This window comes from Rhinolophus hipposideros (assembly GCF_964194185.1).
Source record: "Rhinolophus hipposideros genome assembly, chromosome: 8".
Taxonomy (NCBI): domain Eukaryota; kingdom Metazoa; phylum Chordata; class Mammalia; order Chiroptera; family Rhinolophidae; genus Rhinolophus; species Rhinolophus hipposideros.
The window spans coordinates 93,469,183-93,606,865 of record NC_138054.1 but is presented as its reverse complement, the minus strand read 5'-3'; the positions used below and the strand labels follow the sequence as shown (position 1 = coordinate 93,606,865).

The 137,683-nt window shown below is 55.6% G+C and overlaps 6 protein-coding genes and 1 long non-coding RNA gene across 24 annotated transcripts in view; 3 read left to right on the top strand and 4 right to left on the bottom strand.

The window, feature by feature from the left end:
* Positions 1–9,440, bottom strand: part of LOC308500594 — a 12,551-nt gene extending 3,111 nt beyond the window's left edge. Inside the window, exons 1-3 of one of the 2 annotated variants that reach the window (XR_013993752.1) lie at positions 9,372–9,440; positions 5,615–5,682; positions 1–5,266 (exon numbers count right to left, since the gene is read on the bottom strand). The exon at positions 1–5,266 is cut by the window's left edge and continues 3,111 nt beyond it. This is a non-coding gene — a long non-coding RNA (uncharacterized lncRNA). Of the gene's footprint in view, positions 5,267–5,614; positions 5,683–9,367 lie in introns of both variants that reach the window. The other variant, XR_013993753.1, reaches the window with a different exon arrangement.
* Positions 9,441–11,595: 2,155 nt separating this feature from the next.
* CCDC27 (coiled-coil domain containing 27) lies at positions 11,596–23,870 on the top strand (the record flags this gene model as incomplete). The annotated part of the gene is made up of 12 exons (XM_081058079.1): positions 11,596–11,727; positions 12,155–12,287; positions 13,313–13,423; positions 13,969–14,114; positions 16,722–16,901; positions 17,661–17,756; positions 18,025–18,406; positions 18,596–18,726; positions 20,931–21,008; positions 21,266–21,478; positions 22,007–22,111; positions 23,663–23,870. The coding sequence occupies 12 exons, from the start codon at positions 11,596–11,598 to the stop codon at positions 23,783–23,785; spliced, it is 1,830 nt and encodes a 609-aa protein (XP_080914205.1). The 3' UTR covers positions 23,786–23,870.
* Positions 23,871–25,863: 1,993 nt separating this feature from the next.
* Positions 25,864–29,231, top strand: SMIM1 (small integral membrane protein 1 (Vel blood group)). Of its 6 annotated transcripts, none has more exons than XM_081055306.1 (4): positions 25,864–25,994; positions 26,262–26,291; positions 28,021–28,240; positions 28,442–29,227. In XM_081055306.1, the coding sequence occupies exons 3-4, from the start codon at positions 28,131–28,133 to the stop codon at positions 28,566–28,568; spliced, it is 237 nt and encodes a 78-aa protein (XP_080911432.1). In that variant the 5' UTR covers positions 25,864–25,994; positions 26,262–26,291; positions 28,021–28,130; the 3' UTR covers positions 28,569–29,227. The 6 variants fall into 6 exon arrangements, with proteins under 6 accessions (XP_080911432.1, XP_080911431.1, XP_080911433.1 ...); XM_081055305.1 differs by having other exon boundaries at positions 26,262–26,427; XM_081055308.1 differs by lacking the exons at positions 25,864–25,994; positions 26,262–26,291 and adding exons at positions 26,657–27,421; positions 27,821–27,930.
* Positions 29,232–30,794: 1,563 nt separating this feature from the next.
* On the bottom strand, positions 30,795–41,574 carry LRRC47 (leucine rich repeat containing 47). Its single transcript, XM_081055304.1, has 7 exons — positions 40,945–41,574; positions 35,590–36,045; positions 34,602–34,718; positions 33,800–33,915; positions 33,153–33,255; positions 32,794–32,883; positions 30,795–32,634 (listed from the first exon to the last, which is right to left on the bottom strand). The coding sequence occupies exons 1-7, from the start codon at positions 41,557–41,559 to the stop codon at positions 32,398–32,400; spliced, it is 1,734 nt and encodes a 577-aa protein (XP_080911430.1). The 5' UTR covers positions 41,560–41,574; the 3' UTR covers positions 30,795–32,397.
* Positions 41,575–46,311: 4,737 nt separating this feature from the next.
* On the bottom strand, positions 46,312–83,881 carry CEP104 (centrosomal protein 104). 10 transcript variants are annotated; one of them, XM_081055387.1, is made up of 22 exons: positions 83,365–83,881; positions 80,534–80,660; positions 75,441–75,614; positions 74,644–74,782; positions 73,912–73,974; positions 73,565–73,641; positions 70,836–71,004; positions 70,242–70,397; positions 69,165–69,386; positions 67,153–67,350; positions 66,439–66,606; positions 65,616–65,789; positions 63,651–63,827; positions 61,036–61,242; positions 60,533–60,640; positions 56,542–56,578; positions 56,229–56,295; positions 55,554–55,662; positions 52,955–53,093; positions 52,745–52,812; positions 49,438–49,528; positions 46,312–48,568 (listed from the first exon to the last, which is right to left on the bottom strand). In XM_081055387.1, exons 2-22 carry the CDS (start codon positions 80,644–80,646, stop codon positions 48,453–48,455), a joined length of 2,772 nt encoding a protein of 923 aa, XP_080911513.1. In that variant the 5' UTR covers positions 80,647–80,660; positions 83,365–83,881; the 3' UTR covers positions 46,312–48,452. The 10 variants fall into 10 exon arrangements, with proteins under 10 accessions (XP_080911513.1, XP_080911516.1, XP_080911517.1 ...); XM_081055390.1 differs by having other exon boundaries at positions 69,165–69,356; positions 83,655–83,875; XM_081055391.1 differs by having other exon boundaries at positions 69,165–69,296; positions 83,655–83,875.
* Positions 83,882–84,087: 206 nt separating this feature from the next.
* On the top strand, positions 84,088–94,813 carry DFFB (DNA fragmentation factor subunit beta). 2 transcript variants are annotated; one of them, XM_081055831.1, is made up of 7 exons: positions 84,097–84,364; positions 85,934–86,060; positions 89,077–89,265; positions 90,097–90,176; positions 91,330–91,500; positions 92,200–92,300; positions 93,434–94,813. In XM_081055831.1, the coding sequence occupies exons 1-7, from the start codon at positions 84,251–84,253 to the stop codon at positions 93,666–93,668; spliced, it is 1,017 nt and encodes a 338-aa protein (XP_080911957.1). In that variant the 5' UTR covers positions 84,097–84,250; the 3' UTR covers positions 93,669–94,813. The 2 variants fall into 2 exon arrangements, with proteins under 2 accessions (XP_080911958.1, XP_080911957.1); XM_081055832.1 differs by lacking the exon at positions 91,330–91,500 and having other exon boundaries at positions 84,088–84,364.
* Positions 94,814–98,000: 3,187 nt separating this feature from the next.
* On the bottom strand, positions 98,001–105,845 carry LOC308500642 (UPF0688 protein C1orf174). Of its 2 annotated transcripts, XM_081055833.1 has the most exons (4): positions 105,730–105,840; positions 100,459–100,569; positions 99,048–99,536; positions 98,001–98,582 (listed from the first exon to the last, which is right to left on the bottom strand). In XM_081055833.1, exons 1-4 carry the CDS (start codon positions 105,742–105,744, stop codon positions 98,472–98,474), a joined length of 726 nt encoding a protein of 241 aa, XP_080911959.1. In that variant the 5' UTR covers positions 105,745–105,840; the 3' UTR covers positions 98,001–98,471. The 2 variants fall into 2 exon arrangements, with proteins under 2 accessions (XP_080911959.1, XP_080911960.1); XM_081055834.1 differs by lacking the exon at positions 100,459–100,569 and having other exon boundaries at positions 105,730–105,845.
* Between the last annotated feature and the right edge of the window lie 31,838 nt (positions 105,846–137,683).

Genomic DNA, 137,683 nt, shown 5'->3' with positions numbered 1-137,683 from the left:
TGTAATGAGGGGCACGTGACACCCTATTCTCCATGTAATGGGGGGAGCACATGACACCCTATTCTCCATGTAATGGGGGGACATGTGACACCCTATTCTCCATGTAATGGGGGACATGTGACACCCTGTTTTCCAGGACTGCTTCGATTCTGTGCCATGGCACACTGTTACCACGGCACACTGTTACCACGGTTGTCTCTGAAATGACAACTGGCATAAAGAAAATCACCTTCAGGAAGACAATTTCCTAACGTGTTCCTGGGACCAAAGAAAGGATCTCAGTCATCAAAGTACGGAATATATGGCTCTCACCACAGAAGTTCAAAAGTACTTTTAAAAAGTGAGCAGTGTTGACTGAGGGCCTACTGTGCGGTGCCACTCCATGCCACTCCCTCTGCGTGCACTGAATCGAGCGAGGCCAGACCACGCCGTGCGTCTCTCTAACCCTAACCTGTCAGAACGAGACTGTTTCCCGATTCACACTGGCTGGGGTGGGGGTGGAGGTGAGGAGGCGGTTACCTCGCCGTCTCTGATCACAGCTTTTTGTGCAGTGCTGGCGGACGTCCACACTGACAACAGCCCCCCTAGGAAATTGCAATAGTATCAGCGTCTGTTAAGGAGACCACATCTGGTGGGAGGACATTGTAGGTGCTACAGATGTTAATTCAGGCAAACTGAAAAACTTCTGGTACCCCAAAAAGACACGACATTTTATTTAAAAACATGGTGTACAACTTCATAGCAAACAGAACAGTGAGAGAAAAAAGGGAGTTATGGCTGGTCAATCAATCAAAGACTTTTTCATTTTAGGGGTGATCACTCCCCAAGTGCCTGGTGAGTTGGCGAGGACCCCTGGAGGGTTCAGAGCAGAGGGGGACCTGGTCTGACTTGCATGGCCACTGTGCGGAAGGGAGGCTACGAGGGGACCAGGCAGAGGCTATGGTGACAGGCCAGCCAGGACCGGGGGCGCCCAGCAGGGTGGGGGTGGCGGATGTGTTCTGAGCAGGAGCTGACAGTGCTGGCATGAGCTGCCCACAACGGGACGTGGGGAAACAGAGGAGCCAGCGGGGGCGACGGCTGTGGCTTGAGTGACACAGGAGGAGGGCCATTTACCGGGACGGGGAGGGAGGTCACTTTGGGCACGTTAACTACCCACTGTCCACGTGAAGATGCCCAGCAGGGTTCAGGGGAAAGGTGTGGACATGGGCGGTCAGCAGCACTGGCTGAGGGAAAGGCGGGGTCTGGTGGCATCACCCAGGGTGCAAATGGGCCACTACCCCTCCACGTGGAGACTTGGGGACTGGAAATGAGACTTGGGGGGGAGGAACCACCAGCTGCGTGTGCTCTAGCAATGTCCTTCCACGGAGGAGCGAAAGGCCACATTGCTGAGCTCTGATGGCCAACTGGGAGGCCTGGACCCCAGAGTTGGCCTCACGGGGTCAGCGGAGACCCAAGGAAGCAGAGTCCAGAGAGGATGGAAGAAGGGAGGGAAGGCCACAGGCGCAACAACTCTGGGGGCTCTGCTCTAAAAGGGCGAGGCAGGCAGCTGAAGGTCAGGGGCACCTGAGTCGAGAGGGCTTTGTCCTCCAGGTGGGGGAGCAGCGTGCCCCCCACGGCGACCCTCCCCCGCTGTGAGCAGAGACCCACCATCCCAGCAGGGCTCCAGGCTCACCTCACACCCAAGTCAGCAGGTCAGGAAGCAGGCGTGGCTTTCACTCCTGTGCCCAATTCCACTCACTACCCACGGCTGTGGTGTCACCTACTGAGCATTTTTCCAGGGAGGGCTTGGGAGGTCAAGCCCTCTTCACTTCCTGTTAGTTAGACACAGCCCACTGGCCACATGTGCCCTGTCCCATCCCCCCTCTTTGCCCTGTATCTCACGGCACTTGGGGTGACACTGCTGTCCCCAGTCCCCCCAGGGTCCCTTGCTACCCACTCAATCCGTGGCCCAGACCCTTCCTTCTGCTTGGCTGTGGAGGCAGGGTCATCCGGCACCAGTGCAACAAACGTTAGCCCTCGGGAAGCACGGAGGGCGGCTGGGCAGAGCCCTGCACAGTCCCAGGCGGGGCCAGCCCGCCCAGGTGGCGTAGGAGAGCCCTGGAAGAAACCCCGTCCCACCTGGGCAGAGGGCGCTCCCCCAGCAGCAGGCTGACGACGTCCACATCGTACATGGCCACGCTGTAGAAAACCCTACCTGGACGGACGCACCCGGGCACCCCCACGGGCTCCCTGCTCGAGGTAGGCGAGAGCATCTCCAGCACGGGGGTCCCCCACCTGACTCCCTCAGGACAGGCTGCCGGGTACACACTGCTGACAGCAGTGACCCGATAGAGCTCCCCCAGGGCACGGCCGTCCCAGACCTTCTTGTGTAAGAACCGGACGGAGGGTCCGCGCCTGCAGGAGGAGAAACAAGCGGGGGGCCCACCCCACAGCCCATGGACGTCAGCAAGTCTGGCCAGCCAAGCTCCCAGGGCGAATCCAATGCCAGAGTCTCTCCTGGGTCACATGCCTCGAAACCCTTTTAAGGCCTGAGCACTGGATGCAGGGCCTACGCGAGGCAGCGGGCAGCCTCCCAGGCCCCTTTCTTAAGCTCTGTCCTACCTTGTTTGCATCCGAACACTTCCAACACCGTGCAGTCTTTCTGGTGCCATATCGGGCCGTAGATCTGCTCTGCCACTGTCCCTGCCTCCAGGTGGCAAGCTCACGCGCAAAGGCCATTCTGTTTCATTCCTCAGTGACACCCAGCGCCCAGCATGGCTCCTGGCCTCCATTCAACTCTGGCCAATAAGCAGCCGTGATCCATACTGTGTGCTCTGCGCAGGAGACAAACAGGCCCTGCGGTTCCGTGGCAGAGGCAAGCCACAGCACGGTGACCGGCAGGGCCTCCGTCAGCACCTCGCGGGGCTCGCTCCGAAGTCTGCTCTCTTCCTGTGGGACCCCTACCGCTATCTCTTTAGAACGAATACTAGTCACACAAAAAGCCCACGTTAAAAACAACACCTATTTACCGCCTCTGGATATGAGAAGTGCAGGTTAGAGATTGCAGGTTAGCTTCTTTTAAAAAGGACCCTGCACGTTTCACAGAATTTTACTTAGAGATCTTTTCATCACTAGGACACTACTCCTACTTGTAAAATCCACAGAGCAGAGGCTTGCCCCATGCGTCTGTCAGCTTCCCAGAAGCAGAGCTCAGCAGTCTGCCTGTCCAACGCAGGCAGACCCTCACAGAGCGCCTCCTTCCCCGAAAATCATAAGGACATCGGGAGGTCACAGCTCGGACAGCACACGGAAATTCCCAACCTCGGTTTTCTCTGCCCCAAGGCCCGGCAGCTGTCACCCGGAGCCTTATTTCTGGTGACAAAAGGCGTAGGACACATTGCTTTAAGGATGGCACAAGGCAGGGGAAAAAACACATCCATCTTGACCTTTACAAATACAGATATAATTTTTATCAGTGTTTCTCAAGCCTAAATGAGACACAGACACCTTTTAGAGGGAAAAAAATTCTCACAGATGCCCAGTGCTGACTTACACCATTCCAAATATAACGCATATAACGCAAAACCAGGTATTAATTCCTCTTATTAACTATTAACCAAAACTAATGTATAAGCTAAATGTATAATCACGAAACCAACTAAATTCAGGTAAACATTTATTTGATGTGCAGAAGCTTTGCTGAAGAGTGACACCTCCACACAAGCTTCTGTGTGACGTGCTGACTGTGGACCCCGAGTGCCCATCACCTTTCTCTGTTCAAATCACTGCAGATCCTTCCCCGGGTCTCAGTGCCACTCACAGCACACTCCCACGACAATTAGCGTCTACGGCTTCATGCCAATGTGTCAACAGACCCAACAAGCTGGTCACTGAAATGACGTGGCATTACTGGCTACCATGTGGTCACCCGGCTGCAGGAGCAGTGCCAAGAGCTGCAGCCTGCAGGTAATGACAGGGAGCTGGCTACTGTTAACACATGGACCAGCTTCCTTTCCTGTAACGTGGCAGAGGGTGAGAAAGGCGCCCAGGGTCATGCAGCCCGCAAGGGACCAAGCCAGGGCGGGACCCCAACACATTGGCTCGAGCCTATGTGGCTCCAACAAATGCCCAAACATGTCTAATTTCCTTTAGCTCACCAAAACGTAGATGCTGAATTAAGAAATGTTTACGGAGAATGCCCAGATCTCAAAGAACACCCCAGCTTGAGAATCACAGTGCCCTGGTTTTCATTAAGCCTTCCCCAGGTGAGGTGGCACTTCTGGGAGAATTAATTTCAAGCAATTTCCGTATCATGCAACGCAGACCTATCTGAGGCCTTAAGGACTCCTGGAGCTTTTCCAAGTCTTCTTTGAATAGGTAACGGTCAGCCTGCAGTTCCTGAATGAAAAGGTTATGACTTAAGAGCCTAAGCTAGGGCCCTTTTGTGGAACACTGAATATTCTGAAGATAAAATCCAGTTACAAGGACTTAGCGTCCACCTCAAGCAGCAAGGGTTGACAAAGTGGACCTAGGTCTGCGTGCACATCCTAGGGAGCTAAGAGTCTGAGGCTCACCCCAGAGGGAAACATTACAAAACTACAAGTACCTCTCATGCACAAAGACACACAAATAATTAAGAACTCAGCAAAAGGAATGCACCAGTATAAAAAAGGGTAACACAGCATGACCAAGTGAGCTCATCCCAGGAAAGCAAGCACTGGGAGTTTTGAGAACCACTTGTCGTCCCAGTACGCGCAGAAACAGCAATTGACAAAACTCCACATCCACTCGTGACAAAACCTCTCAGCCCAGCGGGAACGGAGGCAGAAGTCTCAAGCGGCTAGACCCCCTGTTCACAGCAGCGTGACTCACAAGAGGCCTGAAGTGGAAGCAACCCGTGTCCACTGACAAACGGAGGACACACAAGACGTGGTCCATCCACACACGGAGTATTCTGAAGAAGGAAGGAGATTTCCACAGACGCTGGAGCGTGGACGGAGCCCGAGGACACTGGGCTGAACCAAGTCAGACACGAGGCGCTACATACTGTATGATTCCCCCGACGTGAAACGCCTCGAGTCAGCTTCGTGGGAACACCGAGGGCGGGGGCCAGGGGCTGGGCAGTCAGTGTTTCACGGGGACCGAGTCCCAGTGTGGGACGATGGAAGGCGCTTTGCAGACGGTGGCGATTCGGCTGCACAACAGTGTGAACGTACCCGATGCCCCTGAACTTGCACTTAACGACGGTCAGCATGGTGAACTGTATGGTCTGTGCATTTGAACACAACTGAAACAGAATGGTAACACACACCCCACATGGTGGGGAGGTGTCAGATTCTCAGGGGCACTGCCACATAACGCTGGGAAGGCCATGTGTTTCATACTCTTGTCTCAATCACCTCGTTTCCCCCACAAAGTACGGACAAACAAAACCTCTCCCTTCCCCAGTACAGCGCCAATTAAAGAATACGCTGTACGAAATGCTAACCAGGTACCAGGTACCTGGGAGCCTCCCGGATTTCCAAGGTTCTCGCCTCGTCTTCGCGTACAGCCCCCACCCTCCTCAGCAGACAGGTTCTGCCCGCTGGAAACCACAGGCGTGACGGGGGTGGACAGAATGAACTCCAGCCCTTACCTGCTCTCAGAGCGTCCATCACTATTTGAGAAGCTGCCTCTGGTGGGGAACAGTCGACTCCGGAGACACTGCGGGAATTAAATGGAATGTTAAGTGGGTGTTTCAATTTGAGAGCTAGAAAGTTCCAGAACCCATGCTGTCAACACCATTCTATCGACTGCTCAGCGCAATGCAGGGTCTCAGCTCCCGCTCCCCGCACAACAATGCAAGATACAGTGAGGCCAAAAAGTAACACCAACGGAGCCATGGGGTTCATACCACTATATTCTCGCTGGTGGCTGAGTTGGAGACACAGGAAGCAGTAGCCACACGACCCGCAATCCACCATCCGCTTCTCTGCCAACGAACTAACCAACCAGCGTAGCCACAGCAGTTATATTAGTGGCTAATGGCTAACCGGTAACAGCTGGTGGCCATCTAATAACCGAGCCAGCACCTTTCCACGTGAGGCCAAGAGCCTGGAAACTGCTCTCTGGGACCCTGTCCCCACACTCAGGCACAGCAGAATAATTAACTATGAAATAACTATGAATTAAGACAGAGGCTTGACATAAGGAGCTGCAAAAACAGTTCCAGAGACCATGCCTCGTTAACTTTCACTGAAGAACTCTGAGAAAATTATGGACCCTACTCGAGACAGAGTATCACGGAATTCCCTGAATCAAATACTATTAAGATTTCCAGAATGACAATCTATCAGCACTTGAACTCCTTCCTCAGCCAACAGTGTTACCCCGGGGTCTGGACTAGAAGGGGCCCCAGGGGGCTCCTGGGGACTGAGAAGGTGCTGGGGGGGGTCACACAGGTCATGTGTGAAACACACGGAGCTCAGACACCCTCCCGTGTGTGTTACATACGAATGTGTGCATTCCACGTGTGCCACTCTTTGATTAAAAGTGGAAACTTTCCTAAGAACGGAGGTACTAGAAGAGCTGTCACATAAGACCTAACATTCGCCAGCTTTCCATAAACATACATTTTAAATGTTCATAAATGTGCTTATGTGATAAAAATGAGATTTTATCATCAAACTAGAGCATTCCACTAAACATGTGCAATAACAAGTGGGATTAAACTTCCTTAATGTGTTATTACAACATATTTAGTATTACGAGTAGCTAAAGACTTGGGCGAGTCAGCAGTGGGTGCAAGCTGGCCAGGCCTGTTGTGTACCAGCCAGCTCTGTGACATGAGCCTGGGAAGTGCCAGGCCCTCCCCCGCCCGCCTGGGCCCCTGTGCTCGTGCCAGTCAGCGTTGGCAGTAAGTGTAGAGTGCTGCCCCCCAGGGTTCCGCTCAGTTGTTGGGGTACCGCTACCCCAAGTGGGGTGGGTTACTCTGCTCTGCCGGCGTGTTAGCAACGAAGCCGTTTAATCTCCCACATGCAAGCCCAGTGCCACCTGGTCCGGCCCTGAACTACAGGCATTTGTGCTTTATGGCGCCGCTTTACTGCACTTCACAGGTGCTACGTTTTTACGAATTGAAGGTTGGACCCTCCACCAGATTACGACTCACTTTATTGTTATTGCACATGTTTAGCTGAATGGTCTGTCTGATGATAAAGTCTCACAATAGTGAGTCGTAATCCTTTTGCTGGTAGAGGGTCCAGCCTTCCACCACCCCCGGCCTCCCCGCCTCCTTCCACCCTTGGCCCCCTAGAGTGTGGCCTCCGGCAGCACTGAAAGAACCTGCCAGCCAGAGCAATGCTGTCAAAATGTGAGTCACATCAGCCTTCTGCTCACGTGCCCAGTGGCCCCTGGAGGCTCCGCGCCCGGGACCCTGGCCACCACTCTGAGCTTACGTTCCACCCCTAACCCCAACTTTGCTGCACTCCTGCCAGCTTGGTCACACTATTCCCTGAACAAGGTACACAGGCTCCTACGTCAGGGCCTTGTGAGAACTCAGTATCCTGTCTGTCCAGAGGGCTTGTCCCCCGCACACCTGCAGGGCCAGCTCACTTGCTCACTCAGGTCCCTGCTCCAACGCCCCCCTCCTCTCCCACAGCCCCCCTGCACGCTCCCTCTCCCCACCGGCTGGACCTCTCATCATGGAACGTTGTCCTGCCCCTGACACCCGGCTCCACCTGCGTCTCTGCACCATTTCAGCCCCACAGGACGGGGACTTAGCTGCACGGGGAGCAGGGCCTGCCCACAGCAGGCGGTGGATGAAACCGGACGCTGGTCGGTGAGGACCACATCTGCCTCCCGTTCTGGAACCACCCACGTGTTGGACAGACGCTCGGCCCTGAAGGCTCGCCCCACATCGCACAGCTGGTCCTCCGCCACGGGAAGCAGGCAGCTGCTCTCGTGTTAATCTCTGCAACAGCGCTTTGCTCCCGCCCCCCACCCCAAAGACAGCCAGGCCAAGGCGGCCGGAGGGCCCGGCTCCGGCACCGCGCAACCATCTCGTGGGGTTGGAGGCTTCCCGGAGAAGTGTGTCTGGTTGGCCTGCTTTGAGGGGACCAATGGCCTTTTCACTTGGAGGGCAGACAATGCTACCAGGTGGCAGAGCTGGACGGCACTGGGTGGCACTGGGTCCTCTCGGGCAGACACATCATGGGGGGGAGGTGAAGGCACTGGGGGACCCGGGAGCAGATGTGTGGCAGCGGGAGGAGAGAGCGCCACGATGCAGGCCGCGCCCTGAGAAGGAGTGGAGGCTGAGGGGAGCCGTGGGGGCGTGGGTGAGTGGGGGCGTGGGTGAGTGCGGGTGTGGGTGAGTGGGGGTGTGGGGGAATGGGGGCGTGGGTGAGTGGGGGCGTGGGGGAATGCGGGAGTGGGTGAGTGGGGAGTGGGTGCGTGGGTGAGTGGGGGCGTGGGTGAGTGCGGGTGTGGGTGAGTGGGGGTGTGGGGGAATGGGGGCGTGGGTGAGTGGGGGCGTGGGGGAATGCGGGAGTGGGTGAGTGGGGAGTGGGTGCGTGGGGGAGTGCGGGCGTGGGTGAGTGGGGGCGTGGGGGCATGGGGGAGTGGGTGCGTGGGTGAGTGCAGGTGTGGGTGAGTGGGGGTGTGGGGGAATGCGGGAGTGGGTGAGTGGGGAGTGGGTGCGTGGGGGAGTGGGGGAATGGGTGCGTGGGTGAGTGGGGGCAAGGGGGCATGGGGGAGTGGGGGCGTGGGTGAGTGGGTGCGTGGGGGCCGTGGGTGAGTGGAGGAGTGGGGGCGTGGGGGAAAGGGGGCGAGGGGCCGTGGCGGAGCGCGCCGTGAGCTCAGGCTGCCCGTTACACAGAACACGCACATGCGTCCCACAACAAACGGGGCGAGACTCCGCGTCCCCCGCCCCGTCACCCCACGGGCGCCACCAGTCGGGACCTGCTCTGCGACGTGTCCAGAGCGCGACCTAAGGACGCGAGAGGACAGAGCACAACTGAACACACACGAGGTGCGGGATTCCCTCCCCGCGCCAAACCAGCGTCTGACGGGGCCGCCCGGCCACGCGGCAAGTCCCCCTGCAGGGCAGAGTCCTCGAGTTAACCAGGCGCCCTCCGTCGGCCCACTCGTGTCCGCGTGGGGCCTGCAGGCGGGGGGACACTTGCACGAGAACGGGCGTCGGAGGCTGTGCGGCCGGAAGAGCCGGGTTCCCGCAGAGCCAGCCCGAGGGCGGCCCCACGTGACGCGCGCCCCGCGGGGGCCGCTGAGGCCGGAGGGGCTGCGCCCGCGGAACCCGGGTCCTGCGCCGGCCGCGGAGCAGCCTCTGCACCGGCCCCCGCCGGCCCCGCCCACCCCCGAACGCGTCCCGCGGGAGGGGTCCCACCACGGGTCCTACCCACCACGGGGGCCACCGTCCACTGAGGCGCCACGGTTTGAAGTCCCCGCGACCCCGCAGCGACCCGGAACCGGAAGCTACGGCGCGGAATGGGGCGAGGCCCTGACGGGGGCGGGGCCCTGGGGGCGGGGCCCTGGGCGTGGGGCGGGGCCCTGGGCGTGGGGCGGGGCCCTGGGCGTGGGGCGGGGCCTGGAGTGGAGGCCAGTCCTGCTCCCACCACACCTGCCTGCAGGTGTCGGCCATCTCCACCTCCGCACGCTTTCTGTGCGCCTGTTGTCTGCACCTGGGGCCTCTCCCACCAGCCACATGATGTCCCTGATCAGCAAGACGGCTTTTTTACTTAAGTATTTTTGCAAAAATTGACTTAGGAATTAAAATAGCCTTAAGTAGGGGCAGCCTGATGGGTCAGTTGTTTAGAGCGCCAGCTCTGAACACCAGGGCAGCGCATGCCATTCCCACATGGGCCGGTGAGCTGCCCCTCCACAACTAGATTGAAGGAGAATGACTTGGATCCGATGGGCCCTGGAGAGGCACACTGCTCCCCAATACTCCCCAATAAAACTTATTTTAAAAGATAAGTGAATGAAATAGTTTTAAATAACCAAAATCATGGGCTTTTTGGCCATCTGAATTTCCACTCGAGTTTTATTCACAAGATCCCTGAACCACGAGCCTGCTCTTTTCCTTGAGTCCACAGACACCGGACACTCCGCAAGGTGTGGGGCACTGAGCTCAAGCCAGCCTCTGGCCTGGGTGCTGGCAACAAGAAGCAGGTGTGCCTGTTACACACCAGCCACAGGTGTGCCTGCCCTTATTTCACACTAGCCCAGAAACATGCCCCCCCCAAGGAAAATGGGACTGTAGCAGGAGATAGGGCAGCAACCCCCACCCCCAAGACACCCTGACTCCAGGGTACATTTTCTGGTGCTAGCCAGCCTGTATTTATGCCAACTCCAAATATATCCTCCATGTTTGGGGAAAATCGAGCCCTCTTCTCATAAAGTTACAACACCAGAAACCTTGTTTTGTTTACATAATGGCATGTCTGTCCCAAGGCAAGTTTTCTATTTATTGCCTTCTCCACTGATTGAACTGTCACTTTGGGCTCCTGTTAATTAAATCAAATCTATTTAAGTGTCTTAATATATAAGGATCTGCTTAAACTGAATTTAAAAGTCCAGTGTAAACACCAAAGGAAGGACAAGATGTGATTTTCAAACATGTTGGATCTCAGGTGAGTTGAGAAAAGTTCATGTGGTCCATGTCTGAAACCAAGTAGAGGGCCGGCCCTGTGACTCAGGCGGTTAGAGCTCCATGTTCCTAACTCCGAAGGCTGCTGGTTCAATTCCCACATGGGCCAGGGGGCTCTCAACCACAAGGTTGCTGGTTCAACTCCTGGAGTCCCACAAGGGATGGTGGGCTGTGCCCCCTGCAACTAAGACTGAACAGGGCACCTTGAGCTGAGCTGCCTCCCAGATGGCTCAGTTGGTTGGAGCTCGTCCTCTCAACCACAAGTTTGCCGGTTTGACTCCCGCAAGGGATGGTGGGCTGCGCCCCCTGCAACTAGCAACGGCAACTGGACCTGGAGCTGAGCTGCGCCCTCCACAACTAAGACTGAAAGGACAACAACTTGAAGCTGAGCGGCGCCCTCCACAACTAAGATTGAAAGGACAACTTGACTTGGAAAAAAGTCCTGGAAGTACACACTGTTCCCCAATAAAGTCCTGTTCTCCTTCCCCAATAAAGTCTTTAAAAAAAAAAAGAATTACAGTATCAGGTGTTAAGAAATGCTTCCGCATTGTGGATATTAACCAAGGACGTCTAATTTTCATGTCAGAGCCACTGACCTAGTGTCGGATTTTCAACAGGCGAAATACTGGTGATGGGAAAAAAGAAAACAAGAGAATGTCTGCTGGTGCCTCAGGCCACTTCTCCAGCCTCTGGGGCCCCCGCCTGGTAGAAAATAAAGACCAATGACCTGCTGCGTTTCCATGGAGACGTCTGTGACACCCTGCCCTGCTCCTGGGAATCCCGCAGGAAGCTGGTCTTCTCCAGGTGTTGGGTCCATGGTGGCGTCTTTCCCTCGACAGCCTGCTCCAGACCAAAGGCCCACAGGAGTGTCTGTCTAGGCCTCACTCAGGTGGCAAACCTTGGTCCTTTGTCGCCCTCTCCTGATGTTGCCTCTCGGGGCCGGGAGGCCCCAGAAGCCGAATCTGCTTCCCAGCTTAATGGACAAGGGGCTGATGGCCCTCCAGAGGGTGGCCAACCGGGACGGCCGCACCCAAGAGCTGAAACTCTGCGGAAAACAGTGCTCCTTCGGCAGTCCGGCTGAGGCCGTCAACCTGTACTACAGGAGGCTGGTACGGCTCATTCTCCTGCTTGAAAGGCCTGGGGGGTGGGGGGCGGGGAGCGTGGGGGTCAGCTCTATTGCTCTCCGACCAAGTGTGGTGACACATCGGACAGGTTGGTTCTGGGAGTGCAGAGAGCGGAGAGGACCCAGAGCCTGGAAGAGAGGGGGCGCCCCTGGCCCTGAGCCTTCCTTAGGGGAGTCTCGACAAGGACCACAGGGGGGAGAAGAGAAATTAGGAAGGGAAGGCTCAGGCGGAAAAGATGAGGCGTCTGCTGAGGGAGACTGAGGGCCCCCATCCCCGCCCCAGGGCTTCCTACATGGACGTGTCATCTGGGCTCCGCCAGCTACACGTGTGCGGGGACAGGGGACGGAACGGTGATGTCCTCGCCATCGGGTCCTTTCTCTCCGTGACTGTCTTCTTTATCCCACCCCACCAGAGCCACCTCAAGCAGAATGCCAGCCTGGAGGACAGGAGTTTCGTGCTGGAAATGGAGGAGCTGCGGAAAGTGTTTCTCAGGCGTCCTGGCTGCCCCCAGTTCTGCAGCAGGTCCACGTCCATGTCGCATTATGGTGAGAGCCGCTACCACCGCCCCCTCGGGAAGGTGGGGACCTTCCGGGCACGTGAGCCTGGAGGGGTGGTCAGCTGCTGCTTCGAATCAGTGCGTCCATCCATCGCTGTGTGTGGAGCTGGGTGTGTATGTGGAGGGGGGCAGGGGTTGGCAGAGGAAAAGAGAGAAGGAAAGGCCCCCCTGCTCCCTTTCACTATTCCTGTGCCTATTTGTCTCCCAGCCTCTTGCTTTTCTGTCTCATTCCGCAGAGATTCAGTAGGGTTGTGGGGCAGAGGAGAGGGGAAAGTTTGAAGGTTCTGGAAGCTTCAGGCAAGAGGTCCATAAGGCCAAAGATAACTCATGAGGAACCAATCCATGTAAGGAACTTTAGCAACCTTCAAACCCCACGTGTTCTGATTCGAACATGAAGCCCAGAGAGTGCAGCTAAGGCGCTCAGCGGTCACCAGGGGTCACTCCAGCCCGGGGCTGGTCCCATTCCCCCCCACCGCACACGGTGCTCTCCTGAGCAACGGTATAGGGTGGTTATAATCTGCTGCCGGCAACTGAGGTTCTGTTCGTGTGTGTGGATCTCAGCCAGGACCCCACCCCCTGGTTGGCGCTCTAGGCTGTCCCATCTCAGTGCCAGGCTGCGGAGAGCGGCCGGTGCTCCAGAACCACGGCTGTGGGCCGGTCTCTGGGGAGAGCTGAAGCTCCACACGTTCCTGGGTACGGGGTCTGCCCCCTGGGGGGAGGCACTCTGCCACACTTTGAGGAGGGGCTGTTTTTATAGACTATAGATGGGAACGTGGGTCACCTGTCATTCCGTGACGCATCGACTTAGATAAGGTCGCACCTGGTGTGTTTCAGGCGGACCTGCCAGTGATGGGTAGGAGTCATAACAAGTTTCGATGGAGCCCCAGGATTCAGTCCCATGCATCCACTGAGAAAAGTCACCTTAATGCTACCCCATGTTTAAAAAGAAATGAAATAAAAACGCCTGCCCCAGAGGTCTTGGGGTCATAGGCTGGCATTTTTAACGTCCTGCAGGTTCAGCCACGACAGTCTCTTTGCCCGAGGATCTGTGCACATGCTCTGAGGCCAGGAAGATGACCGAGAACTCCCTTTGCAACCAGGATGGCTCGGACACGCCGGTGGACGGTAAGGGCAGGCCTTGCTGGGCACTGGGCCCTCTCCTTGGCACCCAAGCCCTGAGGGCCTCTACCTTCACCTGCCGGGGACCCTGCACCCACTAGGGCTACCTGCCTCCACTGTGGAACACCCGACCCTGAGCACCTGCCTGGCCCCACGTCCCTTACAGGGGCCCCTGGGACACATCCCTCCTTGATTAGAGACACCAATATGCACTGTTCCTACAGACAAATACACTTCCTTTTATTTATCCGTGAGGAAATCCACAGCCAGGTGTCCCCTTTGCCTGAATGTCCTATGCACGGGACAGCATCAGGATGACCCCGTCGTCCTGACTCCCAGGCTCTGGGAATCTTACAGGCTGCTGTGAGGATTCCCTCCCTCTCTCCAGCACACACAGTGAGCTGGGTGTCAGGCGAAGGACTTGGGGATGTGGAGGAGCCTAGCTGGGCCGTGAAGGGTTTCTGAGGGGGTCTTGAAAGGTGGACGTTATCATGGAAGACGCCAGGGCCACTCGACCTGGGAAGAGCCTGACTCCCCCTGCTTCTTGACAGGGCACCGCCCTTCCTTGAGTAACAGCGTCTGCGAGTTCAGTTACTTGCGGGACAGGAGCGAGTCCCCGGTCTCCAGCAGCCCAGTTCTGGCACACAGCCACCTGAGAAAGCGGATACCTTGGTACATGTTGGTCATCCATGAGAAGGTACCACTGGGCACGGGCCCTGGGCGCATATTCTGGGCCTCATGCCCCAGCTCTGCGTCCTGGTGGAGAGGGTACCCTCTCTACACCAGAGGCTCTCTTTCTAGAGTCTGGTTAGCAGTGCAAGCAGGTCCCCAGACGCGGGCTCATTGGACCTCCAAGCCCCTCCTTTGGCATCTGTGAATCAGACACTTTACAAACCTTCTGGCCCCTGTTCAATCCCATCCACAGGCTGGCACTCTGAACTGCAGTGGACCTCACCCACTCGTGTGCAGCTCGCCAACATAGTAGTGACCTTCCCTGTCTGTACACCTTTGGACGCAGTCATCCCCCTTGGGAGAATGTGTCCTTAAAACTAGTAATAATCAGGGGCGGCCGGTTAGCTCAACACCAAGGTTGCCAGTTCGATCCCCTCATGGGACACTGTGAGCTGCACCTTCCTTAAAAAAAGAAAGTAGTAATAATCAGCATGATATGCAAACACCCACCTACGAGTCAGTATTTATTTCATCGATGTTGATGAGGAAAACTGATCCACAATTTACCTGTCTGGTAATTCCCTTGTTCGTGATTTTAGTGTCAGAGGTATTCTGGCCTCATAACCAAAAAGAAACTTGGGATGCATTTCCCTTTTTTCTATTCTCTGAAAAGAGTCTGCATCAAGATTGGTGTTATTTCTTTGTTAAATTCTGAAGAATTCATCACTGAAGCCATCTATGCCTAGAGAGGTCTTACATGGTTGGTTTTTAAAGTAACAAATTCAGTTCCTTTTAAGATACTCAGATTTCCGTTTTCCTCTTGCTTAAGTTTTGGTAAGCTGTGTTTTTCTAGGAATGTGTCCATTTCATGTAAATTTTCAAATTATTTGCCTAACCCTGTGCGTAATAATCTCTGACTATCCTCCCAAGACCTGCAGGAGATTCTGCAGGAGGTGGCCACTTTTTCATCCCTGACACTGCTAACTCGTGTCTTCTCTTTATCTCTCCATCAGTCTTGCTAGAGGTTTATGAATGTTAATGGTCTTTTCTTAGAATCAGCTTCTGTTTTGTTTTTTTAAGCTGACGACGTTTTAGTGACAGTTATGGAAATGAGTAATGCCAGAGCTGGGTGGTTACTCAGAATGGGGACTGACAAGGCCGGGGGAGTGTGGGTTCACGAGTACTCACTTTACATTTATTCCCGAAACTCGACCTCTACATTTTATGATAGATTTCACAGTTGAAAAAGTGTTGATACCTTCTGACCAAGCAATTCCACTTTGGGGAAATAGCCTGAGGGTATAACTCGATAGAGATAAATGTAAAAGGATATCCTTTGCAGTGCGGTTACTAACTTAAACAGGAGGAATGGAATTGTCTGCTCATGTATGTGAACCGGCCAGGGGAGGGGCTGCAGGCATGGCTGCCTCCAGCAGCTGGAACAGTATACTTAGGGTTCTCTTTCTCTCATCTCTGCCGTCATCTGAACTGTCGCAGGCGAGCACATCTATGGAGGCAAGACAGCAACAACAAGCGTGTGCGGTGTACTCAGCAGCCCCTTGTGGGCACCTCCTCCAGTAACCACTGTCTGGTTCGGGACACGTGTGTAGGACACAAGTTCCGAGTCACCATGGCCAGTCACCAAAAACAAAACATATGATTTGTGCATGATTATTTTCCCCTTTTATCCTAATAGTACAAATAATCCCCACCTACCTTTCAGGTTCCCCAAATATTAGCATGCTGCCATGTTTTCTCTATCCTTCTCTCTTCTCCCTCTCTGTAGCATTCATTCTTGCACTTATCTGTGTTATGCCCTTCCTTCTACATGCTTTAAGTTTAATTTGCAGTTCTTTGTCTGAATTCGAGAGATGGATACTTAGATCATTGCTTTTCCAGTGTATCTCCTAGTACATAACTTTGAAGGCTATAAATTTTTCCTTAAGCACAGCTTGAGCTGCACCCCACAAGTATTGATATGTCCTAGTGTTCATTATTGTTCAGTTTACAATATTTTCTAACTTCCATTGTGATTTCTTCTTTGACATGTGAGCTACGTGGAAGCCTATTGCTAAATTTCCAAATTTTTGGAGAACTTTCTATTTACCTTTCCTTCCAAAACTCTGTCTGGGACCATCTCCCTCCTGCCTGAAGAATTCCCTTTATATTTCTCTAAGTTCAGATCAGCTGAGGACAAATTCTTTCAGTTTCTGTTTGTCTGAAAACAACCATCGTCTCGTGTCTCCCAGTTTGAAGAACGGAGGGTGTTGAGATTTAGAGAATGGAAGTTTGAGGAGCCGAGGGCCCCTAGCAGTGGCTCTGGGAGAGAGTCGCTGTTTAGGTGTGGGGACGTACAGAAGACTGGTGTCCTCAGTCATTACTGGGGGCTGGCCAGGAGCCAGGCTGAAGGGGAGACTGCCAGAAATCTCCCGGGGCGAGGATTTCAGATCTGCCCTGTTAGGGTGTGGCTGCAGCAAAGAAGCATACATCTGGGGCTTGGGATTCCGGGGTCCCAGGACAGCAAGCCTGCTCTTCCTGGGCCTGGAGCTGCTGTCCTGCAGGTGGCTGGGGTGGAGGGTGGGAAGCGTCTGTGCCTGTATGGCACATGGGGCGGCCCCCGCTTTTTGCCCAGGATCGCTCCCTATCTGTGCTGGGGGAGGAGATCCAGCGCCTCTCCACACTGGAGGACCAGGTGCAGAAGAAAGATGAGGAGATCTTGGCGCTCCAGGAGGAGAGGGAGGTCCTGAAGAGGCAGCTGAAATACCTCCTCAGAAGCAAAGGTCAAGGGACACTCGTGTGCCCAGGCACGAAGGTGAGCTGGGGGTTCTGCTTCCAAAGTGCCCAAACCTCCTGGGGACCCCAGTGGCAGACCGTGGCCCTCTCTAGACTCAGGTTCCTTCCCTGGAACATGAGGGCCAGCTCCTCTGACGTCCCGGAGGACGGAAGGCCCCTGCAGGTGGAGTCCCCGGACTCCTGGCTGTTACCCCGAGGTGGTGGTGACTTGGATTAGCCTGAGCTGTTCTGACTGCAGGACCTCTGGGTCCTTGCCTGTGAATGGGCTTGGGGATGCTGTCTCTCCCCAGGTCTGCGTGGAGGACTGGACAAGGGTGGGGCCCAGGGGCAGCTCTGCATGGCCCTAGTGAGCAGCTGCCCAGTCTTTCTGAGATCTTTTCTTTCATACCTGAGGCTATAGCCTGATGTTATGCTGAGGGCACACATGAGTGGGGGTGGGGGCTTCAGACCATCGCTGAATCCCCTGGCCGCCTCCAAAGAAAACCGCCCAGACGCCGATATGGGCCGGGGGCAGCAGGAGTCTCGGGAGGCCTGGAAGCATTGGCCAGCCTTCCCAGGGCCGTGAGATAGCTGCGAGTGGGCAGAGCACAGGGCAGTGATGTGCCAGGTGGGCACGTCTGAGGCTGGCCCCGCGACTCTCCAAGTGACGGTGCCCATTACTGCACGGCCACTGCCCCCAGGACTGCCACCTCCTCCTGATGTGGAGAGGCTGCTGTCCCCCTTCCAGGGAGCCGAGGGAGCCGTGTGAGGCCCTGAGGCTCCCACGGGCATCTTGTAGGAGCGGCCCCCTGAGTCGGCGTCCAAGCCATTTGTGAAACTGAGCCTCCTAAAAGCCTTCTGCAAGGACAATGAAGAGCTGCAGCGCTGGAGGCAGGTACGCTGGCCGGGCTGCTGGGCCAGCGCCACGGGGTCCCACCTGCAGCCCTCCCCTGTTGGCCCTCTGCCAGGTGCAGCCCGCCATCACCCTGGAGGGGAAAGGTGAGGGTGGGGGGCAGCTCCCTGAAAAGCAGCTCCAGCGCTTCCCCCCCAGGGGTGCTGGGCACTTGCAGTCCCCGAGACTGAGGCTGGATGCCTAGCCTGGGAGGGGGGTGGCACAGTGCCCAGGGTGCTGCCTGCCCCTGCACTGCCCTGGGGTGCCCCAGGCCCCGCCCAGCACCCCGTCCCTCTCTCAGATGCAGGAGGAGTATGCTATGGTGGACAGAGGCAGGGACCTGGAAGCAGACTTTGAAGAGGAGGAGGGCCTGGAAGGGGAGCCCGAGTCGGACGAGGGAGCCCAGGGCGCTGTGGGCAGGAAGGGGTCTGTGCAGGAGGTGGGGGCTGTGGAGCTGGAGGAGGAAGTGGAATTGGAAGAGGAAATGGAACAGGAGACTGAGGGGTACAAGCACGGCGGCAGGAGAAGGACCTGCTCCCTGGACGAGCTGTTTGAGGAGGAGCTGATGGCCCAGCTGGAGGAGTATGAGCAGGTGATCCAGGAAGTCCAGTTCGAGCTGGAAGCCACGAGGGCGGAAAACTCCCTTGCAACAGGTAGGCTGTGGGAGGACACCGAGGAAGGACCAGCGGCCCGGGCTCAGCAGCTGGGCCACCCAGGCCGCACCACCTTTGCCAGGCAGGCGGGATGGGAGGGCGGGGGGCACTGTGACCCCAGCCTGCTCACCCCTCCCCATCTTCATCATCCCGATAGTTCTCCTCTCTCCCTTCCCGCTGCTCACTCAGGAGCCATCACGTCTTTACAACGACAAATAGATTGCCAAGAATCCCAACTACAAAAGATGAATGTGGAAAACGAGCTGCTGCAGAAGGAGCTTCGAGAACGGAACCGTCAGTTACAGGCCATGTCTGACAAGGTGCTGACAAGATGGCAGTGTCCTTAATCACACCGGGCACCCACATGGCTTCATTCGCCCTCCCAGCAGCTCTGGGGTGGGTGCCAGCCCTCCCAACCCACTGGTGGAGACCCTGAACTTAGGGAGCTAAGTGACTTTTCCAGGCTCTCGCCACCACGCCCCGCACTGCCCTCTTGGTTCCTGGGCAACTCTCAGGCATCTCCTGGCCTGAGTCCCAGGGGTGAGAAGCCCACCCACGCTTAGAGAGGTTGCCACTCTGCTGAGTTCACTCCTTGTTAAGCATTTTTAGTTTTTATTTTATAGAAGTTTTTCACCCACATAGCTAAGAGAACCAAAGAGCTCCACAGGCTTGTGATACACAGAACGAGCGTCCCGCCTGTCTTCCTCTCATTTGCCCCCACCCCAAGGTGACTACTTCCAACTCTTCTAGCTCATTCTTTAGAAATCACCCTCCAAGTTTCTAGATAGTACGCATCCAGTGTCCAGACTAGAATTTCCTCCATCTTAGCATTACTTAATGCTTCCCTCAGTCCTCCCCGCCCTTTCCCGATCCCACTCCATCACAATGGCCGTGAGCTGACACTTGACACGATGACAGTGATTGGTAGCACACGCACGTAACAAACACAAGTCTGTGAAACAGTAGGAACATGCATAAACCATGTTTTAATACTGCTGCATCCCACATCTTTCTCTTTCTTGATCTACTCACTTATTTGCTCTGGAGCACATCCTGCCGTGGTTTTTAGAGAAAAGATGAGTGGGGGTAAATTTGGGAGGACACCATATATCTGCAAATGTCTTTATTCTACACATCAATACAGTTCGGTTGGATACAGAATTCCAGCTTGGAAAGCACGTGCCCTCGGCAGTGTGAAGGCGTTTTGTTCAGCTCTCCTCGCTTCTAGGGTTGCTGGTCTGAACCCAAAGTTATCCTGATTCTTGTGCTTTCACACAGCACGGTTCTTGATAGTGCTTGCTTCCTCTCTGGAAAGGTGCAAGATCCTGCCTTTGTCCCAGGTGTTCTGGAGATTCACAAAGTTGTGCCTTTTTGAGGGTCTAGTTTCATTGTCCGGGGCACTCAGTGGCCAGCTGGAAGCTTGTGTCCGTTCATTTTGGAATTTTTCTTGTGTACATTGTTTTTTATTTCCTCCCCTCTCCTCTGAACTCTCCACTGGCTTTCCAGTCACCCGCCCAGCAGGTCTCCAGTTTTGGTTCTCTTCTCTCCTTCCTGTCCCTTCCCTCCTACTTTTCACCCCCGTGTTTTTTCCTTCTACTTTTAGGAGGTTCCCTTAACTTCATCAACAGCCCTCCTGCTGAGTTTTGATTTTTGTTACAATGTTTACAATGTCTGAGGTCTCTCTTTTGTTCTCTGAATGCTCCTTTTTCCTTTTTTCCCTTTCTCAGTTGCAGCATCTTGTCTCACCTTGATGAGCACCTTCAGGATCGTCATGGCTTTTAACTTCTTGCACCATTTCTATTTCCTGCAAATTCCTTTTGTAACTTTGTTTTGGTCTCTGTCATTCATGCGAGAACTTGGCTCCAATGTCAGAGCACGTGGTGGCAATTTTGTGCTTCACGGCACAGGGTAGGTGTGGGCATTTCAACCGAGAGTTCAAAGGTAGTCTTTTCAGGTCATTCCCCCGGGATCTGAGAAACTGGAAGAATTTCTTGCTTGGGATGTGAAGTCTTCACCCAGTGGGGAAGAAGGCTGCAGGCTCCACCGTCATCCCCCACACCCCACACCTGGAGTCTGGGGTCTCCACCCTCAACCCTGGAAGATGCCAGGCAGAGACCCCCTGACATGAGTCACCTGCCAGGTGGAGAGGGACCCGCCAGTTTAAGATCGGGAACCAGTGTGCGGCTCTGTTTCTGAATCTTCACCCCACCACCCCTCCTCTGTTTCACCTCCACGTCCACGAGAACCGGCACCACCAATTCCTGAGGCTTCCAGGGATTCTGAAAAGTGTGAATTGGGCTTGTTTTCAGCTTTCCCTGCTGCCGTCTTAGGATCCTACATTCTTGGGTCCACTTTCATACCAGCCCCAGTGTTTTTGGTACTCTTTCTCCTCTTCTCCCACCCTCCTCAGAAATCCCGCTGCTTTCATCTCACTGAAGGTCAGGGAGGGAGGAGTTAGACCCGGGTGTTGCCGCTGTGACCTCGCCCTGGAGTCCCCTGAGCCAGCTGCTCATCCACCTTCCAGTTCTCCAATCTCCGAGAAGATAAGAAGCACCAAGAGATGATGGGGCTCATCGAGAAGGACAACATTGTCCTCCGACAGGTGACCGTGGGGGTGGGTAACCGGTCAGCCTGACACAGCGACAGGGAGTTGAGTTGGGGCCCACTTATCTTAGGCCGTGCCCCGTTCCACAAACTCAGGAGGCCCGACACCCACAGGCTCTGAGCGAGCCATGGCTGGATCCAGATTTGACTTGAGGGACGCAGAGCGGGCTGTCTTTGGGAAAGAAGGGGTGGGGACAGGTGTCACGGTTTGGGCCCGGTGGACCTACTCCTCTGTCCTCCCGGGTTCTTCCCCAGCAAGTGTGGGAGCTGGAGCAGGAACTCACCAAGCAGAAACACACCATCTCGGAGTCCAAGGCCAACGCCAGCTACCTGCAAGCCCAGCTCCACCAGAGTGAGAAGCACCTGCAGGGACAGAAGCAGCTGGAGGGGGAGATGCAGGGCAAGATGGAGCTGGTCCAGTACTCTGAGCAGCAGGCCCGTGTGGCCCTGGAGAGCGCCCAGTCCAGGGTATGCCCGGCCCCACCCCCTGAAGACCACCCTGTAGCAGGCACCCCGTGGGCCCAGGACCCTCACCCACCTTGAGTACAGTAGTGGCGACCACCAAATGTTTGGTGAAATGCCCCAAGTGAGAGCTGCCCGAGCACACAGGACTTCCCCCTGGGCCGGGGGCATCTCCCCTGGGGTCAGAGGAGACTGTCCCTGAAGCTCCTTCAGGGCAGGGAGGATACCTGGGGGTCTTTCAGAGCTTTGATGCTGTTTTGGTTTGGTTTTGTTTACCATGTGCAGGTTTTACTTCAATTTTAAAAAGTTGGTAGAAAGAGGTAGAAAGTCTTTGGTGTTAGGCCCTGGGTCTGGGTTTTGATCTGGAACCTTCTAGCTCGCAGGCAGAGTTTGTTGACCTCTCCACTTTCAGTTGCTAGTCCCTAAAGCCATGAGGAGTGAGGACCGTTCAGCCACCTTCTGTAAAACTTGAACGGGCTCCGGGCACCTTCCTTCCTCCCGTGAAGAGTGGTGGTATTTTCCCTTTGCTCACAGCTTGAAAGGCTGAGAAACAAGATCATCCAGGCCACCTTTAGCATCTCTGGGATCAAGCCCTTGGCCACCGAGATCTCTGACAATGATGTCCTGGAAGCCTTACAGGTATAACCCGCACTCAGCTGCCACCGGGTCCCTGGGCCAGACTCCGGGCCAGAGCTCCCGGCATGGAGGGCAGACGGAGAGGCCAGGATGGAATGCTGGGGACGTCGTGCTTATCCCAGCCTGTTGTCACTGTTATTGTGAGCCCGGCTTGCCCTTCCTCTCTGCTCAGGCAGAGGAGACCCATCTCCCGACGAGTGGGGATGTAGTGAAGCCCGCAAGGCGAAGCTGCTCTCAGCACTGAGTCACCAGCAGCAGACATGACCCTCTGGGATGCACTTGGGAGGGGCCAAGCTGCTGGGGTCCTGGAGGCTCTCTGGTGGCAGGAGCCTGTCCCCAGGCTCTGCCCCGCTCGACCTCCTCACCATGCTTCCAGGCACCTCAGCGCAATCGTCATCCGCTGAGCCAGAACCCTGGCACACATGCCCGTCCCCAGCCCGGGCCCATGCCAGCTCCTCACAGACCCCAAGCAGAGGACTCAGGGGGCAGGGAGGTGTGGCAGAAACAGTGCAGGTTTTAGGGCCTGCAGTGGAGTCACCACCCACCTGGCTTTTGGTGGAGAAGCTGTAGGCCCAACTTGGCTTCACTGAGCCCAGAGCTTCCTGGTGAAACGGAGACAGTGTGCCGGCCACACGGTGTCTCGGGCCAGAGCTCTGGGAGAGTGCCTGTGGTCCTTGTGCACTTGTCACAAGGGGCTGCTTCTGCCCTAGGCCCCAAACCCCCTCTGAGGTCACAGCCCTTGGACCCCAGCAGATGCCCATGGCCTTCCAGCACCACATTCCCCTGAGACCTGGTTTCTTTCCTCTGTAAACTGCAGTGGTCTACGGTACTCCTGCAGGGGGGCAACAGTGCTAGGGAGGGGGGACTCCTGCAGGACTCCTCCCCTCCTCTCTGTGGGGAGAGGTCTCTGTGGCCTGGCTACTGTTTGGGCAAAGGGAAGAGGGAGAGAAGGGAAGGGGAGAGGAGGGGAGAGAGAAAGAGGGGGCGAGAGGGAAGAGAAAGGGTGAGGGGAGGTGGGATGGGAGGGGGAGAGAGTGGGAGGGAGGAATGGGGATGGGAGGGAGAGGTAGAGGGAGGGGGATGGGCAGGTGGGAAGGAGAAAGAGGTAGGGGGATGGGAGGCAAAGAGGGAGAGAGGGAGGGATGGAGGGAGGGTAGATGGGAAGGAGGGAAGGAGAGAGTGGAAGGGAGGAGTAAGGACTGCCCAGGAGCCTGGAAGAAGGCCTTTCCTTTGTCAATGCCTGGCATACAATATCAAGGGGCCAGAGGAGGTTGAGGGAGGTGATGGGACCGCCTCCCTGGGAGGCACAGGAGGGACCTGAGGGGCAGACCACAGGCCTGGGGGTCTCTGAGTCTCAGCGGACCGCACAGGTGGAATTGGGGCTTGTTAGCTGGGGGTGGGGGGTTCTCAGCACAGAAGGTGGCGGTGCTACAACCCAGAGCGTTCTCCCCAACCCCCGCACACTGGTTGGAAATACTTCATAGCGGCTGCCGCCCTCCTGGGGCGGGCAGGTGGTGTCTGGCCTGAGCAGCCCCTGCTGCTTTCCTCTCCTAGAGGATCATCACGGAGAGAACCGACTACTACAATCAGCTGAAACAGAAGGGTGTCAAGGTGCCGCCCCTACCGGAGCTCCTGTCCTCGCCCAGCAAACCCAGGAAGCTGGCCCCCTCCAAATAGGCCCAGCCTGCCGAGGCCAGGAAGCAGCTTGGAAGCCACCCGGGGGCCCGCTTTTGCTGATTCACAATTAAACCCCGTTATTGGCCTCGGTCTCGCATTTTCCTCCCCCAGGACTCAAATGGGGGCTTGGGCTACATCAACGCCCCCCATTCACTGGGCATCAGCACAACAGCCCCCCCCCCACGGCTCCTTCCCGGGGAGACTCCACACCGAACAGGGTGGCCCCAGGTTTAGGCTTCTCCACTGCATTCAGGTCCTTCCCTCCCCCGCTGCACACACCTGTGAAGGCCCCCCTTCCCATCCCCCATTGTCAGGGCTCCCCTGCCTGGGGCTCCTGCCTTGCCGGTGTGACCCCGTTGGAAGGAGATGGGTGGGGTTGGGAACTTCCGTTCTGTGGACAGAAAAGGGCCACATATTAAACCTGACAAGCTCAGGAGACTGAAAATAACCACGTAAGATGCGTGAGCATAAAACATTTCATAACTAAGTGGGCCATGGAAGGACGTCACATCTTTAGCTTCCTTCATAAAATCAATCTGTGCCTTTCAGGGGGCCTGTCTGTTGTCTTTTTGCACCTAAGATGACATCCTTGGGATGTCAGTAATCCTTTTTCCGGACCTGAGCAGGAAAGTACAGAATCCCTCATTATTATTCTTGTCCCTTGATTAACATCTGTATGTAAACTATTAACTATCCCGCACCAATGTGAAAGAAGTACCTGTCTGTCCAGTTTACTTTTATCCAAGCCCAAAGATTTCCCTGCTTTGCTCTCTCCCACCCCGCTTCATCTGTCACCGGTGGATTTCATGTAACCGTCCTCTGATTCTATGTATAAAATAAGCTGCAAACTGCCATTTCGCGGATCATTTTCTGTATCCGTTGAGATTTTGCTTCCCAGCAATTGTCAGTTTGGCTCAGATAAACTCTCAGCAGCTGTCTCTTAGTCTGGATGTTTTTCGTCCACAGTTCTCATCATCGCTCTTGGGATGAGTCTCCAGGAGGGCAGGCCCGCTTGTCTGTCATGCTGACTGACGTCTGTCCGTCCACAGTCCACCTCCCACGGCAGGCTCTGGGCACAGAAGCGCTTGCTGAACGCAGGAAGCCCACGCCTGCTTTCCCTGTGCTCTCTGCACATCCTGTCCTTTCATCCGTGCAGCACGGTTCGCTGAGTGCAGGCCGCCTCCGCCTCTGGCCCCCACAGCCAGGAGCTCTGACGAGCAGCCTCGAGCGTGGACGCCCCGGGGCGCCCCAGCCCCGCCACCTCCTCTATGGCACCGGAGGCTCCGAAACCCGCTTCTGCGCTCCAGGAAGTATTGCTGTTCTAAGGCCTGCGTGCTCAGTGCATCCGCGTTTGGGACAAGGGCAGGTCTTATCTCATGGGAGAGTTCTAGTTTTCTGAAATCCGTCTTAAAGTACAGAGTTCAACCGCCTTTAACCACGAGAAGGGAGGAGGAGCGGGCGCCAGGCGGGTGAGGTTCCCCACAGCCAGGCGCCCACAGGGGTCCGAGCGAGCGCGCGAGCTCTCCAGCTGTCTGTGCCGCGTGGATTCCCGACGCCCGCTGACCTGCGTCTGGTCCTGAGACTCTTCTCTTTGATAACCAGCCAAGGCTTTGCGTATCTTTTCCCACCTTTGCAGGAGGCTGTTTTTGCAGAATTCAAGTCAATTAGCATATCTACAATAAGAGCTATCTGCGGGAAGGCTGGGAGAAATGCAGGCTGGACTGTCCGGTAGGAGCAGACAGGAGAGAAGCACAAGCATTCCACACATTTACAGGGCACGCGGCGCCCTCGAGGGGCTGCAACGGCGGGACGGGGCTCAGAGATCTTGGCGGCGACTGGTTCTGGGGAGCAGCGCGCCCCGAGAGCCCTCCCCTCTGCTACTCCCGGGTCTCGCGGTCCCCGCGCCCCACCCCCTGAGGCCGGTGTCCTGCGGCCCAACGCCCTGCAGCTGCGCCCCTGAGGCCTCTCCGCCTGCAGCGCCCGCCCCGCCCCGCCCCCTGCCCCGCTCGCCCCGCCCCCTGCCCCGCCCGTCCCGCTCGCCCCGCCCCCTGCCCCGCCCGTCCCGCCCCCTGCCCCCCCCTCCCCGGGTCCCTCGTCTTTTCCGGAGCCTCGCGGCCGCCCCGCCGCCGCCCCGCCGAGACTCTGTGCGTCCCTCGGCGCCCGGTTCTAGTCTGCGCCACGCGGAGCGGTCGGGGGGCGGAGGCGCCAGGTGAGACGCGGGGTCGTGGTGGAGTTTCTTCGTGCACTGGGGTCGGGGGGACTTGCTGTGGCTGCTCCCGGCCCTCCGAGGCGGCGGCCAACCCGGCCTGTGAGTGGCCGGCCGGGGACAGGGGTGGCGGGGGTGGGGGTGGGGGTGGGAGGGACCCAGGGCCTGACGCGCCGAGGAGCGGCCAGATGCGGGCCGCCTGGGGACACCTCAGGGCCAGTTCCCTTGCGACCCCTGACACGGCCGCTTCTTTTCACCTTTTTTTTTAAGGTTGGAGGCGTAGCAGCGGGCGGGAAGGAGGTGAGATCCGCTGGCCAGGCTCTGAGCAGCTATGTTCCTGGGCCCCAGAGGCTTCAGCCCCCACCGCCCCTCCCGGGACTCGCCCTTTGTAAACTCTGGGCTCCTCAGAGGTGCTTTGGGGGCGAGGTGGTCTAAGGTATGTGCAGCCCGCGTCCTCACTAGCTCCCGGGAGGTGCTGGGGGGAACCCGAGGCTCCCAGGGCTTGGCAGGCCGCCCTGCCAGGCAGCAGAGCCCCAGGCTTCTGGACACAGTGTGACCATCGCGGGGCTGGACAGACAGTGACTGAGCACGTGAGGGAAGCCCTCAGGAGCCCAGCTCTAGGCACCTCGCCCGCTTCCGGTGGCTCTGTCCCAGCAGGACAACTTGAGAGCCAGAATCTCCATCAGTCTGGAACACATTCTGCTGCAATGACCCGAGCCCATCGTCCCCGGCTGGACTAGATTGGGGTTGACCGCCCTCACACCAGGAAGCCCCGGGTGGGCCCTCGGGGTGTTCTCAGAGGCTGTATCATCAGGGCTGGGGTGGCAGGGTATTTGGGGTTGCAAGGCAGCTGCTGCAGCTCCAGCCATCACATCAAGGTAGGAAGAAGGAGGTGGCTGCTGTTTGTCTCATGAAAGCAAAAGTGCCCCCCCACCCCACCCACCCACTGCACCTCCCAGCACCTTGCCCACATCTGGGTGACAGGAAAGCAGGGATCAGGGGATTAAGCTAGTGTTAGCCCATGGCTGTCACTTTGGGTTGGCACATTGCTACCTGGAACAAGATAAAGATTGTGCCCACTGGAGGGAAGGGGTTTAGTGAGGTAGGTAGCTAACAGAGTCGTCGCAGAGCCCCTCTCCAGGACACACCCTGGGAAAGAACCCATACTCTACAAATGTGTGACCTCCCTCGGGCCTGAGAACTGGCCTGAGTGGCCGCCTCTGAGCAAGTGCCCCCACCAATGAAAGGCTTTGTGGCCCAGGGACAGGCTCCTTCCTTCCTCCCCGCTGGCCTGAGGTTCAGGAAGGGTGAACACGAGGCGTGGCAGGGGTAAGACCTGCCTGGCTTCGTGACTTTCTGGGTTGGTTTGTAGCAGCTAAGTGGCCCGCTGTGACTCGAAGCCTGTGTGTCCAAGGTCACCTGGGATCAAGGTCAGTGTTTCCCAGGCTGGTGGGGGCTGAGCCAGGTCTCAGCCCTGCTGCCGCCTGCCTCCCCAGCCCCTGGACCACCAGCAGGCCCAGATACCCCCCAAGCCCTGGCTTCTCCCAAAGGCACTGGGGAGGAGGGACTAAGGCTAACAGGCAGAGCACACAGCTGCTGCCAGGCCTCCCCCAACCGGACAGGCCGTACCAGCTGCCGCCCCATCCCTTTCCTTCCCAACCCCCAGAGATGGCCCTGGGGCCTTATTTGTCTGGAATACGGAAGGAGGAAAGCAGTTATCGGCCAGCCAAGGACCCATGCTGTCCTACCCCGGCTGGGGGGGCCCGCAGGGAGGGCTGGGTGGACACTCAGCCTCTCACATATCTGAGGGCAGGGTTCTCTGACTTCAGCCTCCCCGGGTTAGCATTCCCACGCTTTGCCTCCTGTGTGGCCCCGGGCAAGTGGCTTAACCATTCTGCTTCTCGTCACGCCAGAAGGCAGAAGGCAGAAGAGAGATGATGTGCGTAAAGGAGCCAACCCACTTTAGTGCCACCCCGGCCCACAGGCAGGCCTTCACCCTGAAAGAGCCCTCCCCCACTGTCCTCGCCAGGGCTGTGCTCTACAGTGACGTCAGTCCTGAACGCCTTCCTCCGTCTCCCCGACTGACCGCCAAGGCCCCGGCCGCCCTCTGCCCGCTCGCTGCAGTCCCCCAGCCCCGGAATGCAGCTCCAGGACAGTGGTGTCCAGTACAGCAGATGGGACGACAGCAGCCGGGATGAAGTCAGCGCGGCGGCTGCGTCCAGCACGGAGGAGGCCTCGAGCGGGGAGAGGTGAGGGCTGGGGAAGAGCTGCCTCCGTCCCTCCCGGTGGCCTCTGCCCTCCTGACAGTCTGAGCCAGCCTGTGTCCTCCACCTCCCCGGCCACCTCCTTTAAGGACCCCTGCTGGGCTCCTCAGGACTCCTCCCCCCCAGCCCAGCCTCCTGATCCACTTGGGCCGCCTGGGGCTCACTTGCCGGCAATTCTTACTCTAGGTTCTCCCAGAAGCTGTGCTCGGGCAAGCTGGGCATCGCCATGAAGGTGCTAGGTGGCGTGGCCGTCTTCTGGGCCGTCTTCATTCTGGGCTACGTCACCGGCTACTTCGTGCACAAGTGCAAATAACTGCCGGCCAAGTGCCGGCAGTTGGGAGGGACACCGCCCGTCTATGAGAACCCCACCATATGCGCGGACCCCCACTTACACGGATCCCTGTATACACACCTTGTGTACAGAGACTCCCCTCGCCATATACCCAGCCCCTCCCCGCAGTCACAGGCCCCTCCACTCCATACAGACCCCAGGGGCAGACCCAGCACAGGATACACGCAGATACCACTGCAGTTTTCACGGCCCTACATGGGCGCACAGGCAGCCCCCAGGGGCTCACGTAGCCTGGAGACCAGGGATCACCCTGCTCTGCGGCTGCAACATGTACCGAGGCTGGGCCCACAGGCCAGGGTCCCTGGCACACTGGGCGGACCCATGCCTGGCGGCCCCAGGTGTGCATTCTTCCTGGGCGATGGTGTGGCCCTGGCAGGGCCCTTGCCCTCTGGGCCTTCTGACTGCTGGGCAAGGATGGCTGTCAGGGTAGCCGTGTCCCTCTGCCCTCCTTCCCAGGGCCTGAGACCCGCCCTGGCCTTGGCCTTGGTTCCAGACCACCACCTGTCTCCCCCGCCGGCAGCCAGTACAGGGCCATGGCTCTCCCTGGGCTGTGTAGCACACGGGCGGCCCAGTGGGAGGGCAGAGCTGTGCATGAAGACAGTCATTAAACATGCTGAACTAACGAATCATGGATGGAATGACGGAGGGACGACAGCCTCTCCCACTAGTCCCCTAGGCCAGGTGTGATTTTACTCAGTACCCCACCCCCACGGGAGGCCAGCTGGAGGGCATATGGCCCAGGAGGCCTGTGACCCCTCCTACTTGGCTCTGGGCCTTGAAATGTGACCCGCTTGGCTGGCCCTCCAGCAGGAAGAAAGCAGGACAGGTGACAGCCTGACTGTCCCTGCCTTACCTGACCACACAAGGTTTTAAGTTCCTGGCCTCCCATTCTCAGCAGTGCCCTCCTGGGCCTTATGCTCAGGCCTCACCTATTGCAAACTCAGGTCAGGCCCCACAGACCCTTGCCAGACACATCTTAGGGAAGTGGCACCCCAGGACTGAGGCTGAGAAAGAAGGGACAGTCACTTCTCGTGGGCCCTGAGATGAGGCAGAGCTGGCAGGGAGGGGCAGACCCCACTGAACCGGCAGGCCTCAGGTGGGGCTGCACCGCTCAGGTGACCCCTGGCCTTGGCCGAGGGAGGTCAGCAGGGTTCTGGGCCCTGGAAGGCCTGCTGCGGGTGCGGTCAGGAAGCGGGTTAGGGGTAGGGGGACGGGTGTGTCTGGTATTGGCCTCAGCACCTGTGTCCAGAGGCCCCACGCATTGGCCACATTTGGGGAGGGGCACAGCTGATTCCCCCCCCCTTTCTGGTCTCACCCTGTTGCCATCGCAGAACAGGTGCTGGCGTGGGGGCTGTGGGGACGTGGGCAGGGGCCACTGGGAGGAACAGGCCTGCTGGCGATAGGTCAGATGTGACTGGCCCGGGGTTAGGCCGTGGGTGGGGCGGGGAGGGGCACTGCTAGAAAGGGGGTGGACCTTGGAGCCTCCAGCTCGGCCCAGCATCGCTGGGTGACACCCACGGGGACCTCATAAACACCTCTGGGGTCAGAGGAACCTCATGGGTGGCAGCAGATGGCAGAGGCCAGCTCAGATCCAAATGGATCTGGCCAGTGGTGCCCTGTATGCCCGGCAGGTCTCAGGATGGAGAGCAGGTACCCCAGCCTGTTCCCTGGTGGATTACAGTGTCCCCTTCCTGTGGGTTCCATCTGCACCCCCTGCCCTGTCTGAGGGGGAGGCTGAAGCCACCCAAGGAGCACACGCTCTCTCCATGAGATGTGACCCCTGGGGCCCCAGCCAGACCTGAGGAGCTGGGTCCATGGAGGGACTTTGGCCCCATGGTCATGTACCCCGGACTGTCCTTACAGCCCTGGAAGGGTGGGACAGGAGCCTACTTAGTCACCACCCAGCCTCCTCCCCAAAGATTCAGGAACCTGATGGTCTGCTGGGGGGTCCTTAGCTGCTTCCTGGGCCGAGAGGACCGGCAGGAAGCTGGTTCCCAGGGTTCTAAGGTCTAGGGCAGAGGCTTCTCTGGGCTGGCCTGTGATTGGCTGCTCAGTGTCTCCTGCTTTGCCTGGCAGGCCGTGGGCAGGGCCAGCAGGCAGGTACCGAACAGGTCCTCAGTCTCTCCAGACACTTCCCAACACTCACCTCCAGAAATGCCGGCAGGAAGACACCCACTGAGAAGGAGCTCGGTGTTCTTAGGGTTTTTATTAGAGGGTCGGGCTGGCAAAGAAAAAAATGTCAGCTTTCTGCCGTACGTGAAGTACGTTCTAAATCTCACACAGACTCGAGCTGCATCAGCAAAGATGCAGCACCAGTGGCTTCATCAACATTAGGGTTGAAGCTGTGACACGCTGTGGCCACTGAACCTTAAGTCCCCGCAGCCCGAGGGCAGTTGGCTGCGGCCTCCCCAGCCCGGAGCTCCCGGCTGGGCTCCACTGACGTACCACCCCATGCCAGCCACAGCACCAGCAGCCTCGACTGCCAAGGGGCATGACATGATGGGGGGACACAGCAGAAAGGAAAGCTGTCATGTGGCACCCGCATCAGCCCACGGACGACGGGAAGGCTTGGCAGTGAGCCCGCCATGTCCTGAGGAGCGGGCTGGCTGAGCTCTGGGGACCATGTGGCTTTGCTTGTACGCTCCACAGGTGGTTCTGATGCTTAACTGCATGGGTTAAGTGGGGCTCTTTCAAATGCTCCCCCCAAAATGACAAAACACACAAACTGTCATTTGTAGGTCAGAGGCCACCTAATAAATGGTGTCACTAAATAAGAAGAAGCTGAGGAGTCAGTTCCCCAGATTTCAGCCAGAACGTAAAACAGTGAGGTCAGTAAAAAGCACCAGCTCTACCCCTGGCTGGCTTCCTACACCCAGGAACATTCTGGCTCCAGGGAGGGGCACGGACGCGTGTGTGTGCACACACTATGAACACATGCAGACACAGACGGTCCAGGCCTGTGATGTGGAAAACTAAACACCTCCAGTAAAAGACGGTGCAGACCCAGTCGCGGGGCGCACACCTTCTGGTTTCAAAACCTCAGTCCTGCAGTCATTGCCACCGTCGGTCTGTCAGCTGCTGGTGACAGCCGACAAAGTACAGGGAACCACCCTGGAAGCCTACTCTGCGATGGGAAACCTGTGCATTTCCACCGAGATGCGGTCCTGCCGTCCTCTGCTTGTGACTGCGGTGCTCGTTTCCAGCGATTTTGAAAGTCCACTGATCCTTCTCACATTTAGGCCCGGCCCGGTGGATGGGCGGCCCTGGGCTGGAAGGCTCCGTGCAGCTCCACCCCAGAAGCAGCCAATAGCAACATTCAGAAATTTACTGAACAAAATTTTTTTATAAAAAGTTTACCGCAAGCTGGAGAACATGACTCGTTGCACATTTCTCTGGCAGTGTGATTTTAAAAGATGTGACATCGTAGAAAAATAATTGTGCAGTTCAACGAAATGCATGTTGTTCAGCGTCTCCATTTAGAACCGAACATTCAAACCAATTGTAGTGGCTTTTTCCCCCGCGAAAAGTCATGGGCTGTGTCTACATGACTTCAGAACATCTGCTATTTGACTAACTTCATAAAAGAACTTAGTAAGAGCTGTGGGCAGGACAGTCTCAGCACATGACAAGTAGCACACCTTCACAACCAAGCCTTCCGGAAACAACAAAGAATGCAGGAAGCTTAGAGAAGGCCGAGGTGAAATGTGACGAGGTATCTCACAGCCCACGCAAGCCCTGCAGAGGAGACAGCGCTGGCGCCCTGCCGCAGCCTGGCTTCTGGCTCAGTGGGTCAGCGCGTCACGGTCACGTGGGAGGCGGAGAAGCCCAGGTCCGTCTTGGAGGGGTACACTACCTTCAGGTGCCCTTCCTCGTCCAGCACCCGGACCTGCTCCACCAGCAGCGGGCATGGCCCGCCCTTCTCAGCACTGGCATCTGACACTTGCCCCGAGGTGGCGTCGCCTTCCACATCTGAGAGCGAGCACTCCTCTTTATTTTCTAAAGTGTATTTGTTGATTTCTGCCATTTTCTACAAGTGAAAAATGTCCTTTTAACCTCGAGATGAGAGGCGACCCACGGAAGACGCTGCCACAGGAGGCAGCTGTGTGGAGCGTGGCAGGAACACAGGACACGCCACGCTCTGTCCCCTGGGGCCAGTCACCCGGAAGGAGCCGGTGGCCTTACTCACCAGAATGAGGGCGTCCATGATATCTTTACAGATCTGCAGACTCGTTGCGCTTGTTACTTCCAGAAACAAATCAGAAGTTGTTTTCTTAATCTTAAAAAGATTTCAGAAAAAGAATAAAATTATCAAAAGTAGACATGAGCAACTGCGACACTGAACCTGAAGAAAACCCTATACAACGGCATCACACAAGCCCACTGTCACCTTCCTATGACAGACACAGAGCAGAACGGAGCGCGGGAGGTGATGGGTGTGACACCAGGCATGCAGGACGGCCTGGTGCAGGAGGGAGCAGAGCGAAGGGGTTTCGGGCCACAGGCACGGTGGTAACTATGCGTGCAAGAGCCTCAGGCACCGCCCACCTTGGTCTTCTCGCTGTTGGTTATCGGTGGGAAAGAAATGACATCGCCCTGGGCATCCACGAGGCAGGGGTAGTATTCTCTTCCGTCAAGTAAGTGAAGGTACCTGAGAGGGAGAAAAGCCCGTTATGGGCACAGCTATAGAGACACACTGAGAGGCTAAAGCAGACAAATCAAGCTCTTCAGCCCAAGTAAGTGTAACACGAAGGGCACGTTTAACAGGCTCACACCCGTGTCTGCACGCGATGGCAGCAGGGCTAATGACGGCAGGCCTGGGATCTGTGTTTGGTGCGTTTCCCAGCCCATGAGGTCTGGGTAAGACGCAGCGGGTTTGATGGGCCATCTTCCCAGTGCTAGTGGGTGACATGATTCCCTCTTCTCTCTGGGTCCCTGGTGCCTGTACTGAGGACTGCCCTCCTGTGACGTGACACCAGACTGCACGCCGAGCCCTGGCATCACCTCCCTGACATGCCCACAGGACACTCCCCCCACAGTATTTAGCCCACATAAGAATCCCTAATAGCAGAGTGAATGAACTTTGGGGGTATTTCTCCAAATGACTGAGATGGAGGACAGCATGCAGGGCTCTCCTGGGAGTGTCCGCACGCCCCCGGCCGCCCTGCCCCTAGCAGGCGCCCCGCAGAGCCGACCTGTGCAGGCCCGAGACGGTCTGCCGCTTCCGCTGCTTCCGCTGCTCCTCGGCCTCCTGCTGCAGCTGCCGGATGAGGTCCTGGGCCTTCACTTCTCTGCGCCCCAGGGGGATGATCTGCGGGTGCAAACCTCAGGTCAGCTCACAGGAAAGCGAGCTCACAGCTGCAAGACATACCCATCCTGTCATTCATTCTGGCTCTAACTGTCACTTCTCTCCTCCATTAACCCCCACGACAGGGACAGGTGACAACAGTCCAGGAGCTCACCGTTCTCCTGCCTCGGCAGCACACGTAGTCACACGGTGCCTTCAGAGGTCACCAGGGCCCGAATGCCCAAACACTCAAGTGCTTTTGAAACTGAGCTTGACCTTGAACCCGCCCAACACACAGCTGCGTTCCAGGGCTGTGGACCTTGGGATGCCGAGGAGAGACGGGGAGCAGGGGAGCCTGTCAGGGCAGGCGTGCAGCTCGCCACCGACGGCAACAGACGTGGAGCAGGAGCAACAGACCAACCCCCGCTCAAGTCAGCCCCAAGTTAGGGGTTTTGCCATTGGGATACAAACCATACATTTTTGGTTAAAAGTTAGCGAGCAAATGAAGAAAATCATTCTCAAGTTACGACCTCCCTTGAGGAGCTCTCTTCCCAAAGTGACTGTAAACATGGCCTATTTTGTTTAGGGTACCTGCTAGAAGCAGTGTCTGATTCTATCTTCAAATGCTCAGATGCAATCTCTAGTGGGCGTATTTCTCAAAAGCACAAAGAACACCTCCCCTTGTGAACCCAGGAGGGGCGCTGTGTCACCTGCAGGTCCTGTGGTGGGCGGGCGGTGTACAGCAGGGGCCCCCGCACCTCTCTGAGGTCGTGGGTTGCGATGGTGGCTGCTGTTCTCTTCTCACAAAGGTCCTCATGGAGCTTCGTCTGCAACATGAGATGAGAGGCGAGCAAAGCTCAGCGTGCCCAGCGGGGCAGGTGCCCCAGCCCGGCCCTCGGCACCGCGGCCTCCCTCCTCCGCCTCCCCAGCCAAACATTCGTTTTGTGACACCAACCTCAGAAAACTGTTTTATCTGTCTATCAGCAGAATTTCTTCTTTCCCTAACTCTAGAACACAATATGAGACTTCAAAAAACCCTCCTTGAACTAAAATTTATGACTGAATTAACAAAAGTAGGACTTGAAAAGAAAAATAAGCTCAGCATGTTTTCTTCTCAGACACTGATCTGTGAGTTCTAACCTCGCGGCTTCGCATGCCCTCTGCTTCCTCCAAGAGGGAGGATTCGTAAGACCCAATAATACATGAATCTTCAGAAAGCCGCCTGTCCCCACAGGGCCACCCTCGGGGGTCTTTCTCAAGTCAAAGATGTGCTTTTGATTTTAAAAGATGGGCAGACTGCACAGAACGAGGACAGATTAGGAAGTTTATCCAGCTAAGACCTAAACAAAAACGAAATAATTCACCTAAGAACATGCTGGCGCGAGTTGACGATTTCAATACCATCGTATGTGAAACTAAATGTATGATTAATTATAGCCATCAGGACGTCCACCAGGCATCAGAAACTCCAGGAATGCCAATTTTCCATGGCAACAAAGCTGTTTTCAGAACTATGGCTCAGCTGCGAGTGGAGAGCAGGAGGCCACCACTGCCAAGCCAGGTTCACAGGTCTGTGTGTGCAAGGCACCCCACGCTCAGGGCCCACGTGCCACCCCCACCAACACCCTGAGCCCGCTCGCTCAAGGTCACTTGCCCCATGGCCTCTCCTCCCCAGCCCCCACCTCTGGCTGCACCCACCTGAGAGGTGAGGAACCGCTTGAGCGTGTTCCCGGCCTGCAGGTCCATGCCTCTCACGACGGCCCCCACGATGAACGGCCGGACGTCCTTGACCTCAGGGCTCACCCTGACCGTCAGCGGTGCGGGGTTCTCGGAGACGTGCAGGACCCGGAGCAGCAGCCGGCAGGCTTCGTCCACCTCCTCCTCCTCCCCCTCCCTGCCCTCCCTCTTCTTCCTCTCCCTCCGCTTCCGCCGGCTCTCTTCCTTCTCGGGGTCGGCCTTGCCCTTGCCCTTCCCGCAGCCGCGGCCTCCGACGCGCAGGTATTCCAGGATGGACTTGGTCTGGCAGCCGCTGACCATCTTCTCCAGCCGCTTGTCCTTCAGCTTGTTCCCGCGGAAGTTGATCTCCTTGAGCTTGGGGCAGTCGGCCAGCTCCGCCGGGATTTCGCTCAGCTGGTTGTTGGAAAGGTCCAGCGTCTGGAAGGGGGACGCAGATGGCGTCAGACTCCCGGACTTGGGCCCGGCTGGGGACATGGAGGCCACCGTCAGTCCCATCATGCCCCTGGGCCAGCACTGCGGTCAGCGGCCTAAGCAGCTTCCATAAAACACGGTCGTGACCACAGCCTCCTGGTGGTCACAGCTATGGACCGCCAGGACCATGAGGGACAAGGGGCCGAGCAATCTGGTAGGAGCAGAGAAGCACCTCAGATGAGGCTGGCGCCGCAGAAAGTGGTCCTAAGACATTTAAGTCAAACGAGCTAGAAAGAACACAGCAGGAGTAAGGCAGCCTCGGTGCACACACTGCAATGCAACGTCACCAGCGGGACATCTGTGGGCCCACAAATGGCCAGCTGGCGTTCATGCGGGAGGGAGGTCCTCAGCCGGTCATGACCCAAGAAAGAGTGCAGGGGCCACAGCTGTCGGCCCCATAAGGAGGCCCAGGAAGCCCATGGCCCATGGGGAGGAACCTTCTATCAGCACTGTCAGTCGGACTGACACAATGATGAAAACAAGCAAAGCAGCCACCTTACAAGGTCACAGACAGGCTTAGGGACACTAAGGGGCGTGGCCAGATTCCAGGACAAAGAAAGAACCTTCTTCCCAGCAGGTGGGGCCCTTACACCAGCATGGCAGTGCAGGGCAGGGTCCTCTCTCCCAGGAGGCCCAACAACACCCCTTATCCCAGCACGACTGCCCCAGCGGCAGACTCAGGGGCACTGCGCGCTGCACAGAAGTGCCTTTTGGTCATTTCCCCCAGGGCCAGCGGGAAGCTCTGGGTGGCCTTGCTTGGCACTGTTGAGTGCTGCCCTGGGGCTTGGGTTTTACAGGAAAGCCTTGGAATAAACCCTCCCGGGTTTGGTCGCAGTGTCCCCAGGGACAGGCATTTGGGAAGTGAGGCAGCCAAGGGGTGGCAGGGACTCTCGCGGGCTGCGGCTCAGGGACCGGTCCAGAGCGGAGGCCTGGGCCGTGGGGTCTGCGCCTAGCCTGCGTGGACCACACCCAAGTCAAAGCGAGGATGACAGCGCGGTGGCAGCCCTACACGCACGCTCACAGCACAGCGAGGACACACACTGGCCAGCGATGAGTCGGGTCCTGGCTGGGGTGTGACACAGCGGCAGGCGGGCCACTGTAGGTGGCAGATTTTATTAGAACTGAAAAGAGGCAGGGGCTGCGATTATTCAGAAGACGCCATCAGCTTTGGCTGATGCAGACGACACTTTTAATGAAATTTCACAGACCCCAAGATAAGAAGGAAACTAAAAACGAGTCTGACTCCTGTGACTGAAGCAGTCAGGCTGCCAGGAGAACCAGAGTGGGGAGCGCTGGGAGCGCTGAGTGTCAGCGCTGAGTGACATTCCTGAGGAGCCACCAAAGGCAGAGCCAGGACTCAAGGAAGCAGGGGCACCTGTGGAGCAGGCGTCCAGCTCACAGTCAACACAGGGATGAAAGCAGGACAAGGGCCACAAAGTAAACCAGACGTGGTCTTCAGTCACCACCGGGGACCAAGCGGCCGAGGGGCCACCGGGCTACTAGCACTTCTTACAATTGTCACCATGCTGTGCCTCTCCAGGCCTTTCTCCACTCTGGCGGGGGGCAGGGGAAGAGGGCTGGATAGGGGGGGCAGACGGACTGCACCCCACCTGCATGTGACCTGGCAGCCCCTCCCACCAAAAGCCAGCGGGGAGGATGAGGGGCGGGGCCGCGGCTCTCGGGCTCCTAGCTCCAACCAGAGATGTTTTAGGACAAAGGTACCGAGATACTGGGGGGTGGGGGGGGGCAACAATCACCAAATAGCAGGCATTTCAGAGCAGTGCCGTAAGTGGCAGCTCAGGAGAGGAGGGGGGAGAGAGGTGGAGGGAAGCAGCAGCAGACAGGGTCCTGGGGGTGCCAAGGCACAGACGTGGGGGTCCTTGCAGAGATGTGGAGACTGGCTGACAAGAGCAGACTGGTCCCGACACCAAATGCCAGATTCAGCAGGAAGTGGGGTCCGCAGGTCGCACCTGGGGAGATGACCCGGAATGGAAGGGGCCATGGGTACAAAGTGGGAATCGTGGAGGAGACAAAAGGCACAGGCTTTCTCACAGGGGAAGCTGGGTCCAACCCGAGGGCAGGAGACCCACAATCACTTAACAGTGGCTTCCAGGCTCGCGCCTGGAGCCGACACCGAGGTCAGCCATTCGCTCCTTTCTTGCAGGTAACACAAACACCGACAACAGTGGCGCGGGGGGGGGGGGGGGGGAGGAGACAGCCTCCTATCCTGGACAGTGAGGCCGCCTGCCTGGTGGGAACGTCCCCTCTGCATGGGACACGCTGCCGGGAAGGGGTCTGATGTGTCTGGGGGTGTGAGCCTGAGACAAAGCCTCCGCTTCTGCAGGTGTGTAAGGTACCGTGCGCGTTCCTGGGGGGCGGGGGCCTGGACTGTCCCCTGGCACTTAAGTGAACCCGCCGCCGCCAGCAGCAGCGGAGAAAATAAAAACACTGAGGAAGTGTTTGTTTTAACTTCCGTTTCTCTTATTACTGCACAAAGGTTTCACCTTCACAGTTTAATTTCTGTGAAACTTGCCTGTGGGAGGAGTCCCATATGTGAGCACACTGGCCCACGCGAGTGGGAACGACTCCTGCATGGTGTGGCCTCTCAGCTAAGGTGCCCTCCTGACCCCTTACAGGAGTTTGGGGGCACTTCTGTCCTGTCTACTGCTCTGACAGGCAGGGCCACAGGTCTGGGTCACCTGAAAGGTAGGCAGCGGTGACATGAGGCGCCACCTCTCCTTGGTGCACTGCAGCCCTGGCAGAGGAGTCCAGCGGGGAACAGAACCCCATTCAAGAATGTCCAAATCCGGGGGAAGCCCACCGCACACCCTGACTTCTCCCGGAGAGGTGGGAGCCGAAGGGTCGGAGGCCTGTATGACGATGAAGGCGAGCCCAGCAGACGCCGCGGGGACTCATGGGGAGGGAAGGAGGGTCAGGTCTTTACAGCTGTCAGCCCTGGGGCCACCGCCCAGGGCGGCTCCCTGGGGAGTGCGCACCAATGCACCGGCTCTGGGGACCAGATTAGGACAAGCAGAGGCCTGTGTGCTGTTACCCTGGCGACTCCAGTATTCACACCCCGTGACGTCGCTCCCCCAGGCTGGACTGGGCTTTATTTACTCAACAGGACGCAGGAGACACAACCGGGCACTAGTTCCAGGTCTAGCTCCTTAAGAAGGCCTAGCAGTGTCTGCTTTGTGCTGAGGAGCCCTGACCTGAGAGGGAGGGAGAGGTCCCCGATGACACGGAGGGAAGCCCAGCCAGCCCAGCATCCGGAGGAGCCGGCCCTGAGCCCACAGCGATCAAGCGGAGCAGTGACTGTCCCGCTGAGCCAGCCCTGAACCGAGAGCCCTGACCAATAAAGTGACGGCTGTCATCTGAAGCTCCAGCCGGGGAGCTGTAACTCAGTGTGGGTGACCTGTCCTCATGGGCAGCGAGGTGCCCGTTCTCACAGGGGAGGAGACAGGTGCAGGCGCCAACGGGCAACCAGAGACGGGCTGAGACCCACACGCTGTTTCCCAGCCTGGTTTTCCCCACTCGTGCTGTCTCCCCACAGCGCCAGGAAGGCCAAGGACAGCTCTGCACTCACACCTGCGGCGCGTGCAGGAAGGCCGTCCACGCAGTTCTAGTCCTCACCAGGCGTCCTTTTAGAAAAGGCCCCCAAAGGGCATCTAAGCCCAAATGGGGTTCCAAGTGGCGTTTGCATGACCCTCGCCAAGAAACAGGTCTGTCTGCAAGTGACACGGATGGAGCCAAGTCTAAAAACGGTGGCCAGGGCCGGCGACGAGGCACCGCCTATGACCCCACCTCAGGGAGGGCGTCTGCACAGCGCAGGCGCCAGAGAGGGTGGTGCACAGCGCTGGGGGGCAGCGGGACTGGAGGGAAACGCGATGGCCGAGGGCACTCAGGTGACGCCGCAGGGGCCACAGCTCGGCCCACCGCGACCCCGCGAGCCCAGGGGTCCTGGGGTCACCCGCACAGCCTCTTCCCAGTCGCCAGCAAGCAGTGTCGCTCTGCAGAGGTCTCACCTGTTTCTCTTACACACCCCCCGACACGCAGACATACTTGTAAAACGAGCTGCCACTAAGAGCCACCTGCTGCCAACAGACCCGCTGCCGAACGGCACCGGGTTTATGGGGGAAGTTCTGCCCGGACGGTAGGAAGCAGCACGGGCCTGCCTTGTTCAAGACGAAACGTGGGGAAGACGAGGGGAAAGAACACGCGACAGGTGGCCCTGCGACTTCCGCGACCTGTGTCCGGGCCGCGACGGGCTTCGGGGGCGCCTGCCACGAGCCAAGCGTCCGCGGGGCCTGGAGACCCCGCCACGGGCGACCCCGGCCTCCGGCACAGCACGGCGGGGCCCGGGCGGCTCACGCACGACAGCGGGCGGCCCCCAGCCCAGCCCGGCCCAGCCCCGCGGGCTCGCGCAGTCGCGTCACACGCGCGTGGGGCCCCAAACGCCTACACGCGGGGCCCTGCCGCTGTCCCGCTTTGGGGGCAGGTTCGCCAACGCCCCGCCCGCAGTGCCACGCGCTCAGCGCCGCCGGGAACGCGCGCAGCGGGTGGGCGAAGCCCGCGGGTGGGCGAAGCCCGCGGGTGGGCGAAGCCCGCGGGTGGGCGAAGCCCGCGGGTGGGCGAAGCCCGCGGGTGGGCGAAGCCCGCGGGTGGGCGAAGCCCGCGGGTGGGCGAAGCCCGCGGGTGGGCGAAGCCCGCGGGTGGGCGCCGGGTGAGTTTCCATCGAACGGGGGCGGGGACGGCACCCGGAGGTACCGACACCCGCGGGCGCTTCCCAGCCACGCGAGGGGGACGCGCCCGCGCCGCCCCCGCCCCGCCCGGCCGCCCGCTGACCTTGAGCGACGCCAGGTGGGCGACGTCGGGGCTGAGCCGCCGCAGGCGGTTGTCGGCGGCCGCCAGCTCGCTGAGCAGGGGCAGCGCGCCCGGGCGGAACAGCTCGGCCGGGAAGGCGTCCAGGCGGTTGCCGCTGAGGTTGAGCGCCTGCAGGCGCGGGGCGCAGCGCGCCAGGTCGGCGGGCAGCTCGCGCAGCCGGTTGCCGCTGAGGTTGAGGCTCTGCAGCTGCGGGAGGCCCGGCGGCTCGGCGGGGCCCAGGCCGCGGCCCGGCGGCAGCGCCTCCAGCGCGTTGCCCGACAGGTCGAGCACGCGGAGCGCGGGCAGCGGGCCGAGCTCGGGGCTCAGGCCGGGCCCCAGCGCGTTGCCCCGCAGCACGAGGCTGTGCAGCTGCGGGAGGCCCCGCGCCAGGCCCGGGCCCGGCTCGCGCAGGCTCCCGCAGCCGCTCACTTCCAGGTAGTGCAGCAGCGGCAGCGTGAAGAGCCGCGGGGGCAGCCGCCCGCCCGCCGCCCGCACCCGCTCCTCCAGCCCGGGCCCCGTCAGCAGCAGCTCCCGCCGCCGCTCCCGCTCCGCCAGCTCCAGCTCGGGCCACGCCTCGGACACCGCCGCCGCCGCCATCGCGCCGCCGCTCCCGCGGCCGCTCCCAGCGTGCTTCCGGGGCGCGCGCGTCACTTCCGGCCAGGACCGGAAGGAGCCTGCGGAACGCGGTCCGACGCCAGAGCGCGGCGCGAGAGCCGTGGAGGAGAGGGTCCTCCCCACGCGGAGCGGCCGGCGGCTCTGGAAGTTTCCACCCACTGCGCGTGGGTCAGGCCGCGGGTGGCGGCGGCGGAACGGCGGCCCCGGGCGTCGGTTCCCGCGCGGACCACTCCCACCCGGGCCGATGCCCCCGGCGCCTCTGTTCCGGACGTTGGAGCCCGGGTCCGAGGGACCATCCTGGGCAGTGCTCGCCCCGCCGGGCGGAGCCCGGCTTCCTGCGCGACGGAGACGCTGGGGGGGCGCGGGAACCGCCCCGCCGCCGCGGGTCTTGCCTGAGACCCTGTGACCGAGGGCGGGGTGGCGCGCTCATTGCCACGTCCTCCGCGTGGGTCCGCGGGCGCCGGGTCCCTGCGGGAGGATGAGACTCGCGCGGGCGGACGGGGCGGAGCCGCGGGCCCCGGGTGCCGGTCGCCGCGCTCGCATCGCTCCTGCCCCGCCGCCCGGCACCGCCCCGCGGACGCCTCCCGCCTCCCAGCGGCCGGGCTGCGGGGCCCGCGGACGCTCAGAGCCCCGGTGACGGTGACGGCGCTCAGCGCCCGGGGCCAGCCCGGTGTCCGGGTCAGGACGGCCGAGCGGGGGCGCTGCGCGGACGGGCGGGCGGGGAACACGCGGGGAACACGCGGGGCAGCCGCCCCGCGGAGCGAAGCTGCCCTTGTCATGACCTCGCGCCCCAGCGGGGTTCTCAGGGGTTTCTCCTGTGTTGACGTCCCTGCACGTTTCACTGAAGTGCAGCCTGGAAAGTGCCCGCGTCCGAAGGGACTGTCGCCCAACTTGAGCACAGCCGCGTGACCGCCCCCTGAACAAGAAACAGGCCCCCGTGCCCCGATGTCTGACTGCCGCTGTGCCTCGCGGCCTTCGCCCTCCATCGCGTCGTGCAGGCCGTGCTCCGGTGCCTGGCTTCTTTGGTGCCACGTTTCGCCCGTGGCGTTTGTCTCCGTGTGGGAGGCACCTGTGGCCCATGTGCTGTTGCGCAGGGTAAGTAAGTGGTGAAGGAGCAGACTCGTTTCCAGCGGGGCCTTGTGCTGGCGGGAACCCGCCCCACACCCTCACTGCACCACGCGCAGCGGCGGCAGGGTTTGCTTGGCTGCTGTCAGTCGTGGCCGATCCCACCCGTGAAGGGCAAACAGCGAGTGTCCCCAGGCAGGGCCGGGGAGGTGCGAGTCGGACTTGGAGCCTCCTTCCAGCCTGTGCTTTCTGAGTCAGCCCAGCTGTCCTCTGCCTGCTGGAACGACCCCCAATTCCCAAGAACCTTTGGTCTCTGCGGACATTTTTTTGGAGGACGGTACACACGTGTACAATATTCCTGGGGTCTGTGTGTAGTCTTGCGTGCTCAGTGTCTCTGGAGTAGATTTTTGCCATGTAATAGCTATTTATGCCATCTTGCCGGGCTTCAAGAATATTAATGGTTTTATAGTAGCCAACAATCCAAATGGCCATCAGCGGGAGAATGCATAAATAAATGGTGAGACACTTCTTAAAATGGATGACCACGTAGGGAGCCAGTTAGCGACTACACACAACCGCAGGAATGATTGTCAAGGTCATGACATCACGTTGAGGGAAAAACGCAAACCACAGGAGAACACAGAGTATGACTCCATTTGCACAGCCTAGGAATGTGTCAAAGTCAAGGTGATACTTTGGGATCCATTGCTATGTGGTAAGTCTGTGAAGACAGCCGGACGCCGGTGCAGCATTCCTGGGAGCTAAGCGAGGGAGCTGGCTAGTCTCCCGGAAGATGGTCCCAGCCGCCTTGTGTAGATCAACCAAGTGGTTAGTGGTTCGTTTTTCTGGAGCCCAACCAAGGCCACCAAGCTGACTTTGTGCCACTGTATGGGGACAGCTTTCTCGGTGGTGATGTTGGCTGAAAAGCAACTGCCCAATCCCTGTGGCTCTCCACCAGTAGAGGTCCGCTGTCCACTTGGCATGTCAGCTGCTGTGGGCCTGGCCCAGCCTGTGGGTGGGTCCTGTCTGCACAGCGTGTCCTGACGGAACGCCCCACCTGGTACAAGCTGTGCTCTCATGGCAGAGGGGCCAGGTGAGGTGGCCAGAGTGAAACCCCTGAAGCAGGAAGCTTCCTCTTGCCTGTGGTGTACATCAGGTACCTCTGCTGTGGACACGGGCTGCGGGAGCCACCTGCAGGACTCGCGGCACGGGCAAGGAGGAAGCAATGGCGGGATCCTGCAATGGAAGCGTCCCTGGAACTGTCGGAGACTCCTCTGGAATCACAGCCTTGGGGCCGGAAGAACCTCAGCCTTGAATCGGCTTGAGCTGCTTCCCCAGCCAGAAGCATCTCCCCTTTATCCCAGGCCCGGCTCTTCCCATCCTGCTGGTGACAGACCCACGCCACTTCCCAAAGCAGCTCTGTTGGAAAGCGTCCCCACATGATCAGCCCAAATGTGTCTCCCTCTCACTCAGCCAGCAGTTCTAGGTCTGCCCTCGGCCTCCTGGCAGCCCTGCACAGACACAGCTGGCCGCCTGCCCCGCACCTCTGTGCCTTTCTGGTACCCGCACAGGCTTTGTGTAGGCGGCATCGGCCTGCCCCAAGGGAAGAGTCAGGGCCGTCAGGCAACCCTGTTATGCGTAGTTTCGTTTAAAATCAACACACGAGTTCCACTAACAATGCTGTTGCTAGGACGGTAGTCAAAAACCTGGGCACTGAGAACATGGAATAGTTCAATCCTTATTGGAGTCCTTAATGCATGTCAATGAAGTTAAAATTTGTTTCTGAGGTCAGGCCATGCACGCTTTTTGTTAGACTTACTGTGTTCGTAGCCGTGCTACCGTTGAAAACAATCTGCCACTGCGATGGCCGTATATGACCAGGTCGCCTTAGCGGTTTGTCTAGTCATTCAAATCATTCTGCAGTCAAGTTTTGCCTCACCTTCCCCGTAATTATGGCATTATTTTTCTTATTGTTTTGTCTTATTGCTTCCCTTATTTTTCTTGTCTCATTAATTGTCTTGTCTTGGCTAAAACAATACTGAATAGAAGTGATTATTCTTGACGTTATTTTTGATTTTCAAGAAGATGCTTCCAGTGCTTTCTTGTTTAGAATAATACTTTTGTAGATATAGTCTGACATGTTAAAGGTTTCCTTCTATTTCTAGTTTACTAACAGGTTTTCATGGATGTATTTTGTATTTTTTTCTTTATCTGTGGAGGTGATCATACGGTTTTTCCCTTTTAATCTATGAACGTGGTGAACCACATTTGTAGATTTTCTTCTATCGAAGGGTCATTGGAAATTTCTGCTTCTGATCAAGATTCAGTAACACTGAATTTATCCTCCACATGTGCTGATAGGAAACGACACTTTTCAAGACACTGGACCCCAGGTGACAGAAGAAAATGGTCCCTAAGAGAAGGGAAAGAAGTCAAGTGAGCCCTACAGTTATCTGAGCTCTCTGCCTGGATGGTCTCTGGGCTGTAGAGCAGAGGGGAACGCAGGTGGAAACCGCAGCCTCCCTGAGTTGGGGAGACACAGCTGAGAGTGGGGAGCCCGGGTCACAGGACAGTGCAGCTGTGGATTTAGCACCACGAGTGGTGGCCATTCTGTCCTGCATGGTCTTCCCTGCTCTTGGAATAGGATGTTATTCAGTGTTTCCCAATGGGGGCAGGTGGCCCTGTTGCATGACGACCAATTTCTGTCAAACCATGCAACCTGAGAAAGAATTCTTTTGTGTTCTCCAGATGTCTGAGATTCCCAAGTACCAGACACATGGCCTATGGCCTCTATTTCTATGAGAATTAGGAGGTGGTATGTCAAATTTTCAGAAGCAGCGGAGGGGACAAAATGATCGGCAGGTGTGTCCCCTGGAAGACCCTACAAGAAACAAGTGGACAGAGTGCTGCAGCCTCAGCCTTTCCCTGGGGTCCCAGCCCAAGGCCAGCCCTGGCCATGCTGATGAGGGGGAGACCCAGGGCCCTGGCCTGTCCACCTCGCAGCCCCAGGGCACCCCAGGCCTCTGCACAAAGCTCCAAGTTGTGCCGGCCCAGCTCGGGTGCAGTGGCTCCGTCCTGTCTGTCACACACACCCCACTGAGCAAAGGAGGATGAATCCTTGGAAGTAAGTTTTGCTGTTTCAACTGTGATACCCTGTTTCAAGTTCATACATATTTGTGTAAAGGAAAAAACTGTACATTGTAACTTAAAACAGAAACAATTCTAAAACTATCAAAGTTAATACAAGCTTAAAACCACTACAAATCTGAGAAAATGCTGCATTTTTACTTATTTGAAAAGCAAAATAGCCTTGCTGCTGGTAAAATACCCTCATTCAGAGGGAAAAAACACACGAAGGGACTCTAGAATCCTCTAATGGACACACTTAAGAGCATTTACAGAGCATTTGGATTTATTCCACAGGGTCAGATTGGTCAACAACGTTCTCTAATTCGTGTGTAGCTTAAAATCTTTCAGCTTCTTCAGCAGGAAACCCATCTGAACAAATTCCTGATTTTAGGACCCAAACTCGACTCTTCCCCGTCCCCTTGTCAACACTCCCCAGCCTGCGCTCTGCGGTGTCAGCCCAGCCACACCTGCACGTTTTGAGGGCGACTGTAACCTATACATTGCTTTTGAGTTATCTCGAAATAAAAGCAACACATATTTAGCCATCCTTTTTTATTATATTAATATACTCGGTGAATTGACTGGAAACACTAAAAATATATTAGTTTATCATTCTGGTACCTGAAATAAAGACAAATAGAAAACTATGTTAAAACATTAAAAAGTCGCAAATTTTCATTAAAAGTATTTACATTTGTATTCCGATACCAAATTTATAGATAACAATTCTTTTAAATTACATAGACTATTTTGAAATATGAAAATAATAGAAATAAATATTGTTAAATACCCATAACATATTCATGAATGAAAATTTAATGACTAATTACTGTTCCAAATTTAGATACTTATATCCGTGAATGGCCAACGGAGCTTACAGTTCCTTTCACATTTTAATCCTTTATTCTTGGTTCCTTAATAGTATATGACTCTGTCAAGCTTTTCATACTAATCACTACCAGGAATCATTTCAACAAAAACACGATTCTTCTGTCACCAGCAAGACTAACCTGTTGTAAATGTACCCAATTTTGTCCATCACTAAAAGTTAAATGTTTTTACAAATATCTTTTTAAAGTTACAATATATAGAAAAGGTTACATATATATTTCTTAAGAGTTCTGATTGGAGAGAAAAGAATAATTTCTTGGTTAACTTCTCTCATTATTGTTCTGTTTAAAAAAGTGTATCATCTGTATTTCAAAAATGGATTAGCAAACAATGACCAGGATTGGGGGGCTGGGTGAACAGGGGAAAGAGAACACAATAAAATTGTCATATTGGATACCAACTACACTTAAAATAAATTAGAAAAAGAGAAAGTAATGGCCAACGTCTTTTTGAAGCCAGAAAGGATTTCACAATTATCTTGTTCTCTTTGTCACAATTATCTGTACTCCGCGTTGTCGAGTCGTACATTATTTCTCCCCGTACGTCTTTCCTTTTTAGTAGAGTATATGTATTTTTAAAGATAATTCTGTTGATCAGATTTATTCCTGCTCAGTATTTTGAGTCAACCAGAAGGTATTAGTTTACCAAAAATGGAGATTGATTAGTGCAAATTCATGGTCACTAACATAGGTGGGGGGTACACTGATCAGCTGTTAGTTTTTATATATTTTGTTGCTTCGCATGGTGGGAATTCAGATGCTTACACACTAATTATGCAGGACACATGTCATCAACCCCACGCACTTCTAGCGGGCACTCTGAAAGCTGCCTGCACAACGCTCAGGAGGAAAGCGAACATGTGACCCTGGTCCCCGCACGGGAGGGGCAGGGCCAGCTTCCTTGGGTCTCTAGTGGACGGGGCGCCTGGGGAGCACAGGCGGGGGCAGGAGGACGCCAGGCGTTTCCAAGCAGATCTCAGGCAAACACTGGCTGCCTGGCTATGAAGCATGTGGAACTACGTCCAGGGGGTGGGGGACTGGTCAGGCGCTGGGAAGGAGACCGGATTTTGGGGTTTGGCTTCATTTTAAGCGATGTTTTGGTTTTAAGTATCACATGGAGTGTTTGAGAAAAGACACCTTACAGTTCCAGTTCCAACACGGTTTCGCGAGGGACAGGCGGACAGGCCAAAACGACAGTGTGAGTGCTGGACGGGGAGCAGATCTCAGTGACTGGTTTTTAACCTTTATTATTCGATATAGTGGAAACACAAGTTCTGCAGAGGCCGCGTGAGGCAGCAGGAGGTGCGGGCGATACTGTGCATTCTCACTCTCCTGTTACACCGCCCAGTGAGCCAAAGCCCTGGGAAGTTCTGCCACGCGTGAGATGGACCAGTGTGCAAAGGTTTACGGTGAAGGTTTTACGGATCCGTCCGAGCAGCTGACGGGGTGCTCGTGCCACCCCCCCTGCACGTTGACCAGACCCTGGCAACCGCTTTCCACGTGCTTCCGATTCTCTCCCAACAGCACGACGACTCTCCTGTTGGTGCTGAGGCCTGTGAAAGTGAGAGGCCTGACAGCTTGCAACTGCGGAGCTCAGGGTCCAACTCTGGGAGGCGGGTTCTTCTGTGGGTCCCAGTCACGGTGCCCATGAGTGAGCAGCACAGCCAGGAGCTGGGGACAGCAGGGCGAGCATGGGGCCGCCAGGCCACAGACGGCTTTTAGGAGAAACGGTTCACACTCAAGAGCCTTGCTCAGTCCCGCATGGAGACAAGGTGACAGAAGTCTGTCATGTCATCGCTTCGTGTATGTCCTGCCAGAGCTGCGACTCAGGCCTCCCTTTGGGGTGGGGATCTTGCTCCCAACCTTCGCTCCTGAGGTCCCTGATTTGCTCATGGCTGGACCTTTACCTGCAGTGGACATAGACATGCAAAACACGGGCACGTGTTAGGAGGGAGACTAACACACCAATCAGAGCACGAAGCCGCGGTGACAGGACACACTCAGGGACGACAGAGCACGACTGGCTGTGACACCCCGCCCCTCGTCTGCAGGAGCCGGCCTGACCCTGGCAGGTCGGCACGGACGGGGTCCAGCCGCCCACCTGCACCGGCTACAGACGGAGGTGTACCCGGGTGGCTGGGGAGGTACACCCTGACACGGGGGCAGGAGAGAGAACTGAATCATTCACCTAAGTGCACCTCCAACTTTCCGCTCCAGAAATGAAAATGAGACGCGTGTAAGTGGAGTCTCACTTCCTGAGGGACCACGGGCGGCCCCTCCGTTACCTCCCTCCCTCATCTACAGACAAGGCCGGAGGACGGCGCCAGGCCAGCCCTCGGCCCAGCCCGGCCGGACCGCACGTGCCCGTTTGTCGGGATGGTCCCCTCGCTGCCTGCTCGGCTTCCTTACACACCCACAGCAGGTGTGCCCAGGGCTTCTGGCCGGGAACAACGCTCTAATGAAAAACACTTCCTCGCGTGGCATTCTAACGCTGGCGTAAAGTAGCCAAGCGAGGACTACGAACCAGGCAGTGGCGCCACCTACGGCCTACAAGTGAGCCCCGAGCTGGTGACGCAGCCGGGACGCCCAGGCAGCTCGGAAACTCAGGGAAAGCCACTGCAGAGCCTCCGGCAGGAAGAGCCTCGGAACGCAGAACCCTGCTCACGTGACGGGCCTGCTCCTTCGTCACGGAGGCAGAGCCAGGACACAGCCGCCGGCGGCTGCTCTGCCTGGGGGGGGAGGCACGGGGACCCCGCGTCCCGAGGGCCCAGCTCACCCGGCGGCGGAGCGGCAGGCTTGTGCAGCACGTGTGTCCTGCGCAGGTTCATCGTGCAGCCCGCGGCGCCCATCAGGTGGGCTTTCCACGCCTGAAACGGAAGAGGCACGCGGGGTGTCAATCAGGCGCCCACAGGGCCACCCGACACAGCCCGCGGCTGAAGACCAAGCCAGAGGCAGCCGCCCGGGCTCTCCGTACGCACGTACACAGGTGTCTGTGGGCGCTCCCCGCGCTCCGTGCCGAGTGCACGTCGGGGGCAGCCGAGTCTGCATTTCATACCATTGCACACTCTACCTGCAGCCAGAGCCCCGGGGCTCTCATCACACTGAGACCATTGTCACATGAGAGTGAGCAGGGTGTGACAGCTTACGGAGTATGTGGGGCGGGAGCTGTGGGGGCCCCTAGGAGCTCAGGTGGCCCCTGCTGACAGCCAGCAAGACAACAGGGACCGTTGTCCACCAATAACAAGGAGAATTCTGCAGCACCTGGAATGAGCTCGGAAGAGGGCCCTTCCCCAGCGAGGACGCAGTCCGCTGACACTGGGTGCCGCCTGTGAGGCCCCAAGCAGAGGACCGGTCAGGTCGGTCAGCTCGTGTCCAGACTCCTGACCCACACAAACTGTGGTGTACTAAGTGGGTGTTGGAACAGCGAAGCGTGTGGTGAGCTGTTATGCAGCACAGATGACTAAAATATGGAGAAAGCAGATGAAAAGTAAAAGCCTGTTGACAGCCCCATAGCTGTCCGCCGTAAGAGGCCGTCACTTCAAATCACATGTTGGAGGACAAGAAATCGAGGAAGAAAGGCGAGCAACCAGCTAACGTCAGCACTGCTCAGAGAAGGGGACAGTCACCGCGAAGAGGGGCTGGGTAGCGGTGAGAGGAAGCGTGCAAAGCTAACAATGAGAACAGAAGCACAAAGGCTCCTCAATTCTAAGACACGCAGGGAGAGTGAGAACACGTGTGTGCCCGTCAATGAGAAAAAACGGTAAACCACAACAAATCCGTCCTCTCGGGGGAGGAGGGCCAATGGGCGCCTGCAGGGACAGCAGCCCCCGCGGGTCTTCTCTGAATATGCCTCATTGTACAGACTTTGGAACCACCCATGTAGTGTATCTAATTTTAGAACTTAATTTTCCAAGTCTCCTAAAATGGCATCTAGAATGAGACAAATGGACCTGTGTTTGCAGTTGGTGGCACTGACTATAAAACAGCCACCAGTGGAACACACAGGAAAGACAAAAGAATTGGGAACAAATGGGACCTCCAGCCGTCACCCCGTGGCCAGGTGTGCTGACCCTGTCCTACTGTGAAGTGAGGCAAAGCATGTGAGTGATTTGGGACATTCTAATATGTCCAGGGGCTTTGAGAACTGGGCTCTTAGGAGGGGAGGGAGGCGACACAGACGTGAGACAGAAGAGGTTAAAGAAAACCCTTGCAGCTCAGACTGAAATGTGGGTGTGAACGTAGGAAGTATTACTATTTAGCTTACCGACCTCCCTGGCTGTCTGCAGAGAGGCCCAGAACAGCAGCTGGGCCGGGCGCGGTGGGCGTGAGGCCGCTGGCGGTAGCCTTGAAATATCAGGTTCCCCGAGGGGACCCAGGCCTCCTTGAAGAAGGGCTGGCCCCAGCTCTGGGCCCCCCTCATAGCCGGGAGCTCTGAGTCCCTCGGGTCCCAGCAAGCATGTCAGGAGCCCGTGTGAAGAGGCTTCCTGGCCAGAGAAGGGCGAGCGCGTGCACCACTGAGGACACAACAGCAGGGACGGGGGTGCAGCACGTGGTGCCAGCCCGTGACGAGGACCCGTGGTACTGAGCCAAAACCAACACCTGTGGCCCAGCTCGCTGCTTTGGGAACCAGTACACAAGGGAGAGGAGGAGACGTTTCTCTGGCCTTTCCAGTGCAGTGCAGTGCAGCCCTGGGTGGCCAAAGGGCCGAGGGACAGTTTCTGCCTCCAGCTCCACCAGCCAATGAGTGCGGGAGCAGCGGCAGGGCCGGAAGGTGTGGCCTGGGCAGTCCCGAGTTTGGGACCGGGCCTCACAGCCGGCACTTGCTAACATCCCACGTGCCACATGCTTCCTTACAGAAGACGACGCTGCCGTCACGAAGCAGCCACAGGAAGAAAACCCACCGGGTCAAAGCTGTGTCTGCTCAGGACAGCGGACCGAGCAACAGGTTCAGTGCCACCCTCGGGGGGACAGTCAACAGCCAGACTATGAAGAGCCCTATGGGACAAGTGGCTTCTCTCAAACTCGAAGACAGCACAAGGAGGGAGCTGTTTAAAATAGCCAGCCAGTCCCCAAGTGTGGCCTCGCTGGGTCCCGGTAAACAAGCCCGCTGACGCCGAGGTCAGGGCAGCGTGGACACTGTGGCCAGCGGAGCCGACGCTGCTGTGGCTGTGGGTACGCAGTAGTCGTGCGTTCAGAGCTCGAGGGGACGTTTGCAGGTGAGGCGACATCTGTGTGGTGGCTTCAACAGAGCAGAGAGGGAGCAGGCAGGGGGGCTTGGGTGACAGCCACTCAGGGGTGTCTGGGGAGTGACGGGTACGCGTGGCCCCTTTGCTCCTCTGTGTGCTGTGCTACGTATTTGACCTTTTCTGCGAGAGGACACGCCCTGGACAACTGGATGGAGGAAGGGGCTGTGAGGGCAGCGGGGGCAGCCTGGCCCCGCTTTGGTCCGAGATTGCTGTGGCCGAGAGAGTGCAGGGTACTGCTGGCGAGCTTCGTAATGGCACCTCATCCCCCAGGGGCTGGCAGCAGTGGGTGCCTGGGTGGCAGTGGCTGAGGCAGAAGCAGGTCTCTGGGCGGCACACAAGGGCTCAGCACCCACTGCCCGCCTGGCACACGAGGGCAGCGCCCCCCTCATGTCACTGGAACAACCAACAAGGAGTATGCGACTCCCTCTGGTCCCTCCCGCAAGCCCCCAACACCAGGAGCAGGGCACATGGGGAAGCAGGCTGGGAGGACCCTGCCCCTCCCACACGAGCCGCTGAGTCACAAGTGGGCTTGCACTGGGGACCGGGGCGAGTGTGGGCTCGGCCGGGAAGTAGGGCTGCCAGACCAGGCTGGACTGTCTTACTATAGGCGTCTGAGTGGTACAGAATCTGGCCCCGACATACAGAAGAACGCAAAGAAAGACGGGAAAAAATGGAAGCCCTCAATGCTTATGTCCCACGGAGCTGAGCCTCCACAGGGAAGGAAATCATGTGGACCGATAGCAAATGGAACAACCGTCCAGAGAGTGCCGCAGTGCAGCGACGTCCCCTACAGTGGGCTGGTACCGTGTTGCGTCACCTCCCCGTCAGGACCCTCACCTCCTCTCCAGGGGTGAAGTTCTCGTGGCACAAAGGACACCGGTTTGCCAGCTTCTCTGGTTTGGCAGCTGAAACAATTTCAACAGAACAAGCTGCAGGCACTCCTGAGAACACCCAGGGGCACCCCCTAGCAACATGGGGCACCCGAGGAGGCCTGACCCGACAGCCCACCCACCTACTAGTGACAAGGGTCCCCGAGGAGGCACTCACGGTTACATTCTCTGGCTTTTATGTGTTTGGGCAGCTCTTCTTTTAAAACAGCCTCGTTGCAGCGGTAACACTTTCCAAACCCATCCTTTTTGTCACATTCTGTCAGCAAGTGCTCTGTCAAGCTCGCTATCTCGACCACCTGGATCGGGAATCAGAACAAAGCGTGCAGCTGGGGACACAGACGTGCCTGGCCTGGCCAGCCAGCACACTCGCCTTCTCTGCCCGGAAACGTCAGTCCCATTTTCCCGCCATGCATGCGTGCAGTCGGCACACACCTTTCCCTCTGGCACTGACCCCACAGAGCTCCTGTGGTCCTGTCTACCTTGCTAAAGACCCGCGTCTTCCCTGCCATGTTACCTGAGCTGCGTATAAAAGCTGTACATGGCTGAGGGCTGGGGCTACCTTCTGGGGGCAGAACAGCCAAGAGGTTAAACATGTGGCCTTTGGGTTCACACCTGGCTCCCGTCCACTTCTAAGAAGATGCACAGAAACAGGGTCACGAAGTGTCGCAGGACACTCTCGCCACTTTGGCATCGCTGGCAGGAGTGACCTGTGACCTAACTCCATGCCGTGCGTCCGCAGCCCACTGGAGAACCAGCCACCTAGGCTGGGGCCGAGGCGTCTGCACTGTCACTGCAAATCAGTGTGGGGTATGTCCACTCAGGCTTGAGAGTCCCCAGGTGGAACAAAGAAGTTCACTCTCCTTTATCCAAAAAAAAGGAGGAAGGGAGGGAAGGATGGAAGGGGGAGAAAGACGGAGAAAAGGAGGGAAAAAGGGAGGGAGGGAGGGAGGAGGGAGGGAGGGAGAGAGGACTACTGCACCAAGAGACTAAAAATTTGGGGTAGGAGAAGATTTCTGAAATGGGACGCAAAAGGCACTAACCATAAAAAAGATGACAAGGTGGACACAGTACAATTAAAAGCTTCTGCTCATCAAGACACTCAGACAATGAGAAGACCACACAGAGTGTGGGAAGGTGGGCACCACACATGTCACTGACAAAGGACTCACATCCAATATGTAAAGAGCGGCTACCAATCAGCAGAAAAAAGATCGGCAACCAACTTTACAAACGGGCAAGAGACTAGAAGGTGCCTCACAAAAGAGGGCCGCCAAACGGCCGACAGACAGCTAGACAGGTGCCCATCCCCGTCACCGGGGCCACGCACGAGGCAGCACGGGGCAGCGTCCTGCGGGGACCAACGGTGTGAGTGCGGACACGGCCCCGCCAGCAGTTCCACCAGCGGGCGTGCCACTTGGGAGTGTCACACGCTGGGCGGGAGAATGCAGGGACACATTGTGATACAGCAAGAAGGTAAACACGAAACAAAATGATTACATACAAGGTGGGATTGAACAATATCATGACTGTTTAAAAAAAAAGTATTACAGTAAAAGACACATTGCCGTTAATGCCCCTCAAAATCCCCCCCCTTGCTTCAAACACATTTATGTCATGGTTCTTACCACTTTCTGAACCAGTTCTGGAAGTTTTCTTTAATGACTGTCTTCAGTTGTGCTGTGATGGCTGTTTGGATGCCCTGAATTGATTCAAAATGTTTATCTTTCACGTTCATTTTGACTTTGGGGAAGAGCCAGAAGTTGCACGGTGCCAGATCCGGTCAGTAAGGTGGATGAGGACAGACTGTAATGTTTTTATTTAACAGAAATTGCCAGAACTGGAAGCGATGTGTGGCAAGGAGCCTTTCTGTTGTGATCACAAACCACAATGAGTGCTGCTGCCGAGCGCCATCCAACGGAGAGGCAGGGATCTTCAACATGGGAAGTGGTGCGTCAAACCTTCGTAACAGTGTGTGACAAGTTTCAACTTGTTCAGTGCAGGGTGTGAGCTACGGTTGAGAGAAGGTGTATTTTAGTGCGCCATAAATCATCTTCCATCATGACAACGCTGCGCGTCACACATCGCTTCTGGTACGGCAATTTCTATCAAATAAAAACAGTACGTGTGTCCTCATCCACCTTATTCGCCGGATCTGGTATCGTGTGACTCCTGGCTCTTCCCCAAACTGAAGATGATTCAGGACATCAAGGCAGCCATGACAGTGCAGCTAAAGACACTCACGAAAGAGGACTTGCAGAACTGCTTCAGAAAGTGGCAAGAACAGTGGGATACGTCTGTTCAAGAGAGGGGGCGTATTTTGAGGGGGATTAATGGCGATGTGTCTTTTACTGTAATTTTAAAAATTGAAATAGCATATTGTTTGATCATACCTCATATTACCTGATTCCTTTTACATAAAACTCAGAAAGAAAAAGCACTAATTTGTGGTGTCAGAAACCAGGGCAGTGGTAACTGGGGCGGGGAGCAGAGGTGGTAGAAGCCAAGGGTACCTGGCTTGGGTGGTGGTGACACAGGGTATGACTTTGTCACGATTCGTTGAGCTGTGACACGGCATGTATACATTTGCACATGTGTGTGATACCTTGATAAAAAAGAAAGAGCAACCCCAAACACAATGCGGTGATAGGCATTCCATGCTTTCCCCACAGCTTTTCCCCTGAACGGTCTAAGACCTGGGTGATTTTGTGATTCGGCCTTTCACGAACGGCGTGTCTGCTCGCGGCCCAGCGCCTGACCTGTCTGCAGTGGTCACACCGCGTCAGCATGAGGCACTGTTTCCAGTAGTGGAGGTCCAGGCCCTCTTCAGTGAAGGAGTCACTCCTTTCCCCACAGAAAATGCAGAGACTGAAACAGAAAAGTCAGAAGTGAAGGCACAGGCCACAGCAGACGGCTTCCCGGTGTCTTGTCACCATGTCTGCAAGCGCTCCCTCTCCTACGTGGTGGCCTCAGCTTGCGGGAAGGGCCTGGGGGGCTGGATGGCCTGTCAAAGTGCCACGAAAGCGTCCTCACCAAGTAGGTGCGTCAGGTAAGTCTGCTTAAGAGCTCTTCAAATTCTAACTTGTAGGCAGGATAAGCACAAAGGAACTCAGCCATAAGGCAAGACACGGCAAAGCCGTTCCCTTCAGTCCCTGGGACCTGTCTCGGCACCACACAGGAAAACGCACTTCCGCTGTAATGTTCTGTGCCTGTGCCCGTGCTCTGACAACAGGCTGCTGGCATCTGCCAGGGCAGGAGAGGGAGAGGCATCTTGACAACCTCAGGGTTAATGCTCGAAGGGCAATTGTCCCAGCTCTGAAAGTTACTCAAAGAGCCGACCAGCTACATCAGCATAACGCACGAGGGAGAAAATATCACACTTCATGGGGCTGTTCCCTGACCACCATGTAACCGGCAAAGGCAGCTCGACTCACTTATCTAGACAGTGTGTATCCGGAGCTTCGGGGGCGTTGGGTGGGGCTGCCTTCCTTCCTTGAGCATCTGAGGAAATTAAAGAGAAAGCAATTTACATAAATTTGGGGAAATCTATTTTCAAAGTTTCAGTAACCAGTTTTTAAAAAATTAGTAACCAGGATGATGTGAAATGCATTTAAAAATATACACTAATTATACAGGTAGAAGTGTGTACATTCCGCTCTAAGGGTCTGAAATGCAGCAGGTGAACAGACTGCTGCCAAATGAACAGAACTGGTTTCCAGGCTGCGTCCTGACACGCAATCTCCGTACCTGGGTCCTTTGCCTTCGTGGCCTCGCTTTCTTTCTCCTAAGACACAAAACCAGAAATATCAGGGACAAATGGCTGCAGTGAGTAAATCTACCCAGAAAACATTTTGATCCTGAAAGTACTCTTAGGTTTCTTCTAGAATTCCTAACAACAAATAACAGGACTCTTTCAATGAGTCACCCACACGCAGCGTCTGTGGTCTCTTTCCTCCTCCCCCCCTCCCTGCCTCTGGGTCCCAGTCCCCAACCCCATGGAAACAGCCCTTTGTCAACACCAGCAGGGCCACCCACCCCTCACCTCCCACGGGGTCCCAGCAGCACACAACCCCTTCCTTCTCAGCCTGGCTCCCAAGGGCCGCCAGCACCTCATTCTCAGCAGCCTGCCTGGCAGTGTCTTCCTGGGGCTCGGCCTGTCCCTGACCACACTGTCTGCAGCCACTGCAAGGCACTCCCGTCAGCCCGAGACTGGGAACCGGCTCGGTGCTGCTGACCCTGCGCCTGCCTCCAGCCTGACCTCTGCTCACCTGGCATCTCTACTCGGGTCTCTAGGTGTCGTTTAGCAGACACCCTCCTGATCCCCCAATGCCTGCTCCCGTCACTGTCACGGATTCCAGGCCTGCAGGCCACCAAGCCTGGACAGATCGGTGGCTTCTCTCTCTCACCTTCCGTCTCCCCATAGATCCTATATCAGACTCATCAGCAAGTCCTGTTGGCTCAATTTCCATATACCCAGCGTCCACTTGCTTCTCAGCACCCCCACTTCCGAAGGCGTCACCTGGCTCCTAGCAGAGCTGGAGGGATCCGTCAGTGCCGCAGCGTGGGGTTTACTTTTGCTCAAAACCCGGAGGGCTTTCTAGGTCTCTCAACTCATCTCCCATGTGCACGGGCGCCCTGTGCCCTGGCCACTCTGGCTTCCCACTGTCCCTCAGCACGCGGCTGGTCCCCACCTCAGGGCCTTTGCACTTGCTGTCCTTGGACAATCCCCCAGGGACCTAGAGGCTGTTCCTCCAGGTCCCTCCCGCAGACGACCGTCAGTGAGGCCCCGGCCACACTATTTTGCGTGCTGCCCTCCCCTCCAGGACTCTCGTCTACTTGGCATGGTTTCATGTGCAGCTTGTTTCCTGCCTGCCCCACTGAGAGAAGGAAAGGTCCACGAGGGCGGGGATTCTTGTCTGTTCACGGCTGGGTCCCCGGGACCGAGAACAGAACAGTGCCGGGCACACAGTAGCTGCTGACTGACTAAGTAACCCAGGTGTTACACAGTTCTTTCCGCCCAGGTGACCTGTCGGGTGGCCAGTCTCTTCCACCAAGCTCCCTTCCTCCCTGTGCTCAGGTGTGCTAATGACACAGGTGGGTCTGGCTGAGCGGACTGGGCAGAGAAGGGTAGTTACTGGCAGCGGCCGCACAGCGGCACGTGCGGGACGTGAGGCCCACCACAGGCTGCCTGTGCCTGTTCCCTGCTCCCCACCCTAAAGCCTCGGCAAACACCAGCAAGTTGTCCCCCACCTCCCACTCGGCCCCCCAAACACTGCTGTCATCTGCAAGAACAGCATGTGTTCAGCTCACACCGCCTGTGGGCTGAGGGGCTTCTAGAGCTTTCGCTTTTACAGGCGAGCAGGGATAGCTGGCCACCGTCTGTACACAGCAGGTAAGTGATGCATTACAAACAGGGACCCTGTCGACCACTGGCAGAAAACACAATTTTACAGGACAGTAACTCCTCTCAATCCCAACCACTGGATATAAACACATACTACGCACAAGAATACAATTTTAGAACTAGAAAAGAACTTAATAGATTAACATTAAACCTACAAATGGGGCTCACAAGGTTTATATTCCTACAGAGCAAAGAAAGCAAACTTGACATAACTGCATTCCAGGCACCAAAACGATTCCTGTTAATGAGACATGGGATTTGCCTATTTTTCAGGAAGACAATACAAACAATGCCAGAAGTTAAACTTTAGCTTTAAATTTTACCTTACTATGCTTTGAACAGCTGAGAAAACTGATTAGCAATTTTAAGTTCTTTTTTTCTAAAACTCAGGAGTAGAAAGGCAATTTAAAAACACTCTGTCATTCTATAAAGTCTGGAGATGGATGGTGGTGATGGTTGCAAATCTGTGAATGAACGTAACAACACAGAACTGCGCACTTAAAAATGGTTACAATGGCAAATTTTGTGTTAGGTACGTTTCACCACAATAACAAATAGAAAGCAAATGCTGCCACTCCCACGCATGATGCCCCCAGTACCACCTTCCCACAGCAGGCCGTGTCCAGCTGCTTCCCGCACTCCCAGGCCTCCCGGCCGCTTTCTCTTTCACTGCCTTTGCTTGGCTGCATTTCCAGAGCCCAGATCAGTGCCAGCACACAGTAGGTGCTCAACAAACACTGAATGAATGAAGAGGCATAGCGAGGGTGTCCCAGGAGAGCTGTAGGGTGGCCGCAAAGCGCCATTGGCACAGACCTCTGGGGACACGGTAGCTGAGGCCGGGCTGTAACATTTCTGCGGGACAAGAGGGAGGACGGGACTCTCTTGGCTTAAATGCCGACTAGTTCGTGACCTTGAATATGTCACTTTGTTTTTCAGTCTGTGTCCTCCTTTGCATGTTAGGAAAAATCACTGACAGCTGCCCGACCTGCTTCAGCGGGTCTCTGCCAGGCTGTGGCTACAGCTGAAGTCTCACTAGGCCAGGACTCAGGCCCTAAGTCCTGGACCTGCACCTAAGTCACTGTCCCCTCCCGGCCCCACCGACCTTCCCCTCTTCCCACTCCCGCGTGGGCTCTTGCTCTGTCTCCGACATTCCAGCACGTAGTGGAAATGTTACTGTGACTTTCTGCCACAGGCACTTCCACATATTTCACTCTGTTTTTCTGTTCTCACCCACTTATCTTTGTACAAAGGAAGTGGGGAGCCCACGCTGTGCAACGGCCCTCCGGACACAGCTAGGAGCACAGAGGCGGGAAGCACAGGCTGGGCCGACCCCTCTGGGACCCCTCTGCTCATCCTTACGCTTCTCCACTCCCTTTCCCCTTTCCTTTCTTTTTACAAGAAAGTTTCTTTCAACTTAAGGAACTTAACCCGTGATAGAAACTAACTGAAATGCCAGCAACTGGGCAGTGTAGAAGGAGGACGGTTCTGTTCTGCCAAACCTGGTCCCCCCCACCACGCACATGCCTCCAGCAGGCCCAGGACTCAGGGCTTCCTGAGTGCACAATTTCCCCGAAACTTTCCTTTTTAACGCTTGGAAATCAGAGCTTCACATTCAAGTTCACTTGTCCCATTTGCCTCTGACAGGCTAGGGAGCTGGCAAGAGCCAACGGGCCCTCCAGCCCTCTTCCTTCTTCCCTGCAGCCAGTTTGCTCTCGGAGCATTTCCAGAAGCTCGCCCCGCCCTCTGGAATAGGAAATGCATACAAGTCAGCTAACGGGGTGCACGGACCTGGTCCACAGGCAGGTGAGCGGGTGGGAGGTCAGGCCCCACAGGAACGCTGCTTACCACACAGCCAGTGCTGCACGCTGGCCGCTGGCCAGTAGTCAGGTCTCCTGGCTTCTTGGGATGCCGTGTGTGTGAGAGCAGCCGCAGGGACTGCTGGTGAACAAAGAGCCCACAGAATGCTCTTTGTTCTCCGTACCCAAGGAACCTGGCTGACCCTCCACCTGCGGGAGGATCATGAGCCCTCCGGCCAGCCGCCTCCGGACACTCTCCCCGGTCAGCAATTCTCAGAAAACCTGCGTCCCCCACTCAGCCGTCTGGCGTGCTCTGTGGGCTGGCGGTGTCTCAGGCACAAATCTCAGAACAACTCGGACTCGGCCCGAACACGAGGGTTCCTTTCATTTACCCCAAACAAATATAAACAACAAGAATAAGGATGCCGCTGGCAGGTGCCCAAGGAGTAACTAGTGTGCCGTGTCCCTACACAGGGACACACACATCACAAGATTTCAGCCTACACACAGTCATGGAGAACAGGGAAACCTGGCCCACCTGGACGTCAGCCTGCATCTCTTTCAACGCTGCCAACTGCCCTTGTAAAGCTTTAATTTCGTCTTTCTTTCGTTTTTCTGCTTCTTCTGCAGCCGCTTTTTTCTGTGCCTGGTATTAAAATTTTTTTCCATTAGAATAGCTTTTTAGGGTAGTCTTAAAAATTGGGAATCAAATTACAGCAGATAAATTATTTTCTATACATTATAATAGTCACTGAGACCAATCATATAAGTAGGATCAAAAGTAAACCACCAGAGTAATTGAACAAAGGTTTACTGACAGACAGAACTGCCAATGTCCTCATGCTGTCATCGTTCCTATTTGCAGATGGGGAGACTGAGTCTCACAGGCAAAAAGGGAGGCGCCAGGGTCTGAGCCCGGGACCCGTGCTGTGGGGTGCTGCTCCCTGCACACGGCCCTCCTTGAACACTGTCAGCTTATTCGTGTGCCAGGTCACTTTTTCAACACAGGACTAGATCATCACTGCAGAAAAGTGAACTTACCCGAATTTCCGCATCGGTAGGTCTGCCATCTAGCTTAGCAAATCCCTCAAAAATTGTTTTATAGAGAACATTCTTGCGTGTGTTGCTGTCATCTGGAGGGAGGTAGTGCAGAGTGAGAGCCCGGTGCTGTTTATACATGTCCAAAATAATTCTCACCGCTGCCTCTCGGACCTCATATACTCTGTGCTCCAGCGCGCCCACTGCAAACTAAAAACAAAGTTGGGACAGGTTCCTGTTATCGACTCTTAAAATAATGATGTTTATTTTTTCCAGCGTAAGAGAAATATAAGCACATTGTCAAAATTTGAGAAGAAAAAGAAAACGTTCACAGAACGCCAGCTATTAAGATACAGAGAGTTCTGCTTGCTGATTACCTTACAGACAGGTGAACTCATGCTGTTTTGCTTTTTTCCACTTAACGTATTAATATGCATTTGTAGGTTACGGCCTTCCATAAACTTCACGTTAAGTATTATGGAATACTCCAAACACAGAGAGGGAAAATATAATAAACCACACGTATCCACCACCAATGGTATAATTTGCCACGTTTCTTTCAGGTCTTTTTGTTTCTTAGAATAAAACACTGCCTACGTGCACCTCCCTTTGGGCTCTCCAGGGGCCCAGTCTTCTCGTGCTCTGTGGAGGCAAAGCCCTCCTGGAGCTGGCATGTACACCCCACCCAGACGTCTTCATTTGCTACACAGGGTACACGTACAGTACACGGAGCTTGTCATCTGGAAACTTGCTTTTTTCGTACTGAACGTTATGTTTTCAAGATCTGAGCACGTTCATTCATCACAATCCATTTCGTTCATTTTTTTTTTTTAGGGGAACAGGACTTTATTGGGGAACAGTGTGTACTTCCAGGACTTTTTTCCAAGTCAAGTTGTTGTCCTTTCAGTCTTAGTTGTGGAGGGCGCACCTCAGCTCCAGATGCAGGTTGCTATTGCTAGCTGCAGGGGGCGCAGCCCACCATCCCTTGCGGGACTCGAGGAGTTGAACCGGCAGCCTTGTGGTTGAGAGCCCACTGGCCCATGTGGGAATCGAAGCGGCAGCCTTCGGCGTTAGGAGCACGGAGCTCCCACCGCCTGAGCCCCCGCGCTGGCCCCATTTCGCTCATTTTAACTGCTTCGCAGTATTCTGTCATACGAACGCACTGCAGCACATCTACCCCCTCCAAGACTGGCGTTCCGTGTCTGGTAAAGCGACGTCTCCCGACTGTCCTGGGGGTGCTCGGCCTCTCACTTCCTGGGCTCCCTCACGTCCCACGGTCTCAGCCTCTGCACTCACCCCGACCTCATCATTTCCAGTCGCTGCTCGAGCTCCAGAAGCGTGGACCGTAAGGATCCCAGCCGCTGGCATCACCTCTTTCCTCTCCAGCTCGGCTTCGGTGCTCGCCCCCCTGCCCATGACTCAATCCCATCAGGACGGCAGCCCTTTGCCACCGCCCACTGCCGTCCTCTCCCACCGGTCCTCTCCCTCAGATCCTTACTGGACAGTACAGTCCACTAGGAAGCCACTCTGGGATCCGTGCACACCCTCAGAACCGGGGCCCTTCTCCTCTCTGCTGCTCACCACGCTAGCAGAGGTGACCGTGACTTGAGAACCATGCTGACGGCTCCCCGCTGAACCCACAGCCCCACGGGCCACAGTCTCCTCAACACTGACCTGCAAATTTACCCTCTGAGACGTTCGGGGGCACAGGCTGGAGACAGAGATCTGAGTTTTCCATGAACAGGTGGCGGGGTGTGGAGTGTGTGCGTACAGAAAAGAGAGAGGCGGGGCCCGGCACCCCCAACACACCAGCTGGGAAGACGAAGAAGCAGGTGGAGGGACTGAGACCTCCGGCCGGGCGCTGGGAGGGCCCGGGCCGTGTGGGGTCTTGGAGTCAAGTGCAGAGAGTATTCCCAAGGGTCTCTTTATTTCAGTGTCTAACTCACACCTTTATGAATAAACAGACAAACAGAAATAGGCTGTCCATGATCTTTGTAAGTATAATTATGTCAGGTCCAAATCCAGGTCTCTGGGTCCATGGATATGTGGAAGCCACAGAGAACAAATGACATCAAACCACATCACAGCTGCCTCCACCTTCCTCTCCCAACAGGAATGCATATGGAGACTCAACCCATGGGACGGCCCAGCGACAACAGTGGAGAGCATCTGTCCCGTGCGGCTGGCCAAGAAGCTGGCTACCCGCTGCCCCGCCCCACCCAAGCTACACTTCAATGTGGTTGAAATCAGGAAGCAGGGAAGTTTGGGCAGAAAGTTTCCCTTCTGTAACTTCCATGGTCCCGTCAGGCTGTCCAAAGCACGAAAAATAAACACTTCCACACACCTGCTATTCTCTATTGCACTGCAGTTACCTCTTGCAGACACGCGGCCGGCCTACTGATTGACCAGCGTGGACAAAGACCTGTCCACATCATGTACCAGCTCGGGAACAACCGACGCAGGCGGCCTCGGGGGCTCGCTTGTCGGGTGGGACAACTTGGGTTTTCCCGCAGTCACTCATTCATTCACTCAACAAACACAAACCCACCTGGTCCAGCCACCGTCCCCAGTGAGAAGACACATATGTGTCACACAAGGGGCATCACACAGGTGCTCACCTTCATCACGCTGTCCACGGTGAAGCCTGTGTCGTCGGTGCCCAGGTCTTTCAGCAGCCGGGCCAGCAGGTCCATCTGACTCAGCACCAGGTGAGTGGAAGCGTTGGCTTTGAGTGGCTGCACCAAGTAAGAGGGGATCATTTGGAGGGACATAACGTCCTTAAATAAGGCTATTTCCTGTAAAAAAAAAACCACCAACACAATTTATTATTTTTTATTGGAAAAGGCTAGAGTCAATTTAGTATGAGCCTCAAAGTCAATGCTGAAGGACAATATTGGGCAATAAAAAATGACAGCGATATAGATGATGTAATACAGAATTGCACACCTGAAATCTATGTAATTTCAGTAACAACTGTCACCCCAATACATTTAAAACAAATAGAAAAAAAAATGACAGCGACACATGGTAGTAAAGTCACTGATCTGTGAGCTCATATTTCTATTTAAGATATAATTACAAGTAAAAACAAAAACCTGAAGCGTAAGAAGTAAAACCATGATCACCTGGAGATTAATGTAAGCGTTAGAGAAAACATTATAGAAAACTTAGGGTTTCTCTTAGGATTTCCCAACCTCAAGCAAACGGTTTTCTAATTTCTAAAATGCTAAGAGAAATTAGTTTTGAGAATCATTTTAGTATTTACTAAATGTCAACCCAGAGTGCAACATGCACGATACTCTAGTTGATAAGATCACTGACGGGCTAAGATGGAGAATAGAAGTATCACCTCACAGTTTACATCTCCAAACAAACAAATCGTTCTGTAGTTAAGATTATAGGAAGATATACAATTACTACTTCATTACACATAATGTATATAGTGACCATTTAGTTAGCCAGAAATGGAAAAAGAAAAAATATTGAAGCATGTAAGTTGAGTATAGAAAGAACTCTGTTTTTAACTGGTTTGCAGGTCACGCCCCCTAAAATAACATCTCATTTTACCAGCACAAGTCACTTGTGTTTGAGCCTGAACGACTGTACAAATACGGAAGAAAGAATAAGAAGGCGAGCCTTCTTCAGAGAAGGATGAGTGGTTAGCTCCCTAAGTGACAGACAGGTGCTGCTACTACGTGCAGACCCAAAGCCGGTTAACTGGCTCGCGGCGCAGAACAGAATTCTACCCTGCGATCTACGGCTGTGGTGGCCTGGAACAGGGAGGAAGTTTCAGCGCTGCCCAGCGACTCAGAAATCACAATTGTGTCGACAGTTCCAAGAACATGTCCTCATTTTCCACATACCTTCTGAAAGATGACGCTGCCCCACTCCTAAGCTGTATTAACGAGGGAACATTGCAGGGCTTGAGGATAATATGGTTTTGCCTCTTTACTTGTGTTATCTGTTCATTTCCCCTGACAAGTTAACTTTATGAAATGAAACGAGAGCAATGATTCTTCATAGTGGAGAAGTGACCCCTTTGAGAAATTAAGGAAGCTTCAATTCCTTTCCAAGAAAGATGTGGACACTCACAAAATCTTGTATAACGTGTTAAGGAATTTGTAGGTTTTCCTGAAGCCCACCGTAGACCTTAAGGACCCCTAGGCTAGGAGAATCCACTCGCTAATTTAAAGACAGCGAAACAGCTCCTCACACTGCTGGGCGCCCCAACACCGCACATACCTGCCCTAGAGGACGCTGCGGGGGAAAGAGTGAGAACAGTTACGTCAAGACAGTTACACAGTCACTACTTCCTTACCCTGCATTTTCTACTCTGATGTGGTTGTCCGTGTATTTTTACTTATTTAAAAATTAATAGTATATGTAGAATTAGAGAAACACAAGAAAAGCCAAACTGCACCTTTCAATCAAAGTGCTTGTCTAAGATAAAATTCACCTTCTGGAGATGAGGAAAGCAGGAGAGTGGCTGGCAAGGACACAGTCTCCCCAGGTACGAACCAGGGCACACCTCCGCAGGTACACATTCATTACCAACAGGTCCCAGCCTACGGCGATGTTCGTACCTGAATGAAATTGGAAGCTACGATCCGGAGACGAGCGGAAGAGTCTCCCGTTCTGGTGAGCAAAACAGGAACTGTTCTTTCCACACAGTAAGTTGTGTCAAGTTTACTCAGTTTATGTTTGGGAATATACTGTGTAATTACCATTTTCAACAATTTCAAAGAAGCCTGAAAGACCTGAGAAAAAAGTGACAAAAACAGACGAGCTGCTCACATTGAATTCCCCCAAAAGTAAACATGAAATTTACTATCAGGAAAAAAGATGAACGTCACACTGAAAACTACATGTTGTCTGCGGGGCTGGAAATGGCAAGTTGAAAGTTGCTTTCTGAACAGTCCCGCGTGTATGGAGAACATGTGCTCTTACCTCATGGTGTCATGAACTACCTGACCTTACCCTGATGCCCGCTGTCTAAAGGTCCTGCCTAACTGCATAAGCCCCTGTATGAACACAGACAGTGGGCAACTGTGCAATGTGCATTCCCAGGGTCCTTCCAGAGTCAGGAAAACTCAACAGTAACTCCCCAGCTCGTTTCACGAAAAAACAAAAAGCTGAATGTTATGAGTCGTGGGGAAGCCGCCTCCAGGCACTGGCCTTAGAGCACAGAAAACGTGGAGTTTAAGACCAGAGAGAATGACTAGGCAGAGACAGATTCCGGACCGCTCACTGACTTCATTTCTAGAACCTTAATTCCTAGGGACACTGCTGCGTGAGTTAACGATGATGCCAGTCACCAGGTGACCTCTCGCGCTACTGTGACGTCCTGGGGATGGTCACGGCATGGCGCTGCAGATGCAGGGACCACTGAGGTGTGGCGGGGCTCACCGGCGTCACGATGTCTCTGATGGCTCTTGTGATGAGGAAGATGGACGCTCTCAGGGCGCTCTTCAGCTCCTCCTTTGGGGTTCCCACAGGCATCCCCACCAGCTGCTTATACAGGGTGAGCAGCGCGTCCTCCCGGTACGACCACGTCTTGGAATAGGCCCCCGCGACCTGCCGCACAACGCAGTGCCGTGACACCACCGCCACCCCCCCGACTGCGTAACTGCAGCCTTTGTTTCAAATGAAGAAACATTTGTACTAACAACAGAAATAACGTCTAAGGAATAAATATGTGTATGTAGAGAAACAATTTTGCTAATATGGAAAATTTCAGGCTATGTTAAAATACGGAAAGTGTTAAAAGCTCCACCAAGAGAAATATTTTAAAGCTGGGAGCATGGTGAAAAATCCCCTGGGCCCATCTCAATAAGGAGACACTTTCATCTTTTGTTTTGCCATCGTTTTCCCTGGAATTAGCTGGCGTTCACGGTAGGGAGCTGATATTTACTGCTAGCTCTGTGGATACCAGGAAGAAGCAGTCTTCAATGAACGCTCATTCACAAAATCTTAAATTCTAGCTTACGTTTCTGCTGTTTGATACAGTCAGTACTTAGTAATCATCGGAAGGCTTTTCAATGGGTTCATGAGATCAAAGGGGAGTGAACCACGTCACACACATCAGTCCCCCTGCTCCCCACGCACACATGCTGTTTTTACCAAGGCTTCTCCCAGCACGTCCACGGCAGAGCTGGCTTCTCTCAAGGCTTTCTCTGTGAGGCGCTCCGGCTCGCCTGCGGTGGCCCCTCTGGGAGCCTCACTCATGTCTGTGTCACCATCTTCTGGCTCCACAGCCGCCGCCCCGGGCTGCTTGTGGACGGCGGGAAGAGGCCGCTCGTCGTAGGGCAGGGATTGCAGCTGCAGGGGGAGCGGAAGGGTGGCTGGCTGCAGAGCCCGTGCGGACCTCCCCACACACAGGGTGTCTACATCACAGGCTTTCTGCTCTGGACTTACCTGGTCTCAACGCTGCTATTTTGCGAAATACCAGCCAGTATCATCAGATTAACTTATACAACAATGGGATGTAATTGGAAAAAATCAGGTCAGGGTTTCATCAGGTTTCTATTTCTTTTTAAACGTACGATGGCTCTGATAAAAGTGACGCACACGCTGCCCCACTGATGACTCACCACGAGCAATTTCAGTCCAGCTGACAAGTAGACGACTCAAGTAAAGCTATTACATTTTCTTCCAACAAGGCTTCTGATGTTTTCTTAGTCTACGGGTTAGAAATGTGTCCCCCTGATTTTAAACATGCCCATTACCAGCGGCCTTGCACGTGAAGCAGGCAGCCAAAGCTAAAGACCTGAAATTTCCTTGTTCTGGAGAGGCGGCTGTCTGCCCGTCCGTCCACTTCTTCAGCTCACACTGACTGAGCCCCTGACTGTACCCCACGGGGAGCGGTGGGCGGGAGGGAACCCACCCACCCTCATGGCTGACAATCTCACGGGGACACATCCACAAACAAGTAAATATGCAGCACACTTTTGGGAAATTAAGTGACAACAAAGAGTGCTTCCTGAGTTGTTTTCTGAGGCAGGTGTCATTTCGACACTAAATAAACTATTTACTCACACTAATACTTATGGAGACAAATTGAGATAGTAATTGCGTGCATCTCAAGTGTGAGGTTGTTTCTCATTTCCCATAATTAGCTCATAGTTGTAAAACAAAACACATTGAGATGATAAAAAAAGGAGAAACTCGAGTATTTAAGATGAAGTGTTAAATATAACTTACAACAATTAAGTTGTGACACCGTCCTACCAGTGAGAATGACGGTGCCACTCAGACAGGTGTGCTGGGGGAGCCAGAGGGACAAGTGCCGTGAAGATGGCTGTGACAGCAGCGGTCCTTCCAGCTTTCCCAGGCCCCTGGCAGTAGCACACTCTTGCCCGTGTTCACCTGGTATCCTGCTGTCATGGCAACGTGGCCAAGCATGTCAGCAGAGGCTCCAACGAATGAGGTCCTACCAAGCCAATGGGCACAATGCCCTCCTTTGCTCCTGTCGCTTCAGAGACTGGCATGTGACTGAGGTTGGACTAATCAGGGTTAACTTGGGGACTTTTGCTTAGAACGGGACTTGTCCTCCCCTCCGATGGTACAGTGTAGACCTGAGGCTGAGGGCCATGTGACAGTTGCCTGCCCGAGGAGACTCGGAATCCCAGAAAACAGACTGGAAAGATAAGAAAATCAGGCTTCTGATGACACTGTGGGCCTACCGAATCAAAGTGCCCCTGGAACCCACACGATCTCTCAAGTGTCTCGTTACAGAAGCTAATAAAGCCCCAGATGGAACCAGGTCTTCTGTTACTTACAACGCGGAAAGTCCTAACCGGTGGGGTAGCTACACCGACTTGTAGCGAGGTTCCACTGAGGTTAACTCGTGCTACACTCTTTAGAAATATTGTCTCGTTTACTCCTGGAAACAACCCTGTAAGCAGATGTCTGTACACTGTTACAGGGTATCCAAGACCACTGGCTAACGGGGGCGGCAGCAGGTGGGGACCTGGCGTGTGCGCCTGCAGACGGGCCCCAGGGGTGTGACTGCGTGCCGGCCACTTAGGTCACCAGGGCGCCTCTGCACCCGACCACCCCCCACCAGGACAGCAGCGAGTCCTCCGAGCCCCACACAGACCCGCCGGACAAACTGCCGAAACTGAGTCACCTACGTGGGTCTTGAGATGAGGGTGAGTGGCGGGCAGTGACTGGTCCACAGGGGGCTGCTGAGAAGTGTCCAGGGAATGCGACGAGAGCTTGTCCTGAAGGAGAGTTTCTGCAAACCGGTTCTCTGTCACTCCTTCCTGCAGCGGTGGTGAGAGCGTGGCGGGTTGGTGGCGAGGGCTGCCAGGAGGAACAAGGGGCTGGAGGGGCAAACCAAGAGGCCTTCGCACCTAGGGAAAAAGGGACACTTCGCTCCCAGTGCCACTGCCACACCAGGTCCCTCCCCTGCACTCCCCAGCGAGGAAGTGTTTAGGAAGGCAGAGTGACAGTCTCCACTCGAGTTGGCCCCCAGTCATGTCACATCCCTTCAGCTGTCTCTGCATGGCTACTGTGTGGACTACACAAGCGACACACACACCAAGACACTAGTGTGACAATGAGCACTCGCCTGTGGGTCACCACAGCGTGGAGGCGCAGCCCTGTGGACACGCCAGCGGAGAAGCAGGTGCGGTACCTGGGCTGGACCCAGGGATCGCGGTCGAAACCTAGCACTGTTGTGCCCTGTCTGCAAAAGCAGGTCATCCTGTGTCACCAAAACTGCACGTGGCATAAGTGCTTTAGACAGGTCACGTCACCTCACGTCACCATTTTTATCCCCCTGGGCAATGTGACAGGGAAACTGAGGCACACACTGGCTACGGAATTGGCTAGATGGCGGAGCCGGGAACTGGACCCGGCAGTGCAGCTCCAGAGAGTGCACCCCAGCCACTCCTGGCTTGGCCCCGGGCCTCGGTTTCCTCATCTGTAACATGGGCGCAGACCACCTGCCTGGGTGCTTCTGAAGACCACAGGCTGAGCGCCGCCAACGAAATGCCCTGTCAACCAGCCGAAGGCCCTGGGCTTATCCTCCCAGCAGACGGGCTCCCTGGGGTGTCTCATTTTCACAAACAAGGACCCGATGAGAGCGGCAGGTGGAGGTTCCCCCTTCTCCCCCCAGAGCAGCCCAGGGCCAAGGTGAGCGGACGTCAGCCAACGGCCGCCCAGCTCTAGGCCGCAGGGCGCTCAGCCCGGCCCGGCGCACCCACCAGCTCGGCGTCCAGCAGGCCGTGCAGCTGCAGCCGCGCGTAGGCCCGGCCGCGGTAGCGCTCCATCTGCTGCTTCTTCTCCTTGGCCAGGTCGTAGTCCTCCCTCTCCACCGCGCAGCGCTTCTCCACCTCGAACCTCCCCAGCCGCTCGCCCACCTGCAGCGCACAGAGCAGCTCACCTCAGGCCAAGACACGGTGAACAGTGAACGTGCTGCTCAGGAGACAGCAGTGCTGACCAGCCGCGTCTGGGGGGAGCAGGCAGAGCCGGTGCCAGGAGGGCCGCGCTCACACCGACCTCACGCTGCCGTCGCTGCCCCACACGCTCACGGCAGGTTTGAAACACCTCTGATGTTTTCCTACCACTTCTGATGGCAGCAGGCGCCGGGGTGACGTCTGAAGGCAGGTCTGAGTAGGGAGGTGCAGCACGCGCCTCCTCCAATGTGAGCACGTAGGCTCAGGGCCACGACTGCTTGGCTGAGCTCCTGGAGCCTGCCCCAAATCCCTCAGCTTGGAGTAAGCCCCTGCTCGTTTCCCAGGCACTTTAGCATAGAAGCTCCCCGGCGTGGACGAGGACGGCTTCCCCAGAAGCAGTACCTTCTGCAAGTCAGCGATGGCTTGCTTCAGTTTCTTAGCGTAGTCATAGCGCTCCCTCTGGACAGCTTCACGTTTCCTTTCGTCTAATTTGCGTATGATTTGTGCAACTTCTGGGTCTTGGTACATATCGAAAGCTAGGTCATCCAGTGGAGAAATATAGTCAGACTTCCTAGAGGAAAGGAACGAACATTTGAGAGCCAGTTTGCATCTGTGTGGAGCGGCAGTGGTCGGGGGACTGTGGGCTCTGGGTGAAGATACGGTTGGGAAGGCAGCACCCATGTCCGGTCTGGGGCGTCTCGGTCTGAGGAAGCTGCTGGCTGGAGGTACCCAACTCCTCGCGTGAGCGGGTCTCTCGCTCCACAGCTCATGCTCCTGGCCCTTATTTAACGGCACTTTGCCTGCGCCTCTGTGCTCGCCTCCATCCACGGCCATTCCCAGTGCAGACAGTGCTGGCTCTGTCCCCGGCACAGCGGACGTGAAGTGCACGTGGATTGTTTGTAGAGGGGAGAACCAAACCCCAAACCAGGGGTGGGCCCAGGTGGGCCCGGGGGGTTCGGCCCCACTTCATACCAGCACTACGATCATGGCGATGGACAGTAAGGACGGACTGGCAGGATGTCCCAGCCAGGGACACAACCGTCATGTCCTGCAGGTAATCAGAACACCCTCCCGGGAATAAGGGGTCCTTTCAGTTCCTGGAACAGCACATTTCTGTTTAAGTATCACCTCTAGTCTTTCAATTTCTACAGCAGGCCACAGCTTCTCCTGGGTCTATCAATCAGAATGACGATGCCAGTCTAACTACTCAGCAAAATGCTCAGAGAGGACAGGTTTCGAGGTCTCCCCATCTGCTCTATCAGCTACAGGAAATAAGCCACTTGTAGCTTTGACTGGGATATCTTCATGCCCACGTAAATTTTAATTAAAGTGTTATTTGTCCTACAAAAATTTTAATTAAAATATCATTGGTTGGTAAATTTGTATAATAATAAATTCAAACAAGACGGGACTGTGTCACCTTTCCCAATGACCAAGTCCCCTCTCTCGGCTCGCCACATCCGCTCTCCCTGAATTCAGACAGTTTGCTCACAGCAGCGGCACCAGGCGAGGGCGGACAGTGCCAGTTCATCTCAGTGACGACTGAACAGTGACACGTTCTACTGTGTCTACAGGATCATTCGGTTCTTTTTAACAAAACATAGATTATACTGTTAAATCTAAGTCGCTTTGCCCTGAAACCCTAGAGATGAACACAGATACGTCATTTCATTATGAAAATCCCAAAAGAAAACTGATATTGTAAGCTGTCCGAGTCAGGACTCCAGGGAATCCGTCCGTCACGCCAGCGGGTCTCTCTCCACGTTCTGCACCTGCGGAACCCACACACCTCACGTCTAGCTCCCTGTGGCCCTCGGCCCTCGCACAGCCTTACCGCAGACCTCCCTCAACCTTCTGAAAACCCTGAAGCCTATCAGTGGGTTTGGCCGTCCCTTTCCTCTGGGTGCTGTCAGTGGTGACGCTGTTGGGCTGAGAGAGTATTTCCGCTTCAGGGCCTCCACAAAGTGTTTCTAACCCCACCTAGGAGGTAAGGAAGGTCCTGTTCTTCTCCAGCAGGCCTGGATGGAAGGGTCTGGGCAGAAACTGGGGAGCTTGGGTTGGGGAGTAAGAAGCTTTTTATCATTAGTTTTGATGATGGCCTCTGGTCCACCTCTCTCAGGCTGAGGGATTCTCATGAAGACCAGGTCTGCAGGGGACCGGGGCAGGGGGACCTCTGCAGGTAGCCAGGCTCACTGTTCACTGGTACACGTACTCAGGGAGCCCATGACTCCTGTGACCACACAGAGAATCTGTTCCGCATTTTGTGCAAACACAAGAGCCCACATGAGTACTAATTACTCTGTGTCACAGCTTTGTCTAAAGCGAAAGTGGAATTACAACAGAAGCTGTGGACAAATTCCAACCTTTTGTGAAAATCGAAGTGTTTACTTTCCTTTATGGGGAAGCTGCTGTCAGAGAAGGGGGGCTGGGCATTGTCTTGAGCTCCCCTCCTTTGCGAGCACCTTTGGAGGGTCCCCTTGCTTTAACAACAACGTGCAGGCTCCAGGTGCTGAAGGCGCTCTCCGTTCCACGGACGTGCCCCGGGAGCAGAGGGCGAAAGGGACGTGCAAACGGGGCTCCTTAGCTTGCCCTCCACGCTGACCTCCCACAGGTCCTTACGCTGCTGAGACGAGAGGCAGCCACGCCGACAGGTACATAAAGTTGGTGGTGCGAGGGAGGTGGAGAGGGATCAGTAAAAACTGTACCCGTAAAACTGCCATCATACGTAGTCTCTCTCCCTACCTTAAAGAACAGAGTTTTCGAGCAGACATAAGATGAAGTCTCCAGTAACTGATAATTTGGGTCAGTTAACACCTTTCATTTTTGCCTGTGAATTTGCCTGTGCCAATAAAATATCAAGGGATGGTGGGGGCTCTTTCTTCCGAATGCATTTTAGGAACCTTCTAGCAATACCTGATCGTACAGGAAATGAAGACGTGCTAAATAAAACAGCGACCTTAATCTTTAAGTGTATTTACGACAATTTCATCCGTGGCTGACCTCTCAGCAGTGGCTGACCTCGTCCTCAGCTGCACTCAGAGGCCCTCGGACTGGGCTTCCTCTGGAGAGACTCCCATTTCCCAATTCTCAGGACAGGCCCAGGTTTCCTGCCTTTGGGGCAGGACTCTTACCCAGTACAAGTGCCTTCTAGAGCCGGGTCCTCTGTGTTGTGCCCCAGGTAATGATCAATCAGCTTCTCTCTAGACGCCTTGGGAACGAGAAGTCCTGCTTAGTATTTCAGAGAAGAAACAGCACAACGGCTTAACTGAGAGACGGTTTGCTACAGAGACATCAGCAAGCGTCAGTGATTCTTGTCTTTTGGAGGGAAAGTAACAACTCGAGTAACAGAAAGTTTAAAAGTTATTCACCAGTCAATTTCATAAAGATTTTTAAGATGGCACTTTCTGTGACAAAAATAAGTGCTCCCCTCCTGCCGAAATAAATTCTCTTCTTTAGGAATGAAACTTGCCAAACTTACAATATTGCTTTCATCGCCAAGATCTGCAGGGTCTCCGATGATATTTATGGCAACCAAAGCAACCTAAGAAAGAGTTACATCAATGTAAATTAAGTATAAAATGTTGGCAACAATCTAACGCCTTTAAAACAAGCTGTCGATCCATATTGTTATCAAATGGGATGACGTACATCGAAGTGCGTTCATTGTAAAACATCATGATCGTGTACAGAATTATCAATAATGGTTATTAGAAACTCTATGTTAATATTCTAATGCTGAACCGAGTGGCTATTTTAATGTTTAAAGGATCTTAAAACAATAGCTAAAAAATCTCCCAGTTTTAACATAGCCTCGTGTGGAGTCATCTGTTCAAGGTCAAGTTTGGGGTCATCCTGTATGATCTTGATAAACTAGATAACGAAATGAAAACCCCAATTGTCTAAGGCAGTGATTCTCCCCTGAGGGGCAGGCGTCCCATCCCACCCCTTTGGGAGCATCAATGTGGCTGAACTGCGGATGTTACTGTTGAGTACACGCAGGAGTGGGGGAAGGGACAGGTGGAGAGTCACCCACCTCCCGGCCACAGCCCTGCCTCAGCAGCTCCTTCACCTCCCCACACGCTCCCAGGGTGCCTTGCTGCGCAGCCTGCAGCAGAGCTTAACGCTCCTCCAGAAAAGATGCCATTTTGAAAAGACGCAGGACGATGTCACCCTCCCAAGTGCTGGGGAGACGTCCAAGGGGAAGTCTTACCTGATTATACACATTGTATTTGTTGGCGTGATTTTCGTGAAAAATCAGTTTAAGAAACTGACCGACTGCGTCCACATAAACCGATTTCAGCTCCCGGGCTTTGCAGCCCGTCATTTCATTGTCACAGAGAGAGACATAGCTGAAAGAAAGAGCAGAGTTCAAGCATCATGTTGATACGGAACATGCAGGCCAGTCAAACAGCCCCTTGGCACCCCCTGAACTCACTAGGGTTGAAGGAACGTTACGTCTAGAATTAAAAAAAACCAAGGCAAAGAGCCTGAAGTCAAGTTCTATTAGTAGTCTCAAGTTCTGCATCTGACAAGCGGGGCTGAAAACTCGGGGTAAAAATGATAACACAGCTTGTTAACATGTATGAGGCGGGGCCGGCCCGGTGGCTCAGGTGTTTGGAGCGCCGTGCTCCTATGCTGAGGTCGACGGTTCCATGGGCCTGCCGCGGGCTGCCGCGCGCTACCATGAGTGGCAGGTGGCCGGCTGCTATGAGCGACCAGCAACCGACTGCCTCAGAGGCTCATAACACCAGCATGGGCCAGGGAGCTGTGTCCTAAACAACTAGACTGAGAAACAACGGCTTGAAGCCGAGTGTGGGGGGGAATGCGGAAGAAAGGGGAAAAACAAAACAAAACAATATGTATGAGGCGGGTGCTAACAAATTGCATAATCTTGACCCAAATACAAGTATGTAACACAAGACCCAGGGGAAGGAGCAGCTCATTAGTTTTTAATGGCTTTGGGTCAGGTTGAAAGTCATCATTAGGACTTTAAAATTTCCCTCTTACCCAAGTCTTCGAAAGCGCTCTGCTTGATATGGTGAGAAATACTCGGGCAGGTTCTCACTGATGTAGAACTCCACCCTGCTGGAGATCATGTACTGGTGAGCAAGTAACTGCAGCTTTCTTATCCGACATCTCTCCACCAGCTGGAGGACGATTTCCTGGGGAAACTGGCAAAATCTGAAACAAACACATTGGGTTTTTCCGCATGATCACCGCGGAGGGTTTCTCGATGCTCGTACCCACTCTTGTACGTAACTAACGCTTGCCCAACACCTGCAAAGCTGACAGTCCCCAGGTGCTGATGACACGAGGGAAGGACAACGCTCCTCCTGTCCTCTGCAGACTTCACGGTCAGACCTGAAGCTCAGAGTCAGGACTCCATTTGACCGGCCGGCCACCCAAGGAGAATCACTTTAGGCAGCTAGGAAATGGTCTGCAATGAAACCTGAAGTTTATCACAAGATAAACACAATCTTAAGAGACTGTGTGAGGACGCAAGACAGAGCCAAAGGACTTCCCACTGGAACCGAAACATTTCAGAGAACCACAGGCTACAGACTCCTGAGTTTTGAGTTAACAGACACGGCCAGTATGTAATGTGCCTACCCTGTGTGCTCTGCGGTCTGGGGGAGGAGGCCATGACCGTCCATATTGGAGCTTCTAATTGTCCTGGAAGTGACACAGTACATTAACACGCTAAATGAGAAGAAGCAGAGACCCCAGTGTCAGCCCAGACCTCACACGGTAGCACACGACCGTGTGTGTGGCCACACAGTGGCTACTACGTAGGAGTGGTGAGCACTGGGTTCAGACACAGCGGCACCAAGGGCGTATGGAGCAGGGGATGCACCGAGGGACGGCCCTGTCCCCCCCCCCCATGTCACCGCCCTCAGTGAGCTCAGTGACCCTTTTGCGCTCCTGCCCACTGGCCACACCCAGCCCTGCCCTCATGTGTCTCCCACCCTCCTCTCCCCCTGCGGCCCACACTGCACTGAGCACACATGGGCAATCAGGGTCTGTCTACGATTTTTCCACCAGGGAGCAGCTCCCATTGGGTACCCCACTCCCAGACCCACCAGCTAAACGGCACCAAAGTCAGGCGGCCGCCAGCATCGGACCTGCCCGGCCCTTCTCTCCACAGACCATTCCCATCAGTGCACAAACATACTCTCGGAACCCCAGGTTCAGAAAAGCCTCCTGTGACCCCGTGCCCTCCTCAGCCAACGTCACCCCACGCAGTCTGCATGCAGCTTGCTCACGCCCGCCTCCTCACACCCCACCAGGGTGGCTTCTGCTCCCCCCTTCCACAGGTCAGCCCTGTGATGGCCCCTCTGTCCTCACTCAGCCCACACGCCCGCCTGCCGCTCCTCCCTCAGGGTTCCCTGTCCCCCGGCCAGGCTTGCATGAGCTCTGGGCGGGGCTCCAGGCTCCCTTCTCTCTCTAAACTCACCACGGGGATCCTCTCAGCCCCATGGCTTTAAGAGCCTTCTGCTTATCAAGGAACCCCAACTAACCGTCACCCTGAATCCCATCTTATAATCTAGTTGGTGACTTGCCTTTTCCACATAGACACCTGAAAGACATCAGATGAGACAGACAAACCCTGACCCCTGCTCCCCACATCCTGCCACAACCAGTCTCCTCCTCCCCCAGCTTTCCCGACCTCAGTGTGGCACCGGCACCCACCCAGTGGCCCCTGCCAACAGGTAAGCTTCTCACAGGATGACTGGGTCTCCTGCCGGGCTCACCGCTGGGTAATAAGCGCCTGGCGTCACACAAGGGCGGTGAGCACCTACCGCCGGTGGGCACAACAAAAGGAGGAAAGAAGACAGAAAGACAGTCCGAATGGATGCGGTCTGTGGCCCCCTTGCCCGCGGGGGACACGTCCCAGACCCCAGGGGATGTGAAGCACAGAGGGTCCCAGACCCCGTCATACACTGTTTGTTCCTGTGCCTACATACCTATGGTGGAGTTTAATTTACAGATGAGGCCCAGTCGGAGAGGGACGACAGGACTAGTAATAAAGTACAACAGTGACAACCGCCTGCTGGGTAGACTCAGTGCCTGTGCTCGGTCACCCTCCAGGGTCCCTTGCTGAAGTCCTCGCAGAGGCGCCACGCTTTCTGGGAAGCACGCTGCCGTCACTCGGAACGCGCTTCCCGTCCGTCTCCCACCACCAGTTCGAGGCCTTTTCCCTCCTAACTAGCTCCCCTCACGCACTGTGGCCGGGACTTTTGCGGCCTGAGGGGCGACAGCAGAACCGGCACCGATGTCTTTTTCCTTCTTCACAATTTCACAGACAGAAGATCCTTCCTCATCGTAGGGCTCAGCGACCTCAGCATATGATACTTGTCTTATTAAGGCGAGAGCTCTCACCTCTGTACTTCCAGGAAGCACTTCACGGCTTCCCTCTGTCACACCCGACTGCCAGCACCCCCACTCCTGCGCTGTGGGGCCGATATTAAGGGAGACAGGGTGACGTGGACACAGCACTGGGAAAGCGTGACAGTCCATCTGATCCCCCAGACAGTTACTAAGTGACTAACGGGCGGGGAGCGTGTACAGCGGGGAGACGCTGGACGAAGGGATGATTCACGTCCTGGGCGGATAAAGCGAGAAGGAGCGAGACTTCATCACGCTCCTAGAAAGGCGCGATTTAAAACTTATGGTTATTTCCGTAATTTTCCATGAATATTTTCGGACCGTGGTTGCCTGCAGTAACTGAGAGCCTGGAAGGTGAGAGGCGGTTGCCGATAAGGTGGCGACTGTACGTTTACTTCTGAGAGACGTAACAGGATGACTGGGACAGCAGCGTGCGAGGAGAAAGCGGGGCTGGTGACCACGGATCAGATGGACTTATTCTGGGGACTCATCGCCTGGTATTCCTAAACTGCCAAGGTGGTGGGCGGGAGGGCAGCTCGGGAACACTGGCCGCCAGGCACCGGCTGACCGAGCCCTCTTCTGCCTCACGTCAGTCGGGCGCTGCTGTAGGCACTGCAGGTGGTCACTGTTTGGGTGCAGAGCATGCATGACTGGTGGGGAGATCACTCTAGACACAAGAATACTTCGTAATCTCTGATGGGAAAAAACCCTCCAAAGCTGTTTAAAGAGAACTAAGACAACTGACACAAGTTTGAATTTGCATACTTTTAAAACTCCAAAAACGGGTCTACGATTCAGCTATTCAAATGTAGCTTGTAGAGATTGTAGATGAATCAAAAACATCCTTTGAGCCGATTGTAAAAAGAAACATCCATCTAAAAATGTTAGGACGCATTGATCTTTTCAAGACAAGTTGACAGCTCTAGATTTCTTTTTGAATAAAAATTCCGCGATAAAAAGTTCACGTCATGCCCGAAGCTGTAGCGGTTGCCCTCACTTTCAGCCGTCTTGAAGAAGCATCTCGCCCTCTGAAGGTTTCAGGCTCCTTAGATTCGAGGTGGTGGAAAGGCACCGGAGGGACATTCCCGCTGCCCAGGCGAGGCCCTGCCCCTACTCCCCTCTCCATCACAGCCCCAGCATGCCCTCCTAAGCTGGGCGAACAGCTCCTTCCTCTCTTTGGGAACTTGGTTTGAGGGCCTTCTCCTCCGCCTTCCTGCGAGATGTCTGACCTCAGGGAACAATGTGTTACAGTCATGAGACCCCCAGCCAGACCCAGCATGACCGTATGTCTCCTTTCCTGTGGTGGAGCCTGGAAGCTTACTATGACAACGAGGATCGCTTATGCCCTGAAATACACTGTCCCATGTCAGTGCGCAAAGAATCATGTTATTTTCATACATATGATCAGTAAGGGAACCTGTGCATAGATTTAAGTACCTTTAATCCATATAAACACCGACCAAGTGAAATTAACACGAAGGAGCTCTGCTGAAGGGAAGTGCAGGGGTGGGAATGGAAGTGCATTTGCATAAAAGTGTGGGTCCAGCTCACTCCAGGCCCTCTGGCCCAGAGAGATGCAGGACAGCACTGAGGTGAGTCTGGGGGCGCACACAGGCATGCTGGCTGCCTGGCGTGTCCCTTCTCCCACTCTTCCAGCCTGCCGACCTGGTAAGGCTGCTGTGGCTGGGCTGGCGAGCGGCTGAGCCGGCTCAGTGCTGGGATGTTCACTTGCTCTTAGAGAAAACCCTCGTCCCCTAGTACTGGTTGGTTTCGTCAGCAATAAAGGGCCTATCTGTCCCCATCTGCATTACTCTTCACTTCTCAGTGTGTCCAAGGAATGGGGGGGTCTGTCTGGTCTGTGGGCCCCCTCAAGAACTCCGAAAGGAAATACATTTTAGTTTTAAATGGGATTTGTATTCAACTTTTCAGCAATGAAAACAAATAAAAATGAATCACGAGTATATGACAGAGTTTAGAATGTCATACACATTTACACGTGTATGAGTTAAGAGTAAACAGTACCTTCTACTTAGGCCTGGAAAGCAGGCCAGCAGGGGCAGGGGCACCGAGGAGGTGGCATGGCCAGCCTCCAATGACTGCAGGCCCTCGGGCTGGCTACTCAACAACCACGACTCTACCTTTGCTGAGGAAGGAACACCGCTCAGAAAAGACTTCAGTGTTCAGAGAAATACTAACGGTGTTACACTTCTCACGTAATGAACATTTTTAAAGGTGTGCAAATATTTGAGACAAATTCGAAAGAGACTTTCTTGGTGGGAGCTTGGTGTTACAGAAAAGCAGGTTCAACAGCTTAGCACAGGTGCACAGCGTGAGACTAAGAACCGTGAACCACCGTCTGCAGAGAACGCAGATGACAGCATGGGTGAGGCTGGCGGGCAATCGGGGAGCACACTGCGACAACTGGGGGTGGGGGTGACTGTCTTCCCCTCCTCCTTTGTATCTGCACATTTCTTAAGTGAGCATGGGTTAACGTTATGAGGGGAAAAAGGTCCAACAACTCTTCTTTAAAAACATAAGCGGAAGGAAAAAAAATCCATCATGTAACCAGACAGATGGCAAGGCAGCACCGCCTGACAATCCGGTAGTTCTGACATCTGAGTCATAGCAAAAGCAGCAGCTAGAACGAAAGGAGCCCTTGCTTCGGAACCTGTGCTGCCCCCAGCCCCCAGCCGCCAGCCCCTTGTCCAGCCCACCTCGGGGACCTCCACCCGCTGACGGTCGGTGCATGGATCATTAGTTCCCGGGCACTGAAGCCGTCTTCGTGTCCAGACGAGCTGACGACGACGAATCCAATCTTGTGGGGCATTCTGTGCGCTGGGGCTGTTTATAAGAGCAGGAAATGCGCTTTAAAATAAAGGAACTTACTGACATATTATAACAATATTATCACATTGACAGTGTTAGCTCATGCTTTGCTAATACACAAAGTCACTCAGTGTCTTCAGAATTTCCCCATTACTTTGAAAGATTCCAGTATTTTGTTAAGTGCTTTTTACTGGAGCCTCTAATTCTACATAGGTCTCACTGAAGTCATCTTGACTTTTCCCAAATGTATGTCCAAAAAGTTTGACTGGTGTGTGGGTTGAATTGTGTCCTCCCCCAAATATGCTTAAGTCCTCCTGTGAACGTGATCTTACTTAGAAATGGGTCTTTGCGGACGTAATAAAGATGAGGTCGTGCTGGAGTAAGGCTGGGCCCTACACCAAATGACTGGTGTTCTTATCGGAAAAGAGACACAGGCACACCGATGAGCAGAAGGCCCTGTGACAACAGTGGAGCCACTGGAGCAAAGCATCGACAAGTCGAGGAATGCCAAGGACTGCTGGAAAGTGCCAGAAGCTGGGGGAGGCAGGGAGGACCCTCCGCTTGAGCCTGTAGAGAGCACGGCCCTGCGACACCTGGATTTGGGACCTCTAGCCTCCAGCATAAATGTTTGTTGTTTTGGGTCGTCCAGTTTGTGGGACTTTGTTATAGCCAAAACAAGGTTTTTGGCTAAGATACAAACACAAAGTTTTTAAAAATTTTAGTTCAACTAATACAACCAGTATGTTAATAAGTTCTACAAAAATAAGGGAGTAAAAGGGACTTTGTAATCAGCAGCACAGTAACTACTAAATGCAAATGTGTGACCAGAGACGCGGAGTAGAAGCGGGATGGAGCCTGCTGAGTGACTGACTCAGGAGGCGTTTCTTACACATGTGGGCAAATAATGTGTTTATGTTACGATTATTCAGTGAACTGGACTTCATTTATAGTTACATACCCTGTTTCCCCGAAAATAAGTCCTCGCCGGACAATCAGCTCTAATGTGTCTTTTGGAGCAAACATCAGTATAAGACCTGGTATTATTACATTGTATTATGTTATGTTATATTATGTTATATTAATTATATTATATTATATATTATATTATATTATACCCAGTCTTATAGCAAAATAAGACCAGGTCTTATAGTAATGTTTGCTCCAAAAGACGCATTAGAGCTGACGGTCCGGCGAGGTCTGATTTTCCGGGAAACATGGTAGCATTGTTTTGTTTTAAGGGTGGATGTGCAGTGTCTACCTGTGCCTGGTGGTGTCCTTCCTGTCTGGGTTTGAAAACAGCACGTCAATCGCAGTTTCCCCGCAGTGACCTGCCCTCCCCACACGCGGGTCTGTGGGGCGGCCACCCCACTCCGGACTCCTCCGTTCCCCACCTGCAGTGGGCACATTTCCCAGGCTTGGCGGGTCTATGAGTTCCACATCCCCCGTGGGTAACCGGTTCAGGGATGGGGCATGAGAAGAGGACCACTGGTGCCACTCAAGCCCAGGACTTCGCTGGGGCCTTCCCCCTGGGACGTGGGCTGCAGGATGACAGCTTTGGGGGTTGCTGGGGGCCACCAGTGGGAGGTCCTGCCTGAGAGCCGGCTCACGTGCTGAGAGAGGCAGAGGCCTTGTGGGCCTTAGGTTCAGCCACCTTTAAGGCCAAGTACGCAGGTACTTCCGGTTACCTTCCAGCTACTAAGTTAATCGCGTTCCTCTCCAGTAGGCCAATCTGAGTTAGGTGTGAGGATCGCAGCCGAGTCCTCAGTAAAACAGAGGATGAAGAAAGCTCCAGAAAGTTTTCTGGGGTGGGACACGGTATTGAAATTCTCGATAGCAGGTAACGTATAAGCATATCTCCTTGAAATTTTGCTTATCTTAACATGGTTGATGCGTGATCTAGGTCTTTCACTTTCATTGAGAGCCTGAAGACGACCATGTCAATAAATTAATTGTTGCCTGACACCTGCTGATGTTTCTTGGAAACGTATGAACGAAGCATTAAAAACAGGAAGACACACCATGGTTAAAGGTCCGAGCCATGTTTTCATGCAAAGCTCACTGCAGGATGTCACAATACAGCAGAGGAAAAAGCTAACTCAGAAAATAAGGAACAGCAAGCACGAAACAATGCGCGCGTGCGGTTTGCCCCGCGCTGCGCTGCGCAGCCCACCGGGGTTCCCGGCCCCCGGCGCCAGGGACCGAGCGGGGCCGCACGAGCTGCAGCTCCTGCCCCGCACGCCGGCTCCCCGCAGGACGTGCCCGCGGCCCGTGTCCGGAGGGGGCCGCGCGCCGCCCGTGTGCTCCCCGCAGCCTCCTGCAGACGGCGCCGGTGCTCCCGCCCGAGGCGCCCCCAGGCCCAGCACGGGCCCCGCCCCGCACGCCCCGGGCCCCGCGGGCTGCGTGCGGCGGGAGGCCCTCCCTGCGGGGTGCCGAGCCCCGCGCCGGCCCTTTAGCAGCGGCGCCAGGCGCTCGCTAAGCCGCCCGGAGAGCGGCAGGCGGCTGTCGCCGTTCCCAGCGGGACGCGGTCACAGGCCTTCGCCTCCCGCAGCCCCGAGAGGCGCGCCGCCCGCCCGCTCTGCACACTCGGCCCCCGGCCGGCCCGCCCGCCCCCGGCTCGCGGCGCAGTGTCCCCGCGGGGGCCTCCCGCGCCGCCGGCCTCGCCCCGCGCATCGGGCGCGGGCGGCTGAAAACTGTCGACGCGCGCCCGTGGGCGACACACCTGTCGCAGCTTCCTTCCTCCGACACCGCGGACGTCACCTAACTAAACACTGTTCGGTCGAGCCGTCGGAGGCGTCGGAAGGGCCGGCGGGGACGCCCGAAGCGGGGGCCGCGGAGTCACCGCGCGGGAGCCGGGCCGTCCGCGCGGGGCCGCCTTCGGTGCCCGTCGTCACGAGCTCTGCGGGGGCCCTGTCGGCGCGGTCGCGACGCGACACCAGTTTCCGTCACCGCCCGGCCGGGCCCCCCGCCCCCGTTGGGCAGCGCGGCCGGCGCGTCGCCGGGCCCGGGTACCTGTCAGGACAGACGGCCTCCCGACGGCGGCGCCCACACGACGCTCACGGCCTCCTCCGAACCTGGGCAGCGCCCGCCCTCGGCGGAGCTCAGGGCCCGCCCGCGACCCCAAGCCGCAGAAGCGGTGGCAGCCGAGCAGCAGCCCCGGCCGCCTACACTCAGCGCCCAGGCCGCGGCCGCCGCTCTCATGACAACCAGTCCCCTCCGCGCCTGCGCGATCCCGCCCTGCCCAGCCGCGCCTGCGCACAGACGGTACTCCCTGTCCCCCGCGTCCCCCGGGCCTTCTGGGTAATGGAGTTTCCGGGGAAAGCGCGCTTGCGCACAACGCGGCCCTGAGCCTGCCCTATCCCCGGACTTCTGAGCACGCTAATGAAATTTCCGGGGAAACGACGCCGGTGCGTAAGGTGGGACGTCGCCTCCGCTCCCCGGGCCTCCTGGGTAATGTAGTTTCCTGGGGCGGCGCGCCACCCGCGCCACCTTCGTCCCCTTCGCGGAGTCCTCCGGGAGCCGACCCTCGCGGTGCGGGTGAGGACGCACCTGCGCGGCACACCAAGCACGTGTCGCCTGCGGGGCCGGTAGCCCTGAGGACGTTTGCGATGTTGCGGAAGCCCAAGACCTTCAAGCTGCGGGCCCTGCACAGCCAGAGGAAGTTTGGGGTAGCGGGGAAGAGCTGCCAGGAGGTGCTGCGGAAGGGCTGCCTCCACTTGCAGGTGCCGCCGGGACCGGAGTCGGGGGTCGGGGGTCGGGGTCGGGGGTCCGGAGCGGGGGCCGCGCGCCTCCACGTGCAGGTGCCCGGGCCGGGGCGAGGGCGGCCGGGCGAGCTCGCCCAGAGGCTCCGGGGGGGGGACAAGGCCGACCGTCAGCCCCGCCGTCGGCCGGGTGGGGCTCGGTGCGCCCTGCAGTCCCCGCAGCGGCCCCGTGAGGCGGGGCTGTGCTCGGCTCCCCGACGCGGAGAAGCCGGGGGGCGGGGGGGGAGGGGGGGTCCGCGGGGCCCCCGCCCGCCCCGAGAGCGGTCCTGGGCCCACGACACCCCTGAGTCGGGCGCGGACGCCCCCACTTCCCGCACACGTCGCGGAGGCGGTGCCGCGGCTGCACGGGGGGTGGGTGGGGGGGTGGGGCGTCCTCCGCCCTCCGGGCCGCCGGGGGCTCGCGGCGGGGCCACATCTCGGCAAAGGACGTCAGGGAAGCCTGTGCCCCGCGCTCAGCCGCCGACCTGCTTGGCAGAAGTCTGGGAGGAGAAAAGCGCTGCTTTTCCGCTTAAAAACGAGGGGGTGAGGGAGCGGCCGGGGGGCTCCAGGGACTCAGCTGCAGCGGCATTAGTCCCGCGGGACCCCTGGAGTCAGGACGTGCAGCTCCTCAGCCCCACTCGGAGCACCAGGGACCTGGAGGAGCCTCCCCGCTTCCGACGTGCGGGTCAGGACCTCCCTGGCCTGAGATTCAGGGACTCGGGCTCAGTGCGCATGTGCTGTCTCTGCGTGTCAGGACACCGCCCCTTGGCCTCTCGGGGACTCAGTTTCCCCTTGTGTAAAACAAAGGGCTTGGGCTCTGAAGACCACGCAGCCCCGGTGTAGGATTCCAGCCATCATTCTCACGCTCACGGTATTCGTTCCCTTGCCCGGGTTTAGACCAGCGCTGGGGTGGGTACCTGTGTGGGGTGGGGCTGGTGGAGAAGTTGCCATCAAAACTCACAACACTGATCAGTCGAGCAACAAGGTGCCAAAGCTCTGCAAAGGCACAGTCCCGGGTGCTGGTCACACTTCTGTAGACAGAGGCAAAGCGTCATTTTCAGTCAGATGCTCTCCTTAGTTAACCAGTGCCCAGGGAACAAGGAGCACGCTACGTGGGTGTGTCCTGACCCCTGACAGGTGATGTGCCCTCTACACGGGGATGCGTTTATAGGCTTAGCGCCAGCAGCTGTGTCATTTCTGGAAACAGGCTTGGATTTTTACGTGCCCCAGAGGAGCTCATTTTGAAAGGGTTCTTTGTGGTGCACCCCACAAAGCAGTCGCCACTGCATATGTAATTTTATGAGGCTTTTCATATTTTAGAATGACCCACAGTAGGTGCCCTCATTTCTACACGCTGATTCTTCAGACACGGTGCTTGTCTCAGGCGTTCACCCCACTGTAGTGCGCTGACAGCATCCCGAGTGTGATTCATCGAAACATACTTTGTTCTTGTTCTTGTGAGGGCTGCACGTGGAAGGACCTCATGTTACCCCCTCCAAGATCCAATAAGTAAGCGTCCTGCCCTGCTCTCCCCTCTTTCCTTCTACCCAGCTGCCCGTTCATGGCTCCCGCCTGTGCCTCTATGAAGATGGTACGGAGCTGACTGGAGATTACTTCTGGAGCATCCCCAACGACTCAGAGCTTGTGCTACTCACCGAAGGCCAGACCTGGCAGGGCTGTAAGTGGGGGGACCTTGGAGAGTGGCAGGGAAGCGGGCGGGGCTGTGCAGGTGGTCAGGGCAAACGATCTGGGACACATGTCTCCAGGGAAGTTATTCACATGGTCAACAAGCATGTGAAAAGATGCTTGATGTCAGTGAGATTTACCCCACACCACGAGGATGGTAAGTGCTGGTGAGAATCTGGAACCTTCATGCATTGCTGGTGGGGTGTAAAACGGTGCAGCTGCTGTGGGGAACAGTGTGGGGGTTCCTCAAACTATGAAAGAGAATCACAGGTGACCCAGCACTTCCACTCCTAGGTATATACATAAATACTCAAGAGAAATGAAACACAGGTTCACGTGAAAGCTTTACATGGATGTTATAGCCTCTTTATTCATAATGGCCAAAAATGGAAATAATGCAAATGTCCCTTGATGGACAAATGGATAAACAAATATGGTGTATTCAAACAAAGGACTATTATTTGACTACGAAAAGGAATGAAGTCCCCCCACATACTACAACATAGATGACCCTTAAAAACTTCACATTAAAGTGAAAGAAGCCAGGGGCCGGCTGGATGGCTCAGTTGGTTAGAGGGCGAGCTCTGAACAATAGGTTTGCCGGTTTGATTCCCACATGGGCCAGTGAGCTGCGCCCTCCACAACTAGATTGAAGACAATGAGCTGCTGCTGAGCTTCTGCTGAGCTTCCGGATGGCTCCGTTGGTTAGAGCTCTCAATAACAAGGTTGCTGGTTCAATTCCTGTATGGGATGGTGGGCCGCACCCCCTGCAACTAAAGATTGAAAACAGCAACTGGACTTGGAGCTGAGCTGCGCCCTCCACAACTAGACTGAAGGACAATGACTTGGAGCTGATGGGCCCTGGAGAAACACACTGTTCCCCAGTATTCCCCAATAAATCTTTAAAAAAAAGTGAAAGAAGCCAGTCACAAAAGACCACATAGCATTCCACCCATGAAATGTTCAGAACGGAGAAGTCTGTAGAGACAGAAAATAGCTCTGTAAAATAGCTCAGTGGTGGTTCAGGGCTGGGGGAAAGGGATGGAGAGGGAAGGGATGATGGCTAAAGCATAGAAGGTTTCGAAGGGATGAAAATGTTCTGAAATTCGATGTGGACACGCTTGCACAACTCTGAATAACTAAGACCCACTGAGTTATACATTGCATGTGGGTGCAGAGCAAGGAATGGAAATTAAATCTCAGTACGGTTATAAAAAAGAAAAAGCAAAGAACCACCACACTGTTTCCAGGAGCTGCGGTACCCCGTTACATTTCATAGCAACGTGTGAAGGGCGGGGTGTCTGTGCAGCTGCTCCCCAGCTGTTGGTCGTGCTCGTCTTCATTTCAGTCCATCATAGGTGTGCAGTGGTGTGACCATCATTCGTGTCATCATCTGCCATCTGGATACAGTCACGTGCCACTTAACACGGGGGTATGTTCTGAGAGAGGTGTCATGACACGATTCCGTCATTGTGCGAACCTCATAGCATGCGCTTGCGCAACCAGGACGCAGGCCGTGAGGCTGTGAGGCTGTGAGGCTGTGAGGCAGGCTGTCGGCGGGGTGAGCTGCCGTTGACCGAAATGGCCCCACTCAGTGCGGGACTGTATCCGCTTTGGGGAAATGTCTCTCATGTCTTTTGTCCGTTTTCTGTATTTTTTTTTAAAGATTTTATTGGGGAAGGGGAACAGGACTTTATTGGGGAACAGTGTGTACTTCCAGGACTTTTTTCCAAGTCAGGTCATTGTCCTTTCAGTCTTAGTTGTGGAGGCGCAGCTCAGCTCCCGGTCCAGTTGCCCCGTTGCTAGTTGCAGGGGGCGCAGCCCACCATCCCTTGTGGGAGTCGAACCGGCAATCTTGTGGTTGAGAGGATGCGCTCCAACCAACCGAGCCCTCCAGGAGGCAGCTCAGCTCAAGGTGCCGTGTTCCATCTTAGTTGCAGGGGGCGCTGCCCACCATCCCTTGTGGGATTCGAAGAGTTGAACTGGCAACCTTGTGGTTGAGAGCCCACTGGCCCAGGTGGGAATCAAACCAGCAGCCTTCGGAGTGAGGAGCACGGAGCTCCAACTGCCTGAGCCACTGTGTCAGCCCCCTGTCCATTTTTTAATTGGTCTTTTTTAATGTTGAGTTTTGAGAGATTTTTTTTTTCTAATATATTCTGGATGAGTCTTTTGTCAGATACGTGTTTGCAAATAGTTTCTCCTAGTCTGTAGCTTGACTTTTTACTCTGTTACAAAGAGAAAGGGTCTTTCACAGAGCACAGGTTTGTAATTTTGAGGAAGACCGAGTTGTCCATGTTTTTCCCTTTATGCTTGTGCTTTTGGCATTAGTCTGAGGACTTTTCACCACGCCCCTGGTTCCTAAGGTTCTCACCTCTGTTTTTCGGCATCAGTTGCTATGACCCTGGGATGTCCCCTGTTAAGGGTGGATTGCACTGATGCTAGCACACTGAGCAGCGTCCAGGCCCTGGCCTGACCCCCCTGGGCCGACCCCGGTTCCGTGTGCCCACTGCTGACTTGTGATTGTAAGACGCTGTGAAGGTCTTGGTAGACTTCGGCTCGGCTTGATCCTGAGAGCTTGTTCGAGAGGCTTGGCGCTTTGGGGCACGTGTGAAGTCTCCTGGGGACGGTGGTAAAGTGAGTGGAAGATCTGGAGAGGAAGGTCTCATGTGAGGTCCAAAGACATGGCAGTTTTGTTTGGAGAAGGCCGAAAGGAAGGAGGCCGTTGGCTTGGGTGGCACTTTTGTTTTCCGAAGCACATCCCATGTCTCTCTCGTCTGCCCTCACCCCACCCTGAGGGGTGGGTGTCGGGTTCAAGGCCCAGAGGACCACGCTAGTTGGTGTTGGGTAGGACTGCAAGCCCAGGACAGTGCCGAGATTTGGCAGCTCCCCAAATGGAGAGGGGGTGGACGTGTGGGAGCCCTTTCTCATGCAGGCCGCAGTTGTGTGTCTTCCCAGGCGACACCCCAAGGACTGATGGCTTTTCTGTCTGTCCCCTGTTCTCGTGGCAGATGTGAGTGACATCAGTTGCTTCCTCAGCATGTTCCACAGACCACATGTGGAGATCATCCAGGCCGCCCGGCAGCTGCTCTCTGACGAGCAGGCCCCGCTGCGGCAGAAGCTCCTGGCCGACCTCCTGCACACCATCAGCGAGAACATCACGGCCGAGACCAGGGCCGAAGACCCGCCCTGGTTCGAAGGTGCCTTGTGGATTTGGATTCGGGGCCGAGAGGGGTGGGAGTGGGAGGACACGGCAGTAGAGACCAGATTCTATGTCAGTTCCCAAACGAGGGGCTCCCCAAATGAGGGGCTCCCCAAACGAGGGGCTTGCCTAGCTTCTCTGCTCACGGTGGCTGGATTCCGGGCTGCCTAGAACTGGGTGGGCAAGTACATAACATACGATTCACCCTCCTAACCATTGGTAAGTGTCCAGCTCAGGGGCATTAGGGGCAGTCACCCTGTTGTGCAGCCATCACCACCATCATCTCCAGAACTTTCCATCTTCCCAAACTGAAATTCTGTCCCATTAAACACTCACTCCCCATCCCCCTCCCCCAGCCCCTGGCACCACCGTCTGCTCTGTGTCTCGGTGGATTTGACTCCTCCCAGGACCTCATGTGAGTGGAATCGTGTCACTGTCTTATCTCACTCCGCGTAATGTCCTCCACGGCTATCCATGGAATAGCAGGTGTCAGGATTTCCTTCCTTTTTCCACTGTGTGGATGGATCACATTTTCTTTATCCGTTCGTCTGTCAGTGGACACCTGGAGTGTTTCCACCCTTTGGACTGGTCAGTCCGAGGCAACCCTGAGAGGCTGCAGCCCTCTTAGAAAGGGGGGCTTGAGGTGCCCCCAGGCAGGTGCCCCTGGGTGGCGTTTGAAAGTGTCCATGCCCTTGGACCACAGAATTGTCCCAAATGAGCCAGAACGAGGGACAGCGTGTGTGGCACCCTCAGAACCTTCTCAGACTGTCCCTCCTGGCCAAGGACAGGCCATGGACTGACTGCAGGGACCTTGTCTTCTTCCTGCCAGGTTTGGAGTCCCGATTTCGGAACAAGTCCAGCTATCTGAGATACAGCTGCGAGAGCCGGATCCGGGGCTACCTGAGAGAGGTAGGGCCGCGTTACAGGCCGGCGTGCTGGGCGGGCTTAGGCCGCTGGCGGTGCTGTCCGGAAGCAGGGCTCCACCGCTCGGAGCTCGTGCTGCACACGAGCATTCCCAGTGCTTGCTTCTCTGGCACAGTCAGCATCTGACTTCCGGCCCCGCACAACGAGATGCTGGGGTCTGTCCTGCTGCCGCCCTCTGGCTGGGCTCAGCTTTCCTCCTCTCCCACTCGCATGTGATTCTCCCTGTGGGTTTTGAGTGGAACTGAGGTTTAATATCTTCATGTCAGGTGGTTCGATTTGGACGTGACCCATGCCAGTAAAGATCTGTCCTTGGCCCCCCGTTAGCTGATGGACGAACAACTGGGTCCCGGGGGACTGGCACTTCACCACAAGGGTGGGGTCTGTGTGGCCCCTGCAGACCTTTCACAGAAGGACCCAGAGGAGGGGCGGCTTTGGGGCAGCTTCAGGAAGGGGTCGCTGGGCTCTGCGCTCTGTAAAGATAAAACTGTACACGCGTGGGTCTCTTGGGATGCTGCTCAGAGGCTTGGGGTGTCTCTCATGGCGCCGTTCCCCATGTCGGGTGAGCGGATGTCAGTCACAAGGCCGTCTGTTCCCTGACTGCAGACAACCCTCCCACCCCCACACCATGACTGTCCGCACCAGGCATGTACCTGGGACGAGATTTTCATGTTTGTGGTGGAAAACTGCCCCAGCTGTGTGCTCCACAGAGATTCTATTACACAGAAGGAAAGCTCAGGCGGCCTGGCCGCTCCCCCTCCTCATGTCTGACCGGCCGTGCCCCTCCCGCTCCCCGGCCTCGCTGCCCAGAATGCACGTCCTGCACTGGCCACCCTGCGGCACTTCGTGAGTGGGCAGCAGGGCTGGTTGTTCCTGCCACTCCCCGTTTCTTCCTGTGCAGCAGCGGCCAGCGCTGGAGAGACGGGGCCCAGGGTGCTGGCGCCTGAGTTTGTTATGTGCCCGACTGTGACTAAAACTCCATGTCATGGGCCCAGAGACTCTCCCAGGGTTGGGCAGCCACAGCCTGTGTCAACGCTGCAACCCCAGGACCCCTGGAGGCCATGGCCTTGGGTGCACGGAGCCCGACTGCGGGCTCCAGGCCTCAGCACCAGTGCTCAGCTGTGCCCTTGGTGGCCTACAGGTGAGCACTCACGCCGCCGTGCTGGGCGTGGACACCCAGCAGGAGTACGTGTGCATTGTGGACGCCATGGGCCAGAAGCTCAGGGCTGCTCAGTACAACGGCAGCTACTTCGACAGGGGCGCAGACGCGGGCAGCCGGCTCTGCACGCAGGAAGGCTGGTTCTCCTGCCAGGTGAGCTGTGTCCCTACGCTGGGGCCACCTGAGCCTGCCCTCCCGCGCCCTTGGCCTGCTGGGCAAGGCCTGGTGAGGAGAGGTGGCTCCGGCTGGCAGCTCCTGTTTGCAGTGAGGGGAGGACCGTCAGCCAGCAGCACTGAGTCAGCCCCTTGAGGGCCGCTGAAAGGCTGCTGGGCCCACGCCGAGCTTCTGTCCAGCTGTCTGCACGGGCCTGAAACATGCATTTCTGACAAGTTCCCAGACAACACTCCCGTTGCTGTGGGTGGGGACACAGCTGTCCCCAGAGCAGAGATCTCGCTTTGGCCTAAGAGGAGGGGGACGTTGCTTTGGGTGGACTGATAAGAGGACATCAGGAGCCTCTGAAAAGTGTTTTGCTCCCTTGGGTAAACTTTATAGATGAGAGAGAGCTCCGGGATTTCAGGGTTTGTGGCTGGATGTGACATTTTGGGCACTGCTGAAGCTCGACTCTGGCGGGTGCCATCGGCTGGGAGCAGCATTCGGAGCCTGGCAGGCACACGTCACAGATGTCACCGCACTGCCCTCACTCCTTCCAGCCTCCGGTTTGGTGCGGTGCCAGCTGTGGTCCTGCCTGGAGTGCTGATGGCATCGGGTGTCCCCTGCCCTGCTGAGCTGTGGAGAGCCGCTGAGGTGGCACCTCATGATATGAAACCTTCACCTTGTTCTCTTTCGGCCCAGGGCCCTTTTGACATGGACGACTGTGCGTCCAAACACTCCATCAACCCCTACGGCAACAGGGAGAGCCGGGTCCTCTTCAGCACCTGGAACCTGGACCACGTGTGAGTACGCGGCCCGCAGTGTCAGCGGCATGTGCTGGAGAACTGCTCATGGGTCCCACGACTCCCGAGGGGCCTGTCCCTGCCAGGGTCCCTGGGGCTACCCAGCTGCCTTGTGCCTCACGTGCTGAGCTCAAAGGTGTCACTGGCATGTGGTGTGGAAGGGGCTGCCGGGCACACGCTGCTCCTCCCCCATGTGACTGCATGTCACTCAGCCCTGCGGGCCCGGCCGGGAGCTGGCTCCGGTCCTGTCCACATGCGTGTGACCTTACGTGTCCCCTCTCACCTCCTGCTCCCATCTGTGGATGGGGTCGGTGGTCAGCGTGCCCGCTTCCCAGGGCTACGGGAGGACGGGTCGGGCCTTCGGGGTCCAGTCAGTGGCCGTCACAGGGTCCTGCACGTGAGGCATCCTTCCTCCGCCAGGATGAGCAAAACTCTTGTTAGTTATGCTCGCTCATTCTACAAAAGGGAAGACGTGGAACATCTTAGTATTTTAAATGAGGCCCTTTTCTAGAATTCTCCTGCTTTATGATGACAGATCTTCAAATGCCCTTCACTTTAGTTTTACTTGTAAGGTTCTATAAAATAAAAGTTCATATATTATTGTATTATTATTATTTTTGGTAACTATACACATAGATAAAAGAGTGGAAGCAAGAAAGCCAAATTGTTGTTGGGGAGTAGTTGTGATGGGGCTTGGGTTGACTCCCAGACGGCCAGTTTTTTCTGTATACTTTTCAGTATTTAAAAAGAATGTGCACCCGTCCAATTTTCAAAGCGGGACAAGCAGAGCTGCTTACATCAGGCTTTGCAGGGCAGACCTGGCCCAGCACGGCCACATTCTGTGCCGGCACTTGGATGAGTCAGTGAAGCATGTGCCCCTGTTCTCGTCCTGCTGACAGCTCGATAAGTCTTCTGCGTGTCGGTGCCACTGTGCTCCTTCTGGGGTGGTGCCAAGTGTGGTTTCTTTTGAAACCTTAGCAGGTTTCCACTTGTCTTTTCCAGCAAGCAGCCAAACATTGTTATGTTTTAGCTACAACCAAGTGGAAACTATACTTTACTGTCTGTGGTTTAATAGGCACGTGTTTGTGGGGTTGTGACAGCAGAAAATGACCCTCTCTGACCTTCCTTTCCAGAATAGAAAAGAAACGCACCATTGTCCCCACACTGGCTGACGCGATTAAAGAACAGGATGGAAGAGAAGTAGACTGGGAGTATTTTTACCGCCTGCTTTTCACCTCAGAGAATCTAAAGTTAGTTCACATTGCCTGCCACAAGAAAACCACCCACAAACTCAGCTGTGACCCACGCAGAATCTACAAGCCCCCGACGAAGGTGAAGAGGAAGCGTCCTGCTCGCAAGTACCCATGACGCGGGGCACACGTTCTCCACCGTGGCCAGGCCTGGTGACCTGCATAACTTTAACTGGTGCTTTTTGAAAACTTAAACAAACAAAATCTTCCTATGAATTTCTGATTTCCCCACCTTTCTGAATCTGTTTCCTGCACCTCTGAGAGCCCACAGCAGAGGACAAGTCTGGTGCAGTGATGGGACGTGGGCAGGGATCAGGGGCCCGTGTCTGCCCCGACTGGACCTGTTTTGTACACTCGTGTGGCACAGTCTGTGTGCTACACATGTTGTGACCAAAACTGATCACTCCCCCTCGAGGGACACGCTGTTTGCTTCTGTGAGCTCTGCTGGGTCTTCCCTCCCCACGCAGGTGGGAAGCCCCATCCTCCAGACTCCTAAATGCTCAAAAATGGGTGGTGCCCCGTTTTGGGTAAAATGTTTACACTCCATAAAGAACGCACACCGATGTCCCCGGCGTCACTACTTATAATGGCGCCAGAGGGAAACCTTCCAAGTGCCTGGCAGTCGGCAAACGGCTGACTGTGCATTATGTTGAACTCCATGAAATTGCTGTTTTTGTAGCGCCCAGAATTGCCAGGTAGCATTACTTTCAGGACTCAACTGAATACATCTGCACAGTGCAAACCTGTGTAGAAATGGGAAGACGTCTGATAAATGCACGAGCAAGTAGCCTAACTATGCAGAGTATGGTCTGTTTCATAAAAGGCTACGAGAGTGCCCCACACGTGTCAGTGCGTGCAGAGACAGTGTGCAAGGGGACACACGTCTACGAACAGCAGTGATCCTGGGATGGGGTGGGGTGTGACCGGATTATAAAGAACCAATTTTCTCAATCATGTGTTCACAACACAGCTGGCCCTTCACACTGCGGGTTCCACAGCCGCGTGGGGCCTAAGGACGTGCAGGGCCGACTGGCCGGCTCGTCTCCATTTTATGTCAGGGACCTGGGCACCGCGGGATTTGGTATGGAACGAGGGGGCCTGGAACCCATTCCCTGCGGACACCGAGGAATGGCTGTACTTGAAATTTTGGAAACGTGCATTTACTTCATAATTTAAAAGATTTACTTTTTACATTTTGTAACATTTGAATTTTCACATTTATCATGTAATCAGAAAAAGCAATAAATATTTTTCATAAATAGACATGTCAAAAAAAGTTTGCACTCATTGAAAATGATGAAAATAAAGATAAAAAGACGGGGTCAATGATTTAAAAAAAATCCTAACCCCACCGCTGCATTTTCTTCACCGAAATATAGAAATACCTTAGACTGAGCCTGTTCTGTGAGGAATGTTGGTAAGGCTCACCTTACTATGCGGTGTTTACCTGTCGGATCAGGGCGTCGGGCCGAGGGGCGCCCTCTTCCCAGGTCCCCAGGCACATGCCCGTCTCTGGAGCTCACAGACCCCATCTGTCAAGGAGCCTCCGAGGTCCCACCCCTGAGACCCTGAGTTTGGGGAATGGCTGTTCCATCTTCCAGTCCCGGAAGTACAACTTCCGCAGCGCATCTGCATGGTTCGCTTTCATGACAGCTGTCTGAGCAGAGCGGCGGGCGCCCCGCCGCTCCGGTGCCACTCCCATCGCTGGGCTCGGGAGCTGACTACTAGGAGGGCTTTCGGTGGCTGCCCCACAGCTCTCAGCTCCTGTCCCTTGTCCCCCTCATCTTCCTGATCTGCAGTTTCATTTCTGCAGGAGGCGGGAACCTGAGAGCCAAGCTCGCTGAGGCTCTGCTCAGAGGAAACTGAGGACTCACAAAGCTCCCCGAGCTGTATCGTTTTGTTGTTTCCTGCTTGCTTCTGAGCCCTTGGCCTCGGGTGCTGGTTGTAGACTTGGTGGGGTCACCCGTCAGGAGTTGTCACCCAAATTAGAGTAGGTAGCTGAACCTCTTTGCAAACTATGGGTTTGTGGTCTGTGCGGTCTCAGCACAAGGGGGGGAGGCCTTGGAGCTGGCGGTGGGCGGAGGCTCCTGTGAGATGCAGGCATGAGGTCACCCACTGCCAGAGGGTCCCGGTGGCCAGAATGTGCTTCGCAGGGACAAGCCCAGTGGGTGACTGTCATGGCTCGGCCAGTTGCAGTGCCATGACTCCCAGACCCCAGACAACTGCCCCTGCTGGGAGCTGGGAGGGAGCAAAGGGTGCAGGATGGCGGGCAAGGGCAGAGACCACTTAAGCACAGGGAGGCCTGAGGAGGGAGATGGCCATTCCAAGAGCCGAATGTTAGTCCCGAGAAGAGCCACTGTGGCTAAAGGTGTGACCAGCGGAGGGGCTTCAGTGAGGCGAGTCTCCAGATGGCTGCAGACTGAGGCCAGGGGCAAGCGCGGGTTTCATTCCCAAAGGCTCTGCAGGCCCCTGAAAGGATTTGGCGAGGGGCCTGACTTACTTCCTAAACCCTCCCGTTCCCATTCACTTCACAAAGCCTGTGTGCAGACTGCCCTTGACTCCTGGGGAAACCGAGCCCTGGAACACCCTGGAATACAGTGGCTCTGAGCCCGAGCCCAGGCCCCACTGTACCAGTGACCTGGAGTGGGGTGGGGCTGGAGTCCAGTAGATGAGGTCCTCACAGGGGTGCTCTGAGCCTATGTGGCCGGACCCCAACAACACCTGGACCCCAAGGCCCGGGCGAGAGTCCCTGGTGGGCACGCTGCAGTGTCACCCCATGTCCTGTGTCTCTGACACACTGCAGACTTCAGGAAGCTCGTGCTGGCTCGTCCTGGGCCTCACCTGCCTGTGCCTTTTCTCTCCGCTGGTTTTAATGTGTGCCTATTCCCTGTAATAAACCGTGGCCACGAGTGTATCGGCTTTGCTGAGTCCCGTGAATCACCAAGCCTGAGGCTGGCCTTGGCGCTCCCTACACAGACGTGAGGACGGAGCAGGAATACAGCGCTGCAGGAGTACGCTCAGAGGAGGCAGCCACAGTACTGTCCTCCCCGCTGGGCCGGGACGCGCTCGTTCTGAGAAATGCGCCGTTCGGGGAGTTCGTTGTTGTGTGGACATCAGAGGCACTTATACAAACCTGGCTGGCAGAGCCCACTACACCCCTGGGCTGTGGTACAGCCTCCTGCTCCTGAGCTCCGAGCCTGCAAAGCCCGTCACGGCAGAAAACGACCTGAGAGTACGTCCAGCACAAGGGAAAATGATGCCATCAAGAGACACGGTGGACATGAGAAGGATGAGGCCGCAGCCAAGTGTTTTATGAGCAGGAAGCGTCTACTGTAAAATCAGGCTCAACAGGGCAGAACGGGAAATACGTTTAACATCACCATCAACTCCTAGGTATGGACACACACGCCTGTGCTAGACTGTCACACGGCAGGCAGTGCACTAGGTCTGTTTACACCAGCACCGACACACACACACACACCCGCGTGGGCTGCGTCGTGCTATGACGTTATGATGGCTACGATGTCCCTGGCGATAGGACATTTTCAGCTCCATTATCTGATGGGATCACCGTCCTATATGCGGCACACGATTGTGTGTCATTTTGCGAAGACCAACATTACAGACCGTTTCCACCCACTGGCAAGAATACATCACAAGGTGCTCTTGACGCAAGGGGGGCTGGGAAGTGTGGTCTGTGGCAGGGCAGCTGGGCCTGGTGATACTGCCCCATGGAGGCGAGCACAGCCCGCGCGGCCACTAGCTCGGCTCAGAGACATGTTACTAGTTTATAGTAAAAGGTTGTAAGTCAGCAACAGCCAGAGAGGAGGGCCGGGTGTGTGGAACAGGACGAGGGGCTTCCGTGCCTTTTCTACGCACACCACACTCCCGAATCCACGTGTTCACCAACCCGGAAGCTCTGAAGAAAAGGACCTACGAGCTGTCCTGGGTTTTGACTGTGGCTTCATTACAGTCATGACTGGCTAAATCAGTGGCAATTGAGTCAATCTCCAAGCCCCTCTCCCAGGCCTGATGGTCCAGGGATGGGACTCAGTGTCCCAACCTTCTAACCACTTCGTTGGTTGGCCTGGCAACCAGCCCCCACCCTTGGGTGGGGTCCCAAAGTCACCTCATTAACATAACAAAAGCCACTGTTAACACTTGGAAACTCCAGGCGTTTGCAGAGCTGGAACTGTGGAGAAGACCACAGATGGCACCGCACCTTCCTACCACCCGGGGGAGGAATGTGTTGAAGACCCCCGAACGAGAGGGGTCCTGGGTCTGCGTCCCGCCAGGCCCACAGCCTGAGCGCTCAGCCGGGGGCTGCACTCAAGGCTTTGCGGCTCCGGCCTCACGTGGACGAGGCGGGGCAGGACACACGTCCTCTACTTGACTCGCAAACAGTTCAGAAACAAATGCAGCTTCAGGGACATACGCGCACAACTTCTTTAAACATACTTTCAAAATATATTTTATTTCTTCTCATGTGCATTTTGCAAAATTCCAGACATTAGCTTCATATACAGAAATAGAGGTCTTTAAGAAGTGCCGCTGAGTACAGATCAAGTTTCCCTAAGGGAACAAACGTGCACATCATCTAACTAAAGAGCTCAGCCCAGCGCTTCTTGCAAGTGTTTGTCATTTAACCCCGGCCCTTGGGCCAATGCAAACATCTCCACTGGGCAGACAGAAGCCGAGACCTGCAAACAAAGCAGCAGCTTTCCACCCTCCACCAAGGGTTCAGTTCAGACGTAAACCCCGCGTGTTCGGTGTCTGCACTGTTGACTTTTAGGGGTCACTTCTGAAGTCTGATTAAGGACGCGTCCTTTTCGGGATAAAATTTACATAAATCCCGTAATGTGCTCAACTGTCAAATGATTAACTGTGCTGCATCTGCAAAGAAATCGTTGTATTTTATTCCCTACATTTCGGCATCCTCCTCGTCGTCCTCCTCCTCTTTGGCTCTGAAATGCATTTTCCGGAATTCTCGTCTGCTCACTGAAGGACAAGATGAAGACGCTGGCGGGAGGTCCTTGGGGGAGAGAACACTCACTTCAGTCGCAAACAACCCGCTGCCTTAGCACCTGCCTCCGCAGCTCACCCACCTCCCAGCTCCGCGGAATGTGGGGACAGAGTCACAGCACCGCTCTCTGGATGAGAACAAATTCCACATCAAGGGAAAGATGGGGGAACACCACAGACAGCCCCGCACGTGTGGGGCAGCCAGTCACAAAGCCAAACACAGCTCCGTGACCCTGCAGTGAGGTGCAGACACACATCCAGGGCAGCCCACCCACACGGAGGCCACGGCGGAGTCGCCACCAGCAGCCCCAGCCTGGGAGAGGGGGGCGTGCCCCCAGCGAGTGGTGCTTTGTTTCCTCAGCCCGGGTTACCATTCTTACTGGCCACTGACTGTGCTGAGGTCGTGTTTGCACGTGGTCACGTGCCAGTGCAGCCCCTGGGGAGCACCCCGGGAGGGAAGGCACCCCAGTCTTACCTGCATGAGCTCCACGTTCCCAAAGAACCGACTCACTGGCATTGGCTGACTGCTGTCATCATCCAGAAAGACGCTGCTGTCCATCTGAAGTGTGGCTGTTTGGACCTGGCCCACCTCGGGCGTGGGCTCCTCCCACGCGGCAGGGCTGCTGTCAGACTTTCCTTCGGGAAAGGCACCGCACTTTGGCAAGGAAAGGCCGTCTTCAGTCTCTGCTGAGCAAGTGTCACTCCCAGCTGTGCAGTGGCCGAGGAGGAGGCCTGCCGTGTCCGCTGGTCCAGAAACACCGGCTTCCTTCTCTGGGGGCACCGGGCCACCTTCGGCAAACTGCAGAGGCTCATTTTTACAAGAGGTCTCCGGTGGTGCCTCGGACAAAGCAGCACTGTCGGCCTTAGGGACCCGTTTCTGTAACTCTGATTTCACAAGATGACCTTTGTCATACTTGAACTTCTTGGAAATTCGCCTGTCAGCAGCTTTATGTGACGAAGAAGTCTGTCAAGAAAGAAAACCATCAGGGAAAAGCAGCCACCCAGGATTAAGAAATGGTTGACAAATACAGTGGTCTGAACCCAGAGGCTAGCTTTTTTCACATCTTCAACGACGCAAATGCTGAAGCACTCCTTCTGTGGCAGGGATGGCAGGGCCGTTTCACTGCCACCAGAAGGGCAGCTGGGAGAGGATGTGGACACCCAGCGCTGCCCCACACCTGTCCTTCCGTAGGGCTGCCGTATGTCCCGAAGCAAATTCAGAGGCATGTGCTGGCAGATTCTACAGCTGTGACAAAAATCCAGTTTCCATTCGTTTCTGCTAGAATGCAGGCTATGTGAAGGCAGGGACCCGGCTTTACGGTCCAGGTGGGTGCTGGACAAACGTTGCTGTGGTGGCTGCAGCACAGTTTCAACACGCTGCACACTGTGAGTGAGACTGCCGGCGGCTGGGTGCAGCCAAGTCCCTACCAGACCTGAGCCGTGGCTCGGCGGGGCCGACTGGCCTGCCAGCAACATCGGTGTGTGGCCTGCACGGCACCCACAGCACATTACCCATTACACGGAAAGGTGACACAGGGGCACCTGTCCCTAGCCCACTCTGCCGTTCTCTTAAAGCCTTTGGCAGGGAACAACATGGCACCATGCCAACATCATGCAAGAGGCTGCGTGATGAGAACGAAGGAGAATGACAAGCAAAGTGCACCTTGAGACTGGGCCTGGGACACGCGCCCGACGGCGGGCAAACCCTCGGAGAGCAAAGCCCTGGGTCGGAGAGCAACGTGGCTCTGATGACACGGACGGCACTGCCTCCCTGTCCTCTGGCACGCGAGCAATGCTGGTTTCTAACACGGCACATCTCGGAGTGAAATTCTGTATGAAAATGGTCACCCGGTCAAGACCTTGGGTCTTCGTGGAACGCAGCTCACCTGACATACCGCCCGGGCGGACGTGGCGGTGCTGACGTCCTGCACGGAGGCCGAGCTGGCGGAACAAGTCCGGGCCCTCAGGCGCGCTGAAGCCCGCACGCCACCTGTGAGCTGGACCAGAGGCAAAGGTCGGTGAGATGGCGCTCCCGGGGGACACCGCGCGGGCTGGCGGTCGCCTAAGGGAGGACAGCCCGACGCCGGTCCCCCCCCACCCCACGTCTTCATCACCACCGGGAGGACACCTGTGACCTACGTGCGCCAATTCAAACAAAACTGCGAGTTCCACGTGCAAGATCTTTTCCTTCCACTGTCCTGGGAGCTTGGGGTGTTCATCCTCCTGATCCTACACGCTCCGAGGAACCTCCATTTAGGAGCTCCCAGATACCGAGTCGGCTTCAGATGTGTTTAGGATAAGCAGCACATATCCTCCCTCGGAAGGTTCTCAAACTCCTGCGTGGTGTCGAGGTCCTGACAAAAGGTCCCATGAAAAACAGGACACCCCCTGCCTACCGCCCCCTCAAGGCACAGGTAGCAACAGTCCTGATTCCATTATCTGAAGCAGCTCACGTCGGTCTCATCCCTCCCAACACGAACACACTGGTCCGCCTCCATTTTACTCCGGGTGCAAAGGAGTTTCCTAACAAGGAAAGGAGCTCACCAGAATAACGAACCTTAACTCATTTTATTCGGGAATGACTTTCGGGGTTTAGTACAGGGAGTTCCTGTGTATGTGTCACCCAGCGTCCCTAACGCAGGACAACCACGGTACATCCGTCAGCGCTGGGCCAATGCTGGTAACTAAACGGCAGACCTGGTGTGAATTTCGTCAGCTTTCCCACGAATTCCTTTTCTCCATCCAGAACGGAAACCACATCCACTCAGAAAATCTGACAGCGGTGAGCGGTGAAAAGCAGTCGTCAGGGACAGCTGCTGCAGGTGGCGGGCTTCAAAGCCGTGGGCGCGAAGGCCCTGCCACAGGGAACCCAGAGGAGGACGAACGAAGGGCCGCGCGCTCCGCAGAGGGCAAAGATCAGAAAGGCAAGAAGCCAGCGTAGAAATCATTACAGCGGCGCCTCAGCCGCCCACACCCACAGCCCACGACGACCGAGGCCACTGGAGGTGGCAGCTCACCAAGGCTGCGATACCCCGACAGTTCCCGAGGCATTTGAACAGGAAAAGCAAGCGCAGCCCGGACAAGGCGTGGCAGGCCCCCCACTGCTGTGGGTGGCAAAGGCAGGGGCTGCTGACAGGGCACCGGCAGTGGCGCGGTGACAGTCACACCGAAGGAGCCGAGCCCACAGAGGCCGTGTACATCGGTCTCACTGGGATAAAGCCCTAGCAGCTTCTTCAGCAGCACGCTCACACCCATCACAGCCATGGACAATGTCCGTCCCAGGAAGCCACCGACGCTCCTCAGCCCCGTTACGAGTCCTACCGCAAACATTTCCGTACATGGCCTGTGCTGTGCCCTTTAGGGGGCCTGCTGACGGCTGCCTCTGTGCTTGGCGCCCGAACAGCTTTGAGGGGAGCGGTGTCCCACCTTAGATGAGGACGACTTGGGCGAGGAGCCGGTTGGAGGTCACACAGGGGACGTCTGCTTCAAAGTCCTCTCACCCTGCTCCATCACTCGCGACTCCCCACAAAACGGCACTGCCCGCTGCTCACGGAGGGGCTGAACAGAGAGCCTGCCGTCGGCTCTGTGGTTCCAGAGCCTCAAGGCCCTTCTGAGCAGCAGCAGCAGCTTCTCGGTGATTTCCATCATAACCTTTGAAGCAGTAGCTCCAAAATCTCAGGGGGCAACAGGCCCCCTGGGGCGCCGGGTAGCACCCAGCTCTCCTGTCCCTGCGCAGAGGTCAACTCGGTGGGTCTGGCTGAGGCCCGGGAGCTGTGACTATCACAGGAACTGCGCAGCCCATCCGTCGTCCACTTTAGACCTGTGAGAGCCAAGTCTGGGGGTCAGACCCCTTTTTGGCTTCTGTGTCATCATGGGTAAAACCACCCACCTCTGTGGTGGCAGCTCCAACATGTCGAGAAACTAGTACATTTTCCTAACTTGGAGAGCTGTTGATCTTCAGCTGGATGGCCTGGTTGCTTCCATGGAAATGATTCCTAAAGGAAGAACTGTCCACCACCGAGGTCTTCCTCTTCCCAAGCAGACTGGTTACCAACTGGGCTGGCAAAGGCAAAAATGTGGCTTCCCGAAGTGGGATGGAAACAACTGACTCCCAATATGACAGCATGAGGGGTTCCTCCGACCGTCTCCCCAGTCAAACTGGGGAAAAGTATTGAAAAAACAACAACTAGCATATATAAAACCTTTGGAAATAGTCTTATGGGCAAACAGGAACTTAAGAAAGTTACTCACAAACAGCTACAAAAACTCGGGAACAAAGGCACGAGTCTGTGGTACTTGAACTCCAGACGGCCACAGCCAAGGACACAGGACCCACCACCCCAGTCCAGGCCTTTCATCCCAGGGGAGCATTTCTCATCCTTCCCTCATCCCATCTCATGTGAGGCTAAGTCCCGAGTGAGTGTGGTTGAGAGGAGGCGGCTCCCTCCTGCCCAGACCCCACTCGTGGACCAGAGGGAGGCTCCACCGTGGGCACAGTGCACTGAGACGGGGCCCATCACCCTTGCTCCTGCTTGGGAGGCAGTGGTTCCAGGCCAGGAGAGGCAAGCCCAGCAGATCCCAGGCTGCTGCCACCGCTCCCCTTCCCTTGAGCACTCAGCTCCTAGAGCAGGGGTGTCATACAGAGAAGCCTGTCCTGTCCCCAGCATTAAGAAGCCCTAACTCAGAGATTTTGCCCGGGGAGAGGCAGGCATCAAAACAGAAGGCTCTTAATCTCTTCCCAGAGGAACTGACTTCATTTGCAGCAGGGGGCTCTCAAGAACAATGGAAATTGTGAGTGAAGGCAGCTGGGAGGAGAAGTAAGATAAACTGAGTCCTCAGGAGCAGTCCAGGGAATAACACAGCTCGAGGAGCCCCCCTGGGGTCAGAACAAATATCAGACACTGACCTTAGAAACTATTCCTCAAAAGAAGCCAGAGCTTGACTGATTAGTTTGTAGAGCAACTTATGCCCCAGGTCGCTGAACAATCAGCTGGCCATTAACAGAGTGTAACAGCTGGGTGTGGTCAGAGAAATGAGGAAGTATAAGCACTGTCACCCCAGGGTGACTGGGGGCATACCCAGCATCAGAGCTTTACACTGGGGGAGGGGAAACAGACGCTAACAGAATAATCCACTTGTCACTAAACAAATAAAAAAGCATATTAACAATAACAAGCCCTGGGGTGGGGGACCAGTACCCAGAGTTGCTATCTTACCTAAAACGTCCAGTTTTCAACAAGAAAAGAATTACAAAGCATGTGAGGAAACAAGAAGGTAGACCCATACACTGGAATAAAAGCAGGCAACCCATCTGCCTGTGAGTGAGCAGATGGGGGATTTAGCAGAAGACTTCAAAGTAGCTTTCTAAACATGTTCAAGAGAGAAGAGAAACCATGATTAAAGAAGTAAAGAAAGGTTTGATGACAATGAGGCAGCAAATAGAGAATGCCAGTAGAGAAAAGATAAAAAAAAGATAGAAATTATAAAAACAAACCAAGTGCAAATTCTGTAGTTGAAAAGTATAAGTGAAACAACACATTCTCTAGAGGGGCTCAACAGCAGACATGAACTGGCCGAGTAAGAATGAGTGAACTTGAAGACAGAGGGACAGATATGCAAGCTGAAGAAGAGAGAGAAAAAAATGAAGAAAATGAAGCATCTTAGAGACGTGTCAGCCATAAGTGAACCAATTTACGTGTAATGATAGACTCAAAAGAGAGGGCAGAGAAAAGCAGAAGAGATAGTCAAAGACATAATGGCTGAAAACGCCCCCAAACTGATTAAAAACCACCACCTACACATCCGGGAATCTCAAACAACTGAATTCCAAGTAGGATAAATGTACACAGCTCCACAAACAGACACGTTATTGTAAAAACGCTGAAGGTCAAAGACAAGGAGAAAAACCTCAAAAGCAGCAAGAGGACAAAGACTCCTTACTTACAAGAGAAGCCTGGTCAGCAGACCTGTGACCCATCCGCAGAAACAGTGGCGGCCACACCACAGTGCGTAATATGCGAACATATTTAAGTGCTCCAAGACCAAGGCCGTCCACCAAGAATCCTATAATCCAGCAAAGCTCTCCTTCACAAAATGAAGGCAAAATAGCCACTGGCAGAGAAACAAGAACTGGGAGAAACTGTGGCCAGCGGACGAGAAATAGGAGAAACACAGATGGAAGTGCTTTAGGCCGAGAGCGAGCCGTCCCAGATGGCGACTCAAACCCAAAGGGGAAAGAGAGAGGCCAGTGAATGTCATTCCGTCCTTACAGAAGACAGCTGATGCGAGTGTTGTCTCCTTCCCTTTACTGATGTGAAAAGAAATCACAGACGACAATCCGTGTACAACGCATGTAGGAATGGGGTATATTTGCCGGTGACAACACGCAGGTGAGCGGGGAGCAAGGCTCCTTGGGGCTAAGAAAGTGAGACGGTCACGTCACCAGGCCGGCGTGTCACTGGGTTTGTTCAACAGCAGGTGTGACACTCGCAACCCGCACGCACAACGCGGGGAAGACAGCAAACAGGGCCCGGGCGGCGTCCCTGACCCCCGGGATCAGGCCGCACAGGCCGGGCCGATCCTGCGGCTCACGCTGCACCTGGAGGGTAAACGCAGAACCACGACCGGGAAGGAAGGGTTTGAAACCGTGAACACAGCCATGCAGGCAACGTGCCCAACGGGAGGCGCTCACTTCGCCCACTTCAAGGAGGGACGGAGGGAACAGACAGGAGGACGGGACAAGAGCCACCGGCGCACGTGCACGCAGGGTCTCGGCGCCGCCAGCCGCGCACGGACCAGGCCACGCGGCCACGGCAGAGGAGTCGGAGCGGACACGCGCCCCGAGCCAGGCCCGCGCCGCGCGCACCAGGGGCAGCGCCGGGAGGCCCCCGCCCCCCACTGCACGGAGGGAACCGCGCGCAGATTGAGGTCACACGCCGAGTGACCCGGGCGTGGGGGTGGCAGCAGAACGGGCCCCGGCCCGACAGCACCGGAAGCGCCCGGCGTGCAGACCCGTGCCGGGCCCCGAGCGCCTCCCGGGGCGTGGGCTGGGAGCTCGGCCGCAGCGCCCCGGGGCCGCTGCTCAGCCCCCCGTGCACCCGGCGGCCGGTGCCCCCGCCTCGCCCCGCGCAGCGCCCGCCCCGCCTCGGCGCCCTCACCTTGCGGCTCCTCATGAGTGTGACAGGCACGCCGCCGCCCCCGGCAACGCCCCCGTGCTCCGGCCCGGCGCTTTCCCACCGAGCAGCAGGCTGACGGCCCTCGACCCGCGCTGGGGCATCTGACGTCACCAGAGGATTGGCCAATCACAGTGCGGGGTCCCCAGTCATGTGACCCAACAAGGCGGGCCCTATACGTAGCGGGCGGGGCGGCGGCCATGTTTGTGAGGGGCACTTCCGTTGCCTCTGAGGCGGCCACGTTTACGGGGTGGCGGCCATGTTTGTGAGGGGCACCTCCCTCGAAGTCTCTGGAGGAGCGGAAGTGTCTGGAGCAGCGGAGGCCGTGACTCTCCGTGGCGGCCTTTCCGGCCCCTGCTCTCTGAGCGCCTTGAGCGGTGCCGGCGTCCGCCTGTCCTGGGGGATGCCGTCCCTTGGCGGTCAGACCTTGACCCTGGCGTGGTTCTGCACTTCTGGCTGATGGAGCTTGGCGGCAGGGCCTCATCCCTCTGTGCCATGTTCGGGGCTGCACGCCGCACGGGGTGGCTGCCACTGCACCCCACTTGCAAGCAGGCCCGTGCCTGGGGCCTGAGGGTGCTGTCGGCAGGGGCGTGGCCAAGCACCCCAGCCGTAGACCCTGTGCCCTTTCTCTTCACCGTGGGTAGAGGGGACAGTGCTGACCACGTGCTGTGACCGGCCGCCCCCCAGTAGTGCGGACATTCTCCTTGGTGCTACCTTCTGAACCGAGAGGCAACAAACATTTATCTGAGGTCGAGGAAGAGCCGTGTGGGAGGCACTGATCAGGCAGAATCCCAAACAGTGTTCGGATTAGGACCCAGCCTGTGGGGACAGAGCCCGGAGAGCAGTGTCCAGGCTCGGCCTCGCGTGGAAAGGTGCTGGCTCGGGTCGTAAACGGCCGTCAGCTGTGATCGGATGGCCGTCCGCTGTGACCTGTGAGCCCCTGGCCACTGATATAACGGCTGTGGCTGCGCTCGCAGATGGGGGCTGAGCCAGTTAGGGCGGACTGCAGTCAGCACGCGGAGTGCGGGCTGTGGATTGCAGAGAAGTGGACGGCGGGTTGCTGACAGTGTGGCTCCTGCTCCTGTGTCCCCAGCCCAGCCGCCAGCGAGACTGCGGTGGTGTGACTCCCCTGTCCATGGCTCCGTGGGTGCTCCGTTTTGGCCTCACCGTATCCTGCGTTCTTATGTGGGGAGCGGGAGCTGAGACCCCACAGGCCGCCCCGCGTGCCACATGGTGCGGCGAGCAGGGACCCCACACGACACAGAGGCAAGGGCTGTTCATGAGAAAGGGAAGGGGAACAATGACATCAGAAGGCATTTCTACTGGTGCAGACAAGCTAACATAGCACCATTAATTCTAAACAATGTTTTAAATTTTCAGTCCGAGTGTCACCAGCCCATGAGTTATAATATCCTCTTGCTTGTGATCTTTGCACACAGTTCTCTGGGACATGAACTTAGGCCTAGTGCAAAGGTTTCTTCGCCCTGCTTTTCCATTCCAAAGGTTCGAGGCATAAGACCTGCAAGGCAGTTCCTCTGGGATGGCAGCTCCAGCTCCCTGTTAAAGTGGCTCCATTTATATTATTGTTTACCATGGGGACTAACCGCTCCGCCCCGTGCCACTCTCTGCATCCCTCCTCCGCCTCAGTGAGGACAGGTTCGTGGGTGGCCACCTGGTCTGTTTCCAAAGCCCCTGGAAACATACTGGCTCTTGTCAGCCCAGGGAGGTGTCTTAAAGCCCAGTCACTGCTCCTCAGGATTTGAGACTCTTCAAAGGTGCAATGCAGCCCTGCCCTGCAACACCCTAGGCCCCCAGTTCTCTGGGCTCTACGACCTCAGTATGCCTCATTAAAGGACGTGGGGCTACAGAGCCCTGTGGAGCCGCAGGACTCCCAGCCTGCCCTGTGGCCGCGGACGGCGGGCCACTGCTCCAGGAACCAGCCTCCCCTGTCCGGTGCAGGGCCGCTTCTCAGCAACCACACGTGTGCTTCGCAAACACGTGAGACTGCCGCCTCCTTGTCCTAAGATTTTCCTTACAGGTGAGAACATTTAAATCAGGCAGTTTTGTCAGGAGCATTAGGTTTTCCAGTGAAAAGGTTGATCCAATCAGCAGCCATTCCTGCTGATTCAAAGCCTCCCAGCTGCTCCCCTTTCTCTTCTCAGCCATACTGCCCATGGCAGCTGGGTGATCAGTTATCAGATCTCTTTGGCGGGTGGCCTGGTGGCCTGGTGGCCTGGTGGCCTAGTGGCCTAGTGGCCTAACCACCCCCTCCCCAAAGCTCGTTAGTGCCTCCTCACTGCTTCTAGGATCAAGACCGGCGGTCTCGATACGAACTGTTAGGCCCAGCACTGTGCCTGCCAGGTCGCAGGTGCTCAATGAACGTTTGTTGAATGAATGTGTACAAGGCCCTGTGAGGCTGCCCCCTGCCCCTCTCCAGATTCCTCTGGCCCCACTGCTCTCTGCCCTCCCCCTCTGCTGTCCACATGGCGCCCTCTCAGCCCAATGGCAGCAAAGCTCCTTCCCCACCTTGCACACACCACTAGTTCCTCTGCCTTGAACACCTTCTCCCCTCCAGCCCCACATACATACGTTTGGTCTGGTCAACCTGACCTTTAAACCTCAGCTCAACTTCAATTTCATGTCCTCAGGGGGACATTCTCAGACATCCTCTCCACCCCCAAATTAAATCTACCCATTTTCTACTTTTTTAGCATTCTGCACTTTTCCTTTAGGACATGGTGGCAGGTAGGCTCATTGCTCTCCCCTCCCTCCCTCCCAGAGCATGATTCATTCATTCATTCATTCATTCATTCATTCATTCATTCACATGTTTGCTGAGCTGCCATGTGTGCCCAGGACCGAATTAGGCCTGGGGTCACAGCACTGGTGAGCTCACGCCAGACGCCAGTCCTGCCTTTCTGGTGCTTTTAGTTCAGTGGCCTGGCGACGTCTCACTGCTGCCAGCAGATGGTGACCTATGCAATGAGGGATTGTCTCTGATGTGCTGGCTCTTTCTACCTAAAAGAAAGATGGGATCGTTTTTCAAAAAGTGAGAGAAAACCACAAGCAGAAAAAGCTCACACTAGGACGTGGAGCGGCCCGAACTGTCACTCATCGCTGGTGGGGATGCACTTGGCACATTCACTCTGGGAGGCAGTTGGGGCCGATTCTTACAAAACGAAACGTGCTCCCACTGTACGACCCAGCGATCACGCTCCTTGGCATGTACCTAAAGCAGCCCAACACTCACGTCCACACAAAACCCTGCACGTGGATGTTTACAGCAGCTCTAGTCATAATCTCCCCAACTTGGAAGCAACCGAGATGCTTGGATGGGTAAGTAAACGTACAACCAGACAATGGGACATTATTCAGCACTGAAAAGAAATAAGCTTGCAAGCCATGAGAAGACGTGGAGGAACCTTATATGCATGTGACTAAGTGAGAGAAGCCAGTCTGAAAAGGCTACAGACTGTGTGATTCCAAGTCTGTAACATTCTGCAAAAGACAAAACTATGGAGATGCTGAAAAGATCCCTGGTTGCCAGAGGTTGGGGGGGAGGGTGAATACACAGAGCACAGAGGCCGTTTGGGGCAGTGAAAATACTCTGTACGACACTATAATGGGGGGTACATGTCATTTTACACTGGTCCAAACCCGTAGAAAGTACATGGCCAAGAGGGAACTGTGATGTAAGCTATGGACTCCGGTGACGAGGACATGTCAACACAAGTTCATCAACTGTAACAAATGCCCCATCTCATGGGGGATGCTGACACGGGGCAGGCTGTGCATCGTGGGAACTGGGGGTACGTGGGACATTTCTGTGCCTTCCCCTCAATTTTCTTGCGAACCCAAAAAGGCTCTAAAAAACAGCCTATTAAAAACATGTGATAAATTTCAGCACTGATTAACAAAAGAGTAAAACTTACAGCCTGACGTTTTAATATTCTCTTGTGATTGACATGAATAAAAGTCTCCTTAGTAGCTTACCCTCTCCTTCTGCCTGGCATCTGCAGCTGCAAAGATCTTGCTCCTCACAGCAGCCAACCCCACAAATTTGCCAAGGTTCTAGAAGAGTTGAGGCGTCTTCTGGACACGGAGGTTGCAGGCTTGGAGCCCATAGGGCACATGGGGGACGTGCAGTGCTGCTGCCGTAGCTGTCAGAACGTGCCAACCAGTTCCAAAGGGCCATCAGCGTTGACCAGGAAATGGTTTCTGTGAGGTTAGCTTGGTACAGAAAAGCTTCCCGGAGGCAGTGGCGCTGGCTTTGGGCTTTAAACGTGTAGAAAGTGTCAACACGCACAGATGGAGAAACAGGGAGGGGGGCCGCGTGCCCGCCTTTGTGGTTGGGCAGCCCCTTCGCAGAGCTCTTGCTAGGAGCTAACCATCAATGCGGTGCTTGGAGCCTGATCAGATAGTCTGTGACGTTAGAGTGTTGGCGAACAATAGGCCATTTTCTTCTTCCATCTCCTACAACCTGCTTGGAGCAGGGTACGACCGTGGGTCACACGTGCTCATGTGTCAATGAACTCGTGATAAGGGGAAGGTTATTATCGTGGCCACACTCAACGGGCTGCTTCACAGATGGGAGACGAGCTTGAGATGCTCTGCTCAGGGCTCTTCTCCCCTTTGCAGGAAGCTCGGAGGGTTCCTTACCTAGATACTGTTTGATACTGTTTTTCCTCACTTGGCTTTCCATTCCTCACTTCTGTCTTTTATCTGCAATTAGTTGTGTGTGTTCTAAACATGTAACTGTGCTTCTGATTTTACTGAGAGCAACTCAAAATCATTTTGGTCAAGTAGTCAGATGTGAATGCAGACAAAGGAAAATCCTTAGAAGACTGCCCATCCCACTGACATTGGACCAGTGGAAACACACCTCTGTCAGCCAGGGACTGTCTGACTGCTCGGCATACTGTAACTGCGTCATTCATCAAACATCTACTGAACCGTTTGTGCTGTTCCGGCATCATAAGAAACACTGCAGACGACTGACGCGGCTTGGCCGTGACAACCAGGAGGCATGGCTCCTGCTGCAGAGGGGCCGCTGACCGGCTTGGAGAGTCAGAAGGTGCATGTGAAGCAAGCAGAGAAGTACTGCCAGGCAGCTGAACTTGGGGGGCTACCATCGCCTCAGTTTCCACACAAAGAACACACCGATTTGGGTGGGAGAGAAACCGCACTCACAATGGGACATGGAAACCATGAGCCCCGACGTCACCCTGGCACAGAAGCGCCCCAGAGACTGGCCGTGTCACTTGGGGCTGCCCACAGCTTGCTCTGCTAGGGATCAGATTGCACTGCCTTTTGACTACAAAGCCTGGGATTTGCAGATCCTGGAAAAGGCTACATTTCCAGCTCGATGAAGGAAGCGCCACTTCCTAAGAACCTTTGGGCAGGCAGGAGGAAAACCACAAAGATGAAAAGCCCGATGCTGAGAGCTGCCTGGCCCTCCAGTGAGGGGGGTGGTGGAGGAGGAAATCAGCTTATGATCACATTAGACCAGAGGCAGTGCAGACTGTGAAATGGATTGTGTAAATTAGTCTCTCACAGCAGATTTACTTCTGCCTCCCACTCGCACGCGCTCCCAGGTTCCATCACCCTTTTGGCTCATTTGGCTAAACATCAGTGACACGTTAGGGACAGCCGCCAAAGAAATGAATTTCGCCCATCAGTGTGATAATCATTAACTGTTGCTTGCTTTCCCCTCCGTGGCCGTGTAATGGTACGTGGGCTGTGCACAGAAGTGGTACGTTCTTTAGGAATTGTCTGTGTTCAAGGTGTCCTGCCACCACTGACATCGGGGGAGGCCACCCAGGAGAAGGCACAGCGGCGGCTCTGCCACTTCTCACGGATGTCACATTCTGGCCGGATGGAGACCCAGTTAGGACCAGGAGCCATTGCTGTGGCTTCTAGTAGGTCCATTCCCGCCTGCGGCCTCGCAGAGCTCAGGTCCCTCAGATTCTACATCGAAGGAGTTTTGTCTGGGCTGCGGAGACGTCGCACAGGGCCCACCTCACCCCAGCTGTCAGTAACGGTGCGAAACCCTGTCAGGGGGCAGCAAAGGCACTTGGAAAGCATGAGGACTGGCGACGTAACCCTCCCAGCAGCCTTTCCACCGCTTGAAAGACAAGCCACTATTATGCGTAGCTTTGGTCTGAGAGATTCTGCACCAGCAGCATTGACTTTGGACACATGGTGAGGGCAGGGGGAACCCCATTTCAGTGCCACGTGGCTGGCCTGAGGGCAGGGAGAGGGTGTTTGATAGGGCGGGTGGTTAATTCACAAAAACGTAACTGACACATGTGTGCAGGTGGGCCGAGGAAGGCTGCTCTGTGTGAACTGGGGGCCTAAGGGATGTCGGAAGGGCTCCCACTCCCTCTGTCAGTTGGTGGGGGTCTGCCCTGCTCTGTGGGCACGAAGAACAGATAGCCAATGGGCGGGCCCTGCTCACGCGGCCGGCTCCTGCGCACGGAGGAATCCCTGACGTCCTTGAAGGGCATCTGCCTGCTCGTGTCCCACGGCTGGTGTCCCCATCATGCCGCTTCCCAAGAATCCAGAGCGGATCCAGGTCAAGGCAGCCGAATGCTGGATAAATGGCACCGCACGTAACTGTAAGTGGCACGGCCAGGGTTACCTGCGGTCTCTTCACAGCAGCTAACAGGTGTGAGCTGATGTTGTGAACACAACCTTGCTTCCCAGGTGGTGCCTCGCCGAGCCTGCTTGCTACCCTGCTCTCTCCCGGCTGCTTAATGAAATGCTCTCACCTCGTCTCGCTCTGGTGCCAGTTCCCCTCCTGCCTTCTTTGCAAAGTCTGTGCACACACTTGAGGCAGGACCTGCTCTGGAATCTGGTCTCCACACACGGCTCTCTCGGTTCGTGGGGTGTTGGCTCGGGGACAAGGAGCAGCTACCTGCCTTGTGGAGGGTTTGATGACAGAGCCATCTGGAGTTCCTGGACAATTTCAAGGTAATGTAGTTGGCATGAACTTGGAGGGGAAGAGGTGAGGCTAACCTTCCCCTTGGAATTACCAGTCCTGGGATATGTTACTTCAGTGTTCCAGGCACAGACTTACAGCCGATTAGGACGCTGGGGAAGACCCTCATTCTCTCTCTCTCTCTCTCTCTCTCTCTCTCTCTCTCTCTCTCTCTCACACACACACACACACACACACACACACACACACAGAGCAAGAGTTCAGAATAACTACAAAGTTAAAGGACATAGCTCACACAAGGCCTCGCTTCAAGTGCAAGTTTTGGGGTCCCCAAGAGCACCCTCAGGATGGCACCCTCATCCTCTAGAAGGAAGCACAGAACCCCCTGGGAGCTGCCAACCTCACAGTTATGGTTTCTCACAGGGAAAGATGCACCTGGAAATCAGCCAAAGGAGGAGACGCACGGGCAGAGTTCTGGAAAAGAGCCCAGATTGGACCTTCCATGGTCCCCTCCCCTGGGGTCAGGACACGTTACTCTCCTGACAACATGGAAGCGTGGAATATTGCCGACCAGCATGGAAGATTGCCGACCAGGGAAGCTCTCTGAGCCTGTGTCCCCTGTTCTTATTAGGTGGGGCTCCATCACAGAGGCATGATTGACGATCAATTGATTGACAATCATTTGATGATGAATTGCCTACGTTGTTGATCTCAGTCTCCAGGCGACGGATACCCATGACCCAAAGCCCACGCTGACTCACGAGGGTGGTCGTTCTGGCACAGCCAGTCCCACCCTAAGACCCCCAGTGTGGCTGCCACCCACCCTACATTGTATTACTGGACTATCCAGGTGACACAGGGCCTCAGGAACACAAAGACACCCCTATCAGGCAGGACATCTTAGAGGTGACTGCCCAAAAGCAGGGGACAAAGGTCAGATGAAAACACCACTCCACACACACAGAGGAGGAAATGTAGTGAAATGCTGCCCTGGTGGGTCTGTAACTCCTCCTTTCATAGGCTGGTTAGAACGCTCTTATCTCTTTGTCCTGATTTCTGTTGAATCCCCTGGAACTAATGCCTATTGTATGTACCTGATTACAAAGAAAAAGGTTTTACAGAACAATTTTCCTCCCAGGAAAAAAAGAAAAAAGAGGCACCCTGCCATTTTCTCAGTGAGAGAGAAATGTTCTTTTGAATAATTTTTTAATTTACTAAAAGTTTTGGATGCCATTGCTGTGAGGATGCAGTCTTCCAGTGGAGAGGCACACAGATAACATTTTAATATTTGCGCTGCTCGGAAGCCAGGCCTGGAGGGCCCAGGGGCGGCCATAGTGCAGTGACTTGTACAACAACTCCCGCTGTCTCTCCATGATGACGAAAACGGGTCCCCAGGCTGTGCAGCTCAGCCTCGTCCCTCCCTAGGAACATGGGGACCCAGGTGAGGCTCTGGGATGACCCCGGATGACCTGGCGTCTTTCAGACCGGAGGCCACACGTCCCTGTTTAGTGAGAGATTAATTATCTGTGTCCCCAAATAGCTGTTGTTGTTCTTGCTGTTCATTTACTACCTGGAGTTTTGCAAAGCAATGTGCGTCAAGCTCAGTAAAGTTCTGATGGCTCCGTGCATGGCGCCACCGGATTCAGTGGTTATTTAACACCCAAGGGCAGAGCGCTCGGTCCAAACGGTGATGTTTTCACTTGAGATGCTCAGTGGGGTTTTCCCTGGCAATTGCTTTTTAAACTTCGCAGGGTGCTCAGGGTCAGGGACCCCTGACTCTCGGAAATTGAGGTCCCGTGGTCCAGGCCTGGAAGGTCCATCTACCTCCCAAACTCTCTTGCCTGGCACTGACCACGTGGATTATCTGCTCTGATTCTCACAACCACCTTACGAGCCATGTACAGCTGGGGAAACTGAGGCATAGAGCGGGAACATAAGTTGCCCAAGACCACATAGCAAGGAGTTGGTAGCCTCAGGATTGGGACCTAGACGCCCCCTCACTTCACCCCCACATGGGTCTCTGCAGGGGAGGAGCCCCTGGCGCCTGGGGAGGGGCCTGGGTGCTGACCAGGTGCTGTGTGTTGGGTGGCCCGCTGGAAAGCCTGTCCCTTGGTCTCCTCACCCAGCTGAGTCTGCTGTCTCGGGTCCCCGACACCAGGGGGCAGGATGAGACAGGAAACGGCGCTGGAGTTGCTCAGCAGCAGCCCTGAGGCCAGTGCAGGTGGGGCCTGCTCTCTGGGAGGGCAGGCAGGTGAGGGGCAGAGAAAGAAAAGTGGCTCCTTTTCTAACGACCCTCGGAATCCTCTGTTTGGCCAGGGTCAGCACAAGCAGCAGCTCCTTCTTTAGAAAAATGTTAATTTTCAGCTTCTTGGGTTCCCAACACCTTGGTAAGTGTCAGGGAACAAAATCGGTATATTAAAATAATTTTATATATATAATGTGATGGTTCGGTGTGGGGTCGGAGGGATGGTGGATGGGGGGAGGGGGGTTCACAGTGTGAGGGATATGGATGATGAACGTCTAAGTATTACCTTGTTTTGTACACCTGAAACTAATAAATAAATAAATTTATGAAAAAAAAAACAAAAAAAAAACAAAAAAAAAAACAAATTAGCCAGAGGCAGCCGCCGCTTTCAGCTCTGGGCTCATCAGCAGAGGGCCTCACCTGTGTCGTGCGGAGCGGCAGTCGGGGTCTCTGCCCCCACTCCCCACATAAGAACGCAGGACACACGGTAAGGCCAAAAAGGAACACCCACGGAGCCATAGATAGGGAAGTCAAACCAATATATTCTCACCGGCGGCATCCGCCTCTCTGCAATCCGCTCTTGCTAGCCCCCATTCTCTTCTGCTAGCGTAGCCACAGCAGTTATATTAGTGGCCAATGGCTCACTAGTTACAGCTGACGGCCAACTAGCCACAGCTGCTGGCCATCCAATCACAGTTGAAGGCCGTTTACTACCCGAGCCAGCACCTTTCTATGTGAAGCCGAGAGCCTGGAAACTGTTTCTGGGGCTCTGTCCCCACACCTGCCACATGGTACCCGCCAGGAGACCAGTGTCCATCCACCTGAGGACACCTGGAGCCCCAGCGCCCACCTGCCCTCTGGTCCGGGGACAGCGCTGACCCACTGTGATCCCCACGGGTTCTGTGCTTGTGTGGGGGGGTTCCGGGGAAAGTAGGCACTGTGTTTCTGCTGCCAGGAGGCTTGCTGCCAGCCTGGGACGGGCTCAGCACCCCCATACTTTGCTGGTCTTTTCCTGCCCGGGGCTTTGGGGACCTCCTTGTGCGTTGGCAGGAGTCCAGCCACTCTGCTGAGTTCCTGAGGTGACGCGAGGTGGTGTAGACAGTCTCCTCGGGTGGGCCAAGCTAGGCTCCCATGTCCACGGGCCTCTGCCTGCTGGGACACGTGAGACGCAACGAGAACTTAGGACTTGGGTTGTGGTTTCTCTGACTTTCTCTCCTCATGACCCCCTACTCCCAGGGACTTCTAGAAAACACCTGTTCTTTTGTGGGGTCACCTGTGAGTCTGCCTGTACAAACCCCTCATTCAGAGGGCAGGGAGAGGCCCAGAGTGAGTCAGGTCCTGACCAAGCAGGGACTTGCTGGCTGCTGGGCTGGGCCCTGGGGTGAGGTTGTGCGTGTGTGTCCGCCCGTCTCCCTGGGGGCAAGGGTGGTGTTCTTCGCTCCTCGCTTTTTCTTTCTCTCCTTTTGTTTTCTTCCTCTGCTTCTATCAGGGCACCCATGCCCCCACCCAGCAGGAGGGACTCCACCAGCCCCATCTGGAGGTTTGGGGATCAACTGGGGATGGGCCAGTGGGCTCCAGGAATTTTCAAAACTGTGCTTGTCAGCAACCTGGAGAGGTCAGTGTTGACTTAGCAGGGACAGTCCCCCCTTGGCGGTCCAGGCATCCTCTGGATATGCACTCAGGGCCTTTGTCCCGAGTCTTCATTTACCCAGGACAAAGACAGCGAGTTGGAAGTGAACGTGCAGACCCACTGTGAGGTCTTCCAGCAGGCACAGGCATGACCGAGCGCCACTGGCGTCCATGTGCAGGAGCAGAGGTGCGTTGCAGGCACGCAGTTCCTCCAAGAACTGAGCCTGCTGGGTGGGGTGCGGTTTGGAGCTGCTGCCACGGCACGGGAACCCAAGAGAGACTGTGGCCCTGAAGGCTGCAGGACGCCTGTGTGTCTGGTGGTGAGCAGACCCAAACCACGCCAAGATTTGGAGAGCCATCTCTGGTCCTGTTCTCCCAGGGCCAGCTGCCGGCCACAGGCCTGGGACGTCCCGGCTGCCACAGCAAACACAGATGTGTGTATGGTTGTCCCCTGCCCGGAGAGCAGCTGCTGCCTCCAACTCTGCGACACAACTCTGAGCAGGCGCGGGAGTGGATCGCACTTCGAGAGGTGCCCTGTCCTTGCCTGGGGTCCGGGTAGAGGTTCTCCCAACCAGGTCGCCTGTCTGCAGCCCTGGCTCACCAGGCTGAGGTGGAGCTCTCATCTGTCCTCACAGAAAACGCCGTGAATGAAGCCTGGGAACTGAGCTTCCTGTGTGAGTAGCGGCCGCCGAGGGGGAAGGTGGTGCTGGCCGGCCCAGCCCCACTCAGCCAGTGCTCTGGTCGGCTTGTCCTGAGTCCTCACCTGTGTTTCTCCCGCCAGCTTTCTGTGCCTGGTCTCCACTGGGCTGACCAGGGACCCTGGGCAGAGAGGCTGAGCAACGTGGCTTTGGAGGCAGACACGTGGTTTCACTCCAACTTCTCCCTCCGTCTTAACCGCTGCTCTTCACAGCTCCTTGAGGGTGAATTTCTATTCCGAGGGCAGGCCCCCTCCTGGAGCCTGCCCCGCGCCACAGGAAATGGATCTCTCCAGCGACTGGATCCCCTGGCACCAGGTTCAGGCCTGTGCCATTGGACCCCACGTGGGCCTTCAGGGACCCCACATGGGCCCTTCTCTGTGGGAAGCGGCCAGAGGAGCAAGGAGGCTATGAATCGGTCACCCCCACTTTCTGAAGTTTGGCACAATCTCCTTTCTGTCCCAGGTGTGCTCCCCCGACACCAAGCTCTCACCTCCAAGCCCCGGGCCCCAGGTGAGCGGCATTGTTAAGAAACACAGCCATTTGGCTCCCGGGCGCAGACCATAGAGCCGGAGTGGATGGAAGGCCGACAATCACGCTTCTCACCGGAATCCTGCGGCAGATGCGGACTCACCTGGTGACGCTGCGTGGACACTGCCCCCCAAGGATGCCCAGGCCACCCGGGTCCAGCTCCTGCCGCTAAGGCTTCTGAGAGCACTTGCAGGACACAGAGGGAAGTGTGTCAGTGATGAGGCTGGTGGACAGAAACCGGGACAGATTGTGTGCAGCCTCCACTGGACAGGCTTAGGTCAGAAAAGGAACTTGAAGTATGGAGTATCCATTCACTCAGCAAGTATTTACTGCGTCTCCATTACGTGCTCCACGTTGATGTAACAAGGCTGGAGACCCGAGTGCCTGCCCTGGTGACACTTAGGGTCTCTTGGAGGAGATGGAAAATCAGGAACAATGCAGCTAAGACCACATGGAGGGGGTGGGGACAAAATGAAGCAGGTCAGGGGTCAGACACTGGGGGAGGCCAGTGCTTAATGATGTCAGTGCAAACAGCCCAGGCAACGACGCTGGCAGACCCGGTGGGAGGGCGCGGCTGGGGCACCAAGTTTCGAGCACCAGCTCCTGGAACTGACGTGTGTATACACGTCATTGGTTCTTCTTCTCTGGAGAACCCTGACTCGCACACCAAGGCAGGACACACGGAGACTTCTAAGCCAGGAGAAGGAAGCCGTGCTGGCGGTCTGGGAAGCAGCAGCAGCAAGGGCGGAGAGCATCCCACATGGGCTGGGTGAGCTCTGCCCGGTCACGGCGAACACGACTGTGCGTTCTGAGTGTGTGACGTTTGTGGAGTAAAGTGTCCCAGTTGCTAGAATGCGTCGCCGGTGGCTGGCAACGGAACCTCACCTTCCCCAGGAAACCCTTTTCTTCAATGCACAAAACACACAGCCCTTCCTCCTCGGTCATCTACCCCCGAGGGAGGCTGGCCCCCTCACAGGGGTCTGGCCGTCGCCCTCAGCCTCTGGCCATCCCCTTCCAGTCCTTTCCCCTTGGCTGGACCGATGGCGCACTTAATCTACGGTGGTCCCTGGCCCCCCTTTTCTCATAAAAATCTCCAGAGAGGGAAAAGACAGGAGAGAACCTTACTGGCTTAATTCTGAAGGGTCCTCTCATCCTTCTATCCACGCGGGCTCCTCTCTGCGATTCTCCCCTCATCCCCAGCCCACCACCATTTTGCAGCCACTCTCTCCCAACTCCCACAACGGACTGCTTCTCGTTCCCGAGAGTTCGAACACCTTCCTCTCTCCCACTCCAGCCAGACGGCTGGGTCGTCTGTTGTCAACTTGCCGCCACCATTCCTGCCAAGGCTGGAACCTGCCTCCCGGGTCACGATGAGGTTAGGCAGCCAGAGGAAGCTGTATGAGGGGGGGTCGCAGTGAAGCCGAGGCCGTGACCCTCAGGAAGTCCTGGCGGCCACATGCAGTGGTGCCAGGCTCAGTGGTTTCGTCAGCGTGATGCATGTGACTGTGGTGGCTGGGCCAGCCCTCCACAGAGCCCAGTGTGGAGTTACTTGGGGGGCCAGACACAGGTGGCTTCAGCTCCTGGGACTCAGTTTCCCACCTGCTCCCATGCTTCAGGCTGAACGCATTAGCGGCCTTTCTCCCGCATCTCCCTTCCAGGCCTCGACTCCCCAGCCACCCCACGTTCATAAAAGCCGAAATTCCTGTAAGAAACACCCTTTTCCTAAAACGTGCGGCATGCGTCTGTTTTCTTGACCAGACCCAGACTGGATCACACAACAGCTCTCTGCGGGGATGTGGCATCCGCAAGAGGAGGTGTCCTCTCACCAAGCTGTTCAGCGCCTATTTCTCTCGGCCTCTCACCGGTCTCAGTGGCTCCTGGCATTCTGTCTGCACCAGCATGAGGCCCGTTGGAGGGATTTCCCACCTTCCGGGAGAGACATCTGCTCCCGTGAGCCCAGCTTCTCGTCCTGTGCTAGCTCGCCTTCCTGCACAGCGGCGGGAGCTCCCGGAGGTCCACCTGTGTCCACTGGGTGCAGATGAAACGGGACCATCCTGAGCTGACGGGACTGGCTCCCTCCTCCTCCTTCTCCCTCTCTGCCTGAGCAGGTGAGGCAGCCAGCCAGGTGAGTGTGTGTGCTCTGGACTCAGGCCTTCCCCCCCAGGAGGGCGCCCGGGGGTCTGCCCCAACCACTCACACCAACAGCCAGAGTTTGGTTCTCCAGAGCTTGAGTAAGAAGAGGGGTGACATTACTTGGGTCCCCTCAAACCTGGACAATAGGCTGCTGTAAAAGTAGCATTTTAAAGCCCCAAAGAATGGGGGGGCCAGCATTCTGGAGGGGACCCCCAGCAGGGGTAGGGGGGCCTCTTGTCTGGTGGGGACAGGTTCAGGTGGTTTTCCTGCAGACCAGGCTTTCTTGTGCAGAGTGGCCACGTGAAGGGTGCCGAGGAAAACCTCCAATGAATGACATTGCGGTCTTTGCGTGCCCGGGACTGGGGACTTGGTACTTAACCTCCTTTTGCAGGGTGAGCACATGTTTTCTGCTTATGGGGGATGAAAGACAGCCTCCGAGGGCCCTCCAGTGATGTGCATGTAGCAGATTTCCTAGGAAACTCTTGAATTAAAACATCCGTTGCCAACAGCCCAGGATCCTGGAGTGATGTCAGGGCACGACCAGACCGCCACAGTGACAGCCCGTCCCCAGGGCTGTTAATAAGATCAGGGACCTAACTTCCAGGATCACCGACCCGGGATTTGCCGAAGAGGAGGCGGAGCGGCCGGCACAGAAGACGGGGTGGGAGGCCTCGGGCTCCCGATGTTCCCGCAAGACGCCCTGATCGCCTCCCTCTGGCTCCTGGACCCCATCGGGCGGTTCACTGGCCACAGAGGCTCGCCCTCTCCAGGTTGTCTGTGGCTGTGCTGCTCACGTGGGTCTCCTACTCGCTTCGGAGGAAGCCTGTCTGTGCCAGGAGGGCCGGTAGAGGAGGCCAGCGCCTCCCGCCACATAATCCCAGCCCACGGATGACAGCTGCTTTTTCAAGGACAATCTTCTCCCAAATAGGACAGAAAGGTCATCTGCATCGTGACACTTCTCTTCCTCTGGAACTGTGGCGGCAGATGGTGACGCTGTTCCCTGTTCAAGGAAACGATCCTGTGTCACTGGGCGTGGGTGGGGGCAGGGCTGGGGGCGAGGCTTATCTGGAGGCCCCCATGTTCTCTTTGGCCTCTTTACCTTGTGATCAAGGCAAGTGTTGGCACGGTGGCCAGCTGGGACACCAGTAAGCAGGGGACACGTGACGCTGGGGACTGTCGTGTCTGCTTACATTCCGGGAGAGAAAGATCCTCACACAAGCCACCCTCCATGCACTGAAACAGGCGCTGGCCAGGATGAAGAGGTGAAGACTCGATTGTCCAGTCCCAGTGGCATTTTGACCATTTCGGGATGGCTCCCTCGTCCCTTCCCTTTCCAAGAATTGCTCTGGGCAATCTCCCAGCCCAGAGCTGCTGGGGCTGTCTTGGTTTCGGGGCCGGCACCCTGTGAACATAGTCGGGCTGGGTGAACTCTGCAAGTCTGAGGGTGACAGGTACCTCATACGACGCCCACCGACCCCCTCCCCAGGTGTCCATCGTTTCTGCAGGTTTGGGGGTGACTATGGGCACCAACGCTCCTAGGATGACGACCAGCCCGGGCCTCTCGTTTAGGGACAGCCGCAGCCAAACTATGGCAGAAAGGCTGCTTCGTTCTGCTTTGGCCAGGATTTTCACAACAGGAACATCCAGGCCTCTGGAGGAGAGGCGATGGGCTGGAACGGCCCCCGAGGAACTTTCTAGGGCGATGAGCTGTCCTGCCTCTTCCCTTCCTTGGGATGATGATTCCATGGGTGTATGCAACGGCCAGCACTCTTTGAAACGAGCCGGTCAGAACCGCCTGTTTTTTGTATATGAATCACGCATCAATTTAAACTGTTTCAGAGCACCAGCTAGTAGCTGTTCCTGCTTTTTCCCATGTAAAATGGAGATCGTTGTGAGAATAAACGAGACACCAGGTGAGGCTGTTGGTGGAGGGACATGGTGATTGATCAGTAAAGGCCGTCACATCTGTGCTACTTTTTATTCTTCCTGGTGATTCGTCTACGTCCCTCCCCCGGAGTCCAACCCGTGCTGTCTTCAGTGGAAATGGAGAGCATTGGTTCCGGGTCCGTCTTTCCTGAAGGCTTCAGGCGCCACCCGCAGACTCAGGGTCCTCTCTGCAGCCCTGCGCGGCTCAGGCGGCAGCAATGCGGTGACTGTGTGGTGGTGGCGTGCACAGTTCTCCCTGTCTGCCACCTGCCTGTCCCAGGTGTGAAGTCTTCCCCGCAGGGAGCAGGTCTGGTGTTTCCATCGTGAATACACAGCAGTGCCAAACCGAGGGAACGCTTCAGAAATATTTGTGGGATGAGGTAAGGAGAAGAATGATGATGAAGAGGATGTTTTAATAATAATTACAACAGTTGCCTTTGCAAACCTTTTCATTGTACAACAAAGCTCATCCAGAGACAACCACACACAACAAAAGGGTTAGCTTAACGGATGGTTATGAGGGAAACACCCGATACCACCACTCACGGGGAGGAGTGGAGCTGGGTCTCCCCTCCCCATAGTGGCAAACCTGACAGAGCTTCCAGGTCTCCTTTGATGGGCCACTACCATGCCTGTCCCTTCTGGGCCTCCCTCACTCTTCATCTGCACAAGGACCTGGGTCCCTGGGCTGCGGAGGCAGCTGCACCCTGGGTTCTGATGGCTGCACCCTCACGGCGCTGTTTCTCCTGTTCCTCCATCCTGGGGATCTTGGCCAGCGGCAGCTGAGACGAGAGACTCCATCAGAGCCCCGTTTGGTCCCTGTGGCAAGGCTAAGGGGATGCAGGGTGCTTTCATTGGGGGGCACATAATGTCTGATTTCTGTCTTCTGATGTGAGCAGCTGTGCTGCGTTGAACGGTGTCCCCCAACGATGTACGTCCAAGTGCAAACCTCATGGGTTTGACCTCAGCGTAACCTGATTCCATCCGAGAGACCCCAGAGGCTGTGCTCCCGACCATGCTCAGGCCTCTCTCCGCTCCCGGGTCGCTGGCAGTCCTTTTGTTTCTTGGCTTATGGATGCCTCATGCTGACCTCTGCCTCCCTTGCCCCGTGGCTTCTGCTCTGTACCCTTCAGCTGGAATTAGATTAAGATGCAGCCATACTTGATTAGGGTGGGCCCGAACCGGTGACCGGTACCCTCATGAGAAGAGGGAGATTTGGGCACAGACATGCAGCGAGAAGAACGCCTTGTGAAGACACACAGGGTGGCGGTCACGGGACAGGGAGGCAGCGATCGCGGTAATGCCACTGGGAGCTGGGAGAGGCCTGGAGCGGAGTCGCACGCAGGGCCTCTGGCAGGAACTGGGCCGCCCACGCCTGGATTTGACTTCTGGCCCCAGAGCCGTGGGGCTGCCACCGTGCTGAGAGCCAGTGCAGAACAGAAGCTGGCAGCCAGACATATCGATTCCAGCCCCATTCCTGCCACTGACCAGCTGGGGACCACGACAAGCCACTCAACTTCTCCACGCCTCAGTTTCCTCATGAAGCCTCTAGAATGGTGTCTGGTACTTGGGGAGCTATTGTTTTCCCAGTTTATAGCTAAGGAAAGTGGGGCACTTGGGGAGCAGCAACTAGCCCAGGGCCCCACGGCCCTCAAGCTGCCTGGACTCAGGCCTGGCTCTCGGGCTCTGGCACCCACACCCTCAACTACCGATTCCTCCTGCATCTTCTCAGAATCACACACCTGGAGATGGCCAGAACCTCAGAGTCATGCCAGGTGGGCCTACCTGGGTCCTCATTCTCCCCAGTGACATGTCAGAGTTTGGGCCAAATCCCTCAATGTCACACAGAGTGTGTTAATGGGCAGGCTTGACTAGAGGAATGAGAGACAGACCCAGGCCTAGAACCAGTCATGCGAGGGGTGTGCCAGGCCTGGGCTGTGTCCCAGGAGAGGGACAGTGCTTTCCTGTACACCTACCTTTCTATAGGACCCTTGAGACAGTGGGCCTTGTCAATTGTTTGGCACTCGGCAGTGTCTGGAAAAGCCAGTGGCCCAGCAGCTGGGTCCCTGGGCCTGGGGGTGAAAGCCCGCGGCCTGGGCCAGGTCTGTGGGAAGTGGGGTTTGGGAGCAGCGTGTTGGCTGGGAGAAGGGGCTGGCCTGTGGTCCAGACCAGTTGGGTCATTTGGGGACAGCCCTGCTTATCGCACCATATTTCCTAGGTGATGGACGATGGATTATATAAGACACTTGCAGAGTTGGAAGGATTCGGGAGAAGTCTGAAGTCACTGCAGACTCACAGCTGCCGCTGAGCCACGACTGGGCTTCCACACAGGCCTTTGTGAAGTTCTCCCTGCGTGGAGGGCTCTGCCTGGAGGCTGACCTCAGGGCAGCTGCCAGGAGCCCAGCCCAGGAATGCCGGTCGGGTGCCCTCCTCCTCTTTCCTCACCACGGGGCCAGGCCCTTAACTCGCCTGCACCCACCCCACCAGGGCAGCAGCCCCCACCAGTTCTCCGGGCTGATCCCTTCAGCAGTGCCTCCATGCCCGGCAGTGCTCGCAAATGTGGGCGAGGAGAATGACAGGTAACGTCCCCCAGCTGTCAGCAACTGGGAAAAGCATGGGGGACGGCAACAGGGAGGATAAAATTTCCCACTAGTGGGAGAGACAAGGTCCCCTTCAGAGAGGGCTCCCGGCCAGCCGGCAGCCTCCGTCTCTCTTATTCTGTGTGCAGTCTCTTGAGCAAGCCCCGTGTGACGGCTGCCTGCACCTCCGCACAGAGCTTCTGCTGGACCTCCAAGCCCACAGCCCCAACCAAGCTCAGGCCTGTGTTCCCGAGCCCAGGCCTGAGCTTGGCCAAGGGCAGTCATTTTGCTCGGCCGGCCCTCGCGCCTCTGTCCCCCAGGCACCGGGCCAGAATCAGCAATCACCTGCGACTCCCTTTCCCTTCTGGCCCCTCTGGGATCAGCCTCGCAGTCATGTCTATTTGCCTCCTAAACAGTCCTGGATATGCCTCTCCCTGCAGCCTCCGCCCTGGACGTCCTCTACAGCTTGCATGGATTCCTGAATGACAGAGCTGTGGGCACGTCTGCCTCCAGCTAGGTGACCATCCTTTCCTAGCTGGGACCATCTGGATCTGTTTGTAAGCAGGTGCTGTGTCCTTAGAAGGGGCTTACCTCAGCTCCGCCCCCTCCAGGAAGCCCTTCCTGCCCTCAGGAGATAGGCTCTGCCTTCGTCCCTGCCTCCTCCAGAAGGGGGCTGGGCTGTGCACCCACACTGCTCAAGGCCATTCCCATGCTGTCCCAGGACACACCAGTGTGCTGATTTTACCCGAGGAGAACTCAGGCACTTGCCCCAGGCCACAGCACCAGGAAGCAGTGGGAGGCTGGTGAGAAGCCAGGTGGCTTGGAGAACTCCGGGGGAGTGGGAGGTATTGACCAACCTTTGGGAAAAGTTGGAAAAGAGGAGGACATTGTGTTCGTTTTCTTTTGCTGTTGTAACAAATTACCACAAGCATCCTGGCTGAAAGCAACACACATTTATTCTCTTCAGTGAGGCCAGAACTCTTACATGGGTTCCTTCTGGAAGTGCTAGGGGAAAACCTGTTTCTTTGCCTTTCCAGCTCCCAGAGGCCACCCACGTTCCGTGAGTGGCCCTGCCTCAGTCTTCAAAGCTGATACTTTGAAGAGGGGTCTCTGCCTGAGACCCCTCTGCACCCCTCTTATAAGGACCTTGTGACGACATCGCACCCATCCAGGAAAATGCAGGATAAGCCCCATCTAATGGTCCTTCACTTAATCACACCCACAAAGTCCCTTCTGCCATGGACGTTGATGCAGTCACAGGACCGGGGACGAAGGCTGGGACATGTCTGGGGGCTATCGTTCAGCTGACCTCAGCCCCTGTGGACTCTGCTGAAGCAGTGACGGTGTCCTTGGTGTTCAGAGAGTAGGAAGCAGGGAGGACACAGAGGGCTCTGAACTGTCTCAGCCAACGTGGGACCGGCTTGGATGAAAGGGCCAAGCTGCCCCAGCCTCGGACGAGGCTTCGCGAATGTGGGGCATTTGTCTGTGGAGGCAGATTAAAATTGCATCAGGCCGTGGTAGCCCCTGCCCTCAACACCTGACAGTGACAGAAGGGGCCGCTGTACAGAGGGCTCATTAAAAATGAAAACATGTTGGGCGGCCGGATGGCTCAGTTGGTTAGAGCGCGAGCTCTGAACACAGGGTCGCTGGTTCAATTCCTGCATGGGATGGTGGGCTGTGCCCCTGCAAGTAAAGGTTGGAAACGGCGACTGGACTTGGAGCTGATGGGCCCTGGAGAAACACGCTGTTCCCCAAAATTCCCCAATAAAAATAAACAAAAGTAAAAACCGTAAATAAATAAAAATGAAAGCATGATGTTGACTTCCAGGAAACTTCAATTACTGAAGCTCGCACGAGAGGAGGATGAATATTTTATGGTGCATTTTGTTAAGTAAGTTCCCGCCACAGCACTTTGAAAGCCTCCGGTGGTCTTGGCTGGGACGCTCAGGGGGAACCCGACTTGGGGCCGCACCCACATGCCAACAGCAGACGCCCCGCGGGGATCTCAGGGTCACCCTTGGGCCCAGATGCGTGTCACCGGGGTCCGAGGGTCGCCCCTGTGCAGCTGCCAGCACAGCGGGTGGTCACTGGACCTGCGGAGAAGCCCTAAGCAGAGAGAAGAGCTGGGAGTGGTTTCCCGGTGGTTTTGTTTCTCTTGGCGAGGAAATTAGGACCTGGACAATCTGGGAACACAGCTTCTGCCTGCTCCCCCTGGCAGATGTGTGTAGGCTGGCGAGCAGTGTCGTGCGGTGCGACACTGCTGGGTGGGGAGCCCACCTGAGCGCCGTTTGTAATGGGCCTGTATTTGCTGCTGGTCGCATAGGCGCCTGGACACGGGCTGGCTGGCTCTCCACGCCCCTTCTCTGCTTGACTTTCTACCCCCAAAGCGGCAGCGTAAAAAGTGTCTCCGTCTTAAGAAACTGCACGAAGGACGCATCTCCCCCCATGATGGAGCAGGAAACGGACACGCGAGGTAGCTTGATGGGTCCTGTGACACCAGCAGCCCAGTTATAGCCTGGCCAGCCACCCGCCGTGGGCCTCATGCTCCTCTATTCGTGTCGCTTTGTGACATGAAGACCCCCCTCCTCCTGGTGGTAGAAAGAGGCGTTACACAGAGGGCGGGTCATAAGGTCGATTATTCCCTCCTAATTCATATGTGGAAGGCCAGCCCCCCAGGACCTCAGAATGTGACCCTGGTGGGGTCTTTAACGAGGTGATGAAGGTTAAGTGAGGCCATTAGGGTGGCCCTCATCCAACAGGACTGGTGTCCTTCTGGGGAAGTTTGGCCACGGAGACATTCACTCATGAAGGACGCCTGTGGACACGAAGACGGCCGTCCACAAGCTGAGGGGACAGCGTGGAGCAGACTCCGTCAGCCCTCAGAAGGACCCTCCTGCCCACACCTGGGCCTCAGATGTCAGCCTCCAGAGCTGGGAGAGGACCAGCGTGTTGTTGAAACCACCCTGTCTCTGCTACTTTGTTACAGCTGCCCCAGGAGGCGAAAATAGCCAAGGTTTGTTCCTTCTGGGCGGGAAGGAGGGTGAAGGGGACATTGTTATTGGTGGCAGTGGTTGGGGAACGGGGAGCGATGGCCGGTATTTGAGCAGCACCTTTGGGGTCGAGAAGCCAAGTCTGGCTCAGTGGTTTCTAACAGCCACTGAGCGTGGTCTATATACTCAACACTGTAGAAAGTGTGTCCTTAGCTCATCTGGCTCTCAGACAACCAGGCACTGCCAGAGGTTGGGGACACGCCTAAGGTCGCACAGCTGGCAAGTGACAGAGCTGGTTTGACCTCTAGCTGTCCAGAGGTCAAGGGCTGTGCTCTTGCAGGAAGGAGTGGAGAATGTCGAGACCATTTCTTGCCTCAGGAGGCAGCGGTGACTTGTTAGTCGAGTGGTCCAGAGGGTCCGCCGGCTCCACGGCCCCTGACTCAGCTGCAGAGTCGCCCCGCGCAGGGTGGCACTGTGGGCACTGTAGCATCAAAACCACTTAGCCCTGCCCCGACAGGGAGGCATGCTGGGGCCTGGCCTCCACCCACACAGGCCCTAACTCCTTCCCTGCAAGAAAGATGAGCAGAAACTAGTCTGAGGGCCCGCCCGTTTCCAGGCATGCCATTCTGTGTGAGGTCCCTCTGGCCGTTTCCATCTATCCAGTTTGTCACATGGATGGCTGCCCATGCTCAGCTTCTGGAGGAACAAGTTGACCTGCCTCTGTCCCTTCCACTTCATCCACAAGCTAGAAAAGCATTCCGCCCAATCGGTCGGGCACTTGTCGGGAGACATTCTCCCCGAACATATCACAGTCTGCACAAGCCGGGCCGTGGGGCGACGGGCACTGGTGAGCTGATCGGACAGCAAGCACGCTTCTCCTCAGACGTCAAGCGGCAACCCCCCTCCCACGCTGGCAGGGGGTTTGTTTCCATTCCAGTGTGAGGATAAGGCCTCCTGGGAGGGAGACATGGGCAGACGTGCCAGCCCTGTGTAAGTTCCAAGTCTCCCAACTTTGGGGTTCCCTTCGGTGTTGCACCCCACTGCAATGCAGGCAACAGCTGGCTCTAGCTGCATTGCCTGGGGCAGGGGGCCCAGGAGCTTGTGTTAAGATGCTGCTCTGGCAGCCATCTCGGCTGTGAGGCGTAGCGTCTTGTTTCTCCAGCCAGGGGTCTTGGGCGTCTGTCAGAACAAGTCTGTAATGTGACGGCAGGCTGATTTATTAGGTCGCAAGCAGGGGAACATCTCAGCCCATCAGAGCTGCTGACTTAGCAGGATTGGTGGTGAGCATGGGATTCTGTCAGCAACGTTGCTGCTGAAAGAGAAAGATGGGGGCCCCAAGGGTCGGTGACTGGATTTGGGGAAATGCTGTGGAATTGGTGGCAGACAGAACTGTATGTCCCTTGAGCAACCCTTGGCCCTCCCCGCTGTTGCCTGGAAATGAGGAAGGAAGGGTTGGGGGAGTGGATGAAGGCTGATGACGGGCCAGTCTTCGAGCTGAGCAGTGGTTCCGGTCCCGAAGTGTTTGGTGTGTTTCTAGAATCGGATTCATGCCATGAGCAGCTGGAAGGTGAGAGCAGGAGTTCACACATAGCCTATGGGGTTGCTTGGCAAAGCTGTGCCCTCTCTGTAACCTTCCTCGTGATCTGGCCCTTTTTGCTCCTTTGGCCACAACCCGGGGACCCTGGTGACTGTGCTCTGACATGCGCTTCTGTGATGATGCCTTTATCTGGTTAATGATGGAAAAAGACAGGAAGAAGAGCAAGGATTTCCCTACCCTCTGGGGAGCACAGACCCACTAGTTGGAGAGGATGTGTCCCCTCCCCCAGGGTTCTGGTGTTTGTCAGTTTCTGTTGCGGTCTTGCCAACACTTCTGAGGGATTACTGGGGGCCTGGGTGTGAGAAAAGAGAGAGAAGACAAAAGCCGTGGGATTTCCACCTCTTCTCTGAGCATGAGTCAGGATTAGAAGGCTTCCCCAATGCCCACTTTTGGGGTGTGAGCTGCAGTGTGTTCAGGCCAGGTGACATAGGAGGAAAAAAGGGCGAATTCTCTGTGGACTAGGTAGTGCTTTTAAAAGATCTGGTTTCTTTCTCAGTCTGCCTGCTGCTTTTCACTTTCCAAAGTCCTCAAATAGTTGGTCTCTGCATGAGTCCAGGTGTTATATTTGTGGTTAGTGGGAGAGACCGGGTGTGGCGTCCTTACTGTAGCTTATCTGAAATCGGAATCCTTGCCCTTATTTTTTTAAAGATATTTTATTTCGCTGTATAGAATTCTCGTTTTTTCCTTTCCCTTCAGTAATTTAAAGATGTTGATCTGTTGTCTTCTTGCTTATGATGTTTGCAGGAAGAAATCTGCTGTCATTTTTATCTTTCTTTCTCTTTATGTATCATGTCCTTTTCCCTCTGGATAATTTTGAAAATTTCTCTTTATCATCGAGGTTAAGCAATTCAATTACGATGTGCATTCATGTTTCTTGTGCTTGAAGTTTATTGAGCTTCTTGAATTTGTGGGTTTGCAGTTTTTTTTAAATCACATTTGGAATATTTTCATCCAAGATTTCTTCGAACAGGTTTGAAGAAAGCTGCTCCCTTCTCCTGTGTGATTCCAATTTCATGTATATTAGATTGCTTGAAGTTGTCGTCAGCACACTAATTCTCTTAATTAAAAAAAAAAATAGTTCCTCCTTGTGTTTTGTTTTGGATCTTTCTATTGCTGTCTCTTTAAGTTTATTGGTCTTTTCTTCTGCAATGCCTAATCTGCTACTAATTACATTCAGTGTACTTTTCATCTCAGATACTATGGTTTGCATGTCTATAGTTTGACTTAGGTCTTTTCAATATTTTCCAAGTCTCTCACTTTGTGAATAGATGGGATATAATTGAAATAACTTTTTTCTTTATTCTTCTTTTTAAAAAGGCTTTATTCTTTAGAGCAGGTTTAGGTTCACAGTGTAGTTGAGAGGAAGGTGCTGAGAGCTCCCACATACTCCCTGCCCCCACACATGCGCAGCTTCCCCCGTGATTCACATCCCTCACGGGAGTGGGACATTTTTTTTAACCAGGGAAGAACTTCCATTGACAGACTGTTAGCACCCAAAGTCCACAGTTTCCCTTAAGGTTCACTCTTGGTGTTCATTCTATGGGCTTGGACAGATGTTTAGTGACACATACCCATCACTGCAATCTCATACAGAGTGGTTTTACTTCTCTGTGCTCTGCCTGTTCACCCCTCCTTCCTCCACCCCTGGCAACCACTGATCTTTCCGTTGTCCCCATAGAGTTGCCTTTTCCCGAATGTCATGTAATTGGAATCATACAATATGTAGTCTTTTCAGACTGGCTTCTCTCACTTCGTAATCACTTTTAAGTTTCCTCCCTGTCTTCCATAGCTTGGCAGCTCATTTCTTTTTAGCTCTGAATAATATTAGATTGTCTGGATGGACCACAGTGTATCCGTCACCCGCTGAAGGACATCTTGGTGGCTTCCATGTTTTGGAAGAATAGAGCTGCTGTAAACATCCTAGGGCACGTTTTCATATGGACCTGAGTTGTCAACCCATTTAGGTAAGTACCAAGGAGCACGCTGGCTGGACCACAGGGTGAGAGGATGTTTAGTTTTCTAAGCAACTGCCCAACTGTCTCCCAACACGGCCACACTATGTGTGCCCACCAGCAATAGCTGAGATTCCTGCTGCTCTGCGGGCTCACAGTGTTTGGTGTTGTCAGTGCTTTGGATTGTGCCTGTTCTAATAGATGGATGGTGGCGTCTCCCTGTTGTTTTAATTTGCTTTGTCTTGATGTCATGTGATGTGGAGCGTCTTAACCAGTCTTCCCGTCCCCGTTCCTGTACTCTGGGCCCCTCTGCCTAACAGTTGCATGACTGGGGACTTCTCAAGCTCCTCCCTCATGCCTGCACTCCACCTCACTCAGGGACGGCCCCGTGCATGCGGCCGTTCAGGACGGCCACATACTGCTTCTGTGCCTCAGGAACCAGGGGACTCTTTCTCTCCTAGTCGCTCTTCTCATTGCTGTTTGCAGGTGAAAGCTGCAGGCAGCCGAGACCCCTTTCCTCACTTCCTGCTCCCAAATCCAGGGCCTCCCTTCCCTCCTGGATCCAATAGGAGCAGCTGCATTTGCTGCCTCTCAAATTCATCACCCCGAGAAGGTCTGGAAAAATGCAAATAAAAGTGAGATTGTGATTTTTTTGTAAATAAGCAATGTAGCAACTCAAATCTGGTTGGGGCTGTCAGCTGAATCCACCAGAGAGAAATTGATGTTGAAATATTTGCATATGTTCTCATGGAACACTTATTGTGGGGCGCTGGGCTCCAATAAAGCCTTTATATAAATTATTCATTATGGAATTCAGATGGAATGCCAAAAACCCTCCCACCAGAGGGCTGCCTTTTTATTTTTTCCCGGTTACCTCTGAAAAGCTTGTTTTGGTCAGCATGGAACACCACCGGCCAGGCAGGCGGCTTGATTACTGGGAGAGATGGGTCAGTCTGGTGCCATGATTCTGACCTTATGCTTGTGGCTCTTGAAGGAAACTTGGCTTTTCGTAAGGGGCTTTGTCTGTTTGCAGATCATTTGCTAACGTCCTCTCCTGCCAGCCTGATAGCTGGGCTTTCTGAGGGCACTAGAAACGCGTGTCCCTGTCACTCTCGCTTCCTGTCCTTGGAGAGGAAAACTGGTTATTCCCGTTAGCAGAGCCCTTTAACGCTCACTTGGGGAGCCTTCTCAGCCCCCAGCATCGGATGCCCTCGGGTCCGCTCTGGGAGGGGGTGGGCAGGTGTAAGGGGATCAAGTACAAACATTGCTAGGGGTTGAGCTGTGTGCCACCTGAATCCAGCTGTGAGGTGCTGTGAGGTGCCAACCCCAGTTCCTGGGAGGGTGGCCTTATTTGGAGATACATCTTAACAGAGATAACCAAATGAGATCAGTAGGGTGGGTCCCAATCCAAGATGGTGGGGAAAGATGGACACGAGGCATTCATTCAGGGAGTACGCCTGTGAACATGAAGACGGCTGTCTATAAGCTGAGGGAACAGCATAGAGCAGACTCTCCCTCAGCCCTCAGAAAGAACCAACCTGCCGACACCACCGTCGTGGTCTTCCAGCCTCCAGACCTCTGAGACAGTACATTTCTGTTGTTTAAGCTGCCTGATCCACGGTAGTTTGTTATGGTAGATCCAGGAAATTACCCCAGCAAAGAAGTGGCTTTTCAAGGTTTAAAAATAGTGAAGAGGGATTTGAACCAACGGCTCCAGTGTCCAGTGTGCTGGTATCTTCAGGTTGCAGGAACTAGGAGCAGGCTTTGCAAAATGGCCCTGAGACCTCCAGTGAAGCCTGAGAGTCTGTAAGACAGAGGCTTAACCAGGAACCCTGCAACGCCTTCACTTTTTTCCCTTCAGAAAGCTCCGTAAGCTCTTTGTAAATATTTGTGGAATTAATTCTGCAATTGACAAATGAACAAATGAGGCTTCACTTGCTCAGGATGATGTCCCCAACATACTGCTATTCCTCACACTGGCCCTGTGTGTTTGGTGACTATGACGGGCCATGTCCCGGAGCCCTGGCATGGCCATGGGCTGAGGCTCCAAGGGGCGAGGCCGTGGGAGGTGTCAGCCTTCGGGAAGAGAGAGCCCTGGCTGAGGGCAGTTTCTGTTGGAGTGGATGGAGGACACACACTGCTCAGAGCTGTCACGAGCCAGCCGGGCGCTTGCTTTCCCTCCCAGGCCTTCCCCACGGGACAGATGAAGCCCCCTCACCCATTCTAGTCCAACTGTGATCTGGTGACCTCAAGTGACCTTTCAGGAATTTTTTCATTTCCATGGTTAACATTGTCAAACTCTCCTTTTCTCTTAGGGAGAAGCAGGCGGTGCATTAAACACTGGAGATTATTAGGTTAATGCTGAAAACATTCGACCTCTTACAGAGGAGCCTCGGGTCCTGAGAACCTTCTGGATCTTTGCTGCTTCTGTTCTCGCCAATGTCAGCCTGGGACAGTCTCTCACACGGCAGCGGCAGCGGCTTGGAACAAAGCAAGTCCCAGCCCAGGGCCTAGCGTCCCTCTCTCCTTTTTTCACTCCCAGCCACCTCGTCCTTTCCCCGCCATGGCTGAATCTATAAGTGTGTGTGCATTTTAAGTTTTACTGCTCATAGACAATTTTTTGTCAGTGTCTCATTGAAAATTTCCAATTTACATTGAAGACTTAGCCGTGGAATATTCCGGAGTCCCTTGGGTCTGATCAAATCTTGAGCTGTCCGCTGCTCGGATCTGCTGCTGTCCCCACTGTGCTTCTACTAAGGTAGGAAACTCTTTTCCCTCCACAGCCCCGTTTCCCTGAGACCTGCTTCACCCAGGCTTTGGGTCTGACCTGGGCTTTGGGGTGCCATCTGGCTGTCTCATCATCCTTCACTCATCCTGCCTCCCTAGACCCCCAACTCAGAACTAGAGACTGGGGCCAGCTATTGTCAGGCATGACCATCCTGTCCCCCATCTGACTCTTCAGGGCTGGGTGGCTGAACTGTGCCCGCCTCTGGGGGTCTGTATTGGAATCGCTTTGCTATTGTCCTTGGTCTTTGTGGGTGACAAGCTGTCAATCACCATGTAAATAAATAAGCTCTGGGAAGAAGGAATGACAACACAGTTACTAAGAAACCCATTCATAACGGGACACCTTTTTTCTTACCCTTGGAAAGAGCAACATTTGAGAGAGAGGACGGCCTTGCTTGCGGCATTGGCTAAATCAGTGAGGTGTCTGTGATGGCAGACGCCGGCTTGTGCACACCTGTGCTCATTTGCATAAAGCGGAGAGGCCTTGGGGCTGCTGTGTGTGTTTCTCTCTCTGTGTCCCCGTCCCTCGGGGCACCCACCCCGAGCCCCCACTCTTTGCTGAGGGAATCTGGAGTGTGTTGCATGCCTCCGGGACTGACTGTCCTCTAGGCCTGAATTTGAAACAGAACTGAAGCATCTGGTCCCCCTGGTCCCATAAACAGCTGCCAGGGTGTGGCTTGCGTTTCTGTGATTCTGGGTTTTTGTGCCCTGAGGTCACGGCTCTGAGACCTGCACAGTGGTGACAGTGGAGGGCAGAGGGACCATCAGAAGAAAAGAGCTCCTGCCATCTGTCCCAGCCCCTTGTCCACGGCGTCCCTCCAGGAACCCCTCTAGGTGGAATGACAGGCAGCTGGTCCTTTCTGGAACCGTCTGCTCTCGGCTGCTCAATGCTGTGTTATATAACACGTTCTTGGAACGCTTTCTTGCCATCTGTCTCACGAGCGAGAGCACCACGCGGCCTGGAGAGAGGACTTCCAATTTGCAATTGTAAATTGTCCTTTTTTTCCTCCTCACTCTTCACCAGCCACTCTGACACTTCAAGGGGCTGTCCTGGTTTGCAGGGAGCGTGGCTTGTTCTCCACATGGCATGGACACCCTCTTTCCAGAGTCCTTGTGGGGCTGGGTCACTGGGGGCGCGGGTGGGGGTGGGGAGCAACTGGGAGGGCGGTGGAGACCAGGTGGGCAGAGGCTGGGAGGAAGGAGGTGCCTGACACGGGGCTGTACTCCCAGGTGACCTTAGGCTGCTTCTGGGCACTGACCCTGGATTCTGTCCAGGGGACCCAAGTTCCAGAGCCCATGGTGATAGGCTCATGTGTGTGGTGTGGTGACAGCCCAGCCCACCAATACCCTCCTGGCCTCCTGGCCATCATTCCTGTCCTGCCAGTGCCTTTTCACTGTACGTGGGCGGCCTAAGGGCTCCTGTACCACACGAGGCAGATCTCGTCACCTCTCCTTGCAAAAGGCCCACACTCTCCACTGTGGCCCTCTGCCCTTTCCCGGTCTCTGCCTGCCAGTGACACCAGCCTCTTTATTATGTGCCTGGAATCGGCCAGACATTTAAAGAAGAATCAATAGCAAATCTTCACAAACTCTTCCAAAAAAAAGAAAAAAAGGAGAAAATGCCTCCTGATGCATTCTACACGGTCAGCGTCTTTCTGACACCAAAGCCAGACAGAGTCCCTGTGCCTTCAGCTCAGGCGCCATAATAAGCAGCACAGCAGGGGGATGAAATGCAGCCATTTATTTCTCACAGTCCTGGGGGGTGGAGATCAGGGTGTCAGCAGGGTTGGGTTCTGGTGAGGACCCTCTTCTTGGCCCGTAGATGGCTGTCTTCTCACTGTGTCCTCACATGACAGAGAGAAGGAGCTCTAGTCTCGTAAGGCCTCACTTGCGTGACGTCATCTCACCCTAATTCCTTTCCAAAGGCCCCACCTCCTAATACCATCCCAATGGGGGTGATGGCTTCAACACAGGGATCTGGGGCGCACAATTCCATCGGAGCCACTCTGCCCCACGTCTTGCCCAGGCTCACTTCCGCCCTCACTGTGGTCTCCGCCCAAGTGGCACCCCCCTCCAAGTTTCTCATGTCATTGCTCTGTTTACATCCTGCCTCTCTCTGTCTTGTCCACAAGCGATTCCACCTAATTTACAGATGTCATCCACCGTTTCTCTTACAGCATCATGGGGTCAAGAGCGATAACAGCAGAGAGACACACAGACAGACAGATTGGAGGAGCCAGCTTGGTGCCAGTCCCGAGGGAGGGTGAGGTGTGTGGTGTGTATGGAGCAGGGGGCGGTGAGGCCACATGGGGGCAACTAAGGCCTGAGCTCGGCCTCTCACAGCCACCAATGCCCATCCAGTTAATCCTCGGGGACTCGAACTCAGAACAAGAGGAGCTGGGGGCCCGATCTGGCACGTGGGGCTGCAGCCGACTGGTGAGGGGGGTCCCTTCAGGCCACATGGAGAGCAGTCTCCAGAGGCTGCCAGGAAACCTCTAACCCAGGGTTGGGCCTCGGGCAGAAGCAAAGTCAAGGGCAAGAATGATGCGTGCAGTGGGGGTCGGGTTTCATCTCAGTTCCGGGGAGGAGCCTGGGCGTGCTGTGTGGTCAGCTGTGAGGGCAGCAGTAGGCGCTTCCCACGGAGCTGGGATCTGGGGACCTGAACCCTGAGAGCAATGATTTAGAACCAGGGGCACGGCCCCGTGTCCAGGGCAGAGATGAGAGACTGGCTGGAGAAGCCCTGACTGCTTTGCTCCACTTTGCGGTCCAGGCTGGTATTTCACCAGCTTAGCTTCCAGGGGACCCTGTCCCTGTGGGATTTCTTAAAGGTGTTAGGGTGTCTGTGTCCGTGACCTGGGATCCAAGGCAAAGGGGCCTTCTGCTCCTTGGAAACTCACTGTGTGGAGGTTCCCACCACTCCCCAGTGCTCCCCTGCGCTCTGCTCTGCTGCCCCGGCTCCCTGTCCTTGGCCCAAGGCCTCAGCCCCCTCTGTCTCCTCTCCCCCTCCCGACCCTCCTCCCGCCTGCGTTTCCCGGTGAGCACTTTAATTTCAGCAAACACAAGCTATTCCTTTTCTCACTTGGGATGAGAGCCTCCAGAAATATCACAGCGAAGGCAGCCTTTCCGAGTCCTCCCAGCCGAGGAAAAGCAAAAATCGATAGGCAATGTACAGGGTATGATTTAGCTCCAAAAATCACGTCCCTCTCCATTGTATATCATCACGCTGGTGATCTCAGCCCCGGGCGCTCCCAATCCCTCCTGCACGCCTGCTGCCCTTCCCCGCAAATGACATCTCTTTCATAAAGGAGGAATGATGCCCACACTACCCGGGAGCAGAGGGGGCCACGGCTCCAGACTTGGTCGTGGGACCCATGTGAGGTCAGGGCAAAGCCACCTGGAGAGAGAAGCCGTGAGCTTCCGTGGTACGTGGGTCTAGGTTCGAATCCCCCTCCATGTTTGCCAGCTGGGGGAACTAGACACTCTCTTCCTGTGAAGTGAAGAGAAATGGGGGTCGGACATCATTCCGCGAGCACAGCCCTTAGTAGCATCTGGTCCTCAGTAAGGGCCCAATGAATACACGTAATAAAAGCAGTGATTTGTGCCTTTTCAGCGCAGTCACTTTTCTTTATGGCGTCGCTTGTCCACACACTTGGAACTAATTTTGAGGACTCTCCCTAACAAGTGCCTGGGCGCTTACTGCGTACATTTGGAGTGCTTGCTAATTCATTTCTAGTTCCGTCGGATACCGTTCCCTTTCTTCTCAGCCTGCCAGTCTTCCTCAGGCACTCACCGTTTACGCCATCCCGGTGAGTTGTGTATATTTCTGGTGACAGGACAAGATCTGTTAGCCTGTCAGGGTCCCGGCCTTCTCCTCATCCTGTCCACTGACGGCGAGCCGGCTCAGGTCGGTGCCTCCCAGACGGGCTGTCGGGGTT

What these genes read in the sequence shown, in the direction of transcription:
- SMIM1 (XM_081055309.1), top strand. Translation starts at nt 28,131, where the DNA reads ATGCAGCTCCAGGACAGTGGTGTCCAGTACAGCAGATGGGACGACAGC. An exon ending in GAGGCCTCGAGCGGGGAGAG is followed by an intron (nt 28,241 to 28,441) that starts GTGAGGGCTGGG and finishes TTCTTACTCTAG; the next exon opens with GTTCTCCCAGAAGCTGTGCT.
- LRRC47 (XM_081055304.1), bottom strand. Translation starts at nt 41,559, where the DNA reads ATGGCGGCGGCGGCGGTGTCCGAGGCGTGGCCCGAGCTGGAGCTGGCG. An exon ending in CCAACAGCGAGAAGACCAAG is followed by an intron (nt 32,884 to 33,152) that starts GTGGGCGGTGCC and finishes AATCTTTTTAAG; the next exon opens with ATTAAGAAAACAACTTCTGA. An exon ending in TCATGGACGCCCTCATTCTG is followed by an intron (nt 32,635 to 32,793) that starts GTGAGTAAGGCC and finishes TTTCACTTGTAG; the next exon opens with AAAATGGCAGAAATCAACAA.
- DFFB (XM_081055831.1), top strand. Translation starts at nt 84,251, where the DNA reads ATGTTGCGGAAGCCCAAGACCTTCAAGCTGCGGGCCCTGCACAGCCAG. An exon ending in AGGGCTGCCTCCACTTGCAG is followed by an intron (nt 84,365 to 85,933) that starts GTGCCGCCGGGA and finishes CCTTCTACCCAG; the next exon opens with CTGCCCGTTCATGGCTCCCG. An exon ending in TCCGGGGCTACCTGAGAGAG is followed by an intron (nt 90,177 to 91,329) that starts GTAGGGCCGCGT and finishes GGTGGCCTACAG; the next exon opens with GTGAGCACTCACGCCGCCGT.
- CEP104 (XM_081055387.1), bottom strand. Translation starts at nt 80,646, where the DNA reads ATGCCCCACAAGATTGGATTCGTCGTCGTCAGCTCGTCTGGACACGAA. An exon ending in ACCCTCATCTCAAGACCCAC is followed by an intron (nt 67,351 to 69,164) that starts GTAGGTGACTCA and finishes CTCCCCCTGCAG; the next exon opens with CTGCAATCCCTGCCCTACGA. An exon ending in CTACCGATGCGGAAATTCGG is followed by an intron (nt 60,641 to 61,035) that starts GTAAGTTCACTT and finishes TTTTAATACCAG; the next exon opens with GCACAGAAAAAAGCGGCTGC.
- LOC308500642 (XM_081055833.1), bottom strand. An exon ending in CCGCCCGGGCGGTATGTCAG is followed by an intron (nt 99,537 to 100,458) that starts GTGAGCTGCGTT and finishes CTTTCTTGACAG; the next exon opens with ACTTCTTCGTCACATAAAGC. An exon ending in GGAACGTGGAGCTCATGCAG is followed by an intron (nt 98,583 to 99,047) that starts GTAAGACTGGGG and finishes CTCTCCCCCAAG; the next exon opens with GACCTCCCGCCAGCGTCTTC.